Source organism: Schistocerca cancellata, chromosome 6 (assembly GCF_023864275.1).
Source record: "Schistocerca cancellata isolate TAMUIC-IGC-003103 chromosome 6, iqSchCanc2.1, whole genome shotgun sequence".
NCBI lineage: Eukaryota > Metazoa > Arthropoda > Insecta > Orthoptera > Acrididae > Schistocerca > Schistocerca cancellata.
In genome coordinates, this window is record NC_064631.1 from 334,418,226 (window position 1) to 334,540,121 (window position 121,896).

Sequence of the window (121,896 nt, forward strand, 5' to 3'; positions counted from 1 at the left end):
TCTACTAATGATATTTTCATGGATATTAATAAATGGTTTAAAGCCAACTCATTGACATTAAACTTTGAAAAGACTCACTACATGCAATTCAGAACCTTTAAGAGGTTTCCACCCAACATATGCATAAAGTATGAAGAAGAGCAGATAGAAGAGGTTGACAGTTTTAAATTCCTGGGATTACAACTTGATAATAAATTCAGTTGGGAGGAACACACCACAGAACTGCAGAAACGCCTTAAGAAATCTGTATTTACAATTCGAGTGTTAGCAGACATAGGCGACATAAAAATGAAAAAGCTTGCATACTTTGCCTAATTTCATTCCATAATGTCATATGGTATAATATTTTGGGGTATCTCTTCAAGTCAAACAAAAGTTTTCAGAGTCCAAAAGCGTGTAATACGTATTATTTGTGGAGAAAATTCACGGACGTCATGTAGAAACCTCTTCAAAGAACTGGGTATACTAACCACTGCCTCTCAGTATATTTACTACTTAATGAAATTTGTCCTAAATAATATATCTCTTTTTCCAACAAACAGCTCAGTTCATACATACAATACCAGGAACAAAAATGATCTGCACAAAGACTTAAAAGCACTTACTTTAGTTCAAAAAGGGGTCCACTACTCAGGAACACTCATCTTCAATAATTTGCCCGCAAACATAAAAAAATTAGTTACAAATAAAGATCAATTTAAAAGGAGCCTGAAAGACTTACTAGTGGCCAACTCCTTCTACTCCACTGACGAATTTTTTAATAGAAACAGTTGATGTATTGTGTATATTCATACTATTAGTATTGTTATTTCAACTAAAAAAAAAGTTGACATGTTTCACATCCACGAGGATCTCCTAAGCATGGATCTATGGAACGAAAAACTAATCTAATCCAATCTAATCTAATCTGTAAAGGACCATGGCATCACTTTGGTCTATCACTCCATACCACATTCATAATGACCATCTGTTGGATTTCCTGCTGACTGTGTAAAAATGACATAATTGATCATATGAATCCATTACTCCTTTTGTTGAATTATAAAATAAAACAGCTTCTGGTTCTTGTGTGGTTTCATCAATCTCTTTGCTGAGATACATAGAAGACAACAACAAAACATTTTTGTTAGGTTTTGGGGAATATGAAACAAGCATCTTGTCAAGCAAAGTAAGAAGTTCCCTCTGGTTTTCTTGCCGTGAATGATGGAGGTATTACTGATTTATTTGACCTCAAGGTTCGCACCATAGTGAATTTGTGATCTTGAAGCATATGATGGAATAAAGACACAGAACTGAACCAATTATCAACCGTTATATTATGGTTAGTTCCGTGGACTGGCTCAGACAAAGTTCTGACATAATAGGATGGTATTGGTTGTTTATTTGGGGGGGGGGGTGAGTTTTCCTACATATGGTGATGCATTTAGCATATGAAATGATTTGGCATCGGATATCATAACAACCTTCAGGCCATATTTATCAGGCTTGTTTCTCTTATACACTCTAAATGAACATCTACCTATAAATTCTAGAAGCTGTTCATCTATTGTGATGTACTCTGATGGTATACAAGGATTTACAGTTCTCTACACATTTTTCCCAAATATCACCTATTGCTGCAAATTTATATGTCGATTGCCTTTCTTGTCTTGTGGCTTTGTCATCAAATTTGCAGACATGATGCTATAAATTTGAAACAGTTCAAAGACATAGTAGAGTGGTAAATAGATGATCCAAAAGCAACGGACCACAGTTCTTCTGAATTTGCATGGCAAACTCGTTGTACCTCAGACAAATAAAGTAAACCTAAAAATGCCAAAGTTCTTCTTTGGTTACAATCCCATGATAGCTTTGTTTTGTACTGATTTCTTGGACTTTTCGTTCTATTTCTTGATTTGTTCTTAGTACAATTTCGTCTGAGATTGTATTATCGATTAGTAAATTCCAAGATGAGAAAGGACTACTTACATCCTTAGCCAGTCCTTTCGCTCCAGGGAAGTGTGTGACCAAATTTCTCGCTAATGTTCGACCTCATCACTCAGGTTCGTTAACGCTCCATATATGTCTATTTCTTCCAATGCGAGAAGCTGTATTTTTAACTCTTGTAAGTGGCACTGAGGCATTCAAAAGTCCAGGCACTAAGTTTCTTTTACTTCCATTTTGTTGTGGTTCTGGATCAACTTCTTCATTGGCGATATCTTCGTCAAAAAAGTCACTTTCTGGATCTTCATCTCTATCATCACCACCAAAAAAAAATATTCTCAACACTTTGATTATCTCTGTCCTCGACCATGAGCAAGTCTCTGATACTATCACTTCCTAAAGCCATATTATCACGAAAACTACACTAAACACACTATAAGAACAGTGTTATGTAACAGCCACACTGGGGTGTTTAAAATCCCACTATGACTACATAAAGGACACACTGGGGTTTACAACATCCCAAGCGAAAAACAATAAAACCAGATGACTCAGATAAAGTGCGGTAAATAATGACAGTGGTCAGGGGCTGTAGGCAATGGTACCAACTAAATTTAGAGTGGGACAAAATTTCCCTCTCACCAAAATGTGGAACTACGAAAAAAAATTTGTTTGGGCGTTTAACACCCCAGTGTGTCTCTTTAGGGTTAAGCCAAAACATTATGACCACTGCCCACCTTGATGTTGGATGCTACCTGGTGGATTGCATGCATCTGACGCAGTAGCAAAAATATGTAAGGGGAGCAGACACAGACGGGGGATCAGCCTAAAAAAGATATGAGCTGCAAATGGGGGAATCCATTGAGACAAGCGACTTCTACAAAGGGCAGATTATTATTACCCAGAGCCTGTGAACGAGTATCTCGAAAACGTCGAAGCTAGTCGAATGTTCATGTGCTATTGTCGTGAGCATCTACAGAAAGATGTAGAAGGACAGTGAAACTACCACTAGGCGCTAAATGGTTGGATGTCATACATAGATACATACATTAATCGTTCTTCCATAGATCATGAATACAACATTTCGTAATGATGTGGAATGTGTCACTTTAACATAAGTTTTCTTTACAGAAAATAATTAATTAATTATTTTTTTACAGTTACTAATTCATATCTAAGAATTCATCTATTGAGTAGAAGTAGTTGTCATTCAGAAATTCTTTTAATTTGCTTTCTAAATGTTGATTGGCTATCTGTCAGACTTTTAATACTGTTTGGCAAATGGCCAAAGATTTTTGTGGCAGCATAATTCACCCCTCTCAGTGCCAAAGTGAGATTTAATCCAGAATAGTGAATATCATCCATTCTTCTAGTGTTGTAGCTATGCACTTCACCGTTATTTTTGAATTGGGATGAGTTGTTGACGACAAATTTCATAAGTGAGTATGTGTATTGCGAAGGTACTGTGAACATCCTGAGTCCCTTAAATAAATGTCTTGGGTTGGTTCCAGCTTTTATTCTGATTACACACTTTCGTGCAATGAATACTTTCTCTCTTATTGACAAATTGTCCTCGATTTTTCGCAGAACATGGAATTTGGAGGCTTATCTGCTCTATAAAAATGGGATAGATGGTGATCTGTGGCATCTCTGCTGAAAGAATACAATGGTGCTGCCATGCACAAATGCTTCAGAGCACACTGTCAATCATACATTGTTGAACACAGAGCTCTGATGTATTCACATGTTGACTCAACGACATCGTCAATTATGATTGCAATGGGCACTACATCATCAGGATTAGAACGTCGATCAATCGAACGTGTCGGCTTTTCAGGTGACTCACATTTTTGCTTCACTAGGTCGATGGTCGTCTCCACAAACGCCGTCATCTAGGTGAACAGTGGCTCGAAACGGGAACCACGCCACGCATGCAGGTTGATGGGAACATTATTATGCTGTGGGAGATATTGTCCTGCATTTGCATGGGAGCTGTGGTAGTAATCAAAGACATGCTGAACCACCCACATTCATCCATGCCTGATGTCTTCCCCAGTGGCGATGTCATCTTTCAGCAGTATAATTCTACATCTACATCCAGATCTTCTAGAGGGATACTCTGCAAATCACATTTGAAAGACTGGTAGAGGGCTCATTGAACCATATTCCAATCTCGTGTAGTGTGCAGGAAGAATGAACACCTATATCTTTCCGTACGAGCTCTGATTTCCCTTATTTTATTGTGGTGATCGTTCCACCCTATGTTGGTCGGTGTCAATAAAATATTTTCGGATTCGGAGGAGAAAATTGGTGATTGGAGTTTCGTAGGAAGATTCCGTCGCAACAAAAAATGCCTTTCTTTTAATGATTTCCAGCCCAAATCCTGTATCATTTCTGTGACACGAGTTCCTTTTAGCACTCATGTGGATGAGCTAGCACTTTTCGTTATTTAGGGTCAACTGCCACATTTCGTGCCATTCAGATATCTTTTCTAATCGTTTTGCAGTTTGTTTTGGTCTTTTGATGACTTTATTAGTCGATAAACGACAGTGTCATCTGCAAACAACCTATGACGGCTGCTCAGATTGTCTCCAGAATCGTTTATATAGATAAGGAACAGCAAAGGGCCTATAACTCTACCTTGGGGAACGCCAGTAATCACTTCTGTTTTAGTCGATGACTCTCTGCCAGTTACTACGAACTGTCACCTTTCTGACAGGAAATCACAAATCCAGTCACATAACTGAGACGATATTCCATAAGCGCGCAATTTCACTATGAGCCGCTTGTGGTACAGTGTCAAAAGTCTTCCGGAAATCCAGAAATGCGGAATCTATCTGAAATCCCTTGTCAACAGCACTCAACACTTCATGTGAATAAATAGCTAGTTGTGTTTCACAGGAACGATGTTTTCTAAACCTATGTTGACTGTGTGTCAATAGACCGTTTTCTTCGAGGTAATTCATAATGTTCGAACACAACATATGTTCCAAAATCCTGCTGAATATCGACGTTAACGATACAGGCCTGTTATTTAGTGGATTATTCCTACTATCTTTCTTGAATATTGGTGTGACCTGTGCAACTTTCCATTCTTTGGGTACGGATCTTTCGTTGAGCGAACAGTTGTATATTATTGTTAAGTATAGAGCTAATGCATCAGCATACTCCGAAAGGAACCTAATTGGTATACAGTCTGGACCAGAAGACTTTCTTTTATTAAGTGATTTAAGTTGCTTCACTACTCTGAGGATCTTTACCTCTACATTTCTCATGTTGCTGTTCTCGATTCGAATTCTGGAATATTTACCTCGTCTTCTTTTGTGAAGGCATTCTGGAAGGCTGTGTTTAGTAACTGTTCTTTGGCAGCACTGTCTTCGATAGCATCTCCATTGCTATCGTGCAGAGAAGGCATTGATTGTTTATTGCCGCTAACATACTCCACATACGACAAGAACCTCTTTGTATTTTCTGCCAGGTTTCGAGACAAAGTTTCGTTGTGGAAACTGTATACGCATCTCGCACTGAAGTCTGCGCTGAATTTCGAGCTTCTGTAACAGATTGCCAATCTTGTGGATTGTGCGTCTGTTTAAATTTGGCATGTTTGTTTCCTTGTTTCTGCAACAGTGTTCTAACCCGTTTTGTGTACCAAGGAGGATCAGCTTCGTCGTGTGTTATTTTATTTGGTATGAAACTCTCAATTGCTGCCGATACAATTTCTTTGAATTTAAGCCACATCTGGTCTACAATTATATTATTAATTTGGAATAAGTGGAGATTGTCTCTCAGGAAGGCATCAAGTGAATTTTGATCTGCTTTTTTGAATAGGTATATTTTTCGCTTGTTTTTCGAAGATTTGGAGATTACAGTATTCAATCTCGCTACGACAACCCTGTGTTCACTAACCCCTGAATCGGTTTTGATGCTCGTTATTAACTCAGGATTATTTGTTGCTAAGAGGTAAAGTGTGTTTTCACAACTGTTGACCATGTCTCAGAGCCAGAAGCATGGTATTATAGTGTGATATTATAGTGAACTCACGTTGATGTCTCAGCAATTTGCCTGATGTAAATCCTGTGGAACCAACCTGGTCACTATTGGGCACTATCACCGTATACGCAAATCAGCTTCCCGTTATTTATGTGAATTACATGACACGTGCGTAGACAACTAATGCCACATATTTTCACAAACCTACCAACAAACTGTCGGATCCATGAAGTGCAGCATTAGTAATGTCTTTCCTTCCAAAGATGGTCAAACAAGCTATTAAGCAGGTGGTCATAATGTTTTGTCTCATCAGTGTATATCTACACCCATACTCTGAAAAAAACTGTGAAGTGCATGGGAGAGGGTACATACTTACTGTACCAGTTATTAGGGCTTCTTCTTGTTCCATTCACCTATGGAGTGCGGGAAGAATGACTGTCATTGCCTCTGTGAACATTAACTAATATAATCGTAGCCTCACGATCCATATGGGAGATCAAACCTAGTGGTGGTGTTGCAACATTGCAAAAAGTGGTAGTAATTACTGTGCCATAAATATGTAAGATGCTTAGGAGCTGAAGGTGTCATTGAACTGTCTGCGATAACCTACACTGCACAAAAAAGTATCATTTTTTCAAAACCACAGAAAAAGGTGCCAACACTATTTCTCTGTAACAGTGCTGAAGTGTGGCGCCCTGCGACATCACCCTAGGGCTTGGCAGTGTTTCGAACAACAAGGTGTATGCACATGCTAAAAAAAGCCACAGCTCAGAAGATCATGTGAGGTGTTAAGTGGGTTAATTATTCCACGTTGGCCCCAAATTTCACCAGTGTTATACCCAACGCCGTCGTGGACTTGTCACGCGATGGGAAGGTCGTCACACTCCCTCTTACACACATTTCACTCTTTTTTCTGACGCCTCTGGGATGAAGGTCAGAACCGCGGCAACCAGCATTGAAATCATATAGTTTTCTTATGGGTAGCCGAAAAAGACATTTCAGACTCACCACTGCTCGTAATTGACACTAAAAGCCCTTAGGAGGTGAAATAAAGGTCATCAATGTAATCACCCATTCCCTTGAGGAGTTGATTCCCATACATTTCATTGTCGAAAACGTCATTCGCAGAGTGTGAGCAATAGGACGACATTCTTGACAACGTTCGATACTGCTGGCCCCCCCTGAACGATTCTATACTACTCTAAGGACATCATGAGGTTGCAACCCTACTGAAGGTGATCTGACTCTCTTGGACTGTAGTTCGCCCGCAATGTTTGCCCTGGTATATGGGGTGGAACCACTAGAGACCGTTCAAGACCTTTTTGATGAAATTTGAACATGATCTGAAGCTGCAAGGGTCTTTATGCTTTTTCAGTCCTCCTGTTTTGCATCCTACTGTGGCGTGATCATGGAGTGATGTAACATTGACATGTGCGTGAATAAAACAGCAAATGATCCCTCCAAGAGCCCCCAGTTCGGAAATACCTTCGGTGCAATACACGCACCTTTGTTGAACACGTTAAAAATGTACCTGTCAGAGACTATGAACGAATTGCCTGCTCTCAGGTGCTAGAGCCGCCGAGAGACACCACTCATGTCGAAGTCTTTGACAGGACATTTTTAACGTGCTCAACTAATGTCTGTCAGTGCCACTGAGGGTGTTTGCGAACTGGGGCCTCTTAGAGGGACTATTTGCTCTTTAATTCGAACTCATGTCAATGTTGCATGTCTCCACGATCAAGCTACAGAAGGATGCGAAATGGGAGAGTTGAAAAAGCATAAAAATCATTTACTGCCTCGGGTCACTTTCAAATTTCGTCAAATGTTTTTGAACTGTCCCTAGTGGTTCCACCCCGTACGAAGGGCGGTCGAAAAGTTCCTAGCCAGAGATAGTTACCGTAACGTCTCGCACAAACAACACCACCTACTTTTATGGTGACCCTTTGTGGGTATACAAGTCAAATTACGCGGCTCAAGCTTCGTTAGTTTTGCCGCTAGTACGCGTTGTATACCATAGTACAAGCAAAATGGCGAATATCGAGAGAATCAAGAACTGTGCTGCGACTGAATATCTTCATTTGAAGGGAATGACTCTCAAGAAAACTGTGGAGGACATGCGGAATGCACTTAAGGACAGTGCTCCGCCTTATGCAACAGTAAAAAACGGGATGTCCGACTTCAAACGTGGAAGAACGGGTGTGGAAGATGCGCCATAAAGCGGAAGGCTTGTCACTGTTGCCACTGATGAAACAGTGACTGCAATTCACGTCACGATTTTACAAGATTGTCGAACAACGTTGCAGCACATTGAAGCCACAATTGGAACCTCCCATGGGCGTGCTCATGAAATTTTTGTGGATATTTGGGAAACTCAGGAAGTTTCATATCGGTGGGTCCCGAAAGAATTGAACGCAGATCAGTGCTGGGAGTGTGCGTAGTGTTGTAAATAAATCGTCCGCCAATTTAAAGGGGATGAAGACGGCTTTCTTGCAAGGTGTGTGACAATGGACGACAAGTGGGTTCACCATTTTGATCTTGAAACAAAAAAACAGTCACAATAATGGAAACATCTTTCATCCCCCCACCAAAAATTCTGGATGCAAAAATCAATCGGTAAGGTGATGGCACCGATCTTCAGAGATGCAGAGGGGGTAATTTTGGTGGGTTAGTTGCAAAAGAGTGTAACTACCAGTGCATCATACTATTGTACCCTCTTGCTCCGTTTGAGAGAAGAGAAAAAGAAAAAAAGGTACGGAAAATTGGCGCATGGAGATCTTTTGCATCAGGACAATGCAACAGCGCACAGTCCTCGCAACATTGGAAACTCTGCGTGACTGCGGGTTCAAATTGTTAAGACGTTCACCACATTCTTCAGATTTGGCTCCACCAGACTTTCTTCTTTTCCCAAACCTAAAAAAAAAGTCTTCAAAGGACGACGATTTGACAATGATGATGCAGTGAATGAAGCTGTGAACGCTTGATTGGACTCGAAAACGAAGACCTTTTATTTGAATGGTTTGCAGAAGGTATTTGAACATGCCTGCAATTGTGTTAGTATACACAGGTATTATACTGAAAAATAAATTGGTATTCTTTAATTGTTAGGCTAGAAACTTTTCGACCCCTCACGGTCCCCCCCCCCCACCCCCATACACAAGAGCAAAAATTGAGGCTGCATTACACTCCAAAGGGGTCAGATCGCATTCAGTGGGGTTGCAGTTTCACAAAGTCGTTAGACTAGTGTTGAATCGTCTATGTGGTGTAAAGCTGCGTCGAATGTTGTTAAGAATGCCGTCCTATAGATCTTCGAAATGCGAGCTGTCGTTTTTGACAGCGAAATGTGTGGGAATCAACAGCCCAAGGACAGGGGTGGTTTCATTGATGCCCTTTATGTCGCATTCTGAGAGATTTCGAGTCAGTCATGAGAGGTGGTGTGTCTGAAATGTTTTCGTCGGCCACCCATAAGAAGGCTGCATGTTTTCAAAAATGGTTCTGAGCACTATGGGACTTAACTGCTATGGTCATCAGTCCCCTAGAACTTAGAACTACTTAAACCTAACTAACCTAAGGACATCACACACGTCCATGCCCGAGGCAGGATTCGAACCTGCGACCGTAGCGGTCGCGCGGCTCCGGACTGTACTGCATGTTTTCAACACTGGATGTCACTGTTCTGACGTTTACTGCAAAGATGCAACAGAAGGGGTGAAATGTGGGTAAGATGGGTATGTGGCGACCTTCCTTTCGTGTAGCACGTCCACGATGGCGTTAGGAAGAATTGTGGTGAAATTTGGTGGCAATGTAATATAATTAATTCATCTTATACTCCACATAAACTTCTGAGTTGTGGTCTTTTTTCCGCTTATGTCGACTCCTTGCTGTTTGAAGCGTCACCGAGCCCTAGGGTGACGTCACGCAATTGGCCACACTTTTGCACCATTACAGAAGAAGGTCTTAGACACCTTTGAGCCAAATTTCAAACCTATGCATCGCAGTGGGGGACAATTACAGGGTTTCAAAAAAGTGATACTTCTTTTTGCACAGTGTAAACATGGAAAAGCAACATATTATAACTGTAGGTACATACAGATATATGTTTCTAGCTTATCTCTATCAACTGCTTGTAGAGATAGACAGTAAATATTATGGGAAAAATGACTGGATGAATATAATAATAGCTGATGACATTAATATTGACACACTGTCGAATAATTCCGCCACAAAAAGTTTGCATCTCTTATTACGTGAATTCCATTTAAATTTACTAAGGAACTCTCTAGAGAGAAAGGTGACACTAAAATATTCTTACTCACAGAGATAAGTTTACTTATAAGACAGCTGCCCTCAAACTTGCTATCTCTGACCATCATGCTGTGGAATTTTTAATTTATGTCTAATATAAACCCTCTATGAAGTAAAATGAAAAGACATATAACAAAGATACATAACAAATAGAACACTACATAATGAGAATACGAAAAACCTCAGCCACATTTTAGGAAACGTAGCATGGATGGAAACAAACTGTTAGACTTTTGAAAATTTTGCTAGCAAGTTCTTCTACTATTTTTACATCATAGGCCCAGTAAAAATCATAACAGTGAAAAATAATCAATATATGTAGGAAAGTACTTCGATATATGGGGAAATTGTACAAGAAAGGAAAATTTTAACACTATTCCAATATAAAATAATAGAAAAATATGAAAATGTTAAGCTGAAAGGACCATTTAGTAGACATGAGGAATATTATAAGGACTTACTAGTACTCACAAGAAGCAAACATATAGTTCACACATTATATAATGGAAGCAATGTTATTTCTAGCATTTGGAATGTTACAAATAGCTTTTGAATTAGAAGGGTAACTTCATTAATGACCTCATAATAAAGCACAGTCGTACTATATTAGAATGCCAACAGAATATTGCATATATCTTTAATGACTATTTCTCTTTTGTTGGTAAATCTATCAACTATAAGTTCAGAAACCATAAATATAACTTTACAAGTAGAGATTGTACATACAGCATGTAACTCACCCCAAAGACAGCACTGAAACAGAAAGGGTAGTAAGGGCATTATGAAATTCTTCTAAGTCTATGAGATACAATGTGCTATATTATCATATTCAAATCTTGCACTTACAATATATCTGGATCCCTGTCCACTTCAGTTAATAGTGTCGTAACATTAGGAAGTTTTACTGGCCCATTGAAAAGAACCCAGGTAGCTCCTACCTTCAAGAAAAGTGACACTCAGGAGATAGAAAATTATAGACTAAATTCTGTCTTTCCTGACATATGTCGAAACAAACATAATCTAATCTTTGAAAATCAGAATGATTTCATTAAAAACACACAGTTTATTGATAGGATAATAATTGCTATCAAGAACAATGAATATATTACAATCATATTTCTTGACCTTTAAGGGACATTTGATTGTATCTCCATAACAATACTACTAGAGAAATTATGGGACATAGGCATCAGATGATTGTTCATGATCCAAAAAATCTTATCTAACTATACTGCTATGAATGGTGAGTGGCACACAGAGATCTAGCATTGCCAATATGAAATACAGGGTTCACCAGGGCTTGGTACCAGGACCCCAACTTTTCTTGTAATGTGCAAGCGACATAACATACTGCTCCCGAAATTCAAAGATAACTCTGTACACTGATAATATATCTATTGTGTGCAAGTATGAAGATTATGACCAGTGAGAATGAATATTATGCAATCATATCACAAATGAAACAGTTCAGAGCTTCAATGAAAGTCATCTCAGTCTCAACACCAAGAAAAAAGCAGTAATAGATTTTAACCTCACAAGACAGACAGATTTTAAAATTTAGTTGTGCATTGGAACTAACATTGCCATAAAAAAGACTATGTAATATGCTGGGAATAAAAGTATAAGATACACTTCAGTGGGAAAAGTATGTTCACCCTCTGGCTAACGAAAAAGCGGAAACATATATTTGCAATAAACATGATTAGCAAATATGCAATGAAACACATATGCTATGGACTGTTTATCTTGCATTGATGTCAACCAGTGTAAATGATAGAACAGGAGTACAGGATACCATAAAACAAGCAAACCTTTACAAGCCTTTAAGCATTTAAAAGTACAGAGGAAGACTCCATTCATAGAAACTGGAAAGTACAGTGACACTTATGGGAAACGTTAATTTAAAACAAAATATGGCAGACATTCTAATTAAAAGAAACTAATTAACACATTTTCCCTTGTTCATTAAGAAAGCATGCTTTGCAAATATCTGTTAACTTGTTGGTGTATTTTGTGTATAAGAGCACTTAGTTATTTTAGTAATTTCTTAATTTTTCTATATTAGTGAATCTTTGAGAGATCCTGAATTTTGTTTTTTGTTTCCCATGACAGTCTGTAACATGAAGACTCTCACAGAAACTTATGCAACAGTTTCATGCATATGTGTTTTGGGTTTTTATGCAGTGGTACAGATTAGTCTAGAATATGATCCCCTATTTTTAATTAGGAACATGATACACAGTGGGACAAATGACAATCTTTGTAATAATGGTTAACTTCTGACATCTATGATTTCCATGCTGTACCATGTTGCAAATGTAACTAGACTTAAAGAAAGCCCTATTTAATGCCGTAATATTATTATTTTACACAAAATTACGAATTATATAAGGTTATAAGGTTATAGTAGACATGATGTTTTTAACCAACTTAAAAATATTCACGCCATATGTACAAAAGTTTTGACTGGAATAACCTGTTCAACTTTTGTCAAAGATTCAGAGAGAATGTTACTAATACGGTTCACAAAGGAATGAAAATGTAAATTTACTTTTTCTGTACTAATGAAATATACGTCTATAATTTTCTATATAAAATGTTTTTCTGTCTAAATTATACTTTTATGAAACTTGTAACATATTTACAATAAAAAAGCTATCATATTTATAATTTTTGACAGTTCTGCCTAATTTAGTCTGATTTTAGTTTGTGTTGAGTCAACATGGAGTTTGTGTTAGTTGTTGCCAGAAATGAGTATAGTAATGTGTTTATATCAGTGTAATAAATGAAGGTTAATCTAAAAAAGTGTTAGGTTAATCATTGCAACATCCACTTATCCAGACGAGTGATTGAGTTACACTATCCAAGTTCAGCGAATTTTCATTGATATTTTATTTGTGCATTTGCCATTCGAACTTCTATTTCTCACTGATGTGTACTGACAGTTGCTCTAGTTGAATCACCTGTAGTTTTTCAAAGTTCATTATTGGCAATGATTATGAAGTTTATAACTACGATAATTTTCTAATGGTCAATGTCACAAATGATGCAGTTGAGCTGGTGTTGTAAGTAATTGTTAACAACCTAATACATGAAGGGAGAACCGATAGAGATACTCAAAGTACCATCCGCCATGCACTGTCAGGTGGCTCACGGAGTATGGGTGTAGATATAGATACTAAATTTTGCAGCACCTTTATGTACAATTTAGTAATGATATTTTGAAAAAAATTGAGCAACTACAAGATTAATTACAAACTCAAAATTGAAGAAATGATCTGAAGTGGCACAAAGTATACTGCCAACTGTTTTCAAAAATTTAAACAAATATCCGAATTAGAAAATGTGTAACACTAACGGAATGGAGCTGGGACACTGATATAATTGAGTATAGAAACTTTTATTTTCCTTTTGTTGTGGTTGTGGTACAAAAACATTGTGTGTGAAAAAATTTTTATCACGAAGCTTCGAAATATTAGCATATTCTATAATGTCAAAAATGAATACAGATTTAAGACAGAACAGTAGAAAAATCAGTTTTGGGCTAGAAATACATATAGCACATTTCGGTAAAGAAAATGATGAAATAAGTAAAGAATTGAATGATAAAATAGACAGAATGTATAATGACGTAAAATACGATTTCTGTAGTAAATTAGATGAATGTAATAAAAGCAGAATCATATAGCTGAAAGAATTGTGCATTGAACTGTACACTGTTATCTGAAGCAACAAACATCAGCTGAGTGAAAAATGTCAGTGAACTAACAAGTACTGTTGAGGCAAGAATGAAACAAACAAGTGGCCAAACAGATTCAGCTTTAGACATCGAGCAGTGTGTTATGATAACTTCTGAAGATGTCACTGAATCTGACGTAATTATTTCATTCAGTGATTATGAAGAAAAAGATGTTTTTAGTGAAACTGACGATGTTGAACATGTGGCAAGTGAGCTGTCAAAAGTAACCAGTTTTTTACCTGACTGTTCTAAAAGCGTTTTGAATCCTGTTGCATGTGGGATGTTTGTTTTAGAGACAGTACTTTAAACTTGAAAAGCTAGTCTATTTGGGAGCGTTCATCAAAATTTTGTGTTCAGCAGAAATTAGACTGGTGGAGTCATATACAAATAAAGTTTGCAATCAGCTTGAAAACAATAGGAGATACGTTTCCAGTGGCTACATGGGTGATGTAGATTTACACAATACTTTAGAAACAGGTAAGGAATTATATAGCTTTGAAGTACCAACTTCATATACTGTTCAGAAATTACGTTATAAAACACATTAAAAATTTATGGTAGCACTGAAGATGTCACTGACATCCAGAATAGTCGCAGTTCTGATGTAAAACATACTGGTTTTGACCTGTCATGTGTCTTGAATGAGAGAGTAACAGTGTTTTGTAAGTTGATTGATTGATTGTTTTCTTGACCTGTTTCATCGTTTTTGTACATAGTTACAAACTGATATTGGACAAGTCAATTATTGTAAGACGATGAGATGAGACAACATGAATTAATGAGATGGTTATGAATTGTATATCAACTACAATATAAATTAGTTTACATGCATAAAACTGTAAGCAAATGTATACATACAGATTATGTCTTCGTGCTCTTCTCAAGAAATTATCACAGGTTCCTAGTTGAGAAGCAGGAGTATTTTTACCAATTTTTACAAAACTATGTTGATCATGGCTTACAATTTTTTATAATCATTAAAAAAGTAGAATAACATTTACAGTTTTGTGCCATCTTCATGACTATAGTTTACAGCTTTTACATTTGATCAAAATACACAAATTTAAAGATTGGAAAATATTTAAAGATTATATGACATACACTAAAGCTTATTAGTTTACTAACAGAAGTATTCTAAAGTATCTCATTCAGATTTTGGAAGCAGCTAGCTTCACTAGCTTGCACATTGTTTAATATTGTATATATTTATCAACATTATAATACAGTTTTTTTAAAAGATACATTTTACAGCTATTTCAAAATTCTGTAAATTTTTTGCGTCTTAAAGTGGTTCAGTAACTTGCTGGAAATTATTTTCCCTGCTAGTAGATGCACATCCTGTCTACGTTTTTGCATATTCACTAAGCTGATACATTTTTCTCGTATATTGTACTAATGAACTGTTTCATTTTTTTTTACAATAGTTGGCCTTCAGTGTCTGTTATTTTCTTAATGGAACATGAAACTTCCAGAATGTATAAGCATGGTACCAGTGGAGGAATTTCTAGGTTCTTTAACAGTGCCCTGCATGAGCTTCTAGTAGTTACATTTCCTATGGTCCTTAAATTCCTTTTTGGATAATAAAGCAACTTCTGATGACAGGTGAGTTGCCCCAAAACATTGTGACATATCTCAACAGCGATTCCACCTGTGTGTAATATGTAACAGCAGGTGTCACATAATTTCTTATTGACGAAGCTTAGATGTTTGTCCCACTTTAGGTTTCCCTGAATCCATATTACAAGAAATTTAGTGCTGTTGAAAGGGTACAGTAACCCCCGACATTGAAAATAGGTACAACATACTTCATTATTTTTGTCAGAACAACACATTTTTTTGTAAAATAACTCAATTTCAATTAATACAGCGAAGCCGGATACCAGTGTGGGAAAGAATGACAATTTATATATTTAATTGATCACATGTGCACTCCCACAAAATAAATCCCTACATTCAGTTTGGTGAGATCTTTTGAAATGAATGAATGTATGGTCGTCTGCTAACCGCAGATAGTGAATGTGAATATATGATCATCTTTGAGTCGATCCGTTGGCCACGTTTGGTGGGACCAAAGAGATGAAATTTACCTGAGCTTTGAGCGCCTGAAATGTGGCTGACCAATACGGTAGCAAGGTGCTCCCCCACTTCAACAGAGGTGTGAGAGGACCTGAAGAACGGCCATGTTTCAGCACTCTGCCGCTGGATCTTGTGCTGTTAAGACCTGTCTTGGGTGTGCTCCGTAAAGACAAAAGGGTGGAGACACGGTATGCATGTGGAATATTTAATAGTAGTTTGAAATAATAATTTCTCTATTTCAGGAACTTTTGTTGGGAGAATTAAATGTCAGGCAGGTAATATTAATGGGATTGTAGTAACCTTCAGAAGTGACCAACGGTCACAATGAAACCACGTGTAGCAATAAGTTGAAATACTTCCGTGTGCTTAAGTTAAGTTGAATTTACTAGCGTGTGTACAATAAGTTGAAATATTTAAGAAATAGCATGTGTACCATAAGTTGAAATATTTAAGAAATGGCGTGTGCAGGACTTGAAAATAGAGACGAGTACTTCCACGTGGTGAGTACTGTGTGAGTCTCAAACTGTGTATGAGACAAAAGATAAAGAGAAGTACTCGTCCATGGTATCAGTTGAGGACTCGCGTGTGTGATGATTATGTTCTTAATATTACTTTGCGTGATATGATTTCGTGTGACGCTAGATTCAAACACTGAGAGAGAAGCAAGGTGAGTCGGCCGTCTATCCAGCAACGCCACTTGGCTTGCATTGCACAGGAAGACGTGCATATATCTCCAGAGTTCATAGTAGGAAAGTAGAATTACGAAGTGGGGCAGTGTCGTGAGAAACTGGGATAAATATTAATTGAAGTGGGAAAGCTGAAAGTGATAATGTTGTGACTATTCCCTGTGTAGTATTTCATATTGTAGTGTGGTGTATGTCATGTAATTTGGGTATGTGTGGTTTGCATGGGAGAGTAGCGAGGTAGTTTCAAAAGATTAGTGGGTTATGCGTGTTCCTTTTGTACTGCTCGGTCTGGAGGAAAGTTTCGTGATGATGATTGTGAGAGTCGAAGTGTGAGAAATAATAAAAGATCCACCATCCTATCCAGAAAGTGCACTGTAGCGTTAAATAATTACGAGACCATAAGGTAGAGAATCACCAATGTTAAGCCATGCCCACTGGGCGGAATTTCTCATGTGTTATTGTTGTAGGTTATAGAATTTGTGTGTTTAGGTTATAGAATTTATCGGAATAAATAAGATAGTGAAAAGAAAAGGATTGGTGGCCTTTTCCTTCGAACTGTATGTTGTTATGATATCCGGAATTTATAATGTGTGCGCCACTCATATTAAGTGCGATGGCCACGTGCTGATAAAAGTCGTTAAATAAAAAAAAAAAAGGGAAAGAAAATGTGGTACTGCCAGTGCGTAGTGAACAGTTAGAGTTCTGTAAATTACTGATAGTCAGATGGGCGTTTCCGTTGCGCATTATTCATACAGGAGGATAATTTGTATCTTTATGGTGAGTACTAGAGTTCATGTTACTCGACAGATAAGAATGAATCCACTCGCTTGGCAGACCACTCATCTTGCAGGCCTGACTGCTTGATGCCACAGTATGAGCAAGGCATGTGGGTGCCTCTCACTGTTTACAGTTTATAATTGTTTGCCAGATAACATCATGATTGGGCTTGAGGGGTGTATGATTTTTGACACATGTAAATGTTGTCTTTTCTGCATTTACAATAATATTCTTTATGGAGAACTAATCACTTATGTGTAACATACATACTTTGATTTCATTCTCTAGCTCCTCTAAAGTCTTCTCTTCTATCAGAATGTTTGTGTCATCTGCAAATTTCACACATATCTGGGAAGTGGTTTCTGACTCTAAGTCGTTTATAAACAGTAGTAACAAGATTTTACCTAGAATGGAACCTTGGGGTGCAACATATTCAATATTCTGTTACCCTGACTGACAATAATGTATATTGTTTTCTTCTTGATATTTAAATCCACTATTTGTTGTCTGTTTTTCAGAATTGTATCCATTTGTGTCTCAGTCCCCTCACACATAATTGTTCCAATTTTGAGAGTAGTAGTTCATGGTTTACGACATCAAAACCTTTGGTGAGGTCCAAAAATATGTCAGGTAAGTGTTGTTTATAGTCTACTGAGGTCAGGGCCTCATTTACGAAATCAAAGATGGCAATTTCTATGGACGTAGATTTATGGAAGCTGTTGTGTGATTTTAAGAAGAGGATAATTTCTTCTATAAAATGATCAGAATCCTATTAAATATCTGAGAAAAGCCAGACAGTAGAGAGCTCTGCCTGCCCCATTTGAAGGAAGTCTCCAGGCAACAAGACCATTGGGAGAGAGAGAGAGAGAGAGAGAGAGAGAGAGAGAGAAAGAGAGTAGAGACTCTGGTATGTAATTTTTTATTTCTGCTCTTTGACCCTTTTTAAATATATGCCTCACTTTTGCTATTTTCAGAAAAAATCTCAGTAACCAGTGAGGAATTACAATCATCTGCAAAGGGTTTTGTATATTGCTGAGGATTTCTGTAAAGTACCATCAGGGATGTCATCAATGCCAGATGAGAGTTCTGATTTTAATCCTCTAATGACATTTGATACTACTCTCTCATCGACTGGATATAAAAAAATCACTTATTTAAACTGTCTGGAAATTGTTATTTCCTAGCATTGGGTTGGATGTATTCCAAGATGCTACTCGAAGTGGGTGTAAAATGAATATGCGCAACGGAAATACTGAAAGTGAAAATGAAGATTTGGTCCTGTTTGACTACCCCCTGAAGTAGATCTTAGGATCGCTTAATGGTGATTACCTCCTCCTTCTTGCACTTTAACATATAAATTACACCATAAACATAAATGAATGTTTAAGGGAACTATTAACTACAAAATGATAAATGCTGTTTCTCCTTATACATTTATTGTAGATTAACACCCCTTTATATTATAAATGTTTATATATCGATGTCCAATGGACATAAAGAGATACAAATGAATTTCTTAACTAATACAATTGATCAGTTGCCCAAATCTGCCCCTTTTATGGCCACGTGATCTAATACAAATAACGTGAGACGACTGACATCATCTATGTACCAAACACTAGAAGACACTACTTTCAAAGATAATCTTCAGTGGTGTGCAACCTCGGTGTAAATAAAATTTACGTAATCACAGCTGTTTAGCTTTATAGGCCTAATAAGCAGAAGCAATTAGCAATATCACTGTATGTACTGCTTCTGGTGCGTCGGAGTAATGGTTCTCGTACACATATGCAATGCTAGAAGAACTACAGCCACAAAATATAAAAAAAAGTCATTCAAAGACTAGGACGGCACAAGACGGTCATTTGACTAGTATAATCTAATACTGTTTCCTCCTCTCTGTGTTCTACAGACAAGAAACGCGAACTCCCAGCCACAAGGACAGAGTACAGTTAACGTCTCAACATGGGTATAGGCAGAAGAAGTGCTCTCAGTCACTGAACACTGCATACTCAATGACGACTCCCAACCCAGAGGCAAGTCCAGAATCGTATAAGTTCGCAACAGTACAGTGCCTAACCGTTCTAACTATAAAATATCCAGAGAACAAAGACAGCAAGTCCGTATGTACCATCAAAAGCTGATACAGAGCGACCGTCCAACGTGAGCGCTCATAACGGAAGACCTCACCTCTCCACTGCTGGCTTCCCAGCAAAACTCGGTTCCCCTCCCTCATAACTGCAGAGGGCGAATCATATTCTCGAAACCACAGAATATTCTCCATCTCTACAGTTTCTTCCGAACGCTGATCAAGCATATTTTAGTCTTTTGTCGTCCAGCGCGGACAGTTTGCGAGGAAATACCTATACTCACACAATGGTACGCTTCTCAGAGAAAAAATCCTCGGAAAAAACCCATCCTGCTTGATTTCCCAGGTAACGCTTCTTCGTTCCTCTATGCTGCATCCCAAGATTTTCAGAGTTTCCAAAGTATTATCCGGTTATTGTTCTGTCCCCACTACATCACTGGCCGGCCGCCGCTGTATTGCGCTTACATGCTCAGGTGCCCAGACCGTCCGTCTTGGCACTTCTTGTGTGAAGCAGGACCAACACCCAGACTTTTCCAGCCAAGGCTTGAGTTACGCCTGCTGTTTCATATTCACTGGCGTTCCGACTTCTACTGGTATAGGCAATCACTCATTATGCCATTTTGATAATAAAGACTCTCTGTCACCTTTCATGCAATAAGCATTAACAATTATTTACAATGTGTACATGAAAATGTCAGTCTTCTTTAAATATTCATATATACGATGTACAACCTATCAAACGATACATAATTCCAGTTGTGAATCACGGCAAACTATGTGGATGAGTGCTTGAAAGGTGCGAAATTATAGCCACCTTACATACCCCCACCTAATGAACTATTATGTACTAGGATGGGGTAATTCTTATAGTATTGTCTCATCCAGTACAAAATAATATAACCATAAATTGTCTGTACAAGTGAACTAACAAGAATATGAGGGTAGAGGAACAATTTAATTGTGATATATTCTTCTACATTCATTCTGCGTTCATTAATGGTCTTACTGGCATAAATTTATTTACTACATGTTTATTTTAATCTGTCTGCTCCTTATGTTTGGAACATTTCTTTTGTGACATAACAATTGGAATATACAGTAACACACAAAGTAACCCATGTTATCAAAGGAAATTTAACTAACATTACACATTTTTTTGCTCTTTTAAAAATGGCAGTTCCCATCTTTCTTTAGACTTACGGGCCATGCTCTCAGTCATTCATCCATCCTTAATAGATAGATTGAAGCAAGAAATATTAACGTAAAATATCCTAATCTTTTCAAAGTGGTTGTCCAATAAATTACATGTGAAACTTCCTAGCTGATTAAAACTGTGTGCCGGACCGAGAGTCGAACTCGGGACCTTTGCCTTTCGTGGGCAAGTGCTCTACCATCTGAGCTACCCAAGCACGACTCACGCCCCGTCCTCACAGCTTTAATTCTGCCAGTACCTCGTCTCCTACCTTCCAAACTTCACAGAAGCGCACACTCACCCGTAGAGTGAAAATTTCATTCTAGAAACATCCCCCAGGCTGTGGCTAAGCCATATCTCCGCAATATCCTTTCTTCCAGCAGTGCTAGCTCTGCAAGATTCGCAGGAGAGCTTCTGTGAAGTTTGGAAGTTAGGAGACGAGATAAATACACAAATATTTTCTTAAGACTACCCTGAAAAATAAGTAAAAGGTGTTTACAAAAATGATAAATATCGGAAACTGTTAGTTTGTGGATGAAACAGTTCAGAGTTCATTAAATTATGCACCTTTTTTGTCAAGAATCACACACTGATTCTGATTTCACAACATGGTTTCATCTTAATTTGTGTATGGGGATGGAAGCCACAGTTTTTGTGAAGTTTAAGAAGTAAAGATTGATTGAGATCGGTCTTGTTGGCTTTGCAAATCGGTCTTTGGACCCGAAGCCCATTCTTGATCCCATCAGGTTACAAGTCTCTCGCAGAGTTGATGATATGGAAGGATCCTCGGAATATGCTCCAAGATAAGTTGGTGTATGTTTTGATACAGTCCAGTTTTCGTCGAATTTGCACACAGTATGAGGGATGTACAGTCAAGTAGGATATTTATAGGTCACCTAAAATTCTTCTCCATTAGCTAAGAGAAGTGTAGTGGTACCTAGTCTCCAGTTCTTCATGTTTCTTCTTTTTACTATGTTTGTGTTCCTACTCTTCTGTTCTTCATGTCACTTCTTTCTCTTGATATAAATATTACATTTTGATTAAGGTTATCGATAATTCTGGACAGGTAGGTTTATATGTTTGGTGCATTACACATGGAACTTGAGTTGTTGTGTGTGACTCAGATTCCTCAGGAGTCAGTGCCAGGTGACTAACTGCTACAGATTATGATGTTTATCAGTCTCTGTCTGGCAGAGAACAGCAGAAGGAAAAGCAAATAGAGTTCACAGTTCCGTACAGCTATTAGCAATTGCGCTGTAGGCTTAACTGACTGTCTTATGTATGCAATTTGTTTAAGTTGTCTCCATAATGCAGTACAACAGTGGAGACAAGTCATTAGTGGGCCGTTTCAACACCCATCTTGACCCGACCCAGCAGGGATATTGCGGATGGCTGTTTACTACCTACTCTGTTATTGCTGTGTGAGGTCTTTGTTAGCCGCATTTTAATAGCCCAGCCCTCATCTGTGACATGGCTTTCTCTTAGTGACGGCTCCCTTGCATCTGCTATTCTTTGCAGCTGTGCTGTTAGCCTCCTGTTCCATCTGCGCATCATGTAGTTGCTTCCAGTGTGTCTCAAAAAAATTTCTTTTTCTGACACTGGTTCCCACTAATACATACAATTAGTTTCCGATTTACACAAATACTATACAATACATAACACAAAATCATTGACATGTTTCAGTTATGAAATATGAATTTTTAAGATGCTTTCATTAGTGAGGTCATTTATCTTTACATTTATTATTGTTCTAGTTGTACAATCAGCCAAGACACTCACTTATTTACTCTTATTATTCTGATCAAAAGTTCATGTACAAAGTTAATATTAATTATAAAGGAACATATTCCTCAACCTAGGTAATTTAATTATCAATTATCTGTCGGCACCTGTGTAACTATAAAAAATACATGATCATTAGGTATCTATACAACAGTAGAATTATAACCCTCACCAGATCCCAATGTTAATAATTGCAAATATTATTTCTTAAACTACTCGTTAAGCTACTGGTCAGTAGGATGTTTATACTAGTCTAAGCACAACCCCTATTCAAAGTACTGCACTGTCGTTGGGTATCACAAGATCGTCCGCTCTCATGAAGTGCATGTCTGCAGAAAACATACTTGAATAAATGATTAGGTGGGCCTCCTCTTCATTCCTGTGGACAATCAAAAAATACATAGCAAGTTTAGTACAAAATTACTGATACTTTCCTTAATCACACTGTCACATACCTTCTATCATGTTTTTACTTAGTAATACCTTATCTGTCTCTGTTCTTTTTCTGGAGCTACAGCCATTACCTTTATGTGTCATTAACTCTTCCTGTTAGTATACTATAGATACTTTTTATTTTACTAGTGGTACCTGCAAATATAAAGATTTTAGTATGTTATATAAAATCACTGCTCATCAACACAGCTGCAATGCCCTTATGTATGACTCACGCTGTCATGTGCTTTGAACAAACAGCATTTCTTACTTACATAATTTGCGGACCTCACGTCCTACAATTTCTTACTTTCCTTTATTAATTTTTACATGTCTATATCCTCTTGTTCCACTTCAATTTCCTGTCGGTATAACACTCAAACAATATTTCAGTGCCCTCATACAGTATTCCACAGTACTGGCCACCATGTACACAATTATTCTGTCTCTCTGAACAATACAAAAATACAACATTTCCATATACAAATAACGGTGCGCTCTCGCGTAGCCATGTGGAGTAGGCCACCTAGTGAACTCTTGTTTCTCTGAATGGAGAAAACTCATACTTGGACGGCACACCTGCGTGTCACTACAAACCACTACTAGCAAGTCACTCATTTGTGACCCCATTGCTAAACATAGAAAATAGACACTCATTTCATGAAGTAGTTCTAAAATTTTTTTAAACTGCTGTCGTTCTCTGCTAATACATTGCTCATCAATTGCGTAAAAAATTTACCTATTCACAGATCTTTACAAAATTTTTGCAGTAACATGCGCTTATCATTTTTACTTTATTCCTTCATGGACAGACAGCACATGTTAAACTTTAAACACCTTTTAAATTGTATGCTCAGCTTTCTGTGCACATAGTTATAGCCTACACAAAGAAACATACCTTAATTTTCTCACCCTCGACATCCTGCCCTTTTTTATGCACTGTAGTACCTCTTTTAACATGATAATAGCACAGAAAATATTGATAAATATACATATCCCTTCAGTGTAATAATTTAACCTAATTGCTAACTATATACAATATACTTTACTTTCGCCATACAAGCTCATTTTAATTCTTCCTACTTATTATATAAATGGCTTGAGATGGCTCACATGATGGAGCCCCAAAGAGTTTCCTGATTTGACAGACTCAATTTCAACCGCATTTGCGTGCGCTAGTCTTCTTATACATACAGGGCCGTTGTATCTCTTGAAGAACTTTCGACATAGCTTCATTTGTTTATTGGACAACCTATAAGACTTAACTAAGACTTTTTGTCCAACTACAAACTCCTTTACGTGCGCATTTTGGTCTCTGCGCACATTGCGCTTCTCTCCAGTGTCCCAAATATTGCGCAAAGCCTCCTACACCATGACTTTGTTGTCGGCGCGTCCTTTGTGGAAAAATAAATAACCCAAATCTTTCATCATTCTCTCCGCAGGGTTCCAACTCGGATGGAATCTACTGATAAATATGGACTTCATTTTATACCTTCTTAGTGTTCTTTTCTGTACCTCAGATTTATATTGAGGTCCATTATCTGAGATAATACAATCCACAGTTCCCACTTAGTTTATGAAATCTCTGCACAAGGCTCTACTCACAGTTGCATCAGTTGCCATTTTTAGTGGTGTCAACGTCAGAAATTTGGATGTCAGCTCCAGTACTACCAATATATATTGATGGCCCCTCGGTGTGTTGAGTAATGGTCCCATTAAATCGCTGCTAATTTGGTATACATCAGCCTGGGTCTCTACAGTTGTGGATTTCGCCTTTTGGCAGTTTTTACAGATGGCTATTACTTTCCTTATACGTTTCTCCATGTTATTAAAATAGCAGACACTCCTCATTTTCATAAAAGATTTTCATGGACCGAAATGTGTGTAACTTAGGTATATACACCATATAAGCTTATTTACTAACTCATTTGGTATGCCCACCACCCACAACGAATCATTAACGTTTGTCGTATAAAACAGAGTCCATTTTCTCAAGAGGTAGTGCTGTCTTATGTGGACCTGCATCCGATCCTTCAATTTTTTCTTTATTTGGACTAAATCTGGGTTCTTGTCCTGTTCATTTTGAATATTCCGCATCGTTACATTGACGAAGTTTTCAAATGCAACCGCTTTGAGGTAGAACAATGAAAAGTGCTCCTGATCTAGTGCTTCAGCTGTCTCTTCTGCTATACCAATCGGTGAGTGGGACAGGGCGCCAGCGATTTCGTTTGTCGGACCAGGCACATAGACTGTTGAAAACTGGTACTCTTGAAGACAGGTACCCACCTCGCTAGGCTTCCATGTGGAAGTTTGGCGGTGAGGAGAAATTCTAGGGCCCTATGGTCCATATAGACTTTGTTTTTCTACCGAACAGAAAGTATCAACACTTTTTAAATCCCCATACCATTGCAAGGGCCTCAAGTTCGGTCACAGAGTAATTCCTTTCACTTTTGGACACTACCCTGCTACCAAAGGCGATTGTTCTGTGTCCTAATTTGCCATCTTGTTCAAACTCTTGATACAACATAACTCCCAAACTGGTCTTCGCGCTGTCAGTGGCCATACAAAAATCCTGTGATAAGTCAGGATGTGATAAAATAGGAGCATTGAAGTGTGCCTCCTTCAAATTATTGATTTCTCGTTGTGCACACTCATCCCATGCCCAGGGTGTTCCTTTTCCTGTCAGTTGGCAGAGTCATGGACTACCTAATGTTTCTACATAGATAAACGTTTTATAAAAATTTATTATCCCTAGAAACCCTCTCAGTTGTTTTCTGGTTGTAGAAGTGGCAAACTTTGCAATTGCTGACATCCTCTCTGGGTCGGGACTAATCCCTTCTCCTATTAACACATGTCCCAGAAAGCTAACCCTACTGCTCCCAAAACAAGAGTTATCAATATTTGCAGTCCCACGTACCTTTTCAAACTGCCTAACACTTCCCCTAAGAGTTTGTTATGTCTATCCCAAGTATTTTCTGCTATCAGTATATCGTCTACATAACACATGAGCTTCTCTTTTAACTGGTTCAAATGGCTCTAAGCACTAGGGGACTTAATCTTTTAACCCCTCAGTCAATATTTTGCTAAAACCTCTGATAAATGCAGCTGAAGATATATTAAATCCAAAAGAGAGCCTTTTGAATTGAAAACACCTTCTGAAGGCAATAAATGCTGTGTATTTTCGGCAGTCAGGATCGAGCTCTATCTGCCAAAATCTCTATCGCTAATCAAGTGAGGAAAACACCGAAACCCCGTGAAATCTTTGAAGGAGCTCCTCAAGCCTTTCAGGGTGATCTGTCTCTGTCCCAGTAATGGTATTTATTTGGCGTGAGTCTAACACCAGTCGAATTCCACTGTCCTTTTTGTCTACTATGCGTAGTGGACTATTATACTCAGATCTCGCGGCCTCAATTATACCTTCGTCCTCCATTCTTCATAGTTCACCTAGGACCCTTTCCTGTGATGACCATGGGATGGCATAAGATGGCACCCGTTTGGCTTGTAAGTAACTGCAAGCATATCACCCTGCTGTCGGTGACCTGTGAACTTTTCTTGACCATGAGCATTAAAGAATTTGCAACAGTATTCTTGGAGCGGGGCAAGAGCACTTGGAGGCAGAGGAGGATGGTTTTAGCAGAGAGTTCAGAGTGAGATATGGTTGGAAATGGCACCAAGACAGTGTGTTGTAGGAAGTCAATCTTACTTTGGATGTCGCTAGGATTCTGAAGGTTGGAATCATGGCTCTCGATTAAGGTATGAATGTGGGCACAGTATGCATCCCAATCTGCATGGGAATAATCCTGGATATGTGGGGGTTGATGATTAGGAGTGGTGCGAGTTGGGTTGGGTACTCTGTACGATATATGAAGAAGGGCAGGTCGGTGATCACTCCGAGTTGGATCTAAGACTTCTACTGTGGTGCACCTCAAGAGGTTGGGAGGGACAATAATGATATTGGGGTGGTATCTGTGTCAGAGTGGGTGTGCACAGGGAAAATGATATAATGACCATTGAGGATGTTGCTAAACTGACGCCACCGCCATTGTTCGATGTTGTGCGGGATTGAAGGTTAAGGCCAGTTGTGATTATGTATGTGGTAAAGGTTTGGTCTAAATTAGTCAGGAAATCTTAGGGGATGCTATGGGTAGGGTGGATGTAGATATTGGCAAGGGCTACTGTTAGTTTTGGGAGAAAGATGGTGAGGATGAGGTGCTCAGTTGGATCACTGGGGAGTGGTTGGGGAGTAGAAGAGATATTTCAGAGATGGGCGATGGCTATTCCACCATGGGCAATAGGACAGGGATTAACAGTGCGATGTAAGATGTAAGGAGTCATGGTTAGGATCGGGGGATGTTTCGTTGAGGAGGAGGAGGGCGTGGATTTTATATGTTGGAGGGTATGGACAAGAAGATGTTTATTAAAATGGAGGGAATGGATATTTTGGTCGAGGATGTTGTATTCTGCTGCCCTATTTTCAGTAAAACAAGGAGTTTGAGGGGTACGTTAGACTAGTGTTTCGAGACGATTGGAAATGAAATGGGCTTGATTTTGGGAGTTTGTGATGTAGGTATTGAGATGGAAGATGGTGCCTATGGCAAGGGTTATTTGTTGTAGGATGTTGGGGGTCTTTCAAAAGGATGAATGTTCTGGAGGATTAATGCTATTAAACGGATTTTATCTTTGACAGTGGGTGGAGGATGGAGGGAGTTGTTTCTGTTTATAAGGGGATGGTGAGTTCAGGCTTTTGCAGAGACGACTTGGATTTTTCGAGTGATGTTTTTGAAGGTTGTTTTCCTTGCAAAGATCTGAACATAGTGCACTAACATTTTATCTACACCATCTCCCGACGGAATCAGTAGATTTCATTTAAACACTGTATTTCTAGATGGTCATTAGCAGAGCGTTTACAAGTAAAAGATAAAGTCGGTAATATTTAGTTTGGGAACCAACTTCGTTTGTCTCAGTTCACCCTTTACTACAGAAAACTTTAGAAGTATAACAACTGCACTGTAGAGCGAAAGAAACTCGTACACCTCCCTAATATTGTGTAGGACCCCCCGCGAGCACACAGAAGTGCCGCAACACGACATGGCATGGACTCGTATAATGTCTTAAGTAGTGTTGGAGGGAACTGACATCATGAATCCTGCAGGGCTGTCCATAAATCCGTAACGGTACATGGGGGTGGAGATCTCTTCTGAACAGCACGTTGCAAGGCATTCCAGATGTGCTCAATAATGTTCATGTCTGGGGTGTTTGATGGCCAGTGGAAGAGTTCAAACTGAGAAGAGTTTTCCTGGAGCCAATCTGTAGCAGTTTTGGACGTGTGTGGTGTCGCATTCTCCTGCTGGGATTGTACAAATCTGTCGGAATTCACAATGGACATAAATGTATGCATGTGATCAGACATGATGTTTATGTATGTGTCACCTGTCAGAGTTGTATCTGGACATATCAGGGGTCCCGTATCACTCCAATTGCACATACCCAACGCCATTATGCAGCCTCCACGTGTTTTAACAGCCCCCTGCTGAAATGCAGGTCCCATGGATTCATGAGGTTGTTTCCATACCCACACACGTCCATCCACTTGATACAATTGAAAAAGAGAATTTGCGACCAGGCAAGATGTTTCCAGTTGTCAACAGTCCAATGTCGGCGTTGGTAGGCCCAAGCGAGGCGTAAAGCTTTGTTTATGCAGTCATCAAGGGTACACGCATGGACCTTCAGCTCCGAAAGCCTATATTGATGATGTTTTGTTGAATGGTTCACATGCTGACACATATTGATGGCCCAGTAGTGAAATCTACAGCAATTTGCAGAAGGGCTGCACTTCTGTCACGTTGAATGATTCTCTTCCGTCATCGTTGGTCCCATTCTTGCAGGATCTTTTTCTGACCGCAGCGATGTCGAAGATTTGATGTTTTACCGAATTCCTAATATTCACGGTACACTCGTGAAATGGTCGTTTAGGAAAATCTCCCCTTCACCGCTACCTCAAAGAGGCTTTGTCCAATCGCTTGTGCGTCGACTGTAACACCATATTCAAACTCACCTAAATCTTGATAACCTGCTATTGTAGCAGCAGTAGCCGATCTTACAACTGTACCAGACACTTGTTGTCTTATATAGGTGTTGCAACCGCAGCGCCATATTCTGCCTGTTTACACATCTCTGTATTTGAATACCCTTGCCTATAACAGTTTCTTTGTCGCTTTAGTGTATTTAAGGGAAAAACGTTCTACAAAAATATTACAGTATTCTCGATCGCATGCATTGTTAGTTTGACATTCAAAGCGTAAACTCTGTTGCACCGAGCTGGAAGACACCACCCAACCCCCCCCCCCCCCCCAGAAGGTATATTCCGCCCTGAGCCATGCAGGCAGTCGAATATGTAATGAAGTTTTTGGTTGACCATAAGTTTATTAAAACAACAGCCAATATAGTACCTTGTCTTTCTCATGAATCAGATTACTCTGCTTAATATAGGTACAAATAGAGCCAAATGTTGCAAAGTTATGAAGTAGACTCCACTTACATTTTTCTTAGTTTATCTATGATGTATGTGCATAACTACATCAATACACTTGGAGACTTGCCTATTCTCTAAGATTTTTTTTTTAAATTTACCCTGCAGTTTTAGTTTTTCTGACGAAACATGCGTTAAATATAGAAAAGGGCGGAAAGTATACATTAGGCTTTTTTACAGGTCGGTCTCATGAGAACCTAGATTTAAGGGGAGTGGGGGGGGGGGAGGTGAGAGTGGGGTCGTCTATGTAGCACTTTAGCCCCATGATTAATCTTCTATTTTCGATTTCTAATACTCAGTATCAGATTAATTTACCCCTTGCACATTATATCTTATCTTCATGGTCATTAGAAGTTATAATTTAAAATATGTAACTACCTGTTGTAGGTCCAAACTTTAAAAAATGGCTATCCTTATATAAAATCACACTATAGTGATAATGGAAAATTAACTTGCTGCAAAGTGCCGCTTATCAAATAAGTTTATGAGCTGGTATGTAGTCATAGTGTTGTTTATTCTTTGTTTTTACTTTTGGTTTGCTACGTGTAACCAGAGATGTATTTTACAGATTGTCTCTGTAGTTGCACTTGGTAAATGTTTGAATAAATTTTGTTAAATACCCAACATTTAGTGGTGACTCCGACGTGATCACTCCGCCTAAAACCACATCGACTACAGTGTATGCGTAAACCTTCTGTAAACATATGACAACTGCACAAGCCACATTGTGTACTTCTCACACAACTTACAGAGGAGCCTAGACTATACTCATGTTGGAACCAGGACCACAAGCAAGATGCCAACGATGCCAACAGTCAGCCACATATCTGTGAAACTGCCTCTCTTGTGGCAACAAAGCGCAATGCTTGGGTTTGCTCAGTTGGAGAGCCAGTTTGTGTTGGTGAATGTCACCGCCAATGAGACGAAGTACAGCTATGTCGTTGTGGCACTAAATGAAGAGATGGCTAGTGGAGTACAGGGTATCCTAGCCATGTCCCCACCAATGGAACGGTATGCAACAATTAAAAGTGAACTAATCAAATGCCTGTCATGATCTGAGACCAAGAGACTGAAGAAACTGTTGCAAACAGAAGAGCTCCATGATTGCAAGTCGTCGCAATAATTACGTCATCTGTGCACTTTGGCAAATAGTGCAGTTAGTGATGACATACTGAGGAGCATCTGGATGTCACACTCTTCTGTAGAAGCACAAAAGATATAGTTTCTGCTGGAGATTTAGATGTGTTTGCGCGGACAGCCAAATGTATAGTGGAAATGTGTCCATGTGCATATGTAGCAGTTGTCGCACCACAACCAAAGTCCTGCCACAGCAATATTTGCATCAGTATAGGCAGAGTTTACAGCACAGGTCGCAGATCTGTATGCAAGTACCAATCGACGTCGACGTCGTATCTCACCAAAGGGTCATAGCGGCTCACCATCAACCATGAGTGTATGCTGGTACCACAGACGATTCAGTGTGGAGGCCAAGGAGTGTAACTTGCCATGTGAAATGGGAAGCAACGACAAGGGCCCAGTGGTGATGGCAACTGACTCAGGTAACGGCCGCTGCCTTTTCGTCGCCTAGCAATACATGAAAGAGCTGTTCTTGGTAGACACTGGAGCAGATATGTCAGTTTACCTGGCCAAATGTCTACCTCGCTGTAGTCGTGACGACTGTCACCTGTTTGCCACTAATGGCTCCACCATTCAAACACATGGACATGTGATTCATAGTCGCCGATGTAGTGCATCCGATATAAGGAGCAGACTTCTTGTCATACGTTGGACTACTTCCAAACCTCAGACACCGCTGTCTTCTGGACACGAAAACCAACCTAAGCAGCAAGGGTCGATTTCATCATAATGACTGTGCCAGAATACGAACAACAATGGGTGATTCACCGTATATCACACTCTTCCAGCAGTATCCAGAGATTATGTGGCAGTCACCCAGACTTGCCCCACTACAACACAATGTAGTGCACTATGTATTAACAACTTCTGGTCCACTGATCCACGCACGACCAAGGCATTTGAAAACAGTAAGTTTGAAGCAGAAAAATGGGAGTTTGCCTTCATGGTGGTACAGGAAATCTGTTGACCATCTAGTAGCAGCTTGTCTTCGCTTCTCCACTTCATACTAAAGAAAATGGATGGCACTCCAAGCGATGTGATCAAGGCGGTACCGAGAGAATGGCAGTCCCATCATTCATTTGTATTCCGCGAGTTGTCACATACGAGTGCAGGCGCCACGCAGCAGAGGTCAACCAACGGTGCTGGTGACGCTGTAAGAAGAGAAAGTAAGTGGTTACGAGGTCGGGGCGTCGTGTGCAGTTCTACCGACGGTACTGTTGACACTGGGGGCGAGGGGGGAGGGTGAATCTTACTGTGATAGTGGAATTTTATCTTGCTGCATAGTGCTGCTTGTGAAAGAAATGTATGAGACGTTATGTAGTCATAGTGTTGTATGTTCTTTCGTTTTACTAACGGTTGTTACGTGTAGCCAGAAGTGTATTTTATTCATTGTCTCTGTAGTGGCGCTTTGTAAATGTTGAAATAAATCTTGTCAAATCCTCAACAATGCCAAGATTGATTCACAGAATAATTTGTGCTCTATACTTAGCATATAAAGGGCAACTATTATAATTTGAAATTATAATTTAAAACGTAGTATATGTTCTCAGGGAATTACAGATTTTTCCTCCAGGAAACAATACTTTCTAATATGAAAGCATACTTCACTTAGGTTCCAGAAAGCAACAAAAACAGTTATTGGTGTAATGCCTATTGCAACTATCAAAAAAAGAATCATACAAAAAAAATCGAACATACCTCTCAACTAGCAACGAAGTTTTCCATTATAAAGAAAGCTTACGATCTTATGGTGCTTACGTTTCGGAAATGTTACAAAGTATGATGCGGGTCTTTGGTAGCTTCTCCATCGTCACAAAATTTTGGAATATCGTATAGATGAAACAATCTTTATTACCCAAGTAAGCAAATACATCATTATACACAAAACACATCACTGTTACAGAATACATTCTGTTAGAATAATTACATCTATCTTCAATCTTTTTTCTGGATATGTGCGTTTTTCTTTCTCTGAACACGTGTCAGCGATGATTCCGAAAAGAAACTCAGCAACTGTATAGCTCACAAAACGGTACACGAACTCTCTCGCTTTCCAAAAAATCGCAGAATGACCTCTCGTCCCCGCCATAGGAGCTACTAGTACGGCGTGGCACTGCAGGCAGTGCTGAATAACGTGTCACAGTCTCTCTATGTATTCCCTGTCTCCTTGTGTTATGCTGTTACCCGTAAAGATAGGGCGTCTACACTCTGTTTTTGTGCATATCTTGTGTAAGCTCATTGATCAGTGTTTACCTGAGGTACTGTTTTAGCTATTTTGTTGTTGTTGTTGTTGTTGTGAGAAGCAGAAGAGGAAGGAAAAGGTGTCAGCTGATCGAATAATATGTGTATGAAAAGGTACGAGTAAAATGGATTATTGACGAAATTGAAGAGGAAGCATAAGACCCGAATTTACCTTTTGTTTACGAGCTTTTGCTGTCTACCTGTTGACTGTTCGGTAGCTGGTTAAGTATGAATCCAAGTTACTGTTATCCGAAGAGGTACTTATTTTATGAAAATGAACTGAGTAGATGTGTTGTCCATTGGCGAAAGTGAATGATTTGAAATTAGGTTTACTGATGAGAACTATAGTCAAAACGTATACCGATTTGAGACTTGACCTTTGTTGCTTTTACTAGTATATTTTCCAAATCAGCGTACCTTAACCGATGTCTTATGCATCAACATCAGGCATCCTCAGATCCAGATAGACCCTTTCATGGTGCCACGGACGACCACACCTGAAATAACTTATAGATGCCGTCACAATATTTTGGTGCTATAATCAGTAGGCTGCTAAGTAGCAGCATGTGTAATGTTCGGAACATTTGCAACTAATGAAAACCTGGAACAAAATAGAGGTAAATTAATGAGCAGTTTTACCTTTCCGTCATTTTTGAGACATACATGGGTTGGTGCTGTGGTCGAATACTATCCAAGAAAGGCATTTCTGTTGATTTTTAGTTTTGTTGTCGGTACCGCTGTGAGCATGTTAGGGTATACAATAGCCATTGTACCCTGTGTTATTTCTGTCATATTAGTTGGTCTACGGAACAACGCGAGCCATCGGTATATTCTTGTGTTAATAAGAAAGACGTTATACGTCGTGTATGTGGCGCCTTGGATGTTTTTATGTTTTAAATGAAATTGTATTTACGGTTGTATGTTTTGTTTATAATACGTTGGTTAATCTAGTAGGTGGTAGCTTTAATTTTGTTTCCTGGACCTACATAGGTCTGTTGGATATAGATAACCATTGAGAAGGACGACGTTTTGGATTTTTTTAATTTACAGTACTCGAAAGACCTATCTTATGAGTCTGCAATGACGTCATCGCTCCATGAACGAGGTATCACATTGTTAAGTAGTTCACAATAGTTCCTCTATCTTCTATCGATTGTGTTGTAGATGGCGATATCATGGTGGATTAATTGGCTTGTTTGATCCCGCTTTGCTGACTCACAACGAAACTGTCACCTTTTAGATTATTCAAGACCTCTGGCTACACTGCGCTACAGATGAGTACGTTACCTTATTATAAGATTTGTGCGAGCAATGTCAAAGAAAGTAGGCCCATGGTAGAGTTACTGTTGAGATAAGGCCTATAGTTACTCAACTGAAGACGTCTGTTGAATCATTAAGTATAACCAAACAGCAGTACAATTTTGTGATGAACATTCACTTTCTTGGCTCTGTGAAAATATATGTGTTCTTCTTAAGTTTAAGTCTATTCACTGCATTTTTATGTATGAAATCAGGTACGCATGTGTGTGTATTGTTTCAAAAATCAGTTTGACAAGAGAAATTAGAATACTTGCTTTAAATTAGATGAAAGTAAAGAAGAGAGCATATGCACCTGCAGATGATGTACCAGTATGCCCATTTGGAAAATAGGCTGTCAGAATGTATCAAAGAAATAAGTGCAAATTAAGGGAAAAATTGTGGTGGCTGAGTGTGCATAAGAAAGAAATGAAATGAACACCCACTCAGTTATTAATTGCTATCATTTTAATGTAAGGGTACTAGTCACCATTGCAATTTTAGAGAATTGGTGAAAGAAGTGCAGACCTAATTGGGTGGCCACAAAAGTGCATTGTTGACTAGGGAAAATAAAAGGTGGCAAAATGTTGACAGACTGTTGTTATTCTGAGTGTAACTCATGTGATGAACAATTACGGGTAGCAAGACTGTGGATGAACAGAGAAAAGAAGTATTGTCCAAACATTGGTTGGTTTAGTCTGCTTGTACTGCAGTCATTGGTTTGACATGGTGGAATTCCATTATACTGCAGGTTTATTGTATAGTGCAGAATTGGATTGTGAGTGGCAATAATTCTGTTACACTTATTGGTTGACTGTACTTTGGTGCTATAAATGTACATGCATGTAATGTATGCACTCTGATTTCAGCTTGTCTTAGTAACCTCATTTCGTTTATTTATCCAGGGATCATCTTACAATGATATTGAATTTGTCATCATAATACAATGAAAATAAATAGCAAAAAATATATATACGCACAGAAAATGTAAGTAGCCTATACTTTATGAAGATAGAACAGGTGATAGGCATATGATTTCTTTGCAAAAGCATTACAGCATTGTTATGTGAAAAGGTGTTGTAATTATCCCCATTCATTATGAACCCTTTACTGCGAATTCTCTTCAATTAATGCTTGGTTATGTTATATGCAGTACTTACAAACAACGTTTCAGCTGCCTGATTAAACCGATGTATTTTAGTAATCTTTGTCTTCATGTTGGGCAGTTTATTATATAGTTTTATTCCCTGATGGAAAATGCTGTTGAGTTATTTGTTTGTCCAAGCTAGCTCTAGCTCCATGATTCTGTATATAACGATACATACAATAGATTGATAGATGTACGCACTTGGTTCCGTTAGTATACTCAGTTTTTTTAAAACAGTTCTGTACAATGAGTCTGACTGCTACTACATGTAGTTATTATTCATATGGTGTGGTTCTGCAGTTTGAAAATTGTATCCATGTTTTATGCCTTTAGTCCCCAGAAAAGAATCCCCTTAGCTGAGAACTGAATGTACGAACAGTATGTCTTCGCATGACATTGGCTGTTACAAACTGGTGATGGAATGCTGTCTACATTCTTTCTGTCAGTATCTCTGCATGTTCTTGTTACATCAGTCGACAATCAATATTAATCCCTAAAAACTTTATGTATGCTACACAATCTAGATATTTATAATCTATGCTTAATGCAACAGTATGTTCCCATTTGTAAATATCCTTGAGAGTTTCATTTGAGTTCTCTGGTGTTTTATCAGTGACTGTGATGTTGCTGTCATCAGCAAAGAGAACTTTTTCTTCATGTCTTATACTGCTTGGAAAGTCATCGATATGCAGGATGTTTGTTGTAACTTGGAATAACTAAATGTCTCGTCATATGAAGGAGATGGGGAGGGGCAATGATCCAGATGTAATGTCTCCCTTTTCCATATAATACATCAGTCTGTACTAAAACTGGCCAACCCTCCCTCCCCCCCCCCCCCCCCACCATATGGGGATCCCCCTTTATTGCAGATTCAGACTTGTAGTAGGTGTCGATCTTCTGCCAGTAATCTTCTGACTTCAGTAGGACTGTCGCATTCCCTTCGTCTGCTGCTAAGACCACTATATCCTTATCATCACGAAGGCTCAGCAGTGCCTTGCGCTCTTCTGCTTTGTTAAGGTACACCATGGGTTCCGCCTGGACGAGAAGGTTCTGCTAGTCAGCTTTGATGTCACTTCTCTCTTCACCCGGGTGCCGCTGGATGATTCCTTAGCTATGCTCGAAGATCACTTTTATGAAGACACACTCAGTCTCTTTCGTCTCATGTTAATCACAACATACTTCAAATGTGGTGGGAAATTCTATGAGCAAACAGATGGTGTTGCCATGGGTTCCCCCCTGGCTCCAGGTATTGCCAAATTGTGCATGGAGCACTTTAAAGATGTGGCACTGAACACTAACCCGCCATAAACTAAAGGTGTTCTACAGATACGTAGACGAATGGCATACATGACAGCATCAAATTCACCATGGAGGTAGAAGAGAAGAAAATGGCTGCCTTCCCTTTTTGGATATTTTGATTGAGAAAAATCAGGACAGTATTTTGGGACACTCGGTCTACAGGAAGAATACGCACACGGACTTATATCTCAATGCTCGGAGCTGCAGCCATTGAGCAGAATGTAACTTGGCACTAAAGACCTTAATACAAAGAGCCAGGTCGATCTGTGACAATGAGAGTTCGCCGCACGAGTTAGCACATTTGCACAGGAAACCTTCTGAAAGAACGGCTACACCAGGACACAAATAATACTCGCCTTGCATGCAGAGAAGAGGCGGGAGGAGAAACCAGAAGAATATGAAGCAAAACGTGTGACGTTTCTGCTGCTATACTGCCGACAGCCAAGATTGCAAGAATATTAAAGAAGCACAAAAAAAGGACCATGTTTCGGGCACCGCAAAAAGTTAAAGATATACTTGGCTCAACCAAAGACTAGCTGGGGTTGCAGATGCAGGGCATTTACAGTATTGAATGCGAATGTGGGATGGAATATATCGGGCAGATACAACAATTTATCTCCCAGTGCTGTACTGAACACATCAAGAACGTACGACTAGGACAGATAAACAAGTCCATGGTAGCAGAACATAGCATTGTTGAGGGACACACTTTCGAATTCGACAAAACGAAGAAGCTATGGAGCGGCACAGTTTCTGGGACTCGATCTACAAAGAGGCAGTGGAGATATGTCTACACAACAATTTAATAAACAGGGATAGTGGTTTTCATCTCAGTGCAGTATGGAATCCCGCAATTGACAAAATACGTCAGGAACGCTCTGATCCGAAGGCAGCAATGTCTGCAGACAGATTGGATAGCCTCCAGGTCTCGATACTGGGCCGTGGTCCCCCACCACCACCGACACGGTACCCCCTTCTGGAGGAACATGATTGGGTGGCCTACAGAAGCCAAGCAGCTATATAGATACGCAAAACACAGCAACCCAACACCCACCTAAAACCGGGAATAAAGGTGACAGTTCCCAACTATGTTAGCTACCGTAAATACAGACCAACCCAAGGCGGAGGAGTGGCCATGTACATAAAAAGAGAGATCCCCCGCCACCCGGTATTCTTATCAGCTACCAATAAAATTGAAGCAGTGGCGGTCGAAGTAACCACTGCCACTGGACCCCTAATAAGTTTTGCAATCTACTAACCCCCACAAGACAAGATAGATGAGGGAGACATAACAGCTCTAGGGCAAATGGAAGGCAAACTCGTAATAGGAGGCGACTTCAATGCCAAACAACCCGATTGGAACTCTAGAGTAACTCCAGAGCAGGCGCCAAACTGCAACAACTAGCGTGCAACCACCACTTCGAAACATGAGGTGTGGTCGAGTCCACACATTTTCCAAAAAATGGAGGTAGACACAACATGTTAGACATAGCAATCACTAGGAAGATCACGGGTTTTGTGGCCGCAATGACAATCAACACAATGTCCTCTGACCACAACCCAGTGATTCTAGAGGTCGATGTGGGAGAATGGGTAGCACTGCCACGGTACCAGACATCTTACAAATGTACAGACTGGGAGCAATAATGAGAAACTGTCACCTCTGATATCGCTTGCACTCCGCCACCTACTGCTGAAACAGTAGAACAAGCACTACAAGACCTAACAGGTACCATCTTGCAGGCAGCAGAAGAAGCCATCCCCTCCCCCCCCTTCCTCCCCACCACAAAGGGACGGACCGCCCTCACAAATACAGCTCCTGGAACACTTGCTAGCTCAAATTCGACATAAGAACAGAGTGGCAAAACAGTGGAAGATCACCAGAAATCGGGGCCCCCAGGACGCTGCTCAACCGTCTGCAGAGAGAGCTGAAGGTAGCACTCAACGAGCACAGAAATCAGCAATGGCAAAACCGCATCGGAGCTCTCAAAGTAGACGATCACACACTATGGCAAGCAATTCACAAAAAGACGTGCTAGGATGGTGCCACTGCACGGTAAGCGGGGTCCGGCCTACAGCCATACTGAAAAGGCCAACGCCCTCGCCGACTCCTTCAAGAAGCAGTATCAAGTGACAGAACCCCAGGATGAAGAACATGAAGATTTAGTCCGTCGTCGACTGACTCTGTCTTCCTCAACGCAAAGGAGGACCCAGAGGACGAACTCACACTTTTTGCCCCCGAAGATGTGGCAAAGGTAATTAGGTCCCTCCCCACAAAAAAAGGCGCCATGACATGAGTGTCACCAATCAGTTAGGCCTAGTTAAAAACCTCCCACCCTTGGCGATCACACACCTCGTGAATGTCTTCAATGAGATTGCTCGTTCCCGCGAGTTCCCAGCTTGCTGGCTACAGGCCGATTAGCCTCTTGCCAACTCTCAGCAAGATCTACGAGTGCCTCCTGCTAATACCCATACAGGAACATTTTACCAGAGAGCAACTTCTGCCGGATTTCCAATTCGGATTCCAGCAGAACCACTCTCCCCCACAACAGATCATGAGAGTGGTTGAAGCAGCCACAGAGGCTACTGCGGGATAGTGCTACTAGATGTAGCCAAAGCCATCAACTCAGTATAGCACAGAGGGCTACTCTACAAGTTGTACACACAAGGTTTCCCCAGGAGCATAGTTAAGCAGATCAAAAGCTATCTCACAGATATGACTTTCTCTGTCAAAGTAGAAACCGCCACCTCCACCAAAAGGCGAATCCGTGCCGGGGTGCCACAGGGATTGGTCCTGGGGCCCATTTTGTACAGTCTGTACACTGCGGACACACCTATGGCCCCCCCTGGTGCACACCGCACAGTATGCAGATGACACAGCCTTCTACACACTAAATGCGAACAGGGACCTGGTCATCCGTAGGCTACAAAGGGTTTTAGATGACACAGTCACTTGAGCCCATCGCTGGCGCAGTACCAACTCAGAAAACACACAGGCTATGCTGATCATCCGGAGGCTCGAAAGGTGCAGTCCACCTCAACGGCCCCCGCCCTTCCACCATCACCTAAACTGAACCAAACTCCCCTGGCGCAAAACCTCCAAGTACCTTGGCGTAACCTTGGACTCTCATCTTACATGGAAACCTCTCCTAGACGAGGTCCACAGGAAGGTGTGTATGTGCCAGAATATACATCCTATACCCAGTCCTCAACTCAACCAGCTCCCTTTCCTGCTGTGTAGGTGTGAATGTATATGAGGCCATGATACGCCATTAATGGAATATGTGTGCCCTGTCTGGGGATACGTGGCGAAACAGCACCTGGACAAACTCCAGAGGCTGCAGAACTGCGCCCTCAGGAGGGTACTGCATCTACCTGTCGGATTCCATACCGATGATCTGCATGCCGCAGCTGAAATCCCGCTCCTGAAAGAGTGTGTCCAAGTCCAGCCAAGGGCCTTCTATGAAGGCTCTTCCAGATCAGGAAAAGTCCTCATCCACTCCCTAGGTCAGTATGACATGTCCCGCGACAAGCACAAACGCCCAATGACGTTCTTCACTGACTGAATCGAAGAGAAAATCCCCATATCCAATCCCTAATCCTTCACCCTACCCCATAATATCAATCATCTGCCAACCTCAGGCAAGTACCAGACACACACAGAAGATTCATCACATTACGCAGACACCCAAAAATTACAGAAATAACCACACATATAAGTAAACACATGGAGTAAAAGCTGAAAGGCTACAAACTCCCCCACACACTTCCCCAAAGAGGGGAACGCCGAGAAAGAATGCAATCACATATAAAACATTGCAATTGACATGATTTTTTTTTTTTTTAGAAAAGTGTCCTCTACAACATTGTCTATTATACAAAATACCGTACATTCAAAAATAACCAGTCAAAATGACCTCCAAAGTGTGGTATCCAAATTTTAAAAAATCCATTTTTTAGGCCCAAAAATAACAAACAAGAAGTGATTTATGAGTCTATTTTTTTCCTATAGTTAGATGTCATACACCACTAACCTCATATACAGCAAGAACACCTACAGATGTTTTCTTAACTTTTTATGAATTTTTGAATTTTGAAAATTTTCATATTTTGTAAAGTTTGAGGTTAGTTATCTCAGGTGGGATGGAATATAAAAATATGATTTTTGCACAGTTTGTACACCTATATGATAGCAACATACTGTAAAAACTTCAACATTGATATCTGACTGTGAACAAAGATACGAATTTTTGAAAATGAGGAAATAATTCACATTACTCTACACCTGATCTTATGCTGTTGCCTATTTAAATTGTTTATTGTTTTGTTGTAATAAAATTTAATTGTGACACATATTTAGCTATCACTATCACCCAGTATTCATTTAGTTTATTTATTTTTTAATAATGCAATATTAAACAATAGGAGCTTTCACTTTTGTTCTGGGTGTGGCATTGTTGTAGTCTGTCTGTCCTGAAACCCTGTTAGAGTGGATGTACATACTTTATCGAGAGTGTAGAATGTGTTCTGTGTAATTTGTAATTAATTTTGAGAGATTAACTGGAATGCAATAATATGGATGAACAGTGTTCTGTGGGACAGATAGCAAGTGAAGTGTGTCACAAAACAGTTTAAGGTTCAGTTTCAAAAAACTTGAAAAATATGAATGACTTGACGAAGTTAGACAAACTTTGTTTAAATTTCGAGTAAGTTCTTCTGTAACATCAGTGTGTGAGTATCATGAGAAGAAATATATTCTGAAATACAACCACATTTTTGGAAGAAAGTGCTGTGATTCACTTAAAGTTCATAAAAAGCATGTTACTAAAGGTTTGAGGGAAATAAAACTTGAACATTTGTCCTTGTTATGTGAGAGTGAAACAGCTTCCCAAGTGAAACATAGTGTGATTCCTGGAAATTCCCTGCGCCCAAATTGTTACTCAAAAATATTTGTTGTGAATCCCGAACCAGAATCATGTAACCTTGTTAATGACATTTATATTCCTAATGAGGAAGCTGTTAGCATATTGGATTTTGCTTGTTCTAAGTTAGACATATCTCCATCTTAAAAAACAATCAAATTAAATAGCAGGAAAAGAAAAGCAGCTATTGAAAATAAGCTACAACAAATTTCAGACAAAATTAGAAAAGACTTGGAATCATGCTTTAATAATACAGATACCAACATTATTTCTAAAGAAGCATCATCTGACACTGAGTATTTAAGCTTAATAGAGAAATTAAATATTGAGTGTTCAGTGGCATCTAAAGAAGAAAAAGTTAAAATTTTAAGTTTGCTCCCTGACTCATGGTCAAGAGAAAAAATAATTCATGAATTCAATGATTCTCATCGTTTGGTTAAACTAACCCGAAAATTAATGAAAGAGCAAGGCATTCTTCCAGTTTTAGGAAAGAAGAAAGGAGTAGTTATAAGTGAAAAAACAATTAAAAAGGTCCAGCAGTTTTTTGAAGATGATGAAAACAGTAGAATGTGCCCAGGTTGCAAAGATAGCAGAAGAGTTGTTATAAATGGAGTTAAAGTAACAAAGCAGAAACAACTAGTGCTGTCCAATTTAAATGAACTTTATGTAGATTTCAAAAATTCTCATCCTGAATGCAAAATTGGAAGGTCAAAATTTTGTGACCTCTGTCCTAAGTGGTGTATTTTGGCTGGATCTTCAGGGACATACTCCGTATGTCAAACTGATGATTGTGGGTGCAAAACTCAGTGATCTTAACTAAATAGAGTTACTGGATTTAATGGTCTGTGACACTAACAGTTATGACTCCATGATGAGTTTGTGTAATAAATGCCCTGGTAAGGAAACTGTTATTGAATTGTTTCACGAATATGATGAGGAAATGCCAGACAGTACTACCTTCAAACAGTGGGTCACAACTGACAGGGCAGAAATGATAACAGTAGTTAAATCTCAGGAAGAGTACTTGGAATCTTTAATTGATAATTTACAAAAACTCAAAAGACACCACTATGTTTCTAAAAAGTAAGTTTCTGAAGGACAAAAAAGCACAACTTCATGAAACTGAATGCATAGTGCTAGCTGATTTTGCAGAAAAGTTTACATTTTTGATTCAAGATGCGATACAAGGGTACCACTGGGTCAGTGACCAGGCAACAGTGCATCCATTTACTCTCTACTTTAAAAATGAGAAAGCCGCCCGGGATTAGCTGAGCGGTCTAAGGCACTGCAGACATGGACTGTGCGGTTCGAGTCCTCCCTCAGGCATGGGTGTGTGCGTTTGCCCTTAGGATAATTTAGGTTAAGTAGTGTGTAAGCTTAGGGACTGATGACCTTAGCAATTAAGTCCCATAAGATTTCACACACATTTTTTTTTTTTTAAATGAGAAAGATGAAGTTTGCAGTTCTTCAATTTGCATTCTAAGTGACTACTTGCAGCACAACACTTCAGGCTTTCAAAAGTATGTAATAAATTACATAAAAGAAAATTTTGCCAAGGTTGAGAAACTGTTATACTTTTCAGATGGAAGTGGTAGTCAGTATAAGAACAAAAAGAATTTTTCAAATCTGTGCAACCACAAAGTAGACTTTGGGTTGGAGGCTGAATGGCACTTTTTTTTGCATCTTGCGATGGTAAAAATGCATGTGATAAAGCAGGAGGTACAACAACAGGTGAAGTAAGTAAAGCCAGCCTACAAAGACCTATCACAGACCAAATTCTCAGTACAGGAAATGTATGTCTTTTGCAAGGATAATATTAAAGGCATTACCTATTTTCTGAATAAGAAAGAAGAAGTGGTTCTGCATAAGAAAACAACACTTCAAACCAGATTTGAAAACTGTATAGCAATAAAAAGAACAAGGCATTTCCACAAATTCCTTGGCATTGCAGAAACCTTAGTTCGATTCTATGAAACATAAGAAACTGAAATTTATAAGGATCATTGTGTCAGTAAAATTACATGTCTGCCTTTAATGTTGAATGACATAGTGGCATGTGTGTATGATGGACAGTGGTGGCTTGCAGAGGTTGAAAGAATAAGTTTGGAAAACAATGATGTTTCTGTGCGTTCTTACTACCCTGCTGGCCCAAGAACATCTTTCAAGAAATCTACTAGTGACAAAGTTTGGATACCGATGAGAAATGTTTTAAGGAAACTTTCAGTGCTTGGACTTACCACAGCAACTGGGAGGTCTTATTCTATATCACAGAAGCTATCTGAAGAAATGTGTTCTTAACATTCACCACCAGGTGTGGGAACAGTCGCATCTCGAAGGATGTTAATTGAAAATATTTATTTTAAGTATGTCAAAATAATATAAATGTTAATGTCAGTGATTTTTTCCACTTTTTGTATATAATTCAGTACCTTACTTCAATAATAATTGATTATATCCCACCAATATCACACATGAATAGGCAACAGCCATAAGACCAGTTGTAGAGTAATGTAAATTATCTCCTCATTTTCAAAAATTCATATCTTTGTTCACAGTCAGATATCAATGTTGAAATTTTTGCAGTACATGCTACCATATAGGTGTACAAACTGTGCGAAAATCATATTTTTATATTCCATCCCACCTGAGATAACTAACCCCAAACTTGGCAAAAAATTAAAATTTTTAAATTTCAAAAATTCATAAAAAATTAAGGAAACATTTGTAAGTATTTTTGCTGTATACGAGGCTAGTAGTGTATGATACCTAACTATAGGAAAAAAATACTCTCATAAATCACTCCTTGTTTGTTATTTTTGGGCCTATAAGTGGATTTTTGAAAATTTGGGTACCAACTTTGGAGGTCATTTAGACTGGTTATTTTTTAATTTAGGGTATTTTGTGTAATAGACAATGTTGTAGAGGACACTTTTCTAGAAACAATCATGTCAGTTGCAATGTTGTAACTTAACCCATTGCAGAGATATTCATATTTTTGCTAACATCTCTAAACTGACACATCGTCGCACACTTACAAACAAAAATGGCTGCCATTCAGTAAAGATGAAAGGTAAATTTTTTTGAAAAACTGTTTTGAACTTCTCAATTATAGGGCAATCACATATAAAAAAATTAGAATATTTAAGATTGGTCAATAAACCAACTTTATTTTTATTGGACCATTCATGTTTTATTTGGAATTTTTTTTTGTACCATGCATATTTTTTGTACCATGCATATTTTTTGAGATAGTTCGTTGTTCCAAATTAAAACAAGCACCTTGCACATTAAGAACAGAATTGGACTTAATACACTACCCTGAGGAAAACCTATATGTTTTTTGTCTAACAACTGTTTTACTAAAAATTTATCATCAGCAGATATGTGAACTATCTGTACCTTGTCACCCAGTTATCCAAGTAATACTGAATCCAGTCATTTGCTATTTTTCTAGTGCTTCTAGCTTGGATAATAGTGTTTTATGGTCAGCAGCGTCAGAAGCCTTGGACAAGTATAAGAAAATACCTGTAACACAGCCATCCTTGTCAAGAGCTTCAAATACCATTTATGTGAATTCTGTAATGACAGACTTCTCCCACTTCAGAAACTAGATTGTGCTTCATTAATAGGTTGTGTTTATTCATGCAGTTCATTAGTCAGTCTTTCATGATGGATTCAGTTATTCTTGAGGATGCAGACAACAGTGAAACTGGCCTGCAGTTTTCAGTACTATCAACATTACATTAGTTTAGTAAGGGCACAACTCGTGCATGCTTTAGGTACTCTGGAAAAATACCTGAACTAAAAGGCTCATCTATTATCTTTATTAATAGGGCTTGTATGCTCTCTATGCATGCCTTCAGAATAGAGACCAGGAACTATCTGTGTCTGCTGACTTTTTATTTTTTAATGTCTCTATTGTCTTCCTGACTTCAATTCTGTTGCAGAGGACATCATTGTAATTGTTGTGTAAGTCACTGTGGGTGCTGAGTGTGTTTTACATGTAGGAAGATTTTGTTACTACAAAATTTACTAATTCGTGGAGATTTTCTGTTATTCTACTACCATCTTTGATTAGTACTTCATTATATTTGAGTCTTTCTTTTCCAGTTCCTTGCTTTATGATGTGGTGCAATTTTTTGCTTTTGTTTCTGCATTATATATTATTTTGTTGTTGAATGATATTTTTGCAGCAAGCAGCACCATTTTTTATACCTGGATGATAATCCATGAATCATGGATTAGTGTAGTGCTTTTGTAAAGAATTAAGAAATTTAAATGTCTGGGAGGACTTTCTAATACCTGCAGCTGTCCGTTATTTTCCTAGGCTGCTGCTGTAGAAGTGGCTTCTTTTGGAAATATCTCCTGAAAAATTAATCCAAACAATATGTAGGATGTAGAGAACTTACCATGTACATGGTTTTCCATTTACAGTTCATCCCAGATTTGATTTGCCAATGCTCTAAAAAAATATATGTATTTTATGTTCCAAGAAGAACAGTTTTGCGGGTTTTACCAAGCCAATCTTTAGGTTTATTATCTGACAGCAAAGATCAGAAATGCCAAGATATCTTAAAAATACTTACAGTTTTCCCTGTTGATATCTATAAGTACATGGTCCACTGATGCTGAAATTTCTGGTACCCTAGTTGCGGTGCTTACCATTTGTGCCACACCAAAAGTACTGAAAATGTTTAGGAAGTTATTACTAATTTCAGCCTCAACACCTGTGTTAATGTCCATGTTGCTAAATGCTATTATGTTTTGGGGTTGAGACATTTTCCAGGATTCAGTTAATTTGCTAAAAATGTCCACATTACTACAAGATGAGTGGTACACATATAGAAAGATTCACTCCTTAAAGATGTCTGGCTTTGTTATTTTATTGCTGCCAGTTCAAAATGTCTGTCTACTCTAATTGCAATCAGATTTTCTCCAGCTTTAAAATATGTACCATCTGTAGTATACATACATGATCCCCCTCCTGAAGGTAGTTCTACAGCAACAGCTTGCATATTCAGGTGATGACAGCACTATATGCCACAGTTCATTATCTCTAAACCAGTGCTCCCTAATGCATACCATCTTGCTGTTCAAAGACTACAAAGGCCTGGTACATTCTTTTTTCTGTGTACACGATGAAGTAATCTATAAACAGTTTGAGATACTTTTCAAGGAGTGGAATGTGGTGTCATGGTTATTCTGAAAATGACCTGGAGCTCTTTTTCATGGAAACAGCTATTTTACTATTGTGGAGCCACACCCACATGCTGCACTCCACCTGGTTCCCCTTCCCAGTCCTGTTACAGTGGAGACCATGCTTAATGTAGCCCCATCTCCGAATAGTCACCACTGACACCAGTGCACTGTGCATCCGGTCAGCACTCATCAGTACCATCTCCAGCCCCTCATTGATTCACCATACAGCAGTGCCAAGATGAGGCCAGTAATGTCACCAAACAGTTCAGCCATGCTCACATTGGTGCCACCAGTTAGTGAAGCTATTTACTCATGTCACCACCTACATCATATGCCCTGTCCCTATCCAAGCTGTTCCGTTCCTCACCAATGTCACTACCTAATGGCCATAAACCCATGATCTCCTGATGTAGCCCAGCACTTGGTTTCAAAATGTTGGTGACATGATGCTCCTCCCCTAATTTACCTTGTAGTTAAGGCCTTCAACAGTTCCATTATTGATTCTTAGAAGCAGTAGTATCTTTTTCCTAACATTTGTGCTTTTCCTCTTCTTTCTGCTCATGGGTAGAGTCTTCTGCACATTCCCTACTCCTACACCATCTCCTGGTTTACCTCCTCTGAACTCCAGCAACTGGAAACTGTTGCTGGTAGGCAACAAACACTGTCAGACCGCATCCTCCTCCTGCAAGCCCTCGTCCCAGCTGCAAGTTTTGAAACTCCCCCCCCCCCCCCCCCCCCCCCCCCCCCCGTATTGAGTACTTTCCTTCAGCCTCACTAGCTGTCTCCTAGCTTGGTCCAAATGTGCCTGAAGGACACAGATCTTCCTTTCCTGCTCCTCTGTTAACTTGTTCCTGCTGCATATTTTGCTGTTCCAGAAGAGGGTCTCGGTGCCCTCCACAGAGTACTCCCCACTGCATTCTCCACAGTGAAGCCATTTACTATAGCTGCCACAATGCATCCCACTACTTACTTTCATAAGAAAACGTCCACAGTTTCCACTCCTGGTCAAATAAAAAGTCTATAGGAAAGCTAAAAAAACTGAAATATGTGGAACTAAAGTAATAATTTGAGATTTATTATGTTTGTTTCACTATAAAAAGAATTTAACCTGAATTAATGTGTTGAGTTTGCTACTAGTGCAAGTTCAGTACTGTCAGATGTATGTAAACAAAAATGTTAGACAGAAGTCACACCTAAAAGAATGTCAAAACAACATGATTTCCAAAACATAACTCAGAGATGTCAAATCTTCACTTGTGGGACAAGAAAAAAGTGACTAGTGCATCTGTTCATAGCAAAAGGTATGTATAAAAATACAGGCAGATTTGCAGTTTAAGAGTGTTGCATTTAGTATGTAAACAAAGTCAGATGTAGGTGTCAAGCATCAGAAATTCACTGTACAGGAAAACCATTAATATACTCATCACTGAATAAGCTGCAGACGGTATTCAGAGCGCAAAACAGATGGAAAAAAGAAGGAAAAATACAACCCAGAAACATGATCAAAACTTATGTTTTGATGAACTCACACTTGTCAGTTGGCCACCATCTTTCAACCATATGTGCCATGCTTAACAGTGCAAGAAATGGCCGCTGCTACCCATCTCTTACACCAAATCAAATCAGATTGTAGCATATGTTGTACTGCTCGTTAAACCAAGAAAATTTAATGTGAGTGTGACTGAAAATGTATACTTTCTTGATAAAGGGCACAAGGAAAAGGTTTCATGAGATGGACAACGTATAACTTCCTGCCCATTTACCCTAAGCAGCTGTGATGATGTTTCAAAGGTCATCACCGGTTCATGTTGCATGGCCAGTATAGTTGTATTATATCGACTATTTCTACATCAACATACATATGGTACTCTGCAAACCGTTGTGAAATGCATGGAATAGGGTACTTAATATGGTACCACATGTTAGGATTTCTTCTGACAAGTAAACCTTTCCTCCTTTGAAAACATTTTACCAGAAACCCTTATATTTTCTGAAAGCTTATGTCACAAGTAGAAATCTTAGGGGCAGAGGGACAAGCATTTAGGAGCTAATATAGGACCCACGAAGTATCAGTAAAGTGTTGGAAATATGAAACCAAAAGTTGCTAAAATGCTAATTTCAAGTATTTATATAAACAAACAATATGATAAGAAGTTGGAGATCTCAGTATAAAGGAAGAAACAGCTCATTGAAAAGAAACAATATATGTTGAGGTGTTGCAAATGTGACTTAGGGATTTCAGAGAAAATCTATTACAAGAGATGGTCAAAGTGCAATTCATCATATAAACAGTGAGATGGACAGAGAGACAGTTCACAATGGGCACATTTTACAAAAGTGATAGCCTCACACTTTGCACACCCATTATTTGTTAATTAATTGAAGCAGTAATCCATTGGCGCAATTTGCATTCCAGGTTCATTGTCCAAGTATCTGCCCTTATAAAAAGCACAATTCATCAAGTTCCACGAGGAGTGCTGAACTGATCTAGGGAAAAGAACTGCAGGGCCAAAAAACTCTGTACATCCTTCACGTACCAGTTCCTTCTGTAGAACTTTACCATCAGGCACTTTGGAAGCAGACAATGCATGATCTTTGTTAGAACACCATGAATCAACTAAAGGCAGAATTTTCTTCCTGTTATCAGGCATACTTGGCCAAAACATGTCATGATAGAACCATTTGATGTCTGCTTTTGACATGTTCACTATTTTTCCAGCGTACATTCAGGGAATCTGCCAGCGTTGCATGTGGGAATTATCCAGATTGCTCGGATACAAGTACATTAATTGGCTACAGTATTTTGCCTTCCATTGAAATCACAGGAATAATCATTAAACCGTGCTGTGTTGCAGAGACTTATCCAACAACAGTGCGAACAACCTGGTTTGCGGAGTTCAATGCCCATATAAATCTTTGTCAAATCTGCTCCAGTCAGCATTGAAGACATGTCGGTGGAAAGTTTTCTGTGAAAATGAGGTTGTGTCTCTCCGTAACAAAATCATCGCGTGCCTGTGACAGATTTGCCTCCTTATCCTGCTATTCATTGTCGACTGTGTGGTTTATTACTCTTTCAACAAAGTTATTCTGCTAGTTGAAGCAATAGACCCCGTAATCAGAAGCTATAAAATTGATTGTATTTTGCGGATTCATCGCTGTCTTGAGTTCCATGGATCACAGTCGCAATGTCTGGTTGTGAATAATAGTTCCTTCTGTTTCCTTCTCTTTGAGTTTCTGCAGGAAAATTTTTGGATCAATGGAGTATTCATTTTTTTCTCCAAATTGCACAGAATGTTGATGTTCATAATTTTTGTGAACTGATTCATTACTGACACGACAGATGTTTTGTTCAAGGTTCACCTGTCGTAGTATATGTGGTACAGTACACTAAAGTGTGCTGCTTGTAAGCAGTCGAGTCCTCTAAACGCTTGGTCCTCTGACCCTAAGATTTCACAGCTATTCTATTTGTTCCATAAGCTTTCAGAAAATATATGGGTTTACGGAAAACCCGTTTTGGAGAGAAGGTTTACTTGATAGAGGACTGCAAGGCTTCCCTTAAGCAGTCTGCCCCAATTCAGAAAGTCCTATGTATTAAAATAATGCTTCAATGAATTATTTAAGTCTCATGAACATTATAATAATATAGATAGAGACGGATGGTCTGGCCAGTCCTTAGCTCAGTACAGCTGACTGTCACACGTAACTTACGAAAATAAATGAAACCTATTTTTCAGAAAATTGTTCCTTCATCGGGTAGGAGAGAGGGGGGAGGGAGGAAAAAAATGGGAAAAGAAGGGAAAGTGGATGCAGCTGACCTAAGTTATGAGTTAACAAGGGAGAGATGAGCAGAGGTGGAGTAAAGAGCATCAAAGGGAAGTCAAATGTAGCACATCATAAATTCTGTTCCAGGTTCAAAGCATAGGAGATAGATACTAAGGAGTAAAGAGGTATATGTGAGATGAATAATACTAAGTAAGAAGAGAAAGATAATAAAATAAACAATGGAAAGTGAAAAAGTAGACACACACACACACACACACACACACACACACACACACACACACACATATATATATATATTAAAAACAAAGATGATATAACTTACCAAGTTGGTAAGTTACATCATCTTTGTTTTTAGATGTATTTTTCCCACGTGGAATGTTTCCCTCTATATATGTGGAGTGGGAAAAGTATGTAAAAAGTTCCGAGAGACTGGTGTTGGGTGGGAGGATCCGAATGGGTCGTTTGGTGTACCAGGTGCTTAGATCCCTGTAGTTATAATGGAGGGCATGTTTTGCATGCTGGCATAGTACTTACGATGCACTTTCTTTTGGCACCTTTTACTCCAGCTATGCTTACACCTCCCCTTGTTGCCTCATAACCTAGGTTATGAGTGACCTGCATCCACTTCCCCTTCTTTTCATGTTTTTCCCTCTCTCCTCCTCCTTCCTGATAAAAGAACAAGTTTCTGAAAGCTAGTTTTCATTTATTTTCATTGGTTTTGTGTAACTGTCAGCTGTACTGAGCTAAGATAATACTGGCCAACCCATCTGCCTTTTTCTATATTTGTCACATTTCTTTGAGATTTTCCTTTTAACCAAACATTATTATAATATTAAGTACAGACTTGCTTTCTCATTTATATATGACACTGAGGATACAAAAACTTCACACTACTAATGCTTATAGGAATAAGACTGAATTTAATCCCGTAAAAGTTTAAGAGCTTCACACATCTCATACCAATTGCATATGGAGCATGGGAAGAACGATTGCGTAAATACCTGTGTGTGCTGTATTTAGTCTAATCTTGTCTTCTCTGCCCGTACAAGAGTGATAACAGAGGGTCGAAAAATAGCTCTATTTTCTTCACTGGACACTGGTTTTTGAAATTGTGTAAGAAAGCTTATTTGGAATACTTGACAGCTATCTTCAAATGTCTGCCGATATTGGCTTTTCAACATTTCCAGGACTCTCCCAAGGGAATCAAATGAACCTGTGACCATTCATGCTGCTCTTCTTTGCACATGTTCAGTATTTCCTGTTAATCCTATGTTATATTGGAGAGACAGGAAAATTTCAGGAAAACAATAATGCAAAGGGTGGGGGATTTTAATGAAGTAGTACAAAATTGGTGATTATTATGAAATTTTGCAACTTTGGCATTTTCCCGTAAAAATATTATAAACCTGAAGACGGCAGTTTTGTAAATATTCGTAAAATTAGATTTTGACTTACTTCTTCCTTGAGGCTGAGGGTCAAGTATTATCTTAGATTGCAGCTTGTTTCCCACATAGTGAACTATGATATGATGTCTGACAAAAATACTGGTATCATACTTCATACTTTATTGCTGCAACAGTTTTAATCACCAATGTCACAATTTCTGACACTTTTGCTCAACAAATCATACAAAAAAAACATAAATTTTGTAGAGATCTTTAATGTGATGCATCAATTAAATTGCATAGCTTCATAGCATGCAAATATAAATAAGAACACTACCAAATATAGCACTTTATTTTGCAAACTTGCAAGTGAACATGGCATTTGCTCGGTTTGCTTCTATCAGCCAAAGTACAGGAAAAATGAAGCCATGCAAATAGCAGTCATTGTACACAACTGATGGAAGAACTGAAATCATGCTGCATGAGTAGTACAATTGATCACTTCTTATGGAATCATGTTCATTGGTTTCGTCAACATGCAACCAACTTATGACCTTTCTTCAAAACCTAGACCTTGTGCTTTGCAACTCATCAGGCTTTCATCACTATCTACATTCATAAAATGGTAAAAATAATGTTGACTAAATATTAAAAAAAAAACATTCTCAGTGATATGTTCTCCTGCAGAAACACATTTGCATGACCTCATGTGTCCTGTGGTATGATTAGGCGATAGAAGCAAACCGAGCAGGTGCCATATTGATTTATGTGTTTGTGAAGCTCGAGTGCCATATTTGGTGATTTTCGTATTTGTACTTGCGTACTATGAAAATATATAGTTTAATTGATACATCAAATTAATTATCTCTCCAAAATACATTATTTTTGTATGATTTGTTGCGCAGAAATATTCGGAAAATTGACATCTGTGACGTCACTGAATAAAGCTGTTACTTCTGTTCTGAATTAAGAGATTCCTTCATTATTGTGGGGAAAGGAATTTTGGTATTAAAAGCAACAAGTTTCTGAAAAACATGTTGCGAATGCTTCAGGCAGAGATGAAGGAAAAACTGAAACACACCTTCAAATTAGACCAACAGCTCTTACATCCACAGATCCATTCAGGTCTGTTTTCACAGCCCTAAATTCTTGTTACAACTATAGAATGATAATGATAAAATTTGTTAATACTGGCATGGCAAAGAGGACATTAAGTGTAACTGGAATGGGAGGTCCTTAGTCATGTAGATATTGTAAACAGATACAAATTCATTAGTAATTTGGTGGAAAACAGCTTTCCGTACCAGCGGGATATGTGAATGTTGGAAAATGTATTGTGTTGTGCTGAATTCAAATATAGAATGTATGCAGGTGTTTTCACACTATAGTGTAGTGTTGAAATATCGCCAGCATGATGCTTCAGAAAAATGCTTCGTTATGAAACACTTCCCAGCTGTGTGCGATTGCAGAGTTATTTTTCCTTTAAATGATCAGATGTAATGTGTTTAACTAAATAATTTTGTCCTTCAATTTAAATAAAGGTGATGAAAATAAGTATAACATAATTGATAGGTATATTTTCACTTTCGCCACAACACTGAAAACAATTACGACAAAAAAAAAAAAAAAAAAAAAAAAAAAAAAAAGAAGGGGGGGGGGGGAATATGGTACTTCAAAAATAAGCAGTTGGAAGCTGCTACAGAAGATGGCAAAGAATTGCACCAATAGTGGCAGCTAACAACGCTAAAATTGATTGAAAAACACAAATTTTGTTAAAAAAATACTGAACTTGACAGAAAAAATAACACTGAAATTGGCCATAAAATAGAATATTGTTTCTCTGTTCTTGGGTATGCGTTAGAGTGCTGCAGCGCTCAGTGTTTGACCGTTCAAGGCTCGCCTGTTGACGGAGGGACCGAGCAGCTCGTGTCCGGCCCCACAGGACTCGGCTCGGTCACGTACTCGCCCCATGTCTGATGTCCGGACTCCGGACACGCGGATAACCGAGCATGACCGGTCACCGCTCACATCTCACCTCGCCTCGCCTCGCCCCGCCTCGCTGCTCTGTACTGTACTGTACAAATCCGACGCCTTTCTCTCTCTCTCTCTCTCTCTCTCTCTCTCTCTCTCTTTTAATACAAAAGTAACGTTTCCAAGAACGGGTACGTGATACAGCTAAATTCATAAAGCACCTGGAAAGTAAAATGATATTTCAATACAATCGTGGATAGAAGACGAGTCTCATTTCCAAACAAAAGAGATATTTTTCCTTTCATTTATAGGAAACATTAAATAAGTGCTTTCCCTGTAATCTAAAAGACAACCATCTTCATAAAGAAAGCATACAAAGAACATTAAACATTTACAGACGTAACTTGTCATACGTTTCAATTGTTTGCAACATAAACAAAATTATAGTTATTGTTGATCGGCAGGAAATCACTAACGCGTTCCGGATTTAATTGGCTGCGGCAATTTGTTAGTAACATGCCGGCTTTACTAAAGCATCTTTCACTAGGTGCGCTTGTTGCTAGGGTACATAAAATACGTCTTGCAACTGCAGCCAGGCCTGGCAGATCTGTTTCATGTCTGCTCCACCACTTTAAGATGTAATCATCATCATCTCCGGGGTGCATTAAAACGCAGAGATCTACTTCATCTGCTGCGGATGATCTGTTGTTCCTCCATTCCTTGAAACGATATCTCTTTTTGGCTCGTGATGACAAAGTACTTGAAGGATCTATGATAATAAACAAAAGAAACAAGTAATACAGAACTGATGTGGAAATCATCGAAACGTTCCCATAAAAACGTGGTGTTTTACGTACATTGGCACCCTGGTCGGAGACAAAAACAAAACTGTGCAACATGTCAGACGAAATTTCCCAATCAGCCATCCTATCTTCAATTTCTTTCATAATATTTACTCCCGTCCTCTTAACGTCCGGGAATTTTGTTGTAAATGAAACATTGTTCACAAGAGACCAGTCGGTGTTAATGTAATGTGTTGTAAGCGTCAAATAGTGCACCTGATTACGCGAATCAGTCTACATATGAAGTGTCGTAGCACATGTTTTATTAATAACTTCCGCAATAACAGAAGCGATTATGCTGTTTCTTATTGCATCAGCTTGTTCTTTGACATGTCTGCTTATAGTAGAGGGATGTGGCGACATCTGCCACATTAACTTTTCCATAATGCGCACCTACATGTATTAATTCTTGGCCTAGTTCTCTGAAACCTTCACCGGAAACAGCATTAAAAGGACTGATATCTTTAGCACATATTGCAAGACACTTTGCTGTAGTACTATTTTTTATTATTTCCGGTATCCCTCACGGAGCTGTATCTTTGTGAGGTTTCTTGCAACTATGTATCTTTAGATGAGTGGTTCCCGACTCGAAACACAATAATGTTGAGCAGTTTATGCTTGATACGTACCCAGCAGATGCACTCTTTTCGTCTACAACCAACAGAAATGTACTCCATACTTGACTTTTTAGACCTTCCCGTTTCTTCAATGTGTAAGCATTGGTTTCAATCTTACGTCTTAACTACACTGGCTTCCTCGCGCAGCATGATTACAGAGAGAGACACACCACAAATGAGAAGCTTGTACTGGCTGCAGTCTCACACGGATAATGACACTATAATGTGTTTGCAGTTGCGTGCTACGTATCCGGTCACGGCTTCTATGCTCGGTCACTAGAACTAGTGCGGGCAGCCTATCCAGTTAGGGTGTGCTCGCCCCATCTCTTATTTTGTGCTCGCCTACTCGGTCATGCAGGACTCTAGTATGCGTCCCCCAAACTGGAACAATATTCTAAGATGGGATTCACAAATGTTGTGTCACCTCCACCATACATATCTGCCGAGTTTGATGTCTTTCCATGATATTGTTACTTGAGAAAATCACTCTCATTACATTTCGTAAACCATCTTTGCGTTGTTACAGATGTGTGTATATGGGAGGCTGGTCCTGGTGGAAACAGAATTCCCTAAGGAAGGAAGATTAGGTCATCTAGAGACAAAGCTCAAGCTCAGACTCTGGAAGGAAGTAAGCTGTGCTCCTTCAAAACAACCATTGAAGCATTTGCCTTAAGCAGTTTACAGAAATCAGGGAAAACTTAAATCTGGTGGCTGGATGGGAAGGTGAATAGCTGTCTCCCTGAAAATAAGTTCGGTGTCTTACCACTGCACTACCTTGCTTTCTAGAAGTCCCCTAGGATGTAATTGTCACACTGATGAGAACATAATGTTATCCATGAGTCCACTGGGCATCAGCAAGCCAACCATTTTTTCTTTGAAACCTTCACAGTAATTAGAGATTCAGACGCACATGGTCTCTGTGAAATGGCTGACAGATATTTGTGGAGGTGAAGTGGATGTCTTAAATCTAGTGCACTCTAACCAAGAGACTGAAATATGAGAGCTATTCAGAAAGTAGGGAACGTTTCCTTCTGACACCGCTAGGCATGCATCGACCTCATATATTTTGGGATGTGCGTGCTCGGCAGCTCAGTCAGCATCCATCCGACAGTGGGAACATCCCTGCGCGTCTGGTTTTTTGGATATTCGAATTCGGAATGTGCACTGCAATCGAAAATCCCACCAGTTGCGAGGTGCATCTGTGATATGGTTATTGTTGGCAAAAATCCTAAAACCTATAGTAATTTATTGTGAACTGTGCGAAGTGTATGGAAACAACATAATGGGTGAATGTTCTGCCCAGTAATGGTGCATTCGGTTTAGAAATGGCCGAACCAACATTCTTGATGAAGAGAAGAGTGGACGCCTGAGCATCGTGACTGACGATCTTGTTGCTGAAGTTGATGATACGATTAGTGAAAACTGCCCCTTCACAATAACAGAGCTTTCACTTTCTTTTTCCACAAGTTTCACGGACTTTGTTGTTTGAAAGTGTCACTCAAAAGCTAGCCTATCACAAATTTTGTGCACAACGGGTGCCCAAAATGCTTACAGAGCGCCATAAAGAACAGCGAATGGGGGCAACGTTGACATTTCTGGAGGCTTACCACAAACATGGTGATTCATTGCTGGATCAAATCATAACCGGCGATGAGACTTCAGTAAAACACGTCAATTGCAAGGCAAAATTACAGTCCATGAAGTGGGGGCACACAAGGTCCCCCACATAAACCAAGAAAATGTTTGCAAACCTTGTCAGCAAGGAAGTTGATGGCGACAGTGTTTTGGGATAGGCAAGGTGTGCTTCTTATTGATCTTCTCGAACATGGAGCAACCATAAATTCTGCCCAGTACTGTCAAACTTTGTACAGCCTTAGAAGAGCAGTTCAAAACAAATGCCGAGATAAGCTGACTTCCAAAATTTTGTTTTTGCACAACAACGCCCAACCTCACATGGCAAACTGCACTAAAGAACTCCTTAGTTCATTTAAATGGGAAATTTTTCCTCATCCACCTTATAGCTGCAATCGTGCGCCAAGCATCTTCCACTTGTTTCGCTAGATCAAAGATTTGTTTGGTTAATCTGTTGGAATTCGTTGTGAGAAGATGATCATAAAAATGTATCCTCCTTTTACACAAAGTATCAGAAAGTTTTTCAGTTTTCTTTTAGAGAGTTTCATTTTTGATGTACATAATCTTATTGTCTGGAAATTTTGATCCTATAATTTTTCTTAAAATTTTTCTTTCTGTTTTGTGTTTCCGCTGCATACAGTGCTTCTGGCTTAATCACTGTCTTGTAATGTGTGATTTTGGACCACCATGAAAGGGATTTTTTGTTGTATGTATTTTTTGTTAGTTGGAAGGCCAATTCAAGTTTATTTTTTCTGGATTCCATTTCTTTGCTTTCCCCAGCATTCCAACTAATTCATTCTCTGAGATATTTGAATTCTTTTACTATTGCAATCTTTTGTTCTTGAACTTTGAGGTATTTACATGAGTGCTTCATGTTTGTCAATATCTTAGTTTTTTCAAAGGAGATGTGAAGACCTATTTTAGTTGCTTGTTTCCTTAATTCAAGGATTTGCTCCCATGCTTCTTCTATTGTTTCAGCAAACAGGGCCATATCATCTGCAAAAGCAATGCAATTTACTTAAAGTTTCTTCTTTTTGCAACCCAGTCTTATACCACTCTTAATATTTGTATTCCATTCTCTGACTACTTTCTGAAGTGCACAATTGAACAGCAACAGTGAGAGCCCATCCCCCTGTCGTACTGCTGTTTTTATTTCAAAGGGTTCTGATAATTTGCCTATAAATGTAACTTTCGAAAATGTATTTGTAAGGGTCACTCTTATAATATTAGTTGTTTTCTTATCCAAACCCATTTCTTCCGGGACTGATAATAAGGATTCTCTGTCAGTCGAATCATATGCTATTTTGAAATCAATGAAGGAGATTGCGTATGTCTTTGCCCGTGATTTTTGGTATGCCATGATGTTTTTAAGGTTTAGTAATAGTTCTGAATGTGATCTACCCTTTCTAGAACCTCCCTGGTATTCCCAAATTTCTGGGTCCAATTGCGGCTCTGAGCTGTTCAAAAGGACTTAGAAAGAGTCTTGTATATTATATCCAGCAGTGATACTCCTCTGTAATTGTTGGGGGTCTGCCTTCAAATATTTTTTATTGTATGATGAAAGTGTTTTTTATTGTAGATTCTGCATGTAAGTGAAAGCGAACTGTTGAATTTATGAGCAGTATTTTTATAAGAAAACCATGTTGGTGTTATTTGGTGTACTGCCCATGGAGACACAATTTTAATATAACCTTTGTCATGATGATGTACTCAATGTTGAATTTTATGTTGACAGCTTAAATTTGATAATGAAGCTGGATGTTAAAGTGACAAATTGGCAAGGTGATATATTTTCTTGTAAGGTATGAACATCACAAACCCTATAACTGACTGAAAATGTATTAGATTTACAGTGACTTGCTGACTGTAATGTTAGATTCTTGTGTTTTCTCATCAATTTACTAGCTTGGTAGTCCCTCTAAAGGTGGCTGGCATGGAATTTAACTGAGTGGGATTGTTACAACTCACAAATCCAACTTTATTAGAGTGTGTGTGTGTGTGTGTGTGTGTGTGTGTGTGTGTGTGTGTGTGTGTGTGTGTGTGTGTGTTGTGTCCTCATTAACATATCTGACAGTCTGACCTAAAGCTGAGTCTGCATAGCTGTGGTGGAAGATGAATTCATGCTGGAAGTGGGTAACATGAATACTGTACGCAATAAAGATACATTATTTTGTAATTAATAAGCAACGATTTATTTGCAGGGTCCACAGCATCCTTCATTAGAACATAACCATCTATAATTGGTTCAAATGCTGTTAAACAATAAAATTTATACTTTTCATATCCAGCATCTTGGCAGTTGATACTAAATTACTTTGTGTTTGATGTTTCAGTGAGTTGAGTGGTAGGGGCCAGCCGCCATCCAATTGTAGTTCTTTGGAGCACCACATGCTTGCTGTGATGCTTATTCTGTAGGTATGTGCAGCACCTTGTGAAACATAGCTGGCTGCAGGCCGGCAGTACTGCCCTCCCCTTGCAATCTGTCAATCACAGTGTAATCTTATAGCGAGTATAAACCCACAAATTGTGAGAGCTTTTAGACAAATAATAGAAACACTTCTGGGAAAGAGATATTCAGCCTAAGGACAGAGAGTCAGTTCTGCTTCCGCCCCAAGCTTCCATTAAAATGATATCTTCCAGTCTGTATTCAAGGATTTTCCAAGGTGGCAGACTTGATTGTGCAGGGCAACATTATCCTCTGACTGGTAAAGATCGTGTACTGTCACTTAGTATACATTTTTTTCCCCCTGGTGACAGGGAGCCTTATGGTCTCCACACAGTTTCATTAGTGTTGAAGGAACATACCTCAGAAACTTTGATGGGATGTCAAGAGTTCTGTGGATAACTATCAAAACCAAAGAGCTGACGGTTGATTTGCTTACAAGAAATGAAGTTAACAACCACCTCCAGTTGCATGCAAAAAGAGGAATACAACAAGCTGAAAGTATCAGAGAAGAAATACTTGTCCTTGTATGGTTGGATTACTTTGAACAGATTGAAAATGTTGCCATAGTGAAAAATATATGAGGTGTGATCTAAAAGTAGTGGGAATTTTTATTTTTCTTAAATAATCTTTATTTATTCATCAACGTGTCAACACTTTTTCCAATCTTGGAAGCACTTCTGGAACTCACTTTTTGTTACAGTGTTCACATCCTTCAACGATTCTGTTTTTATCTAATCAGTCATGGGAAAATAATGTCCTCTGATGGTTCTCTTCAGCTGCGGGAATGAAAAGAAGTCACAGGGGGTCATATCCAGTGAATATGATGACTGAGGCAACATAAGGTTTTTTTTTAATTTTTTGCCAAAATATCACAAACGAGTATCGAGGTGTGAGTGGGAGCATTACTGTGATGCAATTTCTGCAAGTATTTTTGCATAAATTCTGGTCATATTCTTTGGATTACTTCACACAAATGGTGCATAACTTCCAGGTAGGTTTCTTTTTCCCCCAGGCATTTTCCACTGGGACGGTTGGATCTTGGTTTCAACATCATACCCATACACCCATGTTCTGTTACCTATTATAACCTTTGTTAGAAGCTCTGGATCATTGTCAGCTTCATTCAGCAATTTGATCAAAATTCAGCAGTTGTGGATCAAAGTTATTGCTACCTGTATCATGCCCAATACATTCAAAAAAATTGCTTGTCGTGAGCCAGAGGATACGCTGACATCATCAGCAACCTCTCTGATTGTGATTCTGCAATTTTGCAGATGATTTTCTTTACTTCTTTCACATTGTCATCGGTAGTTGGTGTGCTAGAGCATCCAGGGTGATCGTCACCAGGGTGATTGTCACCTTCAGCATCTTGTTGACCCTCTTTGAAATGTTTATACCACTCACTCTTGTTTTATTCATAGTAGATCCATCAGAAGCCACAGTCAACATTAATGCATGCTGCACTTTGTTGCATTTTTCAAGCAAAATTTAATGCAGGTTCTCTGAACCTTCTTTTTGAATAGTTAAAATTTGCCAAATACTCAAAAACACACATAACTTTGACTGTCAACAACAAACTAAATATTCAAAACAGCTGAAAATGCAAACATACATCAGGAACACATGTGCTAACAAGAGAAAAAAAACAATGAAAGTTGGATATATAGCAACCACAAAATTAAAAAAATTCCATTGCTTTTTTATCATACCTTGTAAATAGTCCTACCACTCAGAATGAGATTTTCACTCTGCAGCGGAGTGTGCGCTGATATGAAACTTCCTGGCAGATTAAAACTGTGTGCCCGACCGAGACTCGAACTCGGGACCTTTGCATTTCACGGGCAAGTGCTCTACCATCTGAGCTACCGAAGCATGACTCACGCCGTCCTCACAGCTTTACTTTTGCCAGTTTCTTGTCTCCTACCTTCCGAACTTTACACAAGCTCTCCTGCGAACCTTGCAGAGTCTCGGTCGGGCACACAGTTTTAATCTGCCAGGAAGTTTCAGTCCTACCATTCATTTAGAATCAGTAAAAAGAAAGACTGTTGCATTTGTTGAATTTAAATATGTTATAACTGGTATTGGAGTGATTCACATGGTTGTTCAAGGAAAGACGGTATTTTCCTGCCACTGACTTGACACAATACAAAATCCTGACTGGAGACACACAGCCAGTAGCTCAGAATACTATACCATCTATAGTCAATAGAAGGGAAAATATAAAGCAGCAGTTAAACAGGGGCATAATCTGGCCTGCTTCTATCCTTTGGGTGCAGACCATTGTCATTTTACGTACATAGAGAATCAGAGGGGAAAATACCTATTGCTTATATGTCTACATGCGAGAGAAAACAAAGTTATCATGCCAGATATTTATGCGATACTACGACTAGACAAGGTGGCCAACTGCTTAGGGAACAAGAATTTTTTCACCTTATATATGAGCTTAGGATAGAGCCAGAATGGTTTTCTTGATGATGTGCAGGTTGTGTGAATGTCTCAGATTGCCTTTGATTTGTACAATATGTGTCTCAGGTATCTTGATGCCATCATTGTTTTTCTCAGTCAGTTGAGGAATAAACATTCTGTCTTGCCCACAGTTTGCGAATTTGAGTTGAAATTGGAGAAATACTCAATCCCAAAGTTGCAAACTCTGTATCTTGGCCACATTATAAATGCTGCAGGTTTTAAGCCAAATCCGCATGTTACAAGTACAATTGATGATTTTCCTGCTCTAAGAAATATAAAAGAGCTGCAATTTTGTGTGTGTGTGTGTGTGTGTGTGTGTGTGTGTGTGTGTGTGTGTGTGTGTGGAGGGGCGGGGGGAAGATCAACAAATAAGTAAAAACAACTTCCATGCTGTAAAATGTAAATTTTCATGGCCGGAAGAGCTACAATTAATAAAATGTTCCGGGCTGTTATGCCGTGGTCAGATGAATTTCACCTTAAGAGCCCAAGGTGAAATCCATTCAACCATGGCATAATAGCTTGGAACATTTTATTAACTGTAGTTTAATTTCAGTGCTGTAAAAGAAATAAAATGACTGAGCATACATAGCATGTGAATAAACTATTATTGCATTGCTGATGATGTATTGCTGACCTAGCAACAAAGCAACCAGTTATTGGTCAAGTCTTAAAACATAATAAAAACACTTTCTCAATAAATATATTTAAGATTTCTTTAAGTTAGTTTTGTTGTGTGCAGCATATAAAATAATCTTTTCCGAACTACCATGCTTGCATGCTGTGATATATTTTTTATGATAAGAAACCAGTTTTGTGAAAAGTAGACTTGTAAATCTGTCAAGAAAATATGATCACCTCAAATCTTTCATTTTTATACCTGTCTGATAAAAACATTATCACATCATTTTCTTTTTACAGTTTTATTGTGTGGTTTCTAGATTTCATTTAAATCTACAGTGAGCAATTTATCAGTTGTGACTTTGTCCTGGCAGAATATTTTTAATGCATTTAAGTGGTTTGTGCATTTACAAGTGTGTCCACTCACTTGTTACAGCATCTCCCTTCTTCTTCTTCTTCTTCTTCTTCTTCTTCCTCTTCTTCCTCCTTTACGTTCATGGAGCTTCATACTGATGATTAGAATGTATGCATTTAAAAAGCCAGAATTTGAAGTTTCAGTAACATACATTTCTATGTAGTAACTTTATCTGATCCTTCAGATTGCTTTTTCCTGGTACTCCCTCAAACTAAAGACTGTGCCCAGTAATTGGAAGAAAGCAAAGGTCACACCTGTATGCAAAAAGTGTAGTGGAAGTGATCCACAAAATTACCACATACTCTCATTGGCATCCATCTGCTGAATAATCCTAATCCTAGAACATGTTTACAGGTCAACATAATGAGGCATCTCAAGTAGAATGACCTCCTCCATGCCAACCAGCAGTGTCTGATAATGTCGCTCATGGAAAATCTAACTTGGGCTTTTCTCATGTGACATTTGTAAAAGCAAGGATCAAGTCAATCTGCTGGATGTGGTATATCGTGACTTCTGAAAAAAAATTTAACTCGATACCAGAGCGAAGTTTATTAACAAAAGTATGATTATATGGAGTATCAAACAAAATTTGACTCCCACTGAGGATTTCTATATGGTGCAAAGATTGGCAACTTGTTTTAAAAATGCAAAATTGTGCACTTCACAAAATGCAGAGAAGTATCATACGAGAGCAACACCAGTGAGCTGCAGTTGGACTCGGTCAGCTCCTACAAATATCTGACTGTAACAATTTTTGGGCATATGAAATGGAACAGTCACTGAGGCTCAGCTGTAGATAATACAGGTGGCAGTACTTAGTTCATTGGTAGGATACTGAGAAATTGCAGTTGGTCTGTAAAGTGAACGGCATACAAATCACTTGTGCATCCCATTATAGAACATTACTCAAATGTAAGGCACACATAACAATTAATAACAGGAGATACTGAGCGTGCACAAAGAAATATGGTGTGAATGATCACAGGATTGTATGACTCTAGAGTGTGTCCCAGAAATGTTGAAAAATCTGAATTGACAGACCCTTGAAGATAGACACCAATTATCTTGGGAAACCGAACTTACGAAGTTTCAAGAATTAGTTTTAAGTGAAGGATCTAGAGATATTTTCAGCTTCCTACCAATCATCTCTCTGGGGTTTGTGATGGTAAGATTAAACTATTTACAGCACTCATAGTCATCTTTCCTGCATTTCATACGTTATTGAAATGAGAAGAACCCCTAATTTGGGGTATTATTGTGAGTAACCTCTGCCATTCACTTCGTAGTGGTTTGCAGACAATTATGTAGAATTATGGCCATTGATGTTTATCATTACCACTTGCGATGCTCTCTTATGGGAGGATCAGGACACAAATCCCTGGCTAGTCATCCTGTTTTGTGTGATCTGTAGTTTCACTAAATTCCCAGAATGGTTCCTTTAAAAAATCGCATGGTCGGTTTCCTTTCTCATTCTTGATCAGTTTGAGGCTCAAATTCTATCTCTAATGATTTTGTAGTGGACAGAACGTTAAATCCCAATGTTTCTCTTTCCTTCCTTTCCCTGCTACTGTTAAGAGCTTGATTATAATTTCTTTCTGTTTTTTTCATTATTTACTACAGCAACATTTTTTTAATTTGAAAGAGTCTTTTCTCCATTATATTTCCATTGCTTGTTTTACAGTAATATGAGGTGTGTAGATTCAGTGACCATTGCAGCAATCCTGTTCTTATTTTTCATCACAGTCCTCTTCAGTGATTGTCCATCACGATCTTACACACACACACACACACACACACACACACACACACACACACACTTTTGTCCATATTGTGGCTTAGCAGATGGTGTTTTTCCATTTCACTTGTATGTGGTATGAATCTTAGATACAATGCTTTGTGAAACACCAAACACTTCAGCTCCCTTGGTTACAAAAGAATGTGCAATACAAGAACCAACTGTGTTTGAATTTCCTTTTCTTCATTATAATGCACTCATAACTACACAGAACACTGTTCTGACTAAGACTGCCTCTTGCAACATATTGAGGACATAGCACAGGTGCTGTTTGCGGTAAAATATAAGGCACGACCTGCAGGTTTTGGTAGCATCTACATCTACATCCATACTCCGCAAGCCACCTGACGGTGTGTGGCGGAGGGTACCTTGAGTACCTCTTTCGGTTCTCCCTTCTATTCCAGTCTCGTATTGTTTGTGGAAAGAAGGATTGTCGCAAACCACATGACGGTGTGTGGTGGAGGGTACCTTGAGTACCTCTTTCGGTTCTCCCTTATATTCCAGTCTCGTATTATTCGTGGAAAGAAGGATTGTTGGTATGCCTCTGTGTGGGCTCTAATCTCTCTGATTTTATCCTCATGGTCTCTTCGCGAGATATACGTAGGAGGGAGCAATATACTGCTTGACTCCTCGGTGAAGGTATGTTCTTGAAACTTCAACAAAAGCCCGTAACGAGCTACTGAGCATCTCTCCTGCAGAGTCGTCCACTGCATTCTGCATTTATGTCCCAGCATGCATTTCTCACACTGTTTCCATTTTTCATCCACCCTCTGTATATTTGGAGATTCATGTTCCATACAAATCATGCAAGGTTGTGATGGTTAAGGTACTGTACTGCATTTTGGGATTAAGTCACTGTACTACAATTTGGGAAGAGTAGGATCCACATCCCTGTTTATCCATTCAAATTTGTGTCTCTCTCCTGAATCACTAAGACGAATGCTGGGATAGTTCCTTTGAGAATACTGTCTTTTCCTCCATAATTCTTGTGTCATTCAATTTTGTGCTAATTTCCAATGACCATATTCTCCCCAGAATGTTAAATGCTGTTCGTACTGTGCAGACACTCTCAGCTTAGCTTATTTCAGTTTGAAAGCGTTGTTTGAATCTGTATAGCCTTAGTGATGTCTCTAACATTATGAGATGAAACTTTTGCCACAGAAACTTGCCTTGGACCTTGGCATAATGCCCATAAAACAAGAATCCTTATTTATCATATGTAGATCTCAGATTAACATGCTCATCTCACATTATTCTCAATCAGCCTTCTTTATCAAGAAGAAGAAAACTGTTATGTGTAATGTACATTTCTATTTATCATATAGGCCTATCATAATTTTGACTGTAAATGTCTACTGCTTTTTTCCAAAGCCAGTTCAAATGATTTCATGTGTATTATATTTTACATTTAACCAATTGTCTTTTATAATTTATGTAACTGTTTTCCTGATTGCTTAGGTAGCCCCAACGATTGACAGTCAGTGCAAAGATGCCAACGGTAATAGTTGTTGATGTGTCATTGTCGATGACAAGACCTGTTGCTTTGCCTGAGAGTGGTGAAGTATATACCAGACATAACCTCGCAATTCATGGAATAAACACATTATTGGACTACCTAGCTGTCCATAGTAAACTTGAATTTGTAGCATTGGTAAGAATTATGGACAGAAGTATTGATAATTGATTTTTGCATGACATTTAAGTATATATTGTTATGCATTTACTTTTGTAAGTTGCTTATTAAAATCAGTGCATAAGGCAGTTTTGAAACAGTGCTGTATGATTTACATAATATAAGTTGTTGTAAAGTTCCCAGTTGTTAATTCTTTATTTCTGCCTTGTGTTATGAAGCATATTTGAAGAGTGTGTCTTTAGAGGAATAATTGTTCTGTTGCTTATCCAATGGAAGATAATTGGACTGAATCTTAATGCTTAAGGATTATAAGTTCCATATCATATAAGGTTGTTGGAAGTGATGATAGGTTTCATGTTCAAACAGTTCACATCATTCCAACTAATAAACTGTTCATCATGATCCATTGCATCAAATGGACATCAAAGTGTGTTAAGCAGCTACTAGCTGTTGACACTACACAAACATTGAGATCACTATAAATTTCTTAGTAAGCTTTAAGCTTTAATTTATTGATTTCTTTCTTTCAACATTGTCTGCCAAAATGTAGAGATGACTCTCCATGCTTCTGTTCTGTCTTTGTGCTTTTCTTATGATAGAAGCTGGCAAAGGATGCTGTATCTTAAGAAGAGAAGTAAAAGGACTTAAGAGAGATGAAGTGGAAAGAATGGATTACCAGCAGAGTTGTTTAAGAACCTTGGGGGTAGTGGTATGAATGAGTTAATTTAACCTTATAATAAGATATATGAAAAAGGTGGATGGCCTGATAAATTTCTCTTCACAGTGATGATACCGATTGAGAAGAAAAGCAATGCCAATAAAAGTGAGGATTTTCAGAACCATAAGTTTGATTTCTCAAGGGGAAATAGTTGTACTGAGAGTGATGAGTATAAGACTTCATGAAAGACTGGATAAAGGTATTGCAGAGGAACAGCATGAATTTAGAAGAGTTAAAGGTACAAGAGATGCAGTTTGGCTGTTGAGAATTATAGGTGAGAGATACATTGAAGGAAGAAGAAAAGTTTTTACTGTTTTCATTGACTTGAAGAAAGCCTTTGATAAGAGTACAGTGGACTAAATTAATGGGCATTCTAAGAATGAAATCAATTGGAAAGATAGAAGGCTGATTAAGAATCTATACCTAAAACAAAAAATACAAGTACAGCTTGGGAATGAGACAGCAGAGGAAAGCACAATTGCGAGGGTAGTGAGACATTTAATAAGAGAAGGAGGCTTCTATGTGGGTGCATCGACAGGGACCTGTGAAAGAAAAAGTGAAGTGCTTTATATGAAATGTGGCATTACACAGAGCTGAGGCATGGTCACTGGAGGGAAACAGGAAGAAAGGAGGACAGAAGCATTTGAAATCTGGCTTAGGAGGAAGATGGAAGGGATAACATGGGTAGACAAAGTGAGAACTGGGGTGGTGTTTAGAAGAGAGGGTGGGGGGAAGGGAGATAAATTTTAAAGGTAATCAGGAAGAGGTAACAGAATTGGCTTGGACAGTGGATGAGAGAAATTGTTTACTGTTGGATGCTGTAGAAGGAATGGTGAATAGAAGAAGAAGAAAAGGACATAGAAGATACCAGATGGTGGATAGTATAAGGATAGAAAATAGTTATGAGAAGCTGAAGAGGTTAGTGAACAAAGACTACAGGATGATGATGATGATGATGATGATGATGATGATGATGATTATAGTGTGCCACAAAATAACTGGCACCAGACATGATTTGTTAAGGCCATCATTAGTCACAAGTACTCCACCTAGCTCTGAACCTGGATTTATCTGTCACCCATGGAAGACATCACATTCATTGGCCAGCAAAAGTTTTCTACAGATGTGGCCAGCGCTGTGAACCTTCATGTTTTCATGATGTGTTACTTGGTCTAATCCCTCAAATTTTATAGACCTGTCATGATCCTTGCCCAGAATGAAGTAGATGATCAGACAGCCAGTGAGACAATGTCGATTTTAATGACTCCATTGGGCCTCCATAGACGTCTCATCACAGGACAAAAGATGGTTAGGCCTTTTAGCTACCATGCAGAAACCATCCAGTCTGTATAATGGCAGCAAAGTGATTCCAACTCTCTCTCTCTCTCTCTCTCTCTCTCCCACCCCCCCCCCCCCTCTCTCTCTCTCTCTCTCTCTCTCTCTCTCTCTCTCTCTCTCTCTCTCTCTCTCTCTCCCCCCCCTCTCCCTCTCTCTCTCCCTCCCTCTCCCTCTCTCTCTCTCCCCCCCCCCTCCCAACACGCACACATACACACACACATACACACCATTTACAGTAGAATAGAATTGCAGTGGCCACTCACTATACAGTTGCTCTGGTCCAACAACTTGATGGAGCATATTCTGCCGTTCTCATTGAACTGCAAGTGTCAGAATTGTCATATCACCGCCCATGCATAGGAGATAAACCCCCAGTTGATCTGAGGATTTGAATCTTCCCAGTAGCAATATGGTTTTTATTTCAGTCCACCACAGACTACCTGATGTGCTTGGAAATAATAAGATCACTGAATTCCTTACCTTGAGGGATCAAACATCAGTTGGCATATCATATGAGGGGAAGTTACAAAACACATTTCGTCCAGCCTTTATTTTTTAATTGGTCCATCCACTTCACATCTGATCGAAGGTGTTGGAATGACTCTTAGTAATCACTGTGTCAAGGGAAGAGCTTGCGAATTGCCCCTGCCTCTTTTTTTCAGATTGTTAGCCCTTGCTGGATCCTTTTCACCAAAATAAAAATTATTTGTCAGCTGCTCAAAAATTTTATTTTCACTTTACTGGCTTCAACAGATTCATATATCGTCTTCAGAAGTATGATACAGGCAGATAGTTAGAAAGCCATCAAGTAATTCCTGCTCTCTATGAGGAAAAGTTTATTCTTTTACCTATTCAGCTTCCATATTAGTTTTTGTGTTGCAAGAGCTCTGATGCAGGGAATATTTATGCCTTATCAACGTCATCGTTATTGATGGTCCCGTGTAACAGTGAGTCTGAAGCTAGCAATATGGTCAGATGAAATAAATATAAATAAATAAGTTGTAATTGTTACCATTTGGTTGTTGTTGAGGAGGAGGGTGTAATTAAGAGTCTGGTCTTGTAAGAGACTAGTAAATAATAGTAATAATAATAATAATAATAATAATAATAATAATAATAATAAGACTTTGCAAACAACAAATAGAAACAGTAGATCACATCACAAGCGGATGTACAATACTAGCAAATACAGAATACCCCAGAAGACATGACAATGTAGCAAAAATAATACATCAACAACTTGCCATAAAACATAAACTAATAAAACAACACGTTCCCACATACAAGTACACACCACAAAATGTACTGGAGAATGATGAATACAAATTATACTGGAACAGAACGATTATAACAGATAAAACAACACCACATAACAAACCTGACATCATACTCACCAATAAAAAGAAGAAATTAACACAACTAATTGAAATATCCATACCCAACACAACAAATATACAGAAGAAAACAGGGGAAAAAATTGAAAAATACATCCAACTGGCTGAGGAAGTCAAGGACATGTGGCATCAGGATAAAGTCGACATTATCCCAATTATACTATCAACTACAGGAGTCATACCTCACAATATTCACCAGTACATCAATGCAATACAGCTACATCCAAACATATATATACAATTACAAAAATCTGTAATTATTGATACTTGTTCAATTACCCGAAAGTTCCTAAATGCAATATAACATATACCATACAGTTACAAGGAAGTCACGCTTGACCGAGGTCCGCGTCACGTTCCATTTTTAACCAGACTTAAATCTGAGGAAAAAAAGTCAATAATAATAATACATACATGTTCAATTACCCGAAAGTTCCTAAATGCAATATAACATATACCATACAGTTACAAGGAAGTCACGCTTGATCGAGGTCCGCGTCACGTTCCATTTTTAACCAGACTTAACAGTCTGAGAAAAAAAATGTCAATAATAATAATAAACCCCGTGGAGGCCCGGGAAAAGAATAGGCCTCCGGTACGTTCTGCCAGTCGTAAAAGGCGACGAAAAGAACAAACCACTAATAGGGCTAACCCCCCTTTTAGTGTGATTACTTGGTTCAGGACAGAACTAAAGAAGCCTCGGACAAGCGCCATCATGGTCAGGGACGACGCTTGAACCCTATGCCCGTCCACAATGGTAACTACACTGCTAGCCAACTGGAAAATGATTTAAATCCAAATAGAGGTGTTTTGCAGGATATGCTTCCTGCAACCGCCCTAGAAGGAAAACAAAGACAGAGGATGAGATGGTCAGATGGAGTTAATCGACACCTCATGTTCTGTTAATACCAAGCAACAAACCTAGGAACCAACACAACTGGATACAGATCACAAGTATGCACAACATTTATTACCAGACACCCAGAATTAAAATTTTTAACAGAACGACGACTAGCTGATCAGATCTGTGTAATAATCAAAAATAACAGGATACCCCAGTCAGAATTAGAAAACATCAAACAACAGGTACAACAAATACTGGATCAAAATAATGTGCAATCAGAAGAAGAAGAAGAAAATACAGTAATGGACTCAAACATCCCAGAGCAAACAAAGAAAGACCAACACGCATCAATTAAACAATCAGAGGAAAACGAAACCTTAAGACAGCCACCAGAACAAGCACAAATAGAACACGAAGTGACACACATGTTAGATATAGAAGAGAAATTTCAGCTGACATATATAGAATACAAAGACACAAATACAGACATTAGACCATTCTTGCATAGACCGTCAAATAACCCACAAGTTGAAACAACAATAAAAACTATCAACACAATCATACACAACAAAATAAATGAAAACACAACTATGGAAGAGTTACAACTACTGGTTTATATAGGAGCACTCACTACACTAAATATACATACTAGGCAGAGATCAGAACCAACCAACACACAGAAGAAACCCACAAAACCAGCATGGCAACACAGGCTACAGATCAGAACAGAAAAACTGAGAAAAGACATCGGACAGCTAACACAATTTATAAGAAATGAAATGTCAGAAAAAAAACGAAAAAGGTTAGGTAAAATCTCACAACAAGAAGCGATAGAGCAATTAGATGAAAAGAAGCAGAAATTACAAGCATTGGCCAAACGACTTAGAAGATACAAAAAAAGTGAAAACAGAAGTAAACAAAACCAAACATTCAACACAAACCAAAAGAAATTTTACCAGACAATAGATAACACACACATGAAAGTAGACAATCCACCAAGCATAACAGACATGGAACACTTCTGGAGCAACATATGGTCAAACCCGGTACAACATAACAGGCATGCACGGTGGATACAAGCAGAAACAGACACATACAAGATGATACCACAAATGCCTGTAGTGATAATTTTGCAACATGAAGTCACCCAAGCAATTAATTCTACTCACAATTGGAAAGCCCCTGGAAAAGATAAAATACCAAATTTCTGGCTAAAGAAGTTCACCTCAGCACATTCACATCTAACTAAATTATTTAACAGTTACATTGCAGACCCATACACATTCCCTGATACACTTACTCATGGAATAACTTATCTGAAACCTAAAGATCAAGCAGACACAGCAAACCCAGCTAAATATCGCCCCATAACATGCCTACCAACAATATACAAAATATTAACTTCAGTCATTACACAGAAATTAATAACACATACAACACAGAACAAAATTATAAATGAAGAACAAAAAGGCTGTTGCAAAGGAGCACGAGGATGTAAAGAGCAACTGATAAAAGATGCAGAGGTGACATATCAAGCTAAAACTAAACAAAGGTCACTACACTACGCATACATTGATTACCAAAAAGCTTTTGATAGTGTACCCCACTTATGGTTACTACAAATATTGGAAATATACAAAGTAGATCCTAAATTGATACAGTTCCTAAACATAGTAATGAAAAATTGGAAAACCACACTTAATATACAAACAAATTCAAATAATATCACATCACAGCCAATACAGATTAAGCGTGGAATATACCAAGGAGACTCATTAAATCCTTTCTGGTTCTGCCTTGCTCTGAACCCACTATCCAACATGCTAAATAATACAAATTATGGATACAATATTACTGGAACAAACCCACACAAAATCACACATTTGCTATACATGGATGATCTAAAACTACTGGCAGCAACAAATCAACAACTCAACCAATTACTAAAGATAACAGAAGTATTCAGCAATGATATAAATATGGCTTTTGGAACAGACAAATGTAAGAAAAATAGCATAGTCAAGGGAAAACACAGTAAACAAGAAGATTACATATTGGATAACCACAGCGACTGCATAGAAGCGATGGAAAAAACAGATGCATATAAATATCTAGGATACAGACAAAAAATAGGAATAGATAATACAAATATTGAAGAAGAACTAAAAGAAAAATGTAGACAAAGACTAACAAAAATACTGAAAACAGAATTGACAGCAAGAAACAAGACAAAAGCTATAAATACTTATGCTATACCAATATTGACCTACTCATTTGGAGTAGTGAAATGGAGTAACACAGACCTAGAAGCACTCAATACACTTACACGATCACAATGCCACAAATATAGAATACATCACATACATTCAGCAACTGAAAGATTCACATTAAGCAGAAAGGAAGGTGGAAGGGGATTTATAGATATAAAAAACCTACATTATGGACATAATAGAGGGAAACATTGCACGTGGAAAAATATATTTAAAAAGAAAGTGGTGAGACTTACCAAACAAAAGCGCTGGCAGGTCGATAGACACACAAACATACACACAAAATTCTAGCTTTCGCAACCAACGGTTGCCTCGTCAGGAAAGAGGGAAGGAGAAGGAAAGACAAAAGGATATGGGTTTTAAGGGAGAGGGTAAGGAGTCATTCCAATCCCGGGAGCGGAAAGACTTACCTTAGGGGGAAAAAAGGACAGGTATACACTCGCACAGACACACACATCCATCCGCATATACACAGACACAAGCAGACATTTGTAAAGGGAAAGAGTTTGGGCCTTACAGTCAGGACGGAAGTACAGAGGCAAAGATGATGTTGAAAGACAGGTGAGGTATGAGCGGCGGCAGATTGAAATTAGAAATTAGCGGAGATTGAGGCCTGGCGGATAGCGAGAAGAGGGGATATGCTGAAGGGCAAGTTCCCATCTCCGGAGTTCTGACGGGTTGGTGTTAGTGGGAAGTATCCAGATAACCCGGACGGTGTAACACTGTGCCAAGATGTGCTGGCCGTGCACCAAGGCATGTTTAGCCACAGGGTGATCCTCATTACCAACAAACACTGTCTGCCTGTGTCCATTCATGCGAATGGACAGTTTGTTGCTGGTCATTCCCACATAGAACGCTTCACAGTGTAGGCAGGTCAGTTGGTAAATCACGTGGGTGCTTTCACACGTGGCTCTGCCTTTGATCGTGTACACCTTCCGGGTTACAGGACTGGAATAGGTGGTGGTGGGAGGGTGCATGGGACAGGTTTTACACCGGGGGCGGTTACAGGGGTAGGAGCCAGAGGGTAGGGAAGGTGGTTTGGGGATTTCATAGGGATGAACTAAGAGGTTACGAAGGTTAGGTGGACGGCGGAAAGACACTCTTGGTGGAGTGGGGAGGATTTCATGAAGGATGCATCTCATTTCAGGGCAGGATTTGAGGAAGTCGTATCCCTGCTGGAGAGCCACATTCAGAATCTGATCCAGTCCCGGAAAGTATCCTGTCACAAGTGGGGCACTTTTGGGGTTCGTCTGTGGAAGGTTCCGGGTTTGAGGAGATGAGGAAGTGGCTCTGGTTATTTGCTTCTGTACCAGGTCGGGAGGGTAGTTACGGGATGCAAAAGCTGTTTTCAGGTTGTTGGTGTAATGGTTCAAGGATTCCGGACTGGAGCAGATTCGTTTGCCACGAAGACCTAGGCTGTAGGGAAGGGACCGTTTGATGTGGAATGGGTGGCAGCTGTCATAATGGAGGTACTGTTGCTTGTTGGTGGGTTTAATGTGGACGGACGTGTGAAGCTGGCCATTGGACAGGTGGAGGTCAACGTCAAGGAAAGTGGCATGGGATTTAGAGTAGGACCAGGTGAATCTGATGGAACCAAAGGAGTTGAGGTTGGAGAGGAAATTCTGGAGTTCTTCTTCACTGTGAGTCCAGATCATGAAAATGTCATCAATAAATCTGTACCAAACTTTGGGTTGGCAGGCCTGGGTAACCAAGAAGGCTTCCTCTAAGCGACCCATGAATAGGTTGGCGTACGAGGGGGCCATCCTGGTACCCATGGCTGTTCCCTTTAATTGTTGGTATGTCTGGCCTTCAAAAGTGAAGACGTTGTGGGTCAGGATGAAGCTGGCTAAGGTAATGAGGAAAGAGGTTTTAGGTAGGGCGGCAGGTGATCGGCGTGAAAGGAAGTGCTCCATCGCAGCGAGGCCCTGGACATGCGGAATATTTGTGTATAAGGACGTGGCATCAATGGTTACAAGGATGGTTTCCGGGGGTAACAGACCTTTCTCGAACGCCTGGAATCCCTACCCAGCTTCATCCTGACCCACAACTTCTTCACTTTTGAAGGCCAGACATACCAACAATTAAAGGGAACAGCCATGGGTACCAGGATGGCCCCCTCGTACGCCAACCTATTCATGGGTCGCTTAGAGGAAGCCTTCTTGGTTACCCAGGCCTGCCAACCCAAAGTTTGGTACAGATTTATTGATGACATTTTCATGATCTGGACTCACAGTGAAGAAGAACTCCAGAATTCCCTCTCCAACCTCAACTCCTTTGGTTCCATCAGATTCACCTGGTCCTACTCTAAATCCCATGCCACTTTCCTTGACGTTGACCTCCACCTGTCCAATGGCCAGCTTCACACGTCCGTCCACATTAAACCCACCAACAAGCAACAGTACCTCCATTATGACAGCCGCCACCCATTCCACATCAAACGGTCCCTTCCCTACAGCCTAGGTCTTCGTGGCAAACGAATCTGCTCCAGTCCGGAATCCTTGAACCATTACACCAACAACCTGAAAACAGCTTTTGCATCCCGTAACTACCCTCCCGACCTGATACAGAAGCAAATAACCAGAGCCACTTCCTCATCTCCTCAAACCCGGAACCTTCCACAGAAGAACCCCAAAAGTGTCCCACTTGTGACAGGATACTTTCCGGGACTGGATCAGATTCTGAATGTGGCTCTCCAGCAGGGATACGACTTCCTCAAATCCTGCCCTGAAATGAGATGCATCCTTCATGAAATCCTCCCCACTCCACCAAGAGTGTCTTTCCGCCGTCCACCTAACCTTCGTAACCTCTTAGTTCATCCCCATGAAATCCCCAAACCACCTTCCCTACCCTCTGGCTCCTACCCCTGTAACCGCCCCCGGTGTAAAACCTGTCCCATGCACCCTCCCACCACCACCTAATCCAGTCCTGTAACCCGGAAGGTGTACACGATCAAAGGCAGAGCCACGTGTGAAAGCACCCACGTGATTTACCAACTGACCTGCCTACACTGTGAAGCGTTCTATGTGGGAATGACCAGCAACAAACTGTCCATTCGCATGAATGGACACAGGCAGACAGTGTTTGTTGGTAATGAGGATCACCCTGTGGCTAAACATGCCTTGGTGCACGGCCAGCACATCTTGGCACAGTGTTACACTGTCCGGGTTATCTGGATACTTCCCACTAACACCAACCTGTCAGAACTCCGGAGATGGGAACTTGCCCTTCAGCATATCCTCTCTTCTCGCTATCCGCCAGGCCTCAATCTCCGCTAATTTCTAATTTCAATCTGCCGCCGCTCATACCTCACCTGTCTTTCAACATCATCTTTGCCTCTGTACTTCCGTCCTGACTGTAAGGCCCAAACTCTTTGCCTTTACAAATGTCTGCTTGTGTCTGTGTATATGCGGATGGATGTGTGTGTCTGTGCGAGTGTATACCTGTCCTTTTTTCCCCCTAAGGTAAGTCTTTCTGCTCCCGGGATTGGAATGACTCCTTACCCTCTCCCTTAAAACCCATATCCTTTTGTCTTTCCTTCTCCTTCCCTCTTTCCTGACGAGGCAACCGTTGGTTGCGAAAGCTAGAATTTTGTGTGTATGTTTGTGTTTGTTTGTGTGTCTATCGACCTGCCACTACATTATGGACAGGTAGACAATTTAAGAAAATTCTTTCTAGAATGAGCAGAAACTAGCAAAATACACAAAGCAATCACTCATATAAATACATCGGCTACACCACTGCAATTTCATAACCATTTCTACAACCCCTTAGATCACATAACATCAACAGATACGAAGAAAGTAAATTGGAAAAAGAAAACACTACATGGCAAGCACCCGTATCATCTAACACAGCCACACATCGATCAAGACGCATCCAACACATGGCTAAGAAAAGGCAATATATACAGTGAGACAGAAGGATTCATGATTGCAATACAGGATCAAACAATAAACACCAGATATTACAGCAAGCATATTATTAAAGATCCCAATACCACAACAGATAAATGCAGACTTTGCAAACAACAAATAGAAACAGTAGATCACATCACAAGCGGATGTACAATACTAGCAAATACAGAATACCCCAGAAGACATGACAATGTAGCAAAAATAATACATCAACAGCTTGCCTTACAACATAAACTTCTAAAACAACACGTTCCCACATACAAGTATGCACCACAAAATGTACTGGAGAATGATGAGTACAAATTATACTGGAACAGAACCATTATAACAGATAAAACAACACCACATAACAACCCTGACATCATACTCACCAGTAAAAAGAAGAAATTAACACAACTAATCGAAATATCCATACCCAATACAACAAATATACAAAAGAAAACAGGAGAAAAAATTGAAAAATACATCCAGTTGGCTGAGGAAGTCAAGGACATGGGGCATCAGGATAAAGTTGACATTATACCAATTATACTATCAACTACAGGAGTCATACCACACAATATCCACCAGTACATCAATGCAATACAGCTACATCCAAACTTATATATACAACTACAGAAATCCATAATTATTGATACATGTTCAGTTACCCGAAAGTTCCTAAATGCAATATAACATATACCGTACTGTTAAAAGGAAGTCACGCTTGATCAAGGCCCGCGTCACTTTCCATTTTTGACCAGACATAACGTCTGAGAAAAGAAAGAAAGAACAATAATAATAATTCCAGAATGAGAGTTTCACTCTACAGTGGAGTGTGTAGTGATATGAAACTTCCTGGCAGATTAAAACTGTGTGCCGGACTGAGATTCGAACTCGGGGCCTTTGCCTTTCATGGGCAAGTGCTCTATCTCATCTCCTACCTCCCAAACTTCCAGAAGCTCTTCTGCGAACCTTGCAGAACTAGCACTCGTGGAAGAAAGGATATTGTGGAGACATGGCTGAGCCATAGCCTGAGGGATGTTTCCAGAATGAGATTTTCACACTGCAGCGGAGTGTGTGCTGGTATGAAACTTACTGGCAGATTAAAACCGTGTGCTGGAGCGAGACTCAAACTTGGGACCTTTGCCTTTCGCGGGCAAGTGTTCTACCATCTGTTCTACCCAAGCATGACTCTCGACCCATCCCCACAGTTTCATTTCTGCCAGTATGGCACTTACCCGCGAAAGACAAAGGTCCCGAGTTCGAGTCTTGGTCCGGCACACAGTTTTAATGTGACAAGTAGTTTCAATTATAGTAGATGTTTGTAAATGTGTTCAGGTATTTGTTTGGGTATTACACAACTCCCAAAGAATTTTTTCTAATGACGGCATGGCACTTTGCTAATCCTCATGTTTTTATGTTTTGGGCCATACAGGGTAAAGTTCTTCATTGTCTGCTGCAATTGTCAGACCTAGAATCATCTCTTTTTTTAATCTCAAAAGTGAAATGTAGCTTAAAATGTTCAGTGGATCTGCTGTAGCTATCATGTTAACAAAACTTATATATCTGAGAAGTGCAGAAATCCCCCAAAAGTTACTCTACATTTGTTTGTGATTAGTTTTTGTACTTGTTGGTAACTATCTTTAGTTTGTGCATTAATGTTACATAGTACATAACCATTGTAATTTGTTATTCTTTTTTTGTACAGATTGCATTTTCATCACTTTATGAAATTGTTTCACCTTTTACACGAGATTTTGACACAATAAAATCAAAGCTTCAGCAGCTAGAAGAATTTGATAAGACATGTGTTGAAACAGCTCTTCATGGAGTAAATAGACTTATATTGAGTGAATGGGGAAGTGCAACACCTTGCCAGGTGAGTAAAACAGTATGGCAGAATGTTGTAAATAATTATTAAACTGAAAAACAAAACTTAAACAATAGAAAATCCAGGCTGAAATGCAACAATACTATGAGAAGAAAAGTTGCTACTCACCATATAGTGGAGATGCTGAGTTGCAGATATGTACAAAAAAAAGACTCTCACAGTTAAAGCTTTCGTCCATTAAGGCCTTTGTCAACAAGACACACACACACACACACACACACACACACACACACACACAAACAAACAAAACTGCAGTCTCAGGCAACTGAAACCACACTGCGAGCAGCAGCACCAGTGCATGAGGGGAGTGGTGACTGGGTGGTGGTAAGGAGGAGTAAAGGGTGGGGAGGAGGAGGAATACTATGGTGGGGGTGGTGGACAGTGAAATGCTGCAGGTTAGACAGAGGGTTGGGGAGGGGGGGAGGACTTAATGGAAAAAGAGAGAAAAAAATAATAAAGACTCGATGTGGTGGTGTAATGACGGCTTTGTAGTGCTGAAATGGAAACAGGGAAGGGGCTGGATGGGTGAGGACAGTGATTAACAAAGGTTGAGGGCAGAGGGTTACAGGGATGTAGGATGTATTGCAGGGAAAGTTCCCACCTGCAGAGTTCGGAAAAGCTGGTGTCACTGGGAAGAATCCACATGCCACAGGCTGTGAAGCAGTCATTAAATTGAGGATATCATGATTGGCAGTGTGTTCAGCAATAGTGTGGTCCACCTGTTTCTTGACTACAGTTTGTCAGTGGCCATTCATGTGGACAGACAGCTTATTGGTTGTCATGCCTACATAGAATGCAGCACACTGTTTGCAACTTAGCTTGTAGACCACATGACTGATTCACACGTAGCCCTGCCTTTGATGGGATAGGTGATGTTAGTGACGACTGCAGGAGGTGGTGGTGGGAGGATGTGTGGGACAGATCTTGCATCTAGGTCTATTACAGGGGTAAGAGTTATGATGTAAGGGATTGGAAACAGGGGTTGTGTAAGGATGGATGAGTATATTGTGTAGGTTCAATGGACGGCAGAATACCACTGTGGGAGGGGTGGGAAGGATAGTGGGGAGGGAATTTCTCATTTCAGCGCACGATGAGAGGTAATCGAAACCCGAGCAGAGAATGTAATTCAGTTACATGGGAGATGTACTTTTGTACAAGGTTGGGAGGAAAATTATCTTCCCAACCTTGTAAAAAAACAAATTTCGCTGCCTTATCTTCTGTCCCGCACCACTTCCCGAAGTCCCACCGTCCAGCCACAGAGAAGCTTTCCCCTCGTAACACAGTACCACCTAGGACTGGAGCAACTGAATTACATTCTCTGCCAGGGTTTTGATTACCTCTCGTCATGCCCTGAAATGAGAAATTTCCTCCCCACTATCCTTCCCACCCCTCTCACAATGGTATTTTGCTGTCCACCGAACCTAGACAATATAATTGTCCATCCCTACACAACCCCTGCTCCCTATCCCTTACCTCATGGCTCATACCCCTGTAATGGACGTAGATGCAAAATCTGTCCCATACATCCTCCCACCACCACATACTTCAGTCTGGTCACTAACATCGCTTATCCCATCAAAGGCAGGGCTACCCGTGAAACCAGTCATGTCGTCTACAAGCTAAGCTGCAGCCTCTGTGCTGCATTCTGTGTAGGCATAACAACCAACAAACTGTCTATCTGCATGGATGGCCACCGACAAACTGTGGCCAAGAAACAAATGGACCATCCTGTTGCTGAACATGCTGCCAGACATTGATATCCTTCATTTCAATGACTGCTTCATAGCCTGTGCCATGTGGATCCTTCCCACCAACACCAGCTTTCCTGAGTTGTGCAGGTGGAACTTTCCTTGCAATACATTCTATGTTCCTTTAACCCTCCTGGCCACAACCTCCGTTAGTTACTGTTAGTTAGTTACTGTCCAGCCCCTTCTCTGTTCCCATTCCAACACTACACAGCCGTCATTCAACCACCACACCCAGTCTTTTTATTTCTCTCCCTTTCCACTTTTCTTGTCATAATATTGAAAAACAAAACTTCATAACCTGAGTACCTATCAGATAGTTGTAGTTGTTGGTAGAACGAGTTGTAAATCTAGATGTAGTCAAGATTCCCTAAAAGTAACTAATTTTAGTAAGAGAAGGTAACACATTCAGAAATTCTAAGACACAATGTGTAAAATCTCAAGTTTAACGTTGTACACTTTCAAATGAAATATTTTAGTTATTGTTGTGACTGGTGTTTGTTTCATGTTTCATCTGACCACACAGTATTCTGGAGGTTGCAGAACATATTTTCATTGTTTAGGGTTTGTGGTGTAGAAAATGTATGTGTTGCAAATCTTATGTTTGACTGGTCTTTGTTGGCAATATCAGATTGACTTGTTTGGCCAAGTTGGCATGGGTTAGTCCAAAATTAAATTGAAAAAGCTGTGCATTTGATGTTACTATGATGGAAGATAAAGATTTTTGTGTTGTACATTAAAGTATGGTTTAATTATTTAAAGCAGTTCTTATAACTGGAATAAATTAATGCTTGGACTGTGTCCTGTAATGGGTCCCACTAGTTTCTGCTGGACATTATTGTGGTTTGATGAAAAGAATTTTTATAGCCATCAGCTGTAAACATTCAACTTTATTCTTTACCAGTTTTGGTTATTACAACCATCAATACTGGCAGAAAAGCAGTACTTCAGACGGATCAAAAATGCATACCACTCATAAACGAGTCAACAGCAAGCCAAATACAATAATAATCTACAATGGTATGTATAACACACATTATTTGACTAATGTCATAAGTCACACAAGTTGCTTAACCTCCAATAATGACAAAAGTTATGGGATAGCGATATACATATACACAGATAGGTAAGAAAGTGCAATGCATTGGTGAAACTGCCATATATAATCGTGTGATGCATGGGAAAGGCTTCTAAGCTGATTATGTCCACAAAACTGGAATTAACAGACTTTGAACATGGAATGGTAGTAGGAGCTTAGTTGCATGGGACATTCCATTTTGGAAATAATTGGGAATTCAATATTCTGAGGTCCACGGTTTCAAGAATACCAAATTTCATGTATTACTTCTCATCACAGACAACACTGTGGCCGAAGGGCTTCACTTAATGACCAAGAGCAGCAGTGTTTGCACAGGGCTAACAGACAAGCAACACTGTGTGAAGTGACTGTAGAAATCAATGTGAGCTGTAGAAATCAATGTGAGCTGTACAACATATCCGTTTGGACAGTGTGGTGAAATTTGGCATTAATGGGCTGTGGCAGCAGACGACTGATGTGAGTGCCTTTGCTAACAGTACGACATCACCTGCAGCCCTCTCCTGGGCTCGTGACCATTGATTGGACCTTAGATGACTGGAAAACTGTGGCCTGGTCAGATGAGTCCCAATTTCAGTTGGTAAGAGCTGATGGTAGGGTTAGAGTGTGGCGCAGACCCCAACGATGAGGCCATGGACCCAAGGCGCTGTGCAAGCTGGTGGTGGCTCCATGGAATTGACTGTGTCCTCTGTTCCGGCTGAACTGATCACTTGCTAGAAATGATTATGTTCAGCTACTTGGAAACCATTTGCAGCCAATCTTGGACTACATGTTAACAAAAAATAATGGAAGTTTTATGTATGAAAATGCGCCATGTCAGAACATTCTGAATAATTCAAGTGAAAGATTTGGCCACCCATATTGCCTGACAAGAATGTCATCGAACATTTGTGAGACATATAGAGAGGTAAGTTTGTGCACAAAGTCTTGCACTGGCAACACATTCACATTTACAGACGGCTACAGACGCAGCATGCCTCAATATTTCTGCAGGGGACTTTCAGTGACTTGAGTCCATGCCACGATGAGTTGCTGCATTATGCCATGCAAAAGGAGGTCCGACATGATATCAGGAGGCATCCCATGACTTTTTTCACCTCAGTGTGTATTATCATATATATTGGAGTTAAATCTACCAGTATGATTTATGACATTAGCCAAATTGTGTGTATCTTAGTGTCAATGTTTGTCGTGCTCCAAGCATTTTTGATCCAACTGATACTTCTTTTCCAGTGATAATGGTTGTAGTAATCAAAACTGATAGATAATAAAGTTGAATATGTACAGCTGATGGTTATAACAATGCTTTTAGTCAAATATTTAGTAAGTGTAGCAAGTTACCTACATAAAATAAGAACTGTTGTTTTTTGAAGCTGTGCATCAGAAATAGACTCAAACAATGCCTTTTACAAGCAGTGTACTGCCCTCAAGTACCAGCCACACCTCCTGTATTGCAGAACTGTTATAAGTATGCAGTGCTCTATAACAAGTTTTAAAGAGTGTTCATAACATTACAATGGAATATTTTATTAATTATCAAGGAAGAAGCCTCCCCAAAGATGGTGAAGATGGTGGATACTGCAATAGGGCAGTCAGTCACTGGGCAAATTTTAATACTGGCTAATTCTTCTGTGAAGCAGCTGCTACACAGCAACAAGCAAACATTAAAATGTTACCATAGCACACACATGTAGATCAAAGCAGGGGCACCTTGGTTGGCTTAATTGTTTTTCCTCTCTTTTTTCAGTTCAATGAATTTCATTCTGTAATTCAGTATTTGAATAACAAAACTCTCTCATATTCGCCAGCTCATGGAATTTTCTGCAGCTTATTAACCAGATAAGTGGTTTAGAATGTTGTCAGTGGCAGATAATGGAGGGAGATACTTCAACATAAAATGTTGTCATCTTGCTTTCCATGTAGTATTCTGGTCTCTCTGTTCATGGTTCAGTAGTTGTAATTAACTCTTGTCCTTTCACATAGTTAGTGAAGTGCCTGTTCATTACGTCGGTATCTGTCATTCAAATTGGAAAATTCAAACAAAATAACAAGGTGGAAGAGAATGTTGTGGTGGCTACTGCTCACATTATTGAAAGTCAAAGGCAAGGTTTGTGAGCAAAGCAAGTTCAACCTACGCCTCTAAAGATCCTCATAATAAACTGAGGCAAAATGAGTATCACAGACTATAAATTGCCTTTATTTGCTTGCAGAGTCAAAGTATCAAAACTTTTACATACACAGTTACATAAAAATATGGAGGATATTTTAATTATCATATTGGATGACATGGCACTTGCAGTCTGCAGATATTGATTTGAGTGAACACCTCACAATTAGTTAATGTGTAAAAATATAAATAATTATTTTTATCACAATTGTCAATGTTGCCGTTCTTGTCTCAGTCTGAACCTGGGCCGATGCAGCTCTGTTTGCTAGTCTGTCCTGTGCAAGCTTCTTCATCTCTGCAGAATTACTGTAATCTACATCTTTCTGAATCTGCTTACTGTAGTCAAGCCTTAGCCTCCTCCTAGAATCCCCCCCCCCCCCCCCCCACACACACACACACATTACCTTCATTATCAATTCAACAATTGCTTAATACTTGAGAATTTTGTTACGTCAATCAATCCCTTTACTTACACAAACATACACACAAAATCCTAGCTTTCCCAACCAACGGTTGCCTCGTCAGGAAAGAGGGAAGGAGAAGGAAAGACAAAAGGATATGGGTTTTAAGGGAGAGGGTAAGGAGTCATTCCAATCCCGGGAGCGGAAAGACTTACCTTAGGGGGAAAAAAGGACAGGTATACACTCGCGCACACACACACATATCCATCCACACATACACAGACACAAGCCTGCTTGTGTCTGTGTATGTGTGGATGGATATTTGTGTGTGTGCGAGTGTATACCTGTCCTTTTTTCCCCCTAAGGTAAGTCTTTCCGCTCCCGGGATTGGAATGACTCCTTACCCTCTCCCTTAAAACCCATATCCTTTTGTCTTTCCTTCTCCATCCCTCTTTCCTGACGAGGCAACCGTTGGCTGCGAAAGCTAGGATTTTGTGTGTATGTTTGTGTTTGTTTGTGTGTCTATCGACCTGCCAGCGCTTTTGTTTGGTAAGTCTCATCATCTTTCTTTTTAAATATATTTTTCCCACGTGGAATGTTTCCCTCTATTATATTAATCCCTTTACTTAGTTTTAGTTGAACTGTTTGTTGCCTACATTTCACTTCCGTACAGGCTTATACTCCAGAAAAATGCCTTCAGAAAAGCTTCCCTAATGTTTACATTTATATTTTATGTTAACAGTAGTCTCTTTTTCAGAAATGCTTTTCTTGTTATTGCCATTCTGCATGTTATAACTCCTCTACTTTGTCCACTGACACTTAATTTAATGTCCAAATAACAAAACTCTTCTACTATTTTTAATGTCTCGGTTCCTGAGCTAATTCTCACCCTTCTTTTACTTTGGTTGATATTCATCTAGATATTACAGTGTCACTGGCAAACCTCAAAGTTTTAATTTTGTCTACTGAACTATAATTCCATTTCCAAATTTCTTCTTTGTTTCCTTCACAACTTGTACAGTGTACAGATTGGCTAACATCATGAGTAGACTACAGCCTTTTCTCATGCCCTCCACAACTTCTACTTCCCTCTCATATCCTTTGAGTCATATGGTGGTAGCGGCTGGTGTGGCCACAGCCATACAGTAGATCTCCTGTGCCTATACTGTGTGGAAACCATGTGAAGTGCGAGGCAGAGGGTACTTCAATTGATTCTGTGTACATTTTGCAGATAACCTTTTGGTCCCTGTATTTGATCCCTGCAACCCTTAGGATTTCCCTCTTATCTTCATCTACTTCCTGTTTCTGAAAGTACTGATCCAAATTGGAGTAGTCTGCAAAAATTGGTGATTTATGTACAACTTGTTTATGGAACAAAATGTAAAATTATAATGGAGGATCAGTGACACCAATTGTTTTAAAATTGAGTGTGGAATGTGACAAGGTTGTAGAAATTAACCCCCTAAGATATTGATTTTTTTTCGAATTATGTTCCAAAAAATAGTATTTTTTTATTATTATAAAACTTTTATATTGAATGACATCACATCCAGACATATAAATGCAGCTCTTTAAAGTTCACAATAAAGAGCTGCAAATTTTTGGAGAGCACCATTAATAAAATTCCAAGTATACTCGTGCACTGGACTTTGACTGAATTATACTGAAACTTGAAGTCATTCTTTACTTTCTATGAATCTAGGAAGTAAAACCATTTATTTCACAATGGTTACCTGTGAACAGAAGTCTTTAAGGAGTTGGGTGGTGTATGATGGCTGTATTTATCTCGGACTACTGGTGAGCACTTGTCAGTCAGATGACGAACTGTTCTTTCAGTCTCTATTGGAGGAACATCATGTTCTTCTTCTTCATTCTTGGAGGACATGACAGGGGTTCCCAATGAAACTTCTGCAGTATGGGTGAAACAGCCTTGGCAACGTGTGGAGCCACCACACATCCTCCACAGAGTCCCGATCTCACTCCATATGATTTCCACATTTTTATAGCCCTGAAGATTAAAAAGATACTCCTCCCCCATGTGCCTTTTTTGAGCAGTGCATTTGGTCCTGACTTCATTTTTATAGATGACAATTCACAACTGCATTGAACAGCGCAGGTGGAGGAGCTCTCCATATGTGAGGATATTCAGCGAATGGACTGGCCTACCCGTTTCCCCGATTTAAATATCATTGAGCATGTGTGGGATGTGTTGGGGGGACGTATTGCAGCATGCCCACATGTCAATGACCATCCAACAGTTGTTAGCTAACTGGTGGAGAAGTGGGATACCCTGCCCCAAGAAATCCTTACCAACCTTGTGGCCATTATGGGAGCACATGGCAGTGCATGCATTGCTGTCCATGGTGATCACACGCCCTATTAAGAACCATGTCCTGCCTATTTTAATGTCTGGGGGCCATGATAAATAGTAGTGACTTCTGAGTAATTATTGTCTTTGAATAAAAGTTCATTTCCGTTTGTCTCATTGAGTAGTTCTTGTAGTTATCTTCTGTAGTATACTGCAACATTTCTTTTTGTATATGGTCCGAGTTCCATCAAGCAAAACATGTGAGCTAGTTTTGTCCTTAAGTTTTGCACACCAGTGTATTTTGAATGCTCATAAACTGTTTGTGTGCCATTTGTTTTCAAGGTAGTTTTAGTTGTATCTAATGTAATTAGAACTACACAAAAACTGATTTAAGACAATATTAGAACTTTTTCCTTCTTTTTGAAAAGCACACAGTCAATAAAAATGGGCATATGTTTAAAAGACAAAATTAATCTCATTGTCACCAGTGAGGACACATTATTGTATGGTCTAGTGTTGAAAATGTGTAATTTTTCACTGGATGCACCTACATTTCTAAAGACATTTGGATGTATTTAACCAGACTGTCCGTCTTCATCCATGTGAATTCACAAATAATATAGGCCTGGCTCAACTTGTGTGTCAGAAAGAGTCAGCTGGGTCTGAACCCTGTGCGCTGAGGTACTAGGTTCACAGGTCGGTGGCTCGATACTGTGTCATGTTAAGTAGTGTTCATCCAGGCAGACAACATCATGGTCAACAAGTAGAGGCAGTTTGATAACCCCAAGATGTTCTTCAGGAAACATGTCTTACATAGCACCAGACACCACTGCAGAACCCAGAGTGTAATGGCAGCATGGAGAAGTTGGGTACCATATTTCCCATGACAGGCATATAGTTGTTGATTCAACAGTGACTACAGCATTTATCACTGTTGTTTGTGAAGAAGTATAAACAAGGTCTAACCACTATCATCTGCAAGTGGTTGGGACGTCCTTGCAGTGCCGGTGCAGCATCTTTACATAACCCATTTCTGCATGATGCAATTTTTATGCTCTGCATTACTGCCCCCCCCCCCCCAACCCCTTCCTCCTCTACCTTCTTCTGCCTGTTTTCACTCAAGCTCCACTTCAGGTGCAAAGAGAAACAAAGCACAGTAAATTTGCAAATTTCCCCCCAATTTAGCAGAATATTATGGAATAATATTGTGAAATCGACATGGGATTCATTTGGTAACAGCTTTGCATCAGTATGCACACAAATGCTTTGTTCACTTAGTATCATGCACTACGCTTGCAGATTCATTGATGTGCTGCCTGTGGTGGTAAATCATAATTCCTTTAGCAGGTAATACCACAAGTCCAGTGAAGGAGAAAGCACACATTGTTATGGCTGTGTGTAGAATCTTTCTTCAGCCCTGGTGTAAATTCAGTAACAAACATTTCATACTAATATGAATGTATTGTAAAGCTATGAACCATTCAATGTTTTGTTCTAGCGACCAGTAACTATTCTTTTTGGTTTACTCTTCAGTGTTTGTAGATTACTCAAGAATACCCACTGTCCTATAATAATTTTAGAAGTGTTGCTTTCGTGTTCTTCTAGTTTCTTGACTTCCTAAGGCTTCAGCATAAACTTTAATCTTTTTGCAAATGTGAAAAATGTCTGATGTTGGTGGGCACATCCTGTTCTAACAAGGAAGCAATTTGCTAGCCATTCACAATATAATACACAAGGAGTCTTGAGCTCTTGTGACCTTTGAATTATATGTGGCTACCGCATATGTTAGAAGTGTATGTTAACTATTATGCTAACTATTTCCGTAGTGATTCCGCATTTCCTTTACTATCATGTATGCTAATTCTGTACGTCCCTTGAGAGCTGGGTGTAGAGAACTAGCCCACTATTTCATAAATTGGGGATCTTAATGAGCTGACGCAATTAGATAATTCATTCTGAAAAAAGATTGGTGCCCAGTTCCACAGTGAGGGTGTTACAGCTGTTTGTGCTATAGTTTTGGCACATTGAAATCTAGTTGGCACTGTGATTTGTGCCATGCTTCTGTTTCCATAAACAGAATTCCTTTGTCATTGACAAACTGCACTTTTGGTGTGAACTGTTGACATTCTACTGCATGTTTTGACTCGGCCCATCTCTGTTGCCTTGTGCATATCCAGGCCATTGTGTCACATCATAATCAAACCTGCTGACAGGCAGTGTGACTGGATGCGTCTTTGCACCAGCTGCCATTTGAATGTTGCATGGTTGGTAATTACTCAGTGTACTAATCCAGTCAGATAACACTGGAAGTACCATAGGTCAGATTTAGATTGTCTATCTGTAGTGTATAATATTCTTCACCTCTGTTAAGTTGCCATGAAGTATAAGCTAGCAAATACACTTGGTCCATCTGTTTCCTGGCTTAAGACACATTTCCCTCACCTTTTGTTGTCCAGTGAAATGTATCTCCTTTCCTCTACAAGTCCACAACTGGCTTGACAATTTTACAGCTTCTAATAGATGGAGATCTGGTCAAATTCCATCCCAGTTGATGATGTGCGAGTATCAAACTACTAGTGTGGAGCGACAGGTTTTGAGACTCAGTGTGAGGCATTTTAAGATGTTGCACATCTGTACTTCACATCTGTCAGTGTCCTTAGAGAGCAAATGTAAGGACTCCAGAAAATAAACTACACATTTGGTCCCATGCTAGACCATTGTGCAACAAGAGTGGCACATTGTCAGAAGAGTGTACACGTGCTGGGTTTTTGCTGTGGTATGGACAACAGGTGCATAAGAGTGAGTGATTAAAACGGTGCAACAGGTGAAAACATACTCCAAAGTATGATTCTTGGCAAAATGTGTAAATCACACGCAGATTCATCATGAAATTTTGAAGGTATATGGACCAAATTTAGAGTCACACTCAGCCATACTGAAATGGTGCCAATAATTTGATCAGATCACACAGATGCTGATTGGAAAGTCCAGATCATGAACCATGTGATTTCGTTTTTTTTCCCCCCAAGCTGAAAATACGTTGGGGCAAGGGAGATTGTCCAATGATCCGTATGTTCACACAGTGGTTCTCAAGTAGTCCTGTGACCAAGAAACAGATTTCTGACGTTGAGGAACTGAACAGTTCGTAAAACATTCCAGCCATTGTTCACAGAGACTTTGTGATTATGTTGAAAAATAGTAGTTTCATGTATCTGTGTCTCTTTGGAGTGTAGTGCAGCATTAAATGAAAGTTATATGGTCTGCCATAATAATGTTTAACTTACTTTTTGAAATCTCCTTGTATATCATTCAGATTCATACACTCTGTGTTGTCCATGCATTAGTATGGTTAAAATGTTCACACATCAGATGTAACTGATGCGTTCATTTTTTAATCCAAAGGGCATTCTGTAGTACTCAAAGTCCTGAAGTGATAGTAAATGTAGTTAATGGATGATTTTATTTGCATCTCAAGCCAATGATATCCACTGTATAAATTCATGATAGTAAAATACAAGCACTGCCCATATTGTCTAGGATCTCTGAAACCTCAGGTGTGTCTAAACAGCCCACTGGGTAAACTACACACTGGCACAAGTGCATGCAGTCACAAAGAATCAGTTTGTATTGGCTCCAGTCACACATTTCTTGGGTGAAGCCAACTGGTTTGCATTTTCCTCTATAATGCAATTACATGCAATTTAATGATATCTTTCATTACTGATTTAAAGTGATGAGAAAAGCAATAGGATTTCCAATAAAGGAGTAGCTAGTTTACAGTCACAGTTCAGTGATGCGTAAATGGAAGGCCTATCAAATTAGACCATTCAGAATGCTCCACTAATAGCATTAGAAAATTTCCTTCCTCTGTTTTCATGTTAGAAATGTGATAATGTGTCTTTAATTGTGATGGCATTGACAGGTTTTCCCAGTTGACTGCTTCAAGAGAGCTTCTCTCTCCTCCAATTATCTTTTATTACTCCCAGATTGACTTCCAGGATACCCTGAGATAAAAGTATCAACACTGATGGTTGCCATAAAATCATTATCGTCATAAGCATATGATCCGTTGCATCACACATAAGACCATCCACCTAATCCATATTCCCATTTTATGACAATAATTTTTCAACATATAATTTGTTGTTATATCCGAGCAACTGAAATACGTCACTTGACAGCTTGTGTGTAGTTGGCTGTACTGCGACTGCAAGGTTTCAGTAGTTGCCACTGCACACGCCTACAGCTGATAGATCTTAAAGTATGTTTTGTAAATGTAAGCTACAATCAATGTGTATATAAGCCATTGCATAATAATGTATACATGTATGAATTTTTTTCTAACAGTGGAGAGAGCAACAATGGAGAAAAAGTGTTTGATAGTATATAAAACTGTGAAATAAAAACAATCCCCAAAGTTAATGACAATATGTACGAGAAGTTGCCACAAATTGTTACTATAATAGCTGCATATAAAACATCATACAATAATGTAAACGTGAGCATACTAAATAACACACTGTCCACAATCGTATAACTAAATAAAAGAAGATGCACAGCCTACTCAATTGCAGAGAGAAAGAAATAATTCTGTATACATTTACAACCACCAATTTACGATGTCAGTGGCGCAATTACGTGCAGTTCTCTTTCACCATCATTGAAATTGGCACCAAAATCATTGTCAGCACCATTAAGAGAAATCGTCAATTGTTCATTCTCATGTATAATTCTGCCTATAGTCTGTGCTTCTCTGATAAGCTTACCAACATAGTCTGCTTTCTTCTTCTAAGGCGTGGTGTCTACAGTAGCAAGACCTTCATGTATCAGTCTTTCCATTAGTTTTGTTATAAAAGATTTGTGGCATAGTCCTATCAATTCAGGCAGGCTAGGAAAAAATCTTACCTTCACAGTCTCGGATATTATTGAATTTAGCCTATGTTAAAATGAAGGACTAAGTAAGGAACATATATTTTTTTGTTTTCTCCAAAAAAAATTCTTCTCCAAGATGCAGCCCTCAAAAGATGACACTGCGCACACTGTCTTGAAGATGCAAATTTTGGAAAAAAATTTAAAATCTCTGGACCAGTTCTAGATATTTTATTTATTTATTTATTTTTAATTTGGAAGATAATTGATTTATGATAACAAATAAATCCTCCATTTGGACTTATCTGTCAAAGTTCTTTTACTATAGCATTCCTGAACTTTTTTTATAATTTAAGGAGAAAAATTTTTTTTTTTTAAATGCCAATCCATTAAATTTTGATTTTTTTTCCTGTTGATTATTATCACATAGTTCTACATTCCCTGAAAAGGAGAGCTCCCACTGTTAGGTTGAACAGGTTTTATAAACTATTGAAATTTTTGCCATACATAAAGCCTGTTCTATTACCACATTATCACATAACAGGCTCATAAAAATCAAAACCTAGCCTTATTGAAGATAATTTTAGTTTTGAAAGATGAGTAAGAGAGTCATTCTTCAAGCGTTTTAAATGGTTCCAAAATGTGAGTGAAAGTTCCAAAAATTTGAAGGTTTCAATTTATACAACTTGTGTGCACTCTGTTTTGTACTGAAATTAACCTTTCTATTCTATGAACTAAAAATGTGTTCCACTGCTCCAGTATCTTCCTTTGATATAGAGTGACGCTTTCCTGTTGAACCAATAGGAACTGGAGCACATACAATCTTCAAAACATTGTGAACAGGAAGTGAACACTGATGTCGTTGTTGCTGTCCTTCAGCTGCAAACCTATGTCCAGCAGCTAGTCCATGTGGTAGCATAAAGTTCACTACAATTTCATTTAACTCATAACCGGTGTCTATAATCTCTGCAATGCACCATTCACAGTCATACAAACATGCCACAAACATCCCCCTTCTCAGTTTGTGAATCTGAATATCATCCTGCTTTTTCTGAGGTGTTGGCCGAACGAACGAAATTTCTTCTTGCTCTTTAAAGTGCGTGCAATATGAGTTCGCCCATCACTTTGGGTCCAAAAATTTGTCTTCTGAATTCCTTTCACAGGAGTAGTTTGTTTGGACCATTCTTCTTTTTTCTGCTCATGGAATTCTTCAATTTCCTCTTTGGACAAAATAATGAGGGCTGTGGATGTGTAAGATTTCATGACAATCATAAAACGCTCAGCATTCTGAATCGCAACTGTATTTGGTCTGGAAAGATTACGTTATGTAGCATGGTGCTTCAGCAGACCTACACCATCACAAGGCCCCTTCCCGTGACCAGTGTCACGGTATTCCCATTCAGTTGGCACAAGTGACATATTCAATTCATACAGCTGGTAACAATTTTTAAAATGACTAGGAGTACAATCACAAATAATGATGATCTTCTCAGCCCCTGTTTACAGTTGAAGAATTTTGTGCATTGCTAGCAAAGCATGTGCTGAGTCATGTCCTGTGTCATCATTTATAACTGCAACACTTATGGTCTTGTTTTGAAAATATGTCACTCCTGTAAAAATTGAAACCTGATCATTACTCCAATGACACCCTTGTACTTCTTGTCGGAGAATTGCAGACTATTTCTCAGCAAAATCACAGTGAAGCACTAAACATAGTTCTTCAGCCTGTACACACCCTTTCACTTCTGCAGCATGGTGGTGCTGCAATTTTTTCAGATGCTGGTGTGTTACTGCTTTCACTGGCCATTTACCAAGTTCATCAATGAAACTGTCAAAGGCAACAGTTTTCTTAATTAGTTTATTTTCCTCTCATGTTGCATATGTAATTTGTGCAGAGTTATCTGCTACGTCTTCCAGGCCAAATATCTGTAAAGGCAGTCCTCCCTTTCCAAGGCAGTCACCACATTCTTGAAACAAACAAGTCTGTCGCTTTATGTCACGGGCTACTAATGACTTCACCTGCCCAACCAAGGTGTCACATGTCACATGCTCCAGTAATTTCTTCAAAGTTACCACACAAAGTTCAAAATTCGTGCAGTACACACATAAACAGACATCTCTAGGTAGGTGTGGAACTACCCACTTAGGTCGTAGTGCATAAGATTTTGATCTTATGTGAAGTTGTGCAGTTGATCTTATAAATTGCGAAAGTTTCTGTAATACTGCGAGTCATGCACCTCTTCACTTTCACAACTTTTTTGTCCTTCAGCTATTACAGTTAAAGTGTCCTTTTTTGTTGGCACTCTGGCGAGAACAGTCCCATTTACCTTCCAGATAAAATGACTGCACTAGTTGCTTCTACAGGATAACCATAATAGGGACTGGTCTTCCAAAGATTCCTTTTGCAGACCTCACATTTCTTAATTTGTCTACGATGTACTTTGATACTGATGGAAAGTGGTTCAAAATTGTTTTCTTTGAAAATGTCTCAGAAATAATAGTTAAAACTTGCACCTTTTCACTGTAGGATGCACAGTTTTTAACAACTGGATTGATATTTGTGAAAAATTACTGGCAAGAGGTGCAAGGGTGTTTTGGCTCATTTTCTTCTGAAAATGGAATATCTACTTTGAAGAGTGTGGTCAGTTTTGCTGTAGTATATTCATCCATAGCTTTAGGGAGGCTTCACCTTGTTCAGATACTATCATTATCATTATACTCTGTCAAAACATTTAGAACACAAAAAGTCGTCACTGTAAACATCTTCATTTTGAAACAGTCTTCAGATGAGAGCACTTATTCTCAACCTGAACAAAGTCTGTTTTTTTGTTTTCTTAAATGTTACTCTTTTATGGATATGCAAACAGTCCTTTTACAAAACACACTGAACCTGTGTCAACTGGCAGCTTCCTCACAAAAACACAGAACTCACTACATGGTATCAGATTTCTGAGAAGCCTCTTCAGTAAACAAATTAGCACTGAACAAAAACAATACGGAAACATGCAATGAACAACCACGACAAAGAAACTGACAAGAAACTGCAACAAAGTGTAAGTAATATCTGCAACAATGAAAGTAAAAAGAAATAACTGCAACAAAAAAGTGATAAGAAATAACTGCATTAAAGACAATAGAAATAAACATTGTAACAAAGAAATTAGTAAGAAACATCTTCAGTGAAGACATACGTTACCCTTGAAAGTAAAAAAAAAAATATATATATATTTTTTAAAATAAAACCTGTCCAACTTAAAAGTGGAGCTCTCATTTACAGAGAATATAGTACTACATGGTACTAATCAACAGAAAAAAATCTAACTTTTCTGGATTGGCATTTTTGAAAAAAAAATGTTTTTCCTGTAAATTGTATAAAAAAAATTCAAAAGGCAACAGTAAAAGAACTTTGACAGATACCATTGTAATCATAAAGCAATTATCTTTCAAATAAAAAAAACTCTAACAAAATATCTAGTACTGTTAACAGACATACAGCATTTTAAAAAAAATTTCCGAAATTCCCATCTTCAAAATGGTGTTCACAGTGTCCTCTTTGGAGGCCTGTATCTTGGGATAGGAATTTTTTTTGGAGAAAACAAGAAAATACATATTTCTTACTTACTCCTAAATTTTAACATATGCTAAATTCAATAACATCCGATACTATGAAAGTAACCCCCCTGCCTGAAGTGATACGGATTATGATTATGCCTTAGGCTTATTTTGTTTTACAAGTGAATATAACAGCAGCTTCGTTATGCTCATGTCTGCAGCAGTGCCTCTCATCTGCAACCACTGCACAGAATTTCTTTGAGGTCACTAGTTCGAGTTTTGCTAATATCACAGAATGGTAAGATGCATTATTCATTACAAACACTTTTGTAACACTAAGCTGTTTTAAACCACTGCAGAAATCATGGGTGGTCCGTACCGTCATGGCAGTCACCGGTTTTTCTCGATTGAAAAGCTTAAGGGGCTCCGGAACGCCCTATACTTGCAATGTTAAAATAACGCTTATAAATTACATCTTTCCTCACAAAGTATTTGAGGTAGGAAGTTGAACTTTTTACAGATTATTTATTGGAATATGGGCTACAACTTAACACAAGGATTTTACAAAATTTTAGTTCAGTTATTAAAGATCTTTTTTTTTTTTTTTTCAATTGTAATGAAAATTCACAACATTTTTTTGCAATTTTTTATTTATATATTCAAAAATATACAGTTTTTTGGAAAAAGGCTGTGTTAAATTATGCAGAAGGTACTGTGTAACATTTACTGAAAGTTTGAAACAAATATGTTTGGAAGATCCTTAGAAAACATGTAATTAGTATGAGAAAATAAAAGTTTTGGGAATCGAGCGACAAAGATTGGATTAACTTTTTAGTGCATTCCAGGTCCATAGGATGGATTATCTTCATCCTCTGCAAACTCCTCCTCCAGCTTCCTCTTGTTCCTCCTCCTGTTTACTCTTGCTTGTCTTTCTAGACTCTTTACAGCCCTGTCTGCAGCCCGAAGGCGTTCCTTGTCTAAAGCAAGCATCGCTCGTACCATGTTAGAACTTATCTTCATTCCCATATTTCTAAATACCTTGCACCTTACAATGTTGCCATCATTGGAAGTCGCAACAGCATCATACACACCAAAGTAAAGTGTTTCTATTCCAACAAATACAGTCTTGGGGATTCTCGACCATATAACACTATTTACACTTTCATTGAGGTTTTGAGTTTTTCCGTGAATACACTTTTTCAACAGTTCAGGTGCTGCTAAGTCTCTGAAAATAGGTTTTATCACCTCCATTATTGCATGAGGCAGACTATGCTTATGAGTGTACACTTCACCAGTTAGCAATCCTTTGTTATATTTACACCAACTGTCTTCTTCTTTGGGACACAAGCTATGTTGGGGATTTTCATCGGTTGAAGAAGTATGAAAAAAAAGAGCCCAAACAGCCTTCTTCATTTCGTCGACACTTTGTGTATTTTGCCTAATAGCCATTCCATAATAGTTCTGTATTTTGTCAATTACACTGTCAGTTAACCTTCCCTTCCCATCCAACCCTTTACCATCACTGAGTTTTTGTTTTTTGTACGAAGCTTTCAGTCGCCGAAGTCTTGTTCCCATTCGCTTCTGTATGTGTCCAATACACTCAAATTTCTGCACTACAACATCATCACCATAGGGCTTCAGTCCTTGAACATGTTTGAAACTTTTAGAATAACCGTCACCAAGGTAATTAACATATCGCACAGCGCCACAGTGGGTCAAGCCCATGTAGAACACATTTCAAAAAAAATTTAAAAATAGTTGTAGTCTTCGGAATTGAATAAATTATATATCTATTAAAAGGTAATAGTCTGCAGATTCAGAAAACGCAAAAAAGTAAAAATTGAACTTTTCATGATTTTGAGCCTTTCCGGAGCCCCTTAAAGTCCTTCATGCACAAAACGATTTGAAAAACTTGAATGAGCCACAATTAATTGGGATCCTCTTCCTGTTGGCTGATGACTGCTGCTATTCAGAGTATCGTCTGTCCAACATTTATCAGCTGCTTCTCCAGCATTGTCCCACATTTCATATAACTGTGTAATTGAATGTATATCCTTTTTCTGCAATTTTATTTAAGGAAACATTATGAGATGCAACAACACGAGCTTTTTTGAGCAACAGTTTTTGCCTGTTTAACTGTTTGAAATGGAAGCCAATACTTTTTAACACATTTTTAATTGATGTTTTCATACCCGAGAAAAGTTCACATTCTTTTAAAGAAATTAGAAATTTGCTTTTGTTGGTTGATCTTTCCTATTATAATATCCAAACGTACCAATAAACTGCATCGGTTTGGTAATCAAAATTTGTAACTGAATGAGGCTGCTTTTTTTTTATCCAGTAGTCCTTAAAAATACAGTTTTATCCACAAGGGTATTTGCTCCACACGGTTTACTTCAAAATCTTGCAAGTCTTGAAGTAGCACCCCTTTCCTTGTAACAGTTCTTTGACTGAATCCTGGAGTTTTCAAGGTAAATTCTAAAATTTTTATCAGCAGGTATCGATACATGCCCATGAACAGAAACAAATTCTTTTTCTAGCTCATAAAACTTATACATTGTTCATAGCATTTCCAAAGCCGGATTATTTAATGGTACTCTACAACGCAACAAGTTGTCACTTGGTGAACAATGTCATTTTTGTGACATTCTTCAGTAAACAGAAACTGTAGTCTAGGTAGTAACACAGCATAACTATATAGAAGCAGGTAGTCGCACATTAACACACAATGTTTACACAGAAGCTGGCAACATGGTAGTGCCGGTGCTGGAACCAGCCTTTGTTGCTGTGTTGTAATTAGTTCAGAAGACGCAGCACCTCGAGTTCCTTGTTTGTTCGTCAATCATACTTCCCATTTTACATCGCTTGTAGAGTGATTTGAAGCAACACGTTTCAGTGGCCCAGGTACAGGTAGTGCCATCCACCCATAGTATTTATCCTATTCTTTTTAGAATCCAATCATGGAAATTGGGCCTAAATGACCATATATGTGGATTATTTGGCTCCCCATTGTCTCTGGTAGCACTTTTTGACACTTTGCTAATTTTGGCCACATAACCCTCAATCTCCACAGTATGCCACATGGTCAGTTATGACATAGTGTGCCCATAGAAACTCTCTGGAGAATTCCCTTCTGCAAGTTTATAAATCTTCTAATGCTGAACTTATTATGGACTTACTGGTACTTCCAATTGCATACAATTTGCATTGTGGTAGACCCTTACAATCAGCTCCATGTATTCTATGACAAAGTATGGGCACTTATGATCCTGTGTTCAAGAACAATTTACATTCTTGCCCTTTAGTAAACAGAACTATGCTGCCCCTTTAGTAATACAGATTTTGCTGCTGTAGTTCGCGGTGAGCAGTGGTAGCTAAATTTATGGGTAGTACTGGCCTGAGTGCCAGTTTAGAAAAATGTGTGATCACAAGCTGCTCTAAGATTGTAGCAGAAAGAGTGCTTAAACTAGACTGCAGTGTGTACTAAAGACATTGTCGATATGCTGCTGCCGGCAGTGAAAAGTGTTCGTATTGTTGAACGTTTCCCCCACCGTGCAGGAACAGCTGATGACATCACAATAAATCATTGTCCCTTGTTATGCAAAACAACGCTCGTTAAGTGAGAGTCATTTTTTTAATAATTTGTTTTCCTCATCATGCAAATTGCATGTTTCAGGGAGGTGCTCGTTAAGTGAAGTTCCACTGTACTGTGTTCCCTCTGTGTGTGACTTGTGTACTTACATCTGTTGCATACTCTTTCTTCACCTGGAATGCTTTACAGCTTTGATTTCTGCCAAAGCTGGAGTGGTGAATTTGTGACCTGTAGTATCTTTGGGAATTCAGATCTTACTGTGTGGGACAAGTCTGCTGGTAGGCCTTAAAAGGAAAAGTCAAGAACTCCTTGTCCTGATTCATGCTTGATAGCCGTGCTTAACATTTTCAGCACTGTTAGAGTTTCCTGGCATCATATAGAAATTGTGTGATCCCTGTAATGTTCCTTAACTCCACCTTATAGTACCGACATTTGCTTTTAGATCTGTAATACTGTTACAGCCCTTCATGTAACTGTAACAGTAACTTTTGTCCATGAGAGATGAGGAACATCCACACATCACCTGCTAGGTTAAAAGGAACCATGCACTTGAGCTAATCATTGCTCCAATGCAGCTGCCAGTTTCAGATTAAAGAAAAAAATATAAACTTGCTCCCAGGCTTAAGTTAAATATGTAACTACTAAAGTTACGGCCTCCCCACAATGCTGATACAGCTGTTCAGTTACCTCAGTATAACTCAGTTTTGCATGGTGCAATACTTATCCTCTGGGGCACTTCAAAGTATTGGATGGACTACCTTTACTCAAGCAGGAAGTAATCATTTTTTTAAAATTATTATCTATGTATCAAAAAATAATGAAGTATAAAAAGCATTTGGAACTGATGATGAAATTTGTTTTTTGTATATATTTCCAAAATGAAATTGCCTGTGTGTGTGTTTTTTTTAAAGACAGAAAATTGTCATACCTATGAAACAAGCTGCGACATTGTCGCGAAAAACAGTGACCTGTATATGTAATAAGTTTCCTTTAATTTACGTCTATTGTCACAAACTTTTTGTTAACAAAAAGTTTGTGACCATAGACGTAAATTAAAGGAAACTTATCTATGAAAAGTTGTACTGTTGTATTATTTCAAAATTCTATGTGGTATTCAGTTTTTAAGAAAAGCTTCTCTTTCAGGTTGTGCTTGTTACCGATGGCAGCCCTGGTGTAGGACCATTGTCCTTGAAGCATTCACTGAGCACTTTGGGACAACGAGATTTTGCTACACCGTTCCCGTTGCCGTTTTCGTTTCCATGTAAACTGAGTGTCATGTGCATTGCTCCGCCTGATGATCCATCATTACAGTTAGGCCTTCCTCTGTATAGTCGTCTTGTTGAATTGGCAGGCCTTGATAGCTGTGTTCATGTACCTGAAGCAGCACTTACTATCTCTTCAGTTCAGGCAATGTTCCAGAAACTGGCAGAGGCAAATTTTGCATCCTTTCAGGGCACACTGAAGTGTGGCAATTTGGGTTCCCGCATTATTCTCTCACCTGCCCCTCAGGTATGACATAATCTTACATTAAGTAGGTCGACATTGATCATTATTTTTATCTTGTGTATATACACAAAAGTATTAGTAAAGCAAACTTAAACTATAAGAAATGTGCAGCTCAAATCCTTATTATAGTTATAATGAAAACAATAATGTCTATTGTGAAATGCAGATAAAAATTGTCAATAGTTTGGACAGCAGCTTCTGGAGATATTGATTTTCAGTATAATATTAATTGTACTAATAACTTACCGTATGAATTACTGGACATGGAGATCAGAGTACAAAAAAGACCATGAATATTAAAATCATGGAATTGCAAGCCAAATATAGTCACACTCTTCTTTCATTATTGATGTAGGCTTTGATTTTGTGTTACAGTTATATAAGTTGAAGACACTCACTCATGTATTTATGGCAGTGTTGTAAAAACTGAGATGGTTGATCGGAGACCGTGATCAACCCAGAGTAAATAATTAAATGAATGTGTGAGAAATGCAGAGAAAAATTTTAGCCTAGGAAAAGAGTGACAGAAGATTTTCGAAGAGTACAGAAGCATGAGCGTAACAGCTGTAACACTGACCATGCAAAAAATGAGAGCCGATGTAAAAAAACAAATAATTGCTTGAAAATATTTTTGTTAACCAGATGGATAATGAAAAGCTTTACTACTTTGTAGCTTCAGCTCACAGAGTGATAAAATTGTCTGTTATTGCAGCACTGTGTAACTACACTGAAAAATTTTATATGTCACTACCATAGAATGCACCTGTAACATGTCAAAAAGACACTTCAGTCTTGAACTCATCGTGACTGAAAGTTTTGCCTTTTTTGTTGGTTGCATTTGAGGTTATAAAAGATATGGAGATACCAGTTGTAAATTCTGAACTGCGTAGGGGATTGTTTGACACTTTTCACTGGACACTTGTGAACAACCCTCTGATGACATTTTTCACAAACCCCAGTGCTGGTTCTGACCAGTTGAACAGAAAAATTTATCATGATATTCCCTATTATTTTATAAGGAGAATTTTTTGTGTTTGTCCATAGCTAATATACGAGGATTGCCCAGAAAGTAATGCACCACATTTTTTTTCTTCAACAATTCTTTATTGAACATAATGAGAATTACACACTTGAAAGAATGATGTTTTATCGACACACCCTATTTTTCCACAGTCTTCATTCCATTATATGGCCTTCAACCAGTGCGAAACAAGGGCTTGTATGTCCAGTTGGTACCAATCCTTGTTCTGATGGCGGAGCCAGCGCTTTACTGTGTGAATCACCTCCTCATCGTCCTCAAAATGTGTTCCATGAATGGCATCCTTTAATCGCCAAAAAAAGTGGAAGATTCAGCGCTGAGCATGTCAGGTGTGACAGCCCTGGATGGTCTCCCCAACTGCTGCAAATCGTGGAGCTCCGCCAAACCGCCTTCTGATGACCTCACCCTCCGTGCCCAGCGACTGATTGTACTTCTGTCGACAGCGGATGCTCCATAGACTTTACACAAGTGTTTGTGAATATTCCCCACAGTTTCTTTTTCTACAGTGAGAAATTCAATGAGGGCGCGTTGCTTCATCACATACAGATGCCATTTTGAAACTCTCCTGCAGCTACGCTAGCTGTTGAATGAATGTGACAGAAACTTGGCACACTCACTCAGGAGACTTCAAATAATACATATGTAACGTTTCACATTTGTAGCATTGTTTTTGGCTGAGAAAATAAGGGGGTGCATTACTTTCTGGGCAACAGTCATAGTACGAGGGGTGTTCAATAAGTAATGCAACACATTTTTTTCTGCAAGCAGGTTGGTGTTATTCAGGATTCCAGTAATCATATCATTCCCCATCCTTTTGTCTACAAAACCCTATTTTTCAACATAATCTCTAGTCAGTGCAATGGCCTTATGACACCTTACTGCGATGCACTATGAAGGGGGATATCAAACTCCCTCAGAATCCATGAAGACTGTCACCATGACTTTACCAGCTCAAGGTACGGCTTTGAAATTTTTCTTCGGAGGAGACATGGTTCGGGGTCACCCTATGGATTGCTGTTTTGTTTCTGGTTAGAAGTGATGAACCCATGTTTCATTACTGCGAAGATGTTTGACAAAGAATTATCACGATGAGCCTCGTAATGCACAAGCAATTCTGCACAAGTGGTCCTTCATTGCTTTTTATGATCTTCTGTTAGGCAGTGAGGAATCCAGTGAGTGAATCCTGTGAGTACCCCAGCTGGTGGATGTGTATGTCAATACTATCAACAGAAATGTCCAGTCGTGCAGCGAGGTGTTGCTTTGTGATTCGTCAATCACCTCACATTAGTGTGTTCACACATTCCAACATTGCAGGAGTCAAAGCTGGCACATGGGAGAGCGGACAGGCTTGCACGACCTTATCGTGATGATGATAGATGCCGTGCACAATGACTCGCCATGCTTTTGTTCAATGCCAAGTCTCCAAAGACATTCTGCAAGTGCCTATGAATACCTGTGATGCTCTGGTTTTCTGCCAAGAGAAACTAAGTGACAATTCTCTGCTTGGAATGCACCTCTATTACAGGTGCTATTTTGAAAACTATGCATAGAACCACCACCTATCAAACCTTCATGAAACTATAGAGTCTGAAGTGGGAATATTACCACTTCAGCCCTTCAACAAATTATGCATTTTTTCCACCGAAATTAGTCGAGGAAAAATAATGTGTTGCATTGCTTATTGAACATCCCACGTATATTCTTTTGGGGGTTAACAGTTCACAGCTGCACTGTTTTATTTCTTTGTTCATTACTAGTTTTGGGGTAACAATTCCATTTCAAGTGCTCATTCTCATTCAAACCAGTCACACTGTCATGCCATGTTACAGCATGATATCTTGTCTGAATTGAACAAGAGTGAGCAATTCAGAGAATGATCTGTTCCCCCTGAACTATTAGTGAAGAAAGGCTGCTGTGGAACATGTAGTTCCATGGCACAGAGGAATCAAAATTTATCAGAGAGACATGAAATCAGAAAGGAGAAGGCCTTGTAAGTCTCACAACACAAAAGCTGCTTTCATGTTGAAATTCAGGTTTTGAAATCTTTTGGTGCTCTTAACAATGTTGTTGGTTCTTGAGGCTCTTAAACAGACACAATTTACTTTTGAGTTGGGAACTCAAACCCACACATCATGTCTGGTATGAGCTGAAACTAGTGTAATCATTATGTCACATTGCCAAACGACTATGAGGGGGATGGGGAAGGCTGAAGATTAAGTTCAATGTTGTGAACACATGCATACCTTTGCAATTGAGACTCAAATTTCGCTGTGTCATTAAGAGGCCCATTGAGTATTTTATTAGTCTTAAGAGACCAGAAACAATCCAGTCATTAAAAAGTTTTTATGAAGACGGGGGGAATATGAAGTGGCCATGCGAACTGCTCAACCACTCAAACAAGCTGTTTAACTGAAAGGTGATTGGAATTGAGTTTTGAGAAAGGAACAGAATTGAACAGGTTCAACAATAAACTTTTGAAATGTGGAGCTAGTGAGAGATAGTTTTGGGGTTAAAAGGGAAAGAAGATATACAAATGGTGGAGCTGTAAAAATGTAATTTGTGCTATTTCCTGTAAATTTGAAATTAACAGAGTTTTGGGTATTTCACTGCTTGCTCCCTTCTCAGTTGAATCAAACACAATTTAGAATTGAAATTACTTGGGATGAACGGAAAAATTCAACGAATTCTATTCTTATTCCACATCTTTGTTTAGCCTGAAGGTCAACTTCTCACAGTTCTTTTCTAACTAAAACTTTTTTTGGCCTCTTTGGGTACATCCTTTATGTGCTACTGCAATTGAATATCCTGTGTAAACCACTGTTGGTGTGAACTGCAGAAAATTTTGGGGAGCTAATACTCTAAGTGTTTAGTTGGCCCAGTTTTCAAGGGAAAGCAACAAAACACTGCCAGTCCGTAATTCTAAAATTGAGATTCCTTACCTTGTGTCATGCTACCTTGTTTATCTCCATGGTCCAAGCTACTAATTGCTGTGCTAATTCTCTCTTGTGTTGCTAAAAACTGTAATACCTCGTATGTATGCTTTTTTCCCCTACAGCCGTTCAATAAAGCTACTGATTTTGAGTATATCAAAAGGAATATATCAGATACTATAGAAGTATGCGGATTTATTGATGTTGCTGATGTTGGAAGCCCTATGGCTATTTCACGTCATCTGGTGCTACCTCATGGTTCAGGGAAAATGGAGGAGGCAGATGGTTTGTTATTGTTTACTTGTAAGATACAGATACCAGTTTCAAAAATAATAAATAATAAAATAAAAATATTTTAAATATTTTTTCAGGTATTTCCACTGTCATGAAGTCAGAAGGAGACTCTGATGATGATTCAGGTGTAGATGAAGGAAAAGTCGCCTCATTTTGTGTACTACTTCATGGTGCACTTAAAGTGGAAAACATGGCTGCCTTGTGTCTTTTAGCCAAGGACTGGTTTGGCTTTGTTTACTCTTGGGCTGACAGCAAGAAGAAATCAAATTTAATGTTAACAGTGTTGGAACCTGGAACGAATGTTGTGCCATGGCTGGGAAATTTAAATAACTTAGGTTCTTTAGAAGATTTTCGCGCAGTGAATGGTGAGGAAGATCCGCCACCGCAGTTTCCAGTTCGTCCTCTAGAAAAAAGAAGTTACTCACAAAATTGTGTGGTTTGGATAAGGCAGGCAGGATTACAGTCTGATATACAAAAGATCTTGCGGCATGCTCGCAAACTTCCAGACAAAACACAACAGTTTTATAAGGTGTGTAATGAATTAGTTTTGTGCATTTTATTTAAATAGCAGACAATATAGGCAACATTTAAAATTTATTTCAATATTTTTCTCAAAGAGAATGCATGATAAAATTCTCACACTTTAAAACACATATTATCATATCCCAGAAAAATAATTGGAACTTTGTTAAGACTTTGATGTGCTAACATGTTATTGACTGCACTGTGCACTGGTAGTAAGCATATTCTTTCAGGCAATTAATACTTCTTTAACTGTTGCAGGAGTTAAACAGGTTGAAAAGAGCTGCAATATCATTTGGATTCATTGAACTGCTGGATGGTTTAGCAGCAATATTCGAGAGGGAGTGCACTCTACTCCCTGGAGGTGCCCATCCAGATTGTGCATTGCAACTTACACATGCAGCGGGAGTTTTACGCAGGCCTTACTGTCGTGATATCAAGTTCAATGTGACACCTCTGTTAACAAAATTCCAAATTTGTGAATAACTCTACCTTTGTGATATGTGAAGTCCCACCAAATATATTTTTTTTAGATATCAGTAATTGTTCATAAATGAATATCCATTCTCTTAACAGAATGTGGGCATCAGATCTTGGAATGAATAACCCCTTTGCATCTACTGATCATTCCAGCAACCGTAGATATAATTTAGGTTCAATGTGATGATGATCTCATTATGCTTAAACATCCTTGGTTACTTAAAATGATGCTCTGAATTTTGAATGTACCATCTACAGATGATTTGTGGTTTGGTCTGTGCCACGTATGTCATTAAGAATGATACTTATTATTTGTTTTATTCCTCTGGCAAGTTCTAGTGCTGAGTAAGGCTTATTTAAATCAGGTACATGAATAAAGAGTGTTCGAGAATTATCAATACTTAATGAGGAATAGTACGTGAACTCGCACAGATACCTGGAAAAGAAAATGGAAAACTTAGGATTTATGTAACTGAGCTTTTCATAAACACTTGACACTGAAGCATACACAAAAATTAAAATCACAAAAAGCAGAAAATACTCACCAGCTGACATAAACCCAGGCAAAAGAGGAAAACAAGGGTGTTGTAGATAGAAGTACTGACTTTTGTAAACAGAGGAGATAGAGTTGGCAGAAACAAAATAATCCAGGTTAGATAATACTTCTTCATCTTGGCTATTGTGGAAGGAAGAGCACGACAGGTTCAGAGGAAAATCAATAATGAAATGCTAACAACAGGTAACAGAAGTGTGTGGCTACAGTATATAAATGAGATGAATATAGTTGGTCAGTTGGTACCAAGGCTAGCATGCTTAAGTGTGTGCTGTGCGTTTACTCATCTTCTGGTTTCCTGTATCACCTGTTCACAGTATTTCATCAGTGATTCCCCGTCATTCTGTAGTGTCCAGCTAAAAGTAACTTAAATGGGGTTGTAGATGATTTTCATACTTAACCTTAGAATAATATTGCTTTCTCAACCCTTTCCTTTCCTGTTGATTGACCTCTGACTTTGAGAGTGTATCAACTTTTTTTTGTGTCTATGCCTAGCTGCTTTTTGGCAAGTAGGATTTTTTTCTAAAACCCTAAATCTGACAATAACTTAATATCACAAAGGTTAAAAATAAGGCAAATTGTAGATAATTAGGGCAACATTCTTTTACAATGTTACAGCCATTCTTAATGGTAATGGTTTTTAAATTGAGAATATTATAAAAATCCTCTTTTACTCCTTTGAAATTAGATACATGCACGAAGAAGAACTTACTCTAACTTTTGTTTCTTCGACACCAAATTGTTGCATCAAAGATGCATTCCTTCAGAAAACTTTTTTCTTGGAATGTGCAGAGATATCTGGACACAATATACTTGAGGTGTTGAGGGACATGCATATGCATAGACAAATACTTTACACTAACTCAGGACTATGGTCAGACTGGTAAGAACAGTAGCCTTACTTGTGACACTAGCAGAGTGAACATGGTATAGAGATAGAGATTTGGGGGGGGGGGGGGGGGGCATCAGAGATAACTCATCTTTGTGTGTGCAGGGATAGTACCATGTTGTGAGGATACAGAGGCAAACTTCTGCCTACAAGGAGGAACTTTCTTTGGTGTGATATTCTTATCCTCTCTTCTGCCCATTCCATATCCTGCACATTCACCTCAGCATCAAGACTACTGTGATTTCAGCTGTAGCGCAGAGACATTGTAGCTTTGGTTTCTATACGTGTGTTTGCACTCTGAAAAGGAGCATATGTTCATATGTTGAGATGCTACATTCAGATTCTTGTTTATGGGGCTATCCATTACTCATGGCCTTCATTAGTGGGTGTCATCACTCATTTCACTGTTTGTGTCCTGATCAGCCATGATTTGCCAATTGCCTGGCAATATGCTCAAAGAGCCTGTTCCAGTTTCACAATCTTTCCATCGGTCATAGCACAATTTTTTTCTTGAACAGTTGCAATGCAACAATAGACAGGGAAGGGTACAACTTGTGATTTCATGTTTATCACTAAGCACTCACTGTAGTAGTCAACTCAGTTTAGCAAGTACCGGTAAATTTTTAAATAATGTAAATGTTCTAGCAAATATAATTATTTAACTTCAATGGCACTAGCTTTTGTTCATATGAAGTATCAAGTATGTACCCTTTTGTTATGTTCCTCCATGCCCTATGATGCACTATGGTCAAGATCGAACAGTAAGACTAGAAAAAACATTTTTTATTACTGTTATTAGGGAAGGAAAGTTGCTACTCACCATATAGCAGAGATGCTAAGTCACGATAGGTACAACAAAAAGATTCACACAATTATAGCTTTCGGTCATTAAGGCCTTTGTCAGCAACACACACACACACACACACACACACACACACACACACACACACACGGGCGCGCACGCACGCAAATGCAACTTGCACACACGTCTGCTGTCTCAGACAACTGTTCCCTGAGACAGCAGATGTGTGTGCAAGTTGTGTTTGCATGAGTGTGGTGTATGTGTATCTATTGCTGACAAAGGCCTTCATGGCCGAAGGCTATAATTATGTGAATCTTTTTGTTGTGCCTGTCGCGGCTCAGCATCTCCGCTATATGGTGAGTAGCAACTTTCCTTCCCTAATATTGTTACATTCCATCCTGGATTTTCTATTACTGTTCTCATATACCTATGCTTCTGCTCTTATTTGTGTATGGTGAGAGCCAAACTACACACTTAACCTTAGTACTTTCTTTACCAGAGATTTGAAAGATAGCATTTTCCCCACATTTGCAGCACTGTTTCAGCCTATGTGAAACCTTCTCTAGTTCCTACACATATACCCTTCACTTTTTGAGCATGCTTGCACCACCTTATGACATTTGGGAAATTTAAGAGAGATGGCCCAAAATCAGACATTTCAATATGTAACTGAATTTATATTACCGATTATGGAATGTTCAGTCATATGTCACTATTAGTGTGTCAAAACACTATAATGAAAGAAGTTCCAGAAACATTTTAAATAAGTATTTAAACCATAAGAGATGATCATCCAAAACTTTCATACTCCTCCTCCTCCCTCAGGCTGTTGGGGAGGGGGGATGAAAATACCAGTAATTTTGGATAACATAAATGCATCATACATAAAGGAAACTTAATACAGGTCTCAGAGTTCACGGAGAAACTAGCACTAAATACTTTTTAATACACATCTTTCCAATTTCAGTAGTAAACACATTACAACTACTCAGCTCAAAAACAAAGCACCAATCTCATAAATAAATAAATAATAATAAACACGGGCACACACATGCTCTCTCTCTCTCTCTCTCTCTCTCTCTCTCTCTCACACACACACACACACACACACACACACACACACACACACACACACACAACCTTAAATTTTCAGAACTGATCACTGTGGTAGATAGCACATCATCATCATGTCTTGAACTTTTTTTTTTTTGTCTACAACTGCAATGATATTTGTGTCTGCATTAAGAAAAAAAAATCTTTTAATGCATTTGTAAAGGAAATATTAAAAAGAAATGCAAATTCACCTTCCTGCATTTGATGAAACTGAAGAAGTAAGTCCACATTCGCTTTCATTCAGTTTACAGCATATCTGCTCAACATCCAATGAGGAACAAGCTTCATCACTGCAACCAAGACAACATTCGCCTTCTGCTGGTAGCTGCCCAAAAATGTCAGCTTTTTTGTATCCTGATCTGTGTGCCACTTTCTCAAGAGTTATTTTGTCTGCCAGACCAGATACACCAACATGGATAACTAACTGTAATGTATACCACAAGTTCAATCAGTAAATAAACACTGTGAACAGCTGGAAGCTAAAAGACTGTGGGTGCTAAGATTCTTGATGCCTTAAAAATGTTCTGAGTTTGGAATGTGTTACTTATGCAGTATTTGAAAGTAAGAGAATACCACACTATAGTAAGCACAAAATATCTCAGGGGTCTGATATAATAGATAGGAAGATTTTCTGAATTACCAACATTCAGTATGGCTATATTTTAACCCCTTAACGTATGATTTATGTCCCAATGGCTCAGGCCCAAAATATAACACTGCTGCCTGGCCTTCGAACCATTTCTTCGTTCAGCAAATTGGTTCCACCAATCATGCACAACTTACGCAATGTAAGATCCAGCTGGATTAATTTTGTGAAATACCTGATACGTAATCATAATCTTAATCTCATGTAATAATAGTGTTAGAAACACCACAAAATATTTATCATCAATTAATACAATATAATATAAATCAATACCATTTGTATCCAGTTCCTGTAAACATAAATAGCAGTTTTAAAAAATGCAACAACACAAATCAATAATCCTCAAGGGTGTTCTATCATTCAAAACATATGGGTACATGTAATGGAACTTTGCATCTTTTGCAGACCCACATTGTTTCACTACTTTTTTTATTCTTTGTGAAAACTTTACCTGATCAACATACAAAAGGCCTTGCCCATGCAATTTGCATTTTGCCTGACCAATGTACCACCAGCCAGGTTTGTGATAAATCACATTTGGCCCGAATACCAAACCACTTGTCTAGCACATGGTTGTAGGTTAAGGGGTTATGAATCGGATATTAGAAATAACTGAGTTCAAAAATTATACTTTTAAATTAAAATTTGTTATTGTTTGTTTGTTCTGCTAACACAGAATTAAAACTAACTGACTAATCCCACAAACAAAATTAGTAATTATCTAAACCTAAATTGTTAACAGCACAACAAAGAAAATGGCACACCCTCATAAACTTAATAAAATGAGATCACATGTGATAAAGTGATACTTAGTGGGCATTGCTCATACCTATCTTTGAAACAAAATATTCTTCATTTTATATATTACTTATCTCAAAGTGCAAGTCCTACAAAATTTTATTGATGCAGCCAGCTGATACTGTCATGTAAAATATAGACTGCTGAGCAGTTGGCTAAAAAATTTTGTGGGCCTCACACTTTCAGGTACAGTAGCAGACCAAAGGGCTAGCTCATCTCACGAGGAAAGGCTACAGCTTTATGAAGCAGTTATTCTAAAGCTTTCACAAAGGAATATCAGAGGATGTCTTTAAGGTACAGATGAAAAAAGAAGTATGATTTTGTGTAAGTTGAATGACAGTTGCCTTATCTTGAATAATTAAAAAAACATATTGAAATTCTTGGTGACAAGTGGCCAATATTAGTTAACATTTTACCATCAAAGTGCAGACCAATCTATTTTAACTGTAAACTCTCTTTCAGTGAAAATCTTCCCCTCACCCCCACGTGTGTGTGTGTGTGTGTGTGTGTGTGTGTGTGTGTGTGTGTGAGACAGGAAGAGGTGATGGGAAAGAGGGACATCAGCAAGGGAACAGATCAGGAGTGTGACTGTGTGTGTGTGTGTGTGTTTTAGTTAGCTTTACTCTTTCCAGCAGAATTTATTCCAACTAAGACTTTCCAGTCTCTATTAGTTGCCACAATAATTACTGCATGTATGCAAATTTCATGATTCAACAAAAATAATCAATTTTTGAAAATATAATTGGATACATAAAAAAATCTACTCACCAAACAGCGGCAGCAGACACAAAAATAAAAAGTATTACGTATGCGAGCTTTTAGAGCCAGTGGCCCCTTCTTCCAGCAGGAGGGTGAAGGGGAAGGAAGAGGGGTGAAGGAGAAAGGGTAGAGTTCGGAAAAAGTCACCCAGAATCTCAGATCTGGGGAGACTTACCAGACCCTGGGGTTCTGGGTGACTTTTCTGAAGTCCACCCCTTCTCCTAAACCTCACCAATCCTTTTTCTTCACCCCTCATCCTTCTTCTTCAACCCTTCTGCCAGAAGAAGGAGCCATTGGCTCCAAAAGCTCGCATACTTAATATCCTTTTTATGTGTGTTTACTGCCACTGATTGATGAGTAGATTTTTTAACCATGCAATTACATAACATAATATACTTTATTATTTTGCTAATTTCTAGTTATTCATATGCATCTGCAGCTGACTGCAACTTTTTCTCTCTTTCATTTGGAGTCAAATGTACATGAAAAAAGACGCGAGATGAAACACTGTATTGTAAAACGCTACCAACTTGCATCATGGAACATAACACTAACATCAAAGAAGAGATTTTAATCAGCAAGAAGAGAGTCAAATGAAATTATATGAATCTAGAGACCTTTTCAAATCTCAAATGTTTATTATGTATATATGCAGTTTGAAGTGACAAATGAAAGTTTGCACCAAGGCTGGGATTCAATCCCGGATCTCCTGCTCACTAGGCAAGATGCGCTACCCCTACGCCACCCTGGCACAGTGGCTTTACACAACAGCCCAGACTACCCTAGCATGCCACCCTCGTTGGTCCAGGCCAATCGACTGAGGTGTGAGTGGGCATTTGGAAATACTTCATTTTAAAATACTGAGAGGAAAGAAAAGTCGTTATCATGGTATGCTGCCCCCTCTCCTCCCACTCCCCAACTGGAATCCTCAACAAATTTTTTTCCCAAGTTTGAGTAGCCTTCCTGGTGAAGATATTATAGTAGCTGAGATAGAAACAAAGTCAACAACCACTATAGCAGCACAAGTTTATATGCAAACTAGTTCTGTAAATGATAAAGAAATTGAAAAAAAAAAGTATGATGAGATAAGTGAAATCCTACAGAGAGTTAAGGGACAGGAAAATTTATCTGTGATGGGTGACTGAAGTTTGGTAGTAGGAAGAGTAGGAAAAATAATAGGAGAACGTGGACTGGAGGATGGGAATGAAAGAGGAAGCTGCCTGGTGTAATTCTAAGAAACACAAAAAAATGTAAATGTGGAAGAGACGTGGAGACACACTGCTAGATTCCAGATTGATTAAATAATGGTAAAACAGTGATTTTGGAACCAGATTTTAAACTGTAAGATGTTTCCAGGGGCATATGTGGACTCTGACAATAATTTATTGGTTATGAACTGAAGGATAAAACTGAAGAATTTAAAAAACGGTAGGAAATGGAAGAGACTGAACCTGGATAGATTGAAAGAAACAGGGGTTATTGAGGATTCCAAAGGGAGCATTGGGCAATGTTGGACTGAAAAAGGGCAAAAGAGTACAATAGAAGAATATGTAGCTTTGAGAGATGTAAGAGAAGGCAACAGAGGATCAATCACATAAAAAGGTCTATTAAAATTCTCTGGATAACAGAAGATATTGAATTTGATTGGCAAAAGAAGGAAGTATGAAAATCCAACAAATGAGGCAGGTGAAAGGGAATGCAGGCATCTAAAAAATGAGGTTGACAGGAAATGCAAAATGGCAAAGCAGGAAAAGCTAGGCCTACAATACAAATGCAAGACTGTAGAAACATGTATAACTGGGAGTAAAATAGATGCTGTTTATAGAAAAGAGAAGCAGCAGTTTGAATATCTAGATCTCAGATGGCAACCATGCTCAGCAATGAAGGTAAAAGTGGAAAGCATATACAGAAAAGCTGTAGAAGGGAACTTGAAAGGCAATAATTGACAAAGGGAAGAGGAATAATGAATAAAAAAATAGGAGTGCGGGTAAGCTACTACAAACAGCATAGTGAACGTATTATTGTGGCCAAGATAGACACAAAGCCCACACCTACTACAGTAGTACAAGTTTATATGCCAACTAGCTCAGCAGATGATGAAGAAATTGATGAAATGAATGATGAGATAAAAGAAATTATTCAGATAGTGAAGGGAGACGAAAATTTAATAGTCATGGGTGACTGGAATTTGAGTGTAGGAAAAGGGAGAGAAGGAAACATAGTAGGTGAATATGGATTGGGGGTAAGAAATGAAAGAGGAAACTGTCTGTTAGAATTTTGCACAGAGCATAACTTAATCATAGCTAACACTTGGTTCAAGAATCATAAAAGAAGGTTGTATACATGGAAGAATCCCGGAGATACTAAAAGGTATCAGATAGATTATATAATGGTAACACAGAGATTTAGGAACCAGGTTTTAAATTGTAAGACATTTCCAGGGGCAGATGTGGACTCTGACCACAACCTATTGGTTATGAACTGCAGGTTAAAATTGAAGAAACTGCAAAAAGGTGGGAATTTAAGGAGATTGGGACCTGGATAAACTGACTAAACCAGAGGTTGTACAGAGTTTCAGGGAGAGCATAAGGGAACAATTGACAGCAGTGGGGGAAAGAAGTACAGTAGAAGAAGAATGGGTAGCTCTGAGGGATGAAGTAGTGAAGGCAGCAGAGGATCAAGTAGGTAAAAAGATGAGGGCTAGCAGAAATCCTTGGGTAACAGAAGAAATATTGAATTTAATTGATAAAAGGAGGAAACATAAAAACACAGTAAATGAAGCAGGCAAAAAGGAATACAAACGTCTCAAAAACGAGATTGACAGGAAGTGCAAAATAGCTAAGCAAGGATGCCTAGAGGACAAATGTAAGGATGTAGTGGCTTATCTCACGAGGTGTAAGATAGATACTACCTACAGGAAAATTAAAGAGATCTTTGAAGAAAAGAGAGCCACTTGTATGAATATCAAGAGCTCAGATGGAAACCCAGTCCTAACCAAAGAAGGGAAAGCAGAAAGGTGGAAGGAGTATATAGAGGGCCTATACAAGGGCGATGTACTTGAGGACAATATTATGGAAATGGAAGAGGATGTAGATGAAGATGAAATGGGAGATACGATACTGCGTGAAGAGTTTGACAGAGCACTGAAAGACCTGAGCCGAAACAAGGCCCCAGGAGTAGACAGCATTCCATTAGAACTACTTATGGCCTTGGGAGAGCCAGTCCTGACAAAACTCTACCATCTGGTGGGCAAGATGTATGAGACAGGCGAAGTACCCTCAGACTTCAAGAAGAATATAATAATTCCAATCCCAAAGAAAGCAGGTGTTGACAGATGTGAAAATTACCGAACTATCAGTTAAATAAGCCACGGCTGCAAAATACTAATGCGAATTCTTTACAGACGAATGGAAAAATTGGTAGAAGCTGACCTTGGGGAAGATCAGTTTGGATTCCGTAGAAATATTGGAACACGTGAGGCAATACTGACCTTACGACTTATCTTAGAAGAAAGATTAAGGAAAGGCAAACCTACCTTTCTAGCATTTGTAGACTTAGAGAAAGCTTTTGACAATGTTGACTGGAATACTCTCTTTCAAATTCTAAAGGTGGCAAGGGTAAAATAGGGAGCGAAAGGCTATTTACAATTTGTACAGAAACCAGATAGCAGTTATAAGAGCCGAGGGGCATGAAAGGGAAGCAGTGGTTGGGAAGGGAGTGAGACGGGGTTGTAGCCTCTCCCCAATGTTATTCAATCTGTATATTGAGCAAGCAGTAAAGGAAACAAAAGAAAAATTCAGAGTAGGTATTAAAATCCATGGAGAAGAAATAAAAACTTGGAGGTTAGCCGATGACATTGTAATTCTGTCAGAGACAGCAAAGGTCTTGGAAGAGCAGTTGAACGGAATGGACAGTGTCTTGAAAGGAGGATATAAGATGAACATCAACAAAAGCAAAACAAGGATAATGGAATGTAGTCGAATTAAGTCAGGTGATGCTGAGGGAATTAGAGTAGGAAATGAGTCACTTAAAGTAGTAAAGGAGTTTTGCTATTTGGGGAGCAAAATAACTGATGATGGTCGAAGTAGAGAAGATATAAAATGTAGACTGGCAACGGCAAGGGAAGCGTTTCTGAAGAAGAGAAATTTGTTAACATCGAGTACTGATTTAAGTGTCAGGAAGTCGTTTCTGAAAGTATTTGTATGGAGTGTAGCCATGTATGGAAGTGAAACATGGACGATAAATAGTTTGGACAGGAAGAGAATAAAAGCTTTTGAAATGTGGTGCTGCAGAAGAATGCTGAAGATTAGATGGGTAGATCACATAACTAATGAGGAGGTATTGAATAGGATTGGGGAGAAGAGGAGTTTGTGGCACAACTTGACGAGAAGAAGGGACCGGTTGGTAGGACATGTTCTGAGGCATCAAGGGATCACAAATTTAGCATTGGAGGGCAGTGTGGAGGGTAAAAATCGTAGAGAGAGACCTAGAGATGAATACACTAAGCAGATTCAGAAGGATGTAGGTTGCAGTAGGTACTGGGTGATGAAGAAACTTGCACAGGGATAGGGTAGCATGGAGAGCTGCATCAAACCAGTCTCAGGACTGAAGACCACAACAATAACAACAACAACAACAACAAGTGGAATTAGATGAGGCAGGAGATATGATGCTACAAAAGACTCTGACAGAGCAGTGAAAGACCTAAGTTGAAACAGACACTTGGAGTAGATGGCTTTCCCTCAGAATAACTGCGATCTTTGGGAGAGCCAGCCATGACTAAATTATTCCATATGACACATGTGACATATCTTTAGGCTTCAAGAAGAATGTAATAATTTTAATTCAAGAAGAAAGATGCTGACAGGTCTGAATTCTGAACCATCAGTTTAGAAAGTAATGCTTACAAAATGATGAGGCAAATTATTTACAGCAAAAGGAAAAACTGTGGTTATGTTGTTTTGTAATATTAAACATGTGCCTATTTCTCATCTTTTAAGTGTGTCCTCACAATTTGAAAAGTTCAATGAAAACTGCTCAACTCAGTGTCAGTGGATGAGCTGTGTACCACAGATGTGTTCATGCTCTGCTGGAAAATAATGAGACTGATGCTGAAGTTTTTGTCCATGGATAATTGCATTCCCCCACTGCTTGTTCAAAGCATTTCTGTGTTCAATTTCCTTAAGGTTGAGCAAGCTTTTCCCTGCTTTCACTTTCCAATAGAGTGCAGTAAAGTATCTCTAAAAAGATGTTCATCCACTGCCACTGGATTCATAAATTTGATGAATCTTAGAACAGCAACTCCATTATATGGTGAATAGCAACTACCTCTTCATAATGCTGTTACATTCCATCCTGTTTTTTCCATTGTTTGATTTAGAACAGCATAATGTCAGTTATCATCTCTTTCTTGTCAGCTTATGTATTTCCTGAGCGCTCTCTCTCTCTCTCTCTCTCTCTCTCTGTCTCTGTCTCTCTTTCTCTCTCCCTCTCTTACTTTCAGTGGCAGTACATGCTGCTATAAAAAGACTAAAAGACTGGGGGCTTTTAAAGGAAATGAGGAAGATAAGAGTGTAACATCGCATTGTCCCAGATGGAGTACAAGTTCTGATTGCAGAAGAAAATCAGCCAAGTTCTGTATCAAATTAACCATCCCAGCATTTTCCTTAAGCAGTTTTGGGAGCCAATGGAAGACCTAAATCATGATGTGCGAACCCTACATCATGATGGCCTAATGAAGATCTGAACTGCTAGCTTGAAAGCGAGTCAAATATCGTAGCACTGCTCTATATCACTCGGTGGAAGCTTTCAAATAGTCTGATGAACAAAAAGACATTTAGTTAATGCATTGAGATTAATACTCACATGACAATAGCAATCCAGCAGTTGCTGATACTGATTACAAACTTGAGATGACCCCCAACAAAATTTTGAACAAAAGAATGGGAATGGGCTGTGATATAAAAGAAGAAAATTACAATGACTGTCTTGTCAGTTACAGGATAATGACACAGGCTTCAAGAGTGATGAAAAAGAGAAAACAAATCAATTTCAGTGAAGGAAATCAGTTTGTGAAATGCCTCCATCATACATAGTCAGATATTTGTAGTATCAGTTGGGTCTCTTGATCCTGACAGTGGAGTGTGTGTGTGTGTGTGTGTGTGTGTGTGTGTGTGTGTGTGTGTTTTTAGTTCTAAGGAAGAACGCTGCCCAAAAGTTTAGCTAGGAAGAACGCTGCCCAAAAGTTTAGCTACACGTGGAATGCTGATTACATGCCTGTCTATCAAACAAAGCCTCAACTTTATGGTGGATGGTTATCTTTATACTCTTTCCATTGTTTGTATTCCATCCAGCAAGTTACAACACAATAGAAACATTACCATTACACTTGAACTCTTATATTTCATCAGACCAGAAACAGGTAATGTGCCTCATTTTTTTTTAACAATCTGACTCTCAGGATTTCACCCTATTTTCTTGAGCTTGCAAAGGAGTGGAAATTGCAGAAAATAAGATTTCTGGCAGATACACTAACAAACTGCAACATAATTAAACTGACACACAGATATAATAGATACTGCATTAGTTATAGCAATTTTATCATCTCTTTGTCAAATATTGGAATTGCCACATTCAACAGTTACCGTATAAAGCTGTCAATTTTAAATGTTTTAACAAAGGCATGACAATTACATATGCAGATGTTGCATAGTGCATCACATTATCTTCCAGTTTCACTGGTCAAGATTCAATGTGATTGTAGGTTGCAAATGTGTCCTCCCCATCATGTGCTATATGGTAGATCCAACTGTCACTTACAAAGAATACTGGTTTTCAAATGCAATAATATCTTGGCATAAAGTATAAGGAACCTCCAGCAATAGTTCTGGCATAGAACAGAGAACTGAAACACGCCAGCAGCTGCACGTTCAAAAAGCACAGCCACTGTCCTGAGATCGATATGAAAATTCAATATTTAAAAAAATCTCAGCACATTACAAACATTTGTCATTGCTAAAATATTTTAAAAAACACAGCATCTTGTCCAAAAGGCCATGTCCATATACATATTGCTTACAGGTGCTTGCTACATGCTACAAATACATAAGCAATATGTATGTGGATATGGCCTTTTGGGCAAGATGCTGTGTGTTTTTTAGCGATGATAAATGTTTAAAATGTGCCGAGTTTTATCCACCTCGTATTCTGTGCATATGGTCAGAGTAAAAAGAACACTGTGAGTGACATGAACACCATGTCCGCCCCAATAGCTGTGTGGTCAGCATGACGGAATGCCATGCTAAGGGCTCAGGTTCGATTCCCAGCTGGGTCGGAGATTTTCTCCACTCAAGGACTGGATGTTGTGTTGTCTTTATCATCATCGTCATCATCTCATCCCCATTGATGTGCAAGCTGCCGAAGTGGCGTCAAGTCAAAAGACTTGCACCCGGCGACCGGTCTACCCAACGGGAGACCCTAGCCACTCGACATTTCATTTTTTATAACAACATGAGGCAAAAGGCGCAATTTTTGTTGGATGCCAATCAGTGTACTGTTGAGATATTTTCGTTGGTTCGTTGGTAAAGGGGAGTGGGCCAAACAGTGAGGTCATTGGTCCCATCAGATTAGGGAAGGAAGTTGGCAGTGCCCTTTGAAAGGAACTGTCCTGGCATTTGCCTGAAGTGATATAGGGCAATCACAGAAAACTGGGTTTGACCTGTCATCCTGCCGAATGAGAATCCAGTGTGCTAACCACTGTGCCATCTCTCTTAGTATTATTTTGGTAACTGCTTTGATTTACTAAAGTATTGCAGTAGAAGTTTTCTGTGCGGTAAGTGTTTTGTAAGTCACGGTGGACATTCCATGAGACCAGAAAGACTGTAAATCCAAAACTATTTGTATCAATTATAGTTGCTGGGAGAAATCTATGTTTACCTATGTCAGACTAGTTGAGGATAATATCTGGAGATAATTTGTTGTCAGTATATATAGTGACTGCAAGTGAGGTATCAAAATTAGATTAGTACATTATTAATCCTGCGTTTGAAATAGCTAGTAAACGGCTTTGTTCCCCTTATTTAATGCTGAATCTCTTACCAACGAAAGTTAACCCTGAAAGCACCATACAAAAGACTTTTATAACGATGACCATATCACTTACGAACCATTGGTTTGTGTTCTGTCCAAATTGCTGGGATCATTTTAACAACATCTTCGTACGCAACAGGAAGCTTCATTACTATCAGTTTCACTCCAAGTTGTTCCTCAGATTCTAGTTCTGGCAAAAGTTTCACCGCCTCCCAGCTTGCATTGATGTCGTGGCCTTGAAAAGGCCCAAAACCGGTGACAACAACACATTCTTCAATGGTTCCGGGCATACCTGCACAAAATTGGATCACTATTATTTGCAAAAATTTGGAAACAAATGTCAACTTACGGTTGACAAGTACCAGTATCGTAGTGAGTGCTGAAAAGTCTACACTGAAGTCTTTTGTAGACTATCGTCCTTTAAGACTTCGCAAGAATAACGAAAAGGCTAAATCAATGTTTTAAATCTGGAATACATTCATATTTACGTGCGTCTAACGGATTTAACTACAGAACATGCGTCAAGGTAGGACAAGAAAGTATGTGTGTATGTATTGTAATTATTGTTTACATTATCACGGACAATATTACGAATAGAATACCTGGTACCTATTATTCACAGCTTTACCTATCCATATGAGCGCGATAAACAATAATCCCTGTCACGAGATCACATTGTGCACTTTATAAGTTCCAACATGTTGCCAACTTAGACTTGAATACCGGCGAGAAAATAAGTTCTGTTTCATTTCGATAAATATTATTGGACTAAATCTAGGAAGAATGATTGCTTATAAAGTTATAACATATTCCGCTTTATTTGTGCCGCAATGGGTTATACAATTCCATACCGTGTCAGCAGAGAATATCTACTTGCAGCATATAAACCTAGGCGTTTCACTGATCAGGTTTAGAAATACTGTAAGGTTCGGCACGTAATAGCTGGTAGCGTAGGTGTGTTTTGTGGTTGACTAAGTAGGTACTGGTCAGCTGCCCAACAGACATTTCGTGTCAATTTCTTCATAGAAGCGCCCCAAAATTGTATCAACAAACAAAAAAGTATATAGGCCTACATATTTCTAACATCTTACGTTATTTAAAGTGCGTACATTTAAAGAGCAATTACGGTACTGATTTTGAATATTCAGAAATTCTTGCGCAGCGACAAAATTACTTATTAGAAATACGTTTAGTTTGATCTTGAAAACTGATTCAAGCGATTTTCTTCTGGTGTTATATTGCACCGTATGACGCAGTGAATTACATTATTTTCATAGGATGATGTTCTGGCAAAAGTTGGCAGGTATTTGATTGACTGTCAGTACAGTATAATTGTATACAGGGCAGCACAAAACACAGGGTAACTATAACTCAGTACAGTGAACAGGCACCAGTGAATGAACAAAGAAGATACAAATTTAATAACTGCGCTTTAAGAACCCCCCAATTCGGTGAATTTAGTTTTCTTACGATGTGGTCACAGCGGCCCGATATCGGTGGATTCCACCGACGACGTACAACGGCCGATCGTTTCAAATCAGTACGCCACTATGTGCGCGATCACAATGTAGCCGACCTCATCGTCCGAACGTATGGCCTACATATTTCGTACGACAACCGGCGAAATTCATATCAGTTTTTTTTTTTTTTCGATCATAATAGCCGACACGACAAGAAACATGAGCTGCGACAAATTGATAAGTTTAGTCAAAGTCGGAGTTTGTGGCATCCCGAGCATAAAAAATAACCATAACCAGGATACGGTTCGGAATCTATGGACTGAAATTGCAGGTTTATTGGAAACCACACGAAGGTAAAATCTTTATCAGAAATTTTAGGTGTGGATTGTAAACTGTAAAAATAGAAAAATAATTTGTTCAGGTGACAGCGATAGCTTATCTTTTACTTAAAGTTACTGTAATGAATCTTTTGGGTTGTGGAAGGTGGACATCAGCTGTCTATAGATTGTTACTACTGCTTACTCCAATAGGTTGGTGAATCAGGTACATGAAGTGGTTTGCAAATGTAGTGCTTTAGGTGTTCAAAGTATCATACAGTAAACTTTATGTTTTTATTTCACATATATACTGAATAAGAGCCATTGAAGGTTAACTGACGTATGCTTGCACAACGACAATAAATTCAGCAAAACAGATTTCGAGTATGCCCCTACTTGTAGAGGTGTGATTCGAGATCTAGTAAAAAATCCAATTCTCCCTTTAAAGATGCAGTTTTTGTTCAAGTAAAACCAGAAGTGACACATTGATATTTGCCATCTGTTGATTACGTCTTTCTAATAATTACGCATAAACTACTTTCTGAAAAGTAAGTGTGATATATTAGATGTTATTTACGACACTGTAAATACTAATTTAAAATCTAATATTTTCACTCTTATACCTGAATTATCTGTACTATGAGATTTTTAATTTTTTATATACTGAATTTTGGAGCTGTGCAAGTACACTAAAAGACACTGTAATATTGTTGATTTTCTTTATTAAAAGCAACAATCAATCTAAAATAATACTGTCTCAATAAATATTGTTACCTCCTTTCTCAAATCCACTGGGTAGTTGTTTAGAGTGTAGTGAAATGTACTAGAATCTGATTATCTGAATATCCTGCCAGTAATGCATTATTTTTCACCATTTTTGGAATAAAGTGAGTTGCTGGGAAACCACAAATTTATCTTTAATTAGTTAGATAATACTAGCTTGCTTACACACAAATTTTATCCATTCTTCATATAATAGAAGCACATAGTTTCACCATATAAATTACCATTATGTGCTCAAAACCTCATTGGCAAAAACTGTACACACCTAAGTCACACATCCTGCCAGTGTAACATAATAAACAACATTCTGAAGAATGTATTTTGGAGAGATCGTTAGTACAATGTATCACGCATATAAATATGAAAAACATCAATTACGGCCAGTTAGTTTATAAGATGGTGGTCTCTTTTCGTTAATTGTTGGTGAGAGATGGAAAGTGGTGGCACAAACTTAAAGCGTTTTTAACTTTTG

At 38.9% G+C, this 121,896-nt stretch overlaps 2 protein-coding genes across 9 annotated transcripts; one reads left to right on the forward strand and one right to left on the reverse strand.

The window, feature by feature from the left end:
* Nucleotides 1-32,827: 32,827 nt before the first annotated feature.
* LOC126190652 (integrator complex subunit 14) lies at nucleotides 32,828-105,266 on the forward strand. Of its 5 annotated transcripts, XM_049931074.1 has the most exons (9): nucleotides 32,828-33,009; nucleotides 55,883-55,984; nucleotides 59,326-59,403; nucleotides 66,190-66,382; nucleotides 78,533-78,703; nucleotides 99,589-99,954; nucleotides 104,046-104,205; nucleotides 104,292-104,743; nucleotides 104,998-105,266. In XM_049931074.1, exons 4-9 carry the CDS (start codon nucleotides 66,221-66,223, stop codon nucleotides 105,220-105,222), a joined length of 1,536 nt encoding a protein of 511 aa, XP_049787031.1. In that variant the 5' UTR covers nucleotides 32,828-33,009; nucleotides 55,883-55,984; nucleotides 59,326-59,403; nucleotides 66,190-66,220; the 3' UTR covers nucleotides 105,223-105,266. The 5 variants fall into 5 exon arrangements, with proteins under 5 accessions (XP_049787031.1, XP_049787030.1, XP_049787034.1 ...); XM_049931073.1 differs by lacking the exon at nucleotides 55,883-55,984 and having other exon boundaries at nucleotides 59,322-59,403; XM_049931075.1 differs by lacking the exons at nucleotides 32,828-33,009; nucleotides 55,883-55,984 and adding an exon at nucleotides 34,154-34,173 and having other exon boundaries at nucleotides 59,322-59,403.
* Nucleotides 105,224-119,859, reverse strand: LOC126190654 (pyroglutamyl-peptidase 1). Of its 4 annotated transcripts, none has more exons than XM_049931082.1 (4): nucleotides 119,716-119,859; nucleotides 118,942-119,156; nucleotides 108,765-108,997; nucleotides 105,224-105,652 (listed from the first exon to the last, which is right to left on the reverse strand). In XM_049931082.1, exons 2-4 carry the CDS (start codon nucleotides 119,152-119,154, stop codon nucleotides 105,469-105,471), a joined length of 630 nt encoding a protein of 209 aa, XP_049787039.1. In that variant the 5' UTR covers nucleotides 119,155-119,156; nucleotides 119,716-119,859; the 3' UTR covers nucleotides 105,224-105,468. The 4 variants fall into 4 exon arrangements, with proteins under 4 accessions (XP_049787039.1, XP_049787038.1, XP_049787035.1 ...); XM_049931081.1 differs by lacking the exon at nucleotides 119,716-119,859 and adding an exon at nucleotides 119,493-119,624; XM_049931078.1 differs by lacking the exon at nucleotides 119,716-119,859 and adding an exon at nucleotides 119,474-119,626 and having other exon boundaries at nucleotides 105,225-105,652.
* Nucleotides 119,860-121,896: the final 2,037 nt, after the last annotated feature.

Excerpts from the sequence above, each read along its gene's own strand:
- LOC126190654 (XM_049931082.1), bottom strand. The coding sequence starts at position 119,154 with ATGCCCGGAACCATTGAAGAATGTGTTGTTGTCACCGGTTTTGGGCCT. Across the intron at positions 108,998-118,941 it reads GGACAGAACACAAACCAATG|TTAGTTATCCATGTTGGTGT; the intron begins GTTCGTAAGTGA and ends TATACATTACAG. Across the intron at positions 105,653-108,764 it reads GTTTCATCAAATGCAGGAAG|GTATCTGTGCGAGTTCACGT; the intron begins GTGAATTTGCAT and ends TTTCTTTTCCAG.
- LOC126190652 (XM_049931074.1), top strand. The coding sequence starts at position 66,221 with ATGCCAACGGTAATAGTTGTTGATGTGTCATTGTCGATGACAAGACCT. Across the intron at positions 99,955-104,045 it reads TTCTCTCACCTGCCCCTCAG|CCGTTCAATAAAGCTACTGA; the intron begins GTATGACATAAT and ends TTTCCCCTACAG. Across the intron at positions 104,206-104,291 it reads GAAAATGGAGGAGGCAGATG|GTATTTCCACTGTCATGAAG; the intron begins GTTTGTTATTGT and ends ATATTTTTTCAG.